The 115,241-nt window shown below is 38.9% G+C and overlaps 1 protein-coding gene across 7 annotated transcripts; it reads left to right on the plus strand.

Moving 5' to 3' along the window:
- The first annotated feature begins 874 nt into the window (after positions 1-874).
- Positions 875-105,944, plus strand: LOC122676925 (guanylate-binding protein 2-like). 7 transcript variants are annotated; one of them, XM_043876520.1, is made up of 11 exons: positions 875-1,114; positions 6,988-7,191; positions 7,708-7,835; positions 8,965-9,074; positions 9,332-9,528; positions 10,095-10,337; positions 11,600-11,880; positions 13,826-14,038; positions 14,811-14,913; positions 15,220-15,395; positions 16,836-17,066. In XM_043876520.1, exons 2-11 carry the CDS (start codon positions 6,996-6,998, stop codon positions 16,947-16,949), a joined length of 1,761 nt encoding a protein of 586 aa, XP_043732455.1. In that variant the 5' UTR covers positions 875-1,114; positions 6,988-6,995; the 3' UTR covers positions 16,950-17,066. The 7 variants fall into 7 exon arrangements, with proteins under 7 accessions (XP_043732455.1, XP_043732457.1, XP_043732452.1 ...); XM_043876517.1 differs by lacking the exons at positions 7,708-7,835; positions 8,965-9,074; positions 9,332-9,528; ... (4 more) ...; positions 15,220-15,395; positions 16,836-17,066 and adding exons at positions 90,644-90,771; positions 91,696-91,805; positions 95,773-95,969; ... (4 more) ...; positions 104,426-104,619; positions 105,612-105,944 and having other exon boundaries at positions 879-1,114; XM_043876519.1 differs by lacking the exons at positions 875-1,114; positions 6,988-7,191; positions 7,708-7,835; ... (6 more) ...; positions 15,220-15,395; positions 16,836-17,066 and adding exons at positions 50,798-50,889; positions 89,950-90,158; positions 90,644-90,771; ... (6 more) ...; positions 104,426-104,619; positions 105,612-105,944.
- Positions 105,945-115,241: the final 9,297 nt, after the last annotated feature.

Genomic DNA, 115,241 nt, shown 5'->3' on the forward strand with positions numbered 1-115,241 from the left:
CAGTTCAATGAACTCAGGAATAAAATAAGTGAACAGAAGGAATACTTTGCCAAAGAGACTGAAACACTAAAAATGGGTCAAATAGAAATTCTGCCGCTGAAGGACTCAATAAATAGGATAAAGAGTGCATTAGAAAGTATTAGAAATAGAGCAGACCACATGGCAGAGAGAATCAGTTTGAAGAGAGAAATCTAGAAATAATAGAGGCAAAAGTGGAAAGAGAATTAAAAAATGAGGAAATTCTGTAAGAACTATCTGACTCCTTTAGGAAAGGCATTAGGGTAATGGGTTTCCCGGAAGGAAAGGAGCACAAGGGAGCAGAGAATTTATTTAAAGACATGATAGCTGAGAACTTCTTAAGCCTGAAGAAGGAATTTGACATTTAAGTTCATGAAGCAAACTGTTTGCTTTGAATATTTGCCTGACTGACAAAAGGCATAGTTGCAAAAATCCATTTGTTGACCATTTAATGATATTATTTTTAAAATTCTTTAAAACTGTTTAGCATCTGGTTTATCTATTTAGGAAGTTTTTTTCTTTTTTTTTTTTCACTGAAATTATACAACAGTTTATTCTGTGTCAAACTCAGGTTTTCTCAGAAAAAAATTCTATCAAAATTTCTAAATATTTAGCAAGAGAGGACCTGAATTGCATAGGATGGCTGCTTCCTTACTTTGGGGTTATAATCACTGTTACTGTAGACTTACTGTGGTTTTTTCTCAGCTTTGAAGACAGTTTGGAGGAGGAAAGAATGCAAATGATTTCAAAGTTCTCTTCCATGGACAGTATACAGTTTCCTGGAAATCAGTCCAAATATATCCAAACCAAGACACTCCGTCTGGAATCATTTAGTCACTGAGTTTGGCTTTTGGTTTCAGTTTCCTTCAGCGACATTTCAAAAACCCCTTTCACTATGAGTTTCTGTTTCATATTCTAATCCTTTGTCCTCTGGCAGAGTGGGGTGAAGAGAAAAGAAATCCCTAGGATTGGTAAGGAAAAAAGATATCAGAAACCAACACAAATAAACTAAGAGAAGGAGCGAGAACTCAAGTTTTCAATGAAGCAGCTTTCTGAACAGCTCTAAAAGATTTCTGCTACTGAATTTACAGTTAAGGTAATACCGGGGGAAGGGTGGGAAAATGTTTGCAAGGGGCAGGATGTTTTAAAAAAGCCATTTATGGACCTGTGGAACAGTAGGAGAAAGAGAGGGTGGGACGAATTGAGAAAGTAGCATGACATATATACAATATTGTGTGTAAAATAGATAGCTAGTGGGAAATTGCTACATAACACAGGGAGCCCAGCCTGGTGCTCTGTGACACCCTAGAGGAGTGGGATGAGGGGAGGGGAGGGAGGCTCCACTGGGAGGGGCTTTGTATAAATATATATAAAATGACTGATTAGCATTTTGGTATAGCAGAAACCAGCGCAACATTGTAAAGCAATTTTCCTCCAGTTAAAAATAGTCTGTTCATGGTATGATGCAGCTGAGCTCGATGTGGACTGTCAGAGCCCTGTTAAAGGTAAATTGTGGTGATGTCAGCCAGGCAGCAGAATTCATTGTCAGTTCCTTTTGCTTATGGTTGAATTAGACAGGAGCATGTGCAGGGTCAGAGAGTGTGAAATGTCTTCACCCTGTTTTTCTTTCTTTGCCACCTTATGATCCATGGGGATTGTAACTGCCACTTAAACTGTCTTTGATAAAAAACCTGATTAAGATCCTTCAAGTTGCAGCCTGAATTTTTCAAGAACTATGAATTATTTTCATGAGAAACAGCATTGAATGAGATGTAATGTAAATGGCTTGCTTACATTAAAAACAAAAGAGAAAAAAGGAAAACAGTTGAATCCCAGAAAGTACAATGAAATAAGGCTTCACGAAAATGGCTATACATTTTGTTCCTAGTCTTGTACTTTGTTTGAAGATGGATTTCTTTGTTCAGAAAGAATCCTAAATTAATTAGCTTTGATTTCTTGACACCCTTTCATTCCTTAAGGCCTTTTGTATTTTGTATTGTTTCTGCTACTCTACTGATGTTACTATTAAGAATCACTTGATATAACAGTTGCCTCCTTGAGCACTTTAAACTGTCTGGCAATTTTCTTCACTCCTTGGAACTCTCTCCTCCTTTGAATGTATTGTTGTTGTAGCCACGCATTCCGGGAAACAAACTCACTCAGAAGGACAATGCAGACAAGGCAGAGTCTCCTCTTAGTCGAGGACCCCGTCCAGTTTTTGTGAAAACCTTATATACACTAAGTGCACAAACCCGCCTCCCCAAATTCCCTGAAACTAGTCTGAACTAAGGAAAAAGGAAGATACAATCAAAGTTAACCCGTGATTCATATGCCTTAAGCTAGGTAGTTAACAGTGGACAATTATCAATAGGCCTGTGGTCATACCCCAACAAGCATAATAGAATGTATGATTCTACTCGGTTACACAGATAATCAGGGTATTCTTCTAGGCAGCATGGAGAGTCTAGGTACAAGCCCTGGGGGGCCTGGTTTTCCAGTTAGTATGTCGTTTCCATACATACTGGGCATATAGCTCAAAGTCCACAGTCCGGCCCAAGAGGAGTCCTGCTTTCAAGATAGAGTCTATTCTGTCTGTTTCCTCCTTCATTATCATGGCACATACTTTGCACATCTCCTTCTTGTTTGATTTCCATTTTCTCCTTTATAAGAGTTTTTCCTCTACAAATTCAAGCCAAAAACAACACAAAGCAAAGTGAAGGCAAACAACAATAACAAAACCACACATCATAAACTGAGTTATGATAGCAGAGCAACAGTTACGCCTGGCACAGTGAATCGGCAAAGATGTTTTGGAAGCTGGTTTATTTGATTAACATTAAAGATGCTACCCAGATAACATCTGGTGACAATATATAAAATACTTCCACTAGTATAAATACACAGCCCTAATGTTATTTATTAAGTGGCCTGAAAATTCAGTCAAATTCATTTCCTTTCTCGTTAGTGACATCATCTCAAAGCAAAAGATCTGGTAAGCTCTCAATATCTACAAATAAATTTTGATTGCTTATCTTCTGTTTTTCTAGCTAATTGTTTTAAGTCATAACTGCCAGGTCTCCATATCTTTCTAATCTAAAAATGATTGTGATTCCTGCTATAAACAAATCAGACAATAGGACTCAACAAACATTAAGATGCCAATATTGCTTTGGAAATGAGTTAAAGTAAAAAGAGATTTGGCCTTTGGGAATGTAAAATTACAGGGAATCCTCTCTTTTTGGATCTGGCTTGGACTGGGCATTTCTAGCTCCCATGTCCTGGGGCTATGTTATTTGCAATGGATCTCTTATCTGCTCCCAAGCAGTTTCTATTTATCTGTCACCTGGATAATCTCTGGGGCATTGGCAATTAAGGAAAGGGGGAAATGGGTCTTCACACTTTTTTAAAAGGGAATTTTCACTTTAGATAACAAGGGAATCCAGATCTTTTTATTGTAGGATATCCCTTTAAAAAAAGGCAAGCAGATGGTGAGATTTTAGCTTCTGTTGTAAATAATCACTTCTAAAATGGAAGATAATCATTCTCTATGATATGGCAAGGCAGAAAAGCAAGCATTTGTATACATTTCAGATAGCATTAAAACTGTTTTATCAGGGATTCTTTAGGTTACAAGAATTAACATTAAGAAATTAGAAAGTAGCTGTTACAGTGAAGGCAGTTTGGGGAACCAGTTGGGGTGTCAGGGATACCAATTGATGATTTTCAATGGACCATTCTGAAGAGCTATTAAGTCCAGACATACTAAACAAAAAAGAAAACGCTGTCACAAGAGTTCTCAATTGCTAAAAATGAATCAAACACATATATATATATATTTTTTTTTTCAAATATAACTTTTCAAATTATAAAAAGTGTCCTGAGTGAATAGGAAAAAAGGCTTTATTTTAGCAAGCAAAATCAAAATTATGAATAATAGAATTCAAGGAATCTCACACATATTTAGGTTTTTATATGCTTTATTCCATCATCTGAATCTTATAATGGTTAAGTGTTAAGAAAATATTTTCACTCACTTTCTCATTCATAAAATGACCACTCATTGAAGCTTTGATTGAATAACACATATTAATAGTTATATAAAAATTCTTTAAAAGTAAAGTTTTAAGAAGTAAACAATTACTATTTGCTAGACAATGGTACATAAGGACCTGGCAGGATTTAGTTTAATGCACTTTGGCTGGACATAGTCCTAAATGAGAGAAAAGCAGGTTGATATTGGGTAAAGGAAAAAAGTGTAATAGAACAAATAGTGGTCATAAATATTCAATCTGGGGATTCAGGGAGATACAAACTAAGAAACACAACCAAGACAAAAGCCAATGGAGAAAAGCGAGACTCAAACTAGCAGTAGTTTAGATTCAGAAAATGCTTTTCTATACATTCCCCAAATACTTAAGAACCAGTGGGGCAGTCTCTAGTAGGACTCTGAAGGGCCTCAGTTCAGTTCAGTAGCTCAATCATGTAGGACTCTTTGCAACCCCATAGACTGCAAAACAACAGGCTTCCCTGTCCATCCCCAACTCCAGGAGCTTGCTCAAACTCACGTCCATTGAGTTGGTGATGCTATCCAACCATCTCATCCTCTGTCATCCCCTTCACCTCCTGCCTTCAATCATTCCCAGCATCAGGGTCTTTTCCAATGAGTCTTCCCATCAGGTGTCTAAAGTATTGGAGTTACAGCTTTCCATCAGGTGTCAAAAGTATTGGAGTATTACAGCTTCAGCATCAGTCCTTCCAATGAATATTCAGGACTCATTTCCTTTAGCATTGACTGGTTTGATCTCCTTGCAGTCCAAGGGACTCTCAAGAGTCTTCTCCAACACCACACTTCAAAAGCATTAATTCTTCAGTGCTCAGCTTTCTTTATAGCCCAACTCTCATATCCACACCTGAATACTGGAAAAACCATAGCTTTGACTAAACAGATATTTTTCAGCAAAATAATGTCTCTTCTATTTAATATGCTCTCTAGGTTTGTCATAGCTTTTCTTTCTTCCAAAGAGCAAGCGTCTTTTAATTTCATAGCTGCAGTCACCATCTGCAGTGGTTTTGGAGCCCCTCCAAAAAATAAAGTCTCTCACTGTTTCCATTGTCTCCCCATCTATTTGCCAGAAAGTGATGGGACCAGATGCCATGATCTTAGTTTTCTGTATGTTGAGTTTTAAGCCAACTTTTTCACTGTCCTCTTTCACTTTCATCAAGAGACTCTTTAGTTCTTCTTTGTTTTCTGCCATAAGGGTGGTGTCATCTGCATATCTGAGGTTATTGATATGTCTCCTAGCAATCTTGATTCCAGCTTGTGCTTCAGCCAGCCAGGCATTTCACATGATGTACTCTGTGTATAAGTTAAATAAGCAGGGTAACAATATATAGCCTTGACATACTCCTTTCCCCATTTGGAACTAGTCTGTTATTCCATGTCCAGTTCTAACTGCTGCTCCTTGAACTGCATACAGATTTCTCAGGAGGCAGGTCAAGTGGTCTGGTATTCCCAACTCTTTAAGAATTTTTCACAGTTTGTTGTGAGCCACACAGTCAATGGCGTTGGCATAGTCAATAAAGCAGAAATAGATGTTTTTCTGGAACTCTTTCTTTTTCGATGATTCAGCGGATGTTGGCAAGTTGATCTCTGGTTTCTCTGCCTTTTCTAAAATGAGCTTGAACATCTGGAAGTTCATGGTTCATGTACTGTTGAAGCCTGCCTTGGAGAATTTTGAGCATTACTTTGCTAGCATGTGAGATGAGTGCAATTGTGTGGTAGTTTGATGTTCTTTGGCGTTGCCTTTTTTGGGGACTGGAATGAAAACTGACCTTTTCCAGTCCTGTGGCCACGGCTCAGTTTTCCAAATTTGCTGGCATATTGAGTGCAGCACCTTAACAGCATCATCTTTTAGGATTTGAAATAGCTCAGCTGGAATTTCATCACCTCTACTCACTTATTCATGTTGATGCTTCCTAAGGCCCACTTGACTTTGCGTTCCAGGATGTCTGACTCTAGGTGAGTGATCACACCATCGTGATTATCTGGGTCATGAAGATCTTTTTTGTATTGTTCTGTGTATTCTTGCCACCTCTTCTTAGTATCTTCTGCTTCTGTTAGGTCCATACCATTTCAGTCCTTTATTGTGCCCATCTTTGCATGAAGTGTTCCCTTGGTACCTGTAATTTTCTTGAAGAAATCTCTTGTCTTTTCCATTCTATTGTTTTCCTCTATTTCTTTGCACTGATCACTGAGGAAGGCTTTCTTGTCTCTTCGTGCTATTCTTTGGAACTCTGCATTCAAATGGGTATATCTTTTCTTTTCTCCTTTGCCTTTTGCTTCTCTTCTTTTCACAGGTATTTGTAAGGCCTCCTCAGACAACCATTTTGCCTTTTTGTATTTCTTTTACTTGGGGACAGTCTTGAACACTGCCTCCTGTACAATGTCACGAAACTCCATCCATAGTTCTTCCAGCACTCGATCAGTTCTAATCCCTTGAATCTGTTTGTCACTTCCACCGTATAATCGTAAGGGATTTGATTTAGGTCATACCTGAATCATCTAGTGGTTTCCCTACTTTCTTTAAGTCTGAATTTTGCAGTAAGGAATTCATGATCTGAGCGACAGTCAGCTCCTAGTCTTTTTTTTTTTTTGCTGACTTTATAGAGTTTCTTCATCTTTGGCTTCGAAGAATATAATGAATCTGATTTTGGTATTGACCATCTGATGATGTCCATGTCTAGAGTCTTCTCTTGTGTTGTTGGGTCTAGGACTTCTCTTGTGTTGAAGGGCTTGGACTTATGTTACTATGACCCTTTTTACTATCTTTTTATATATTATTATTCACTTCTTCAGAAGCTTAGACCATCTGGGGAGAAGTATGTCCACAGGTTGAAGAAGCAAAATGACTTTTCTCTGCTTTAAGAATAGAAACTTCAGTCTATCCCATGTCTGTCCTTGAACATCAGGTGACACTATGGACATGGCCCCATTGAATCACATGCCTGAACCCTTGTGCCTCATTGAGAACACTAATGGGCCACTGCTGGTTAATCCAGAAGCTCTGAAGATCCTGTCTGCCATCAGGCAGCCCGTTGTGGTGGTGGCTATCATGGGCCCCTACCGCACAGGCAAGTCCTACCTGATGAACAAGCTGGCTGGGAAGAAAAAGGGTGAGTGACACGGGCAGAGCCCAGCCAAGTCCCTTCTGTCCACCCACACTCCCAGCACGCAGCACAGTGATGTGAGGAGAAGAAGTGAGAGACCTGGGAGGAATATTGAAAGCTAATGCTTGGCTCAAATCTAGCTAATGATCTTCTGGGAGATGAAAGGTAGAGTTCTGCTTCTGATATATCACCTCATTTTTTCCCCTCAGTATCTACTTAGAAAAATTACAGTACTTTCCAATTATAAGAAGACATCAATGAAATAACTTCTACATATGCAATTATAAGTGACTAAATTTTGATTGTATAATATTCTTGCAAAAAAAGAAATGTCAAATTTCCAGCCCTATGGTACATGGCATTCTTATTTATCGCATTCCTCTATTGTAATTCAGATCAATACAGAGTTATATTTTCTGCCATAGCCTCGCCTTGCTTTCCTTAAATGGTAGCTCACTTATTAAGGCAGTCTCCAGTTTCCAGATCCACTCCTCTATTACAGCGTTTCAACTCTCCCTGTAGGATTCTCAGTTGGATCTACAGTGCAGTGTAGCACGAAGGGCATCTGGATGTGGTGTGTGCCTCACCCCAAGAAACCAAACCACACCCTGGTTCTTCTTGACACTGAGGGACTCGGCGACATAGAGAAGGTAATTAACAAGAATTTCTTTTTAATCAACCTCCTCATCCCTGAACACTCTTTACACGGGGAGTTTTTTTTTTACTTCTACTTAACCAGGGTATACTTTTTTCCGCTTTCTGTTTTTAATAGTCAAATTTTAGAAACCTGAAGTGAGAAAAATAGGTGTGAAAGCCAGAATCACAATTGGGAGACTGTACTAATGTGGAGCTAGACAGTTAACCAAACTGAAGAGAGAGACAGTGCAAATAAAGTCACCGTCATAAGTCAGTCCCTGCAGAGGACAGAGGTTAGCAGTGGGCTTCAGGGCAGCAGAACTTGAGTTCAAATCAGGATCCTGGTACTTGCAGCTCTTAAAACTTTGACAAACAAAAATAAGTCTCCTCAAATCTCCTATTTCCCCTTTGGTCTGATCCATTTTATCATTTGCACAGGAGATGCACATTATTTTTCCACTTCTATCTGGCAAGAAAAAAAACCTTGATTTGTAGTACTTTCAAGTTTTCTAAGTGCTCCCATCACAGCTGACTCCAAGCTACCAAAGTGAAGTCACTAAACTCAAGGCTCAGAAAAGATGTACACAACCGGCTGTTGTAAGCTGGTATGAGAGGGCTTGAGCACAAAACGGGATCTTTCCCTTGTACTTCTCTTGTTTTTTATGTCTTTATTTTGCTTTTGATATCCCACAAAATGATAAACCCATTTTTGCTTTAGTTTGCTTACCTGTAACATAGAGACAGTAGTTAAAACCTTATTCTCACAGCACTGAGTATTAGATAAGATCAGTAATGTGAACTTCCCTGTGTATAATAGTTATTCAATAAAATAGATGCATGTATTATACATACAGACCAACTTTGTTCCAAGTTGAAAATCTTGATTTTAAATCCTCTGATTACCTTCAGTAAATCTGACTATCGATTTTGCAAATACCTAACCAGTTACAAGAGGGACTAATAAATTAACAAAATATGGTTTTATATAAAATTATCAATGCTAATGACAGAACTAAAGTTCCCATGTTTCTCACAACCATTTTAGTTTGTCCTGTTTAACATTTGTAGATCAAGGGCCTGTTTTTAGTAACTGCTCATATGGGAGCGCCATGAGACATGACTGAAATTTATTCTGACTTCTAGGGCGACAAGACAAATGACACCCATATATTTGTACTGGCACTACTATTGAGTAGTACTTTTGTATACAATACCATGAACAAAATTGACCATGGGGCTATCAACCTCTTGCAGTATCCTTTTGTGGTCCAGGATGGCACCAAAGCCAGAAAGAATTCCTCCATTCACCAGCTCATGAGTCCTTGTGTATCAAACACAAAAATGAAAACACTGTGAACATTGAAAGAACAAGATGAAGTCCTTTTGTTTACTGAATGCAATGAGGACTTGGTTACAACCCAAAGAGAATATAAAAGCATATAAAGGCATGGAATTAAATATGGCTCAGATGCAGTCCTGTTTCCAAAAGTTTTCCTTAATTGCGTCTCAGCTATGTGACAGAACTGTCACAACTGCTCAGAATAGATACCTCACCTGCTCTTAATGGGGTAAATGATGCAGCTGACTTTGTGAGAGTCTGTCCAGACTTAGTGTGGACTTTGAGAGATTTCTACCTTGACCTGGAAGCAAATGGGCAACTCATCACAGCAGATGAATACCTGGAGAATTCACTGAGGCCAAAGCAAGGTAACAGACTCCAATTTTGGAAAGAGGGTGAAAAGTAGCACAAGAAGTTATCTCTTGTATGTTGCTGGTTAAACTTAGAGTTTCCTATATTTACTCAGCTGACTAAGTGACCATATAAATAATTAATACTATTAATTTAAATGAACTAATAGAGTCGATATTAAATTATATTATTCCATGTTCTTGGAGCAAATAACTTTTCCATTTTCCTTTCCCTGGTTGATCACCTTTTAAGCTTTTGCTTAGGGTTTGTGAAAATGTAGTGACACAAACAACATCAGGGAGTGAAAGTGAAAGTCGTTCGGTCGTGTCTGACTCTTTGTGACCCCATGGACTATACAGTCAATAGGATTCTCCAGCAAGAATACTGGAGTGGGTAGCCTTTCCCTTCTTCAGGGGATCTTTGTAACCTGGGATTGAACCCAGGTCTCCCACATTGCAGGCAGATTCTTTACCAGCTGAAGAAGGGAAGCCCAACATCAGGTAGAGGACACATTTATTTGTGGGAAATAGATTAAAATGAATGTAATTCGATACTAAATAAATCCTATTTTTTCCCTCCTCAGGCACCAACCAACATTTTCAGAATTTTAATCTGCCCCGTCTGTGTATACAGAAATTCTTTCCAGTAAAGAAATGCTTCATTTTTGACTTACCCACTCACCAGAAGAAGCTTGCCCAGCTTGAGACACTGCATAATGATGATCTGGATCCCAAGTTTGTACAACAAGTGGCAGAATTCTGTTCCTACATCTTTAGCTATTCCAAGACTAAAACTCTTTCAGGAGGTATCCAGGCCAGTGGATCTCGTGAGTACCTTTTCAAGGGTTTTCCCTCAATTCAAAATAGAGAATGAGAGCACTGTTGTAATTTCTCCTTCCATCTGTCAATGCTAAAAATGCGTAGTCAGATATTACCAAGAAAATCATAGATATCATATTTATTAAATATTTCAAAAAATATTTCTAGATGCTTTTAGTAATGCTTGCAAAATAAGATAAAATAGGAAGAATAACCTGAAGAAAAGGTCAAGTTAAAAAAGTTCTGCCTATAAACGATCCACTGTTGACCTAGACTAACCCGCATGGGTTGGCAGCATTTGTCCCACCAATACAGTGGGTACTTGTTCAGTGCCACAGCCTTAGATAGGCAGAAAATGGGAAGACATTCATTGTAGAAATGGAACATACTCAACATAAACATTAAACAAACAGATGCCCAGATTGTCTAAAACCCTTCAAGAAATCTAAGCAGACTTCTCAATCCAATTGTTCCTAAATATTCTATGTCTTGGAACTTTGTAAATTATTGTGTGTTGGTCACTCAGTCATATCCACTCTTTGCGACCCCAAGGACTATAGCCCGCCAGGCTCCCCTATCCATGGAATTTACCAGGCAAGGATGCTGGAGTGGGTTGCCATTTCCTTTTCCAAGGCATCTTCCCAACCCAGGGATCAAACCCGGGTCTCCTGCATTGTAGGCAGATGCTTTACAGTCTGAGCTAATAGGGAAGTCCATATTGTAAATTATTGCTACAATCTAAAGGGAAGATGAGGGCAAATGCAAGTAGGCAAAGGCATAGGAAGACAAACAGGAAAGTTCCAACAAAGAGTAAGGTGACCTGGCTTAATTTGCCTACTCTGTGCTTTTTTGGGTGAGGATGACACTCACACCAGCTTTACATATTGAAGTGGAGGAGAAAAGGGAATTCTAAAGGGAATAGAAACCTGAGGAAGAGAGAAAGAAAGGGAAGAGTAAACAGGCAAACGGTCTATAGTATTCTAAATAAATGAATACACACAAATTTGTATAACCATCTTCTCATTGCTCAATTAGAAAGGGATGAAACATGGATCATCACACAAATCTTAAATTTTCTCCTTTGAACACTTTCCTTTCTCAGAGAATGAAATATCTGTCTTCTTGATCACATAATTTCCCAAAGGAACTTACTTGGGCCATTTAAACACTGTGCATAAGGCTGAATATGCTAAATTAACATTCTCAGAATTAGTTCAGAGCATGTCCTTTTTCTCTGCAAATAATTCAAGCATCTTTTCCCCCTGTGAAGATCTAAAGAACCTAGTGCAGACTTATGTCAATGCCATCAACAGTGGGGATCTGCCCTGCATGGAAAATGAAGTCCTGACCTTGGCCCAGATTAAGAACTCAGCTGCAGTGCAAAAGGCCATTGCCCACTATGACCAGCAGATGGGCCAGAAGTTGCAGCTGCCCACAGAAACCAGCCAGGAACTGCTGGACCTGCACAGGGCCAGTGAGAAAGAGGCCATTGAAGTCTTCATGAAGAACTCTTTCAAGGATGAGGACCAAGGGTACCGGAAAAAATTAGAGGTAATTAAGTTTTTTGCTATAGTCATGGGACTTAGGCACAATAAAAGGCAAAATGTTGCTATGAAATACAAAATGTGGACTTAAGAAAAACAATTTTTACTAGACTGAGAGATAATGACTATCACTTATGTGACCAAGATTTCACTATTATTCTGAAGACAAGTAATAACAAAAAGCTTATAACTACCCTGGACACTACTGTTATTGTCATTATTTAGTCTTAAGTCATGTCCGACTCTTTGCAACCCCATGGACTGTAGCCCTCCTGGCTCCTCTGTCCATGGGATTTCCCAGACAATAGTATTGGAGTGGGTTGCCATTTCCTTCTCCAGGCGATCTCTTCCCAACACAGGGATCAAATCTGCATCTCCTGCGTTGCAGGTAGATTCTTTACTACTGAGCCACCAGGGAAGCCCCTAGACCCTATAGATTCTGAAAGTTTCACACACAGATAACTCATCTTATTATGTTATGCCCATAGACTAGTTTTTAAAAAAGCAATCTCATCCCTTAAAAATTTGTATTCATAAAGTATTAACTTTCCTTTTTTATTAATCAAGCATACAGAATTGCCAAAGGCTCTACTAAAAGATTATCTCCTCAGGTTTAATAGCATATGCTCATTATTCAGGCTAATTATCCATTCTACCTCCTGGAAATCCCAGGATCTGGAAATCCCAGACCCAATATAATATTGAAACAGTAGTAACATCAGTTCAGCTCAGTTCAGTCGCTCAGTCGTGTCCGACTCTTTGTGACCCCATGAATTGCAGCGTGCCAGGCCTCCCTGTCCATCACCAACTCCTGGAGTTTACTCAAACTCATGTCCATCAAGTCGGTGATGCCATCCAGCCATCTCATCCTCTGTCGTCCCCTTCTCCTGCCCCCAATCCTTCCCAGCATCAGGGTCTTTTCCAATGAGCCAACTCTTCGCATGAGGTGGCCAAAGTATTGGCGTTTCAGCTTTAGCGTCTCCTTCCAATGAACACCCAGGACTGATCTCCTTTAGGATGGACTGGTTGGATCTCCTTGCAGTCCAAGGGACTCTTAAGAGTCTTCTCCAACACCATAGTTTAAAGCATCAATTTTTAGGTGCTCAGCTTTTCTTCACAGTCCAACTCTCACATCCATACATGACCACTGGAAAAACCATAGCCTTGACTAGACAGACCTTTGTTGGCAAAGTAATGTCTCTGCTTTTTAATATGCTCTTTAGGTTGGTCATAACTTTTCTTCCACGCAGTGTCTTTTAATTTCATGGCTACAATCACCATCTACAGTGATTTTGGAGCCCCCCCAAAATAAAGTCTGACACTCTTTCCCCATCTATTTCCCATGAAGTGATGGGACCAGATGCCATGATCTTAGTTTTCTGAATGTTGGGCTTTAAGCCAACTTTTTCACTGTCCTCTTTCACTTCCATCAAGAGGCTTTTTAGTTCCTCTTCACTTTCTGCCATAAGGGTGGTGCCATCTGCATATCTGAGGTTATTGATATTTCTCCCGGCAATCTTGAATCCAGCCTGTACTTCTTCCAGCCCAGCACTTCTCATGATGTACTCTGCATATAAGTTAAATAAGCAGGGTGACAATATACAGCCTTGATGTACTCCTTTCGCTATTTGGAACCAGTCTGTTGTAACATAGTAGGTTGCATTTAAAATTAGGGCTTGAGGCTAGAGATCTGTAGTCTGAAGATTCTATCTAAAGTAGAAGAGGCAAAAGAAAGGGGGTGTCCAGAGACTTCAAGTATAAAAGTAAAGTCACTTTTCTACAGTGTATTATCTATGGAACTTTTTTACTATAGGTTTGGTAGGAAGAATATAGTATTGCTTGTAGTCTTTGAATTCCCCCCAACCCAAATACAGAGATTCTCTTTGTGAATCATTTCTAAAAATACTGAAGTGTTGGTAATACCTTTTCCATGGGCCTTTGTCCCCTTAAAGATGCAGCTAGTAGCCAAACTGAATGACTTTCATAAACGAAACTCGGAGGTGTCACGGAATCATTGCTCAGCTTTACTTCAGGATATTTTTCATCCTCTAGAAGAAAATGTGAAGCAAGGGGTTTATGCAAAACCCGGGGGGCATTGTCTCTTCATTCAGAAGAGAGAAGAGCTGAAGGAAAAGTACAATCAGGAGCCCGGGAAAGGAATACAGGTATCCTTGATTTTATGTATTAATTACGGGGGAACTGTGGGGGGGTCTTCTTTGAAAAATCAATGACAACAGACAGGAAGAATAATAGTTGTGAAATTAAACTAGACTATTGCCATAATCACCAGACTTTTATTACAACCATCAACATTAATTGCAACAAAATGACTTTTTTGGATATACAGGACAGAATCCCAGTAAATGAACTAACCTAAGAAAACAATTCATTGATGCACATAAACTAAAAGCAAAATGTTTAAATTTAGTTGTAAGTATTAATATAGATATGTCCAATAGTTTAATCAGCTGATTACATGTAACAATGTAATCAATGTACCCCTTTCCTTCTTTCGTTCCTATCCAAAATCCAGCTTTTTCTGTTTTCCTCACCATTGACTTCATTCTCAGGCAGCCTCACCCCACATGGCAGCAAAGATGACACCGACAGCTCCCAGCTTAACTAGTCCTTCATGACCTCAGTCTCATGGGAGAGAAGATATCTTTTCCAGCATCCATATCAGTCTTTAAAACACTCAAGTTGCAGTATTTTCCCACCTATACCCAAATCTTCTGCATCAAGTGGCTTTGGGTACTCCAATAGGCCAGCCTGGAGCTTGTGTCCACTCCTTGACAGAAGAGGCTTGATTGACAGTTCCACTAAGTACAGGCTGAGCACTTCTAGGGAGGAAAAGATGCTGGGAAGAAAAGGAAATAAGGAGGTTTACAACAGTTCTAATCATTTTTTACTTCTGATTATATTTTTTTGGGTTCTTAGGCTGAGGAAGCTCTTCAGAAATATTTAGAGTCCAAGGAGTCTGTGAGTGTTACCATTTTGCAGACAGACCTTGCTCTCACAGCAAGTGAAAAGGAGATCGAAGGTGAGAAAAACAATGGAAAAAAAAATGCAACACAGAAATTCTACACATTTTAAGTTAATTTGACCTGGTTAAACCTGGGATCATTAAACTAGAGCTAGAATGGCAAAGATGTACCATTCTTAGCTCCTCAGTCTATACCTGAATAGGGCATATACCCTCAGCTACCATATGATTACTTGCAGGGAGAAAAAATGACCAAGGAAATTTTATCTATGAAGTAGCGGCAATAACAAATAAGGGAGGGGGGCAGAAGGAAGGGTACTTTAATCCTAGAGTGGTTTGTCATTTTCTTCCTCTCTGAGGTAGGTTTAAGAGAAGAGTTTATGAAGGCTGAAGCACAAAGGTTGATGGAAAGTCTAATGCAGCATCAGCAAATGATGGAGCCGAGGAAGATAGTCCATCAGGAACAAGTGAGACTAATGGAGACAAACAGAGTATACCAGGAGGCCCTGCAACAGAGGGCCATGGAACGTCAGCTCCAGGTACTCACCAATTATTTCTTCTCAGGATTTTAGTCACACTCCCTTCTCTGTATCAATGAGAACATGAAGCACCAACAACATGGAAGAGGCAGCATAATATTGTGGCCTAGGGCAAAGACTCTGGAATCAAATAGTGTGGGTGAGAAACCCAGCTCTACCTCTTACTAAATACATTGTTTGGAGATAGTTATATTAATATTGTTTATTTTATAGGGCTATTTTGAAGCTTAAATGAGTCAATATTTGAGTTTAGAATGGTGCTTGGCACAGCATAAGCACTATAATTTGTTAAGCAAAATCCAAGGACGTTTCTAACCCACAGTAATTAGTCTTTTTGTTATTTTGTTCATTTTTTCTAGCTAGTCTTTTCCTTTGGTCATAGATTACCTTGTTGAATTAATCTCATATTACTATGTCCACGCCCCTGTCTTTACCTTAATTGTTGCTGGTTCTGAAGACCTTTCACTTGTAGAGTTTGTTTCATCCAGTCCTCTGCTATTATTATCACTCAGTTGGCAGTGGTTTCTATCTACCAAGCACTGTACAAAGCACCATACACACATTCTTTAGCCTAGTCTATTCAGTGAATCAGGGCCATTATGCACCCATTTTTCTGATTAGGAAAATTAAGTTCCAAAGAGATAATTAATGCCACTATCACACAGCCTAGCAAGTTATCAAAACAGTCTTCTCAGTGCGTGGGATCTGCAATGCTTTCATATCTGCAAACCTAGTCTTACATTCTTCTGTGAGACAAAGGGCATCCTCCCCATCATGGCTGATCTACCTGTAGGTCCTTGTTTCCCAGGGACTGTTTTAAGACAATTTTGAGATTATAGACCTGCACCGAAGGGCAATATTTTCAATCTAGGGTTTCTGATCTCACCCTTTCCTTCTATTTTAACCCCGTTACTGTGGAGACCTAGAACAAATTCCCTTATCTAAGGCTCAGACCCGTCACCTGATTGAGGATATCACCTAGACCACCCAGTTGAACTTTTGTAATGAGTTATAAAGTTGTGATATTGATATTCATAATGGATAAAATGTGCATTTTACTAATTTCAACCTCTCCTTGTAATACTAGATCTGAGGTTCCTTTGTGTGTACATGAGAGCTGAAGTCAAGATGTGATTCAGATTGCATAAGGACAAAGGGAGAAGGAGCCTTAGGATATAATTCTTTTGATACCAGTATTTCAGGGATTGAGAGATGATGTTTCTGCAGCTATAGGAACAGACTGGGACTAAGAATTACACAAGTAGGAAACCAAACGTAAGAGGTAAAATGAATATGAATGGAAAGGAGGAATTAGGGACCGTCTTTTATTACTGATTGTTTAAAATAACTAAGGGAAAGTCAGTGACTGGGACTTTCCCTAAACAATGATCTGGACACCACTTTTTGCTCAGCTCTTTTGTTTTATGTATCGCTCTTTAGGAAGAGGTGAAAAGGCTCAAGGAGAGATTCCAAGCTGAGAACAGACAACTTCACAATGAGCTCCAGAATCTTCTGAGGAATGACTCACCAGATGATACATGCATCTTACTCTAAAGAGCTGAACACTAGAATTTCATTTACTTGTTCATTTTCACTGAAGATGCAAAGGAACAAGAAACTATAGAACTTGATACAATCATCATTTAAATAAACTTCGATAATTATATTGAACTTTTGTACTGAATTATTAAGTTATGATACTCAGTGGGTAAAACGTGCATTTTACTAATTTCTTAGTAAATGCACAAATAGTTTAAGTATTGACTGCTTCCTTAAAAAGATTATGACTTTTATTTTAAGGGCCATTTTATCATTGCCTCTTGGCAGTGATATTGGGCAGGTTGTATCAGGGAAACTTTCTCTTGTACCTCTAATTTTCCATATTTTTCTCAGTGGGGATTGGAAGTGACCTGGAGTGGGGAATATTTCTATAACAATCCAAGTCACAAGGATCTTGATTGAACTCGGGTGGACATCACTCTTGCCAAATGGTTTTGTGCTGGAGGCCATCAGGGAGAGGCATCAATGATAAAAACAAACAAAAACTAACTTAGCTTCTTAGTGCAGACAGTATACAATGTATGGTTCCCAACTGGATGGAGGACACGCAGTTTATGGGCAATTATATGATTCCTGGTCATGGTTAATGGACAATCAGCTTAGATTATTCTAAGCTGTAAGCACATAACATCATAATGAAACAGAAGTACTCTAGAAGATGGAAAGAACTACCAGCATGGAAATTATGTCAAAAGTTGAAAAGCTAAAGAAGTCTAACCCTCCTTTTATCCTCACCAAGGGCATAACTTAAATAGGATATTTTATATTATGAACCAGTTTCTATTGGATTTTGTTTATAATCCTTTAAGTCTGTAAATAAATAGTAAAAGGAATGCAACATAATGTGACAAACAATATGATGGGGCTCATTTAATTTTAAGCCCCAAATATTGGCATTTAATTTTGAGCCTTGCTTACAGTACTAAAATTAAATGAGTGTAACTGCTTGCAATCATATATGAAAGCCTACTGATTTTTATTAAAAACTATAGGTTATAAAAATATATGCATATATATATTTTAAATGTAAATAACCATAAAATTTTTAAAAATAATTCTACCACTTTGGCTTTTTTCCTCCCAATAGTTACATCTATTGGGATTTCTGTATTTCCCTAAAATGACTGACAATTCTTTCACTTTACAGTACTAAAATGAACTGAGTGTAACTGCAATCATATATGAATGCCTACTGATTTTTATTTAAAAACTATAGGTTTTATAAATATATGTATATACATATTTTAGCTGTGAATAACCATAAATTTTTAAAAAATAATTCTACCACTTTGGCTTTTTTCTCCCAATAGTTACATCTTCAGGGATTTCTGTATTTCCCTAAAATGACTGAAAATTATTTTAATAGTAAAAATTAAATATTTTCTTACACATTTTATTTCCTTTTAGTTTTTTTTATTTTATCTCCAGTATAATCAGTTCAGTACAGTCACTCAGTCATGTCCAACTCTTTGTGATCCCATGGTCTGCAGCATGCCAGGCTTTGCTGTCCATCACCAACTCTGGAGCTTATTCAAACTCATGTCCATCAACCCAGGGATGCCATCCAACCATCTCATTCTCATTCTCTGTCATCCCCTTCTCCTCCAGCCTTCAATCTTTCTCAGCATCACGGTCTTTTCCAATGAGTTGGTTCTCCACATCAGGTGGCCAAAGTACTGGAGTTTCAGCTTCAGCATCATTCCTTCCAATGAATATTCAGGACTCATTTCTTTTAGGATTGACAGGTTGGATCTCCTTGCAGTCCAAGGGACTCTCAAGAGTCTTCTCCACCACCACATTTCAAAAGCATCAATTCTTTGGTGATCAGCTTTCTTTATAGCTTAACTCTCACATCCATACACGACTACTGTGTATTCTTGCCACCTCTTCTTAGTATCTTCTGCTTCTGTTAGGTCCATACCATTTCTGTCCTCTATTGTGCCCATCTTTGCATGAAAAGATCCCTTGGTATCTCTAATTTTCTTGAAGAGATCTCTAATCATTCCCATTGTATTGTTTTCCTCTTTTTCTTTGCATTGATCACTGAGGAAGGCTTTCTTATTTCTCCATGCTATTCTTTGGAACTCTGCATTCGAATGGGCATATCTTTCCTTTTCTCCTATTCCTTTTGCCTCTCTTCTTTTCTCAACTCTGTAAGCCCTCCTCAGACAACCATTTTGCCATTTGCATTTCTTTTTCTTGGGGATGGTCTTGATCACTGCCTCCTGTGTAATGTCACAAACCTCCATCCATAGTTCTTCAGGCACTCTGTCTATCAGATCTAATCCCTTGAATCTATTTCTCACTTCCACTATATAATCGTAAGGTATTTCATTTAGGTCATACCTGAATCATCTAGTGGTTTTCCCTACTTTCTTCTATTTAAGTCTGAATTTTGCAATAAGAAGTTCATGAAAAAAGGAGTTCCAGCAAAATAGGTCTTAAAAGTTATAGAAATATTATGGTGCATGTGTGCTAAGTCACTTCAGTCATATCTGACTCTGCAACCCTTTGGACTGTAGTCCACCAGACGTCTCAGTCTACAGATTTCCCAGGCAAGAATACTAGAGTGGGGTTGCTATGCCCTCTTCCAGGGGACCTTCCCAACGCAGGGATGGAACCCACATTTCTTATGTCTACTGTATTGGCAGGCAGGTTCTTTACCACTAGCACCACCTGGGAAGCCTATAGAAAAATTACACAAAAAGTGAAACATAGCAGGTCAGTGTGTCTGGACTCTTTGCGACCCCATGGACTGTAGCCCACCAGACTCCTCTGTCCATGGGATTCTCCAGGCAAGAATACTGAACTGGGTTGCCATTCCCTTCTCCAGGTGATCTTTCTGACCCAGGGACTGAACCAGGGTCTCCTGCATTGCAATTTGCAGATTCTTACCACTGAGCCACCAGGGAAGCCCTGGTGGGGTTTTATATGAATTACCCAATTGGGTTACATTATAGGAGTCTGAAATTTTTTAGTTGCTCAAAATATAATTTATTATTAAAGGAAGAAAAGCAAATATTTTAACATCTGTCTTTTTTCCTGTTCTTTGCTGAGTTTTATTATGCTGACTTTCCCATAATCAGATAGGGTCTTGTTCTTACTGTTCAGCTGTACTTCCAGACTTGAACTGAACTTTCAAAGGTACCAAAGACCACAGCCTATTTTGCTGGAGCACTTACTGATAATACTTTATAACTGCCTTTGCAAGCTGTACAATTCATAAAGGAAAATGATAATGTACAATTTAATATCCAAGGAACTGTCTTGGTTGAAAAGAATAGTACCTTCAAAATCAATACTGATTTCATTATTACTTCTCTTATAGAGATTTCTAAAAGCTGAGATTGAGTAAAATTAAGTCACTTATCAAAAGTTCCAAGTTTGGTACTGTTAACATAGAGCATATTACAAACACTCAGATCTCCAGTATACTTACTGCTCTTAAGTAAGACACAGCAATAGACTATGCTGTGTCTATTAACTCTGTTTATCAATACAAATGCTGGTTTTGATGGCACTGGAGCTATAATAATGACATATAAATGAAAGTGAAAGTGAAATTGCTCAGTCTTATCTGACTCTTTGCGACCCCATGGACTGTAGCCTACCAGGCTCCTCAGTCCATGGAATTTCCCAGGCAAGAGTATACGGAGAGGGTTGCCATTTCTTTCTCCAGGGGATCTTTCCGACCCAGAGATTGAACCTGGGTCTCCACCATTGCAGGCAGACGCTTTACCGTCTGAGCCACCAGGGAAGCAATAGGCAAGATGCAAATCAATTGCTTTTGACAGAGAAGTTTGAGTGACATGAGGCCCAAGTCACAAATTTGAAAATTTCTTAACCTAAAATGAAGTAGCCTTGAAATGATTTAGAAATGTATAATGGACACTTTCAAATTTATGATAGTCTTCTCATATACATCTTCACCTTTGGAAATAGATGTCACAGGTAACAAAGGAAGCCAAATTATATAACTGTTGTTTTAATTTCACAGATTGGATCTTAAGACCAAGAGGTGAAGATACTACTTCCAATTGGCCTCAATTGAGAGGCACCAAATCTGTTCTTGTGGAATGCTGTTAGGGCAAATGAGGAACACTCAAGACTCCAGGGCTGTATCTGCAGTAGTGCTTATGGTCACCATCAATGATGTGGCTTAACAGGAATATACTCAGCCTTAGAAAAGAACAGCTGAACCTGTGTTGAAGGAAAAGGGACAGAAGGAACATCAGTGCCTCTCAAGGAGTGACAGAAGAGAGCCTTTTGTCTTCTTCACATTCACAAATATGTGATACCACATTTAGAGGGATACTTTCTTGTATCTATCCTACAAATAAGAAATCTTCATATAAATTTTAAAGTCACCTTTCTTCCACCAAAAATAGCATAAATTTTCATTGGATTTACATTGAGTCCATTAAAATATATTTCTATCAGCTGCGCTATGAAAACCTCTGGATTTTTATATCCATTTGGAGACTTTTTTTACTGAGTAAAGAAATCTGAGTTAATATTGTTTTTATTTAGTACTTTAGAAATGTTTTTCCACTTTCCCTAACTTGCAGAGTTTCCAGAAAGAAGTTGTTCATATTCTTACCCTTGTTTCCCTGTATGTAGCGTCTGTTTTTGGAGAAGGCAATGGCACCCCACTCCAGTACTCTTGCCTGGAGAATCCCAGGGATGGGGGAGCCTGGTGGGCTGACATTTATGGGGTTGCACAGAGTCGAACACGACTGAAGTGACTCCGCAGCAGCAGCATCTGTTTTTCTCATAGCCTTCAAGATCTTTTTGTTTAGATCTCATTGCTCTGCCTATATTGTGTTTTTCTTTGTATTTATCCTGCTTGGGTTTCTCTGAACTTCTGAACTTGTAGTGTGCTGTCTTTCAGTAATTTTGGAAGGTTCTCTTTCCTTTTGATTTTTTAATACTACATGTATAGCAAATCTTTTGATATTGTTTTATGATAACTGAGCTACTGGATGCTCAACTATTTCTTTCACTCCTTGAATAACTTCACGGTTCAGTTTAAATTCTATTGACCTATCTAAAGTTCTCTGATTCTTTCCTCCACTGTGTACTCATTCGGTCATCTGTTAAACCCATTAAAGTGTGTGTTAGTCGCTCAGTCGTGTCCGACTCTTTCGGACCCCATGGACTATAGCCCACAAGGCTATAAAGGACACCTTAATTGTCATTTACAGTATTTCCATCTGACTCTACTAATAGTTTCCAGTTCTCCACTGAAAATTCACATCTGTCTACTGTGTTTATCTTCCCACTGGATACTTTAACATAATAATTATAGTGATTTTAAAAGGGCTGTCTGATGGTTCCAGCACTTGGTCTATCTCTATTTCTGCTGCTTGCTTTATGTCTTCACAATGGATAGCTTTTACTTCATTTTTTTTCTGTGTCTCACAATTTTTTACTGAATGCTGGTGACTGTGTAAAAAATAGTTGGGTTTATTTTTGTGTATGGTGTTAGAAAGTGTTCTAGTTTCATTCTTTTACAAGTGGTTGACCAGTTTTCCCAGCACCACTTGTTAAAGAGGTTGTCTTTTTTCCATTGTATATCCTTGCCTCCTTTGTCAAAGATAAGATGTCCATAGGTTCGTGGATTTATCTCTGGGCTTTCTATTCTGTTCCATTGATCTATATTTCTGTCTTTGTGCCAGTACCATACTGTCTTGATGACTGTGGCTTTGTAGTAGAGTCTGAAGTCAGGCAGGTTGATTCCTCCAGTTCCATTCTTCTTTCTCAAGATTATTTTGGCTATTCGAGGTTTTTTGTATTTCCATACAAATTGTGAAATTCTTTGTTCTAGTTCTGTGAAAAATACCGTTGGTAGCTTGATAGGGATTGCATTGGATTGGGAAGAGAAGGGGAAAGGAGGAAATAGAGGTGTTCTGAGGTAGAAAACAGAGAGTCAAGATTGGGAGAGAATAATCTTCGGTTTAAAAATAGGGCTTCTCTTCTTTTTTTTTTTTTTGTAAGGTTATAGTGTAGTGAAAATGAAAATGAAGAGTAGTAGAGGAGTACTAGAGGACTTTAAAAGAAATAAGAGAAAAAGAAAAATAGAAAAGAGAAGAGAAAAAGGAAAGAAAAAAAAAGAAAAAAAAAAGAAAGAGAGAAAGAAAAAGAAAAAAAAAAAAAAAAAAAAGAAAGAAAAAAAAAATTTTTTTTTTTTTTTCCCCCCTAATTAAAAAATCGTAAAAGTCTCCTTTCGAAGACAATGGGCTGCTTCTCTGGGCGCCTGATGACCTCAGCTAGCGATCCGAAGTTGTTTTGCGAAGTTTGCTCTGCGTTCAGTTATTCTTTTGATGAATTTGTAGGAGAGAAAGTGGTCTCCCCGTCCTACTCCTCCGCCATCTTGGCTCCTCCCCGATAGGGATTGCATTGAATCTATAGACTGCTTTGGGTAGAATAGCCATTTTGACAATACCACTTGTAAAAGAATGAAACTAGAACACTTTCTAACACCATACACAAAAATAAACTCAAAATGGATTAAAGATCTAAATGTAAGACCAGAAACTATAAAACTCCTAGAGGAGAACATAGGCAAAACACTCTCCGACATAAATCACAGCAAGATCCTCTATGACCCACCTCCCAGAATATTGGAAATAAAAGCAAAACTAAACAAATGGGACCTAATGAAACTTAAAAGCTTTTGCACTACAAAGGAAACTATAAGCAAGGTGAAAAGACAGCCCTCAGATTGGGAGAAAATAATAGCAAATGAAGAAACAGACAAAGGATTAATCTCAAAAATATACAAGCAACTCCTGCAGCTCAATTCCAGAAAAATAAATGACCCAATCAAAAAATGGGCCAAAGAACTAAACAGACATTTCTCCAAAGAAGACATACAGATGGCTAACAAACACATGAAAAGATGCTCAACATCACTCATTATTAGAGAAATGCAAATCAAAACCACAATGAGGTACCATTACATGCCAGTCAGAATGGCTGCTATCCAAAAGTCTACAAGCAATAAATGCTGGAGAGGGTGTGGAGAAAAGGGAACCCTCTTACACTGTTGGTGGGAATGCAAACTAGTACAGCCGCTATGGAAAACAGTGTGGAGATTTCTTAAAAAACTGGAAATAGAACTGCCATATGACCCAGCAATCCCACTTCTGGGCATATACACTGAGGAAACCAGATCTGAAAGAGACACGTGCACCCCAATGTTCATCGCAGCACTGTTTATAATAGCCAGGACATGGAAGCAACCTAGATGCCCATCAGCAGATGAATGGATAAGGAAGCTGTGGTACATATACACCATGGAATATTACTCAGCCATTAAAAAGAATTCATTTGAACCAGTCCTAATGAGATGGATGAAACTGGAGCCCCTTATACAGAGTGAAGTAAGCCAGAAAGATAAAGAACATTACAGCATACTAACACATATATATGGAATTTAGAAAGGTGATAACGATAACCCTATATGCAAAACAGAAAAAGAGACACAGAAATACAGAACAGACTTTTGAACTTTGTGGGAGAATGTGAGGGTGGGATATTTCAAAAGAACAGCATGTATACTATCTATGGTGAAACAGATCACCAGCCCAGGTGGGATGCATGAGACAAGTGCTCGGGCCTGGTGCACTGGGAAGACCCAGAGGAATCGGGTGAAGAGGGAGGTGGGAGGGGGGATCGGGATGGGGAATAAGTGTAAATCCATGGCTGATTCATATCAATGTATGACAAAACCCACTGGAAAAAAAAAATAAAAAGAAAAAAAAAAAAAGAAAAAAAAAATAGTTGGGACTGACATAGTACTTATGCTTAGAAATGGGTACATCTCTTTTCTGTTAAGATGATTCAGTATAGTTGCAGTTCAGGTGGACATGGGTTTTGTTTATTCTATAGCTAATTTAAGTGAATAAAGCCTCAAATTTCTCCAATGGAGTTCTGCAATTACATTGTTCGTTATGTAAAACCTGGAGTGTCAAAAGGTTTTTCTCAGTATTGCTGTTCTACTCCCAATTTTAGCAGACTCTGAACACCTGCATCATATGGGTCTTTTATTTCTTTATGATCTTATTCCTATCCCAATGGTGGGCTGCAATTACCTGTAATTCAGCTCAAGTCTCCTGGTGACAACACCAGTCATCTCTCTTCTCTAGGTACAGAGGCATAACCTCAAACCAAGAAATGTCCAGCCTGCCTGCCCCACCAAGGCAGCTCCCTCATGCCTCCCATCCTACACTTAATATTTTCTGTGAGCACCTGATGGAGGTCAGCTTTTCCAACTTTCCCAAACTTTGTGTAGCAGGATGTTGAATAATGAGATTGCTCCTGTCTGAATATTTTCATTACGCCCAATAGCTGAGTACCCTAGGTTTCAAAGAACCCCACCATTTCTAAAACAAGATGCTAGACCATTTTTTTCTGGAATTCACTAATAGAATATGAAAAATTTCATATCACTTAAATACAACCCCATTCAATTCTACCAGTTTAATAAGCCATTTTAATAAAATTTCCTTTACCAATATTATACTCTTATAACTGAACTTTTGAGTGTAATTAAAAAAATATTCTTTGGAACATTTACAAATCATGGAATCTGAAAGAAATAATCTGAATTTATTTTTGCCTCCATTATTAAATATTAAAAATATCTTGTTTACATTCAAAAAGAACTAACTCTCCTTAGACTATTCTTTTTTAGAAACCCATCTTTATAGCCTCAATAAAGCATATTAAAAATAAAGCTAAAAACATAAGAGAGAAAGGAGGACTTCTTGGATCCAGTGAGGAGATAAAGGACTATTATTATTCAGGTCTGGGTCATGTGCCCACCCTCCTTCTACATCAATCTCTGTGTCTCAGAAGTACAGGGCCACTATACTTAGCCCAGCTTGGGTTCAACTTTCAAAATGACCAAACTGTTTCAGGATTCATTAAAAAAATTTGTCTGTGATATTTTGTTGCATATATTTTTGGTGTTATAACAAAATTATCCCATGGTTTCCTGAGCACACCAAGCTTGTTTTCACTTCAGCAACCTGCCGATCTCCTGCCTGAAACACTATTCCACTACCACTTCAAATGGTTTACCCCCTCCCTTTATTTACAACTTTTATATATGTTACCTCCTCAGAGAATCCTTTTTTGACTAACAGAGCTAGAATAGCTACCCCCTATGCCCATTACCCATATACTTGTTACCATTCTTCATTTTCACCTGAAATTTTATATGCATATACTCATTCATGTGTATACATTCATGTTAACACATACATATTCATATACTAATTATTATTTGAATTAGTATCAGATGTGACTTAGCAACTAAACCACCACCAGATTTCCTTTGTATGTTTTTCTTATAAAACTTTCACCTTTCAAGATTGTAAACAATTCAATATCTGGGACCATGTCACAGTCTATATCTATTACAGGGATAAGCATATAATAATTATGCAATTAAATGTCTGTCAAATTGAACTGAATCAATATAGAATCAATCACATTTATTACTCATTTACTTGTACTGATTTTTTTAAACTGACTAAAAGATTAAAGAGTCCATCTTGGTGGGTACATACCAAATATTGAAATAGTTTTTAAAAAAATAAATACAGCTTACAGTTTAATGCCAATTATTGCTTGGAAGATTCATTCTAAAAGCTTACATATTTAGCAAACCTTTGAGGTACATATTGAGTAAATAATATTTTTATTGCCAACTTAGAGTTAAGTGAATTGAAAATCTGCATTGATTTTAATATCATAAATTGGAAAAGTACAAACAAATACTAGAGATTAGCTAAATCCACTTAGAGATAAATAAACTGCAGCTAAGAAAAACTAACAGAATTCCCAAAGTCCTTTCAGACTCTGAGTGGACTAATGTCAAAAGATGAAATACTGGCAATGTTGAAATAGAAAATTATGTTTACTTCATACATTTTGTAAAGTTTTTTTTAAAAAGAAAGCACTTATCATCTAATTTCACCATGATACTATATTGGACAAGTACATTTTAGCTTTAACATTAGGAAAGATGGTATATAATCACAACTTAAAGGTAAACTTTCCTAAGAAAATGTGATGACTAGCATTACATCAAATATAAAAGAAAAAGGGATTTTTATACCTCAATATTAAATTCAGGAGACCACACAAGATGATAGAGTAGAAAGACACTCATCTGAGCTCACCTCCTCTGATAGGTATACCAAAGTCATAATCATTTGCAGAACAACCATGGATGAAAAAAACTGGAACCTTCTGGAAAAGATCTACCACTAAAGATCTAAAGAACCATAAGACAGATGAAGGGGTGGAGTCATGTGTCCAGACTTGTGGACACAGCAGCAGGAGGAGAGGGTGGGAGAAACTAAGAAAGTAGCATTGCCATATATACATTATCATGAGTAAAATAGCTAGTTGGAAGCTGCTTTATAACACAGTGAGTTCAGCCTCTGTGCTCTGTGACCCTAGAGGGACAGGATGGGGGGAGGCTCAAGAGGGAGTATATATATATATTTAAAATGACTGATTCACATTGTTTATGGCAGAAGCCAACACAACATTGTAAAGCAATTATCCTCCAATTAAAAAATAAATTAAAAAAGAAAGCTAGCTAATGAACCAAAGACCACGCTGTTCTAGCAAAACAGCTCCTACCTATAACTATTCAGAAGACAACAAAAATAGTAAAAGGTCAATTTAATTATAACTGTCATTCAGTTGCTCAGTATAATGAAATGAAATTTTAAAATGCACTAAAAATGTTTCTTCTGTAGGGCTCAACATTATTAAGAATGCCAGAAATTAGTGTGCACAATGAAATTCAAATATGATAAGAAGAAATAAGAAGGAAGTACTCTAAGAAGTGCAAAAAAAAAAAAAAAAAAAAAGAAGGTGATATAAAGTTCTGTAGAAAATGTTACTTAGACTTTATTTGCTAATTTTAATTTTTTTTTAATTTTAATTTTTTATTTTCTTTAAAGCAGAACTCTAAATTATATAAGCTTCAGGATATCAAAATACAGATATACCTTAATATAAGAAAGAAAAAAAATCAGGAAGAATGTACATCAAAATCGTAGTGATTATCTTTAGGTAATCTATAATATCAAGGTTTCATATATGCAAGAACATACTGCACGTATTTTTATTGTTATGAATAGAGTAGGTATGTTAACTAACAGAAAACAGACAGGAAATGCGTAAGCAAAAATTACCAAAATTAACCATTCAGGCAAACAAAACCCCAAACCTCTTTCCTGGCAAAGCACCCCTGAGAAACGGTCTGTTGAACTATTTCACCCCACAGTTACTTTGTCACATTCACGGCTGCTGCTCTGTATTGCGAGGCCAAAGAAACCCAAGCCAACCGTAAAAAACGGGCCAGGTCTGTTTTGGGGATACCTGGGTTTCCAGTGCCAGGTGTAGAGGAGCCAAGCCGACTTGTCACCAGCCTCATCCCTTAATCCCTTCCCCAATTTTTAAAAAAATGAAAAAACAAAACCACCAACGTTAAAAACTCCGACAGTTAAACCACAAAATGAGCTCTTCTTTCGGTTCGCCTCTTCTCCAAGCAGGAGGGCTATAACATCCCTTCTTGATTTTCAGCTACTGAACAGTCGATTTCCGAAGCCAGACGCGGGGAGAGCGCGAGGGGCGAGCAAAGGCAGCTGAGAACTGAGAACCTGTCCCCCAGCTACAGCTCCCCCGCGCAATACACAAATTCGCTTCTCGGTGTGGTCATCCAGGCACGTTTCCGTTAGCGAACAACAAAAATTTCCCAGCACAGACCGCACTGGCGTACCCTCCCTTCCCCTGCAAGCTGAAAGGTAGCTGGCGGCCGCGCGGCGTTGCTGTGCGTGGTGGTTGCGGTTGCGAGACCAAAGCAAGATGCGCTGCTCCTCCTCCAGCATCCCCCTGGGGGCTGCACAAAAAGCCCTACAAAGGAAGAGGAATGAATCCTACCTCAACTGCGGAAAGGAGGCTGATATCCTTTCTCTGACTGAAGACCAAAATTCAGCCCCTTTGCTGAGGTGCGGGGTGGCGTCGCTTCCTCCCATCTCCTCCTCCCTCCTTCGAGCATTTTATAACTGCCCCCTACCAGGCGTTGGAGAAACCCGAGAAAAAAAGACGAGAGGACCCCTACCTTCAGACTGTTTACATCCCAGTAGGTTATTTCTTGCTTATTTTTGTAATAACTATATTTAATTTCATAAATTCTACAAAGCTCTAATATATGAAATAATTCAATCACATTTACGCTCACCAACTGTTAAAAATAGCTATAAAGTTTACTCATTTAGCGTGCACTTTTTAAAAACATGGCTCATGCACAAGTTACATCAGAATCAGCTGTGGTAACTTGCTGTAAATAGGGATTTGGGATATTTTTAATCATCACGGAGACTTTACAGATAATAACTTTTGGAAACTGTTAATCATCTACACAATCTAATCTTCTAATTTACCTGTTTAATTGAAGTTTAAAGCTTATTTGCTTGGATATCTCCTTTACAGTAAAAGCGAAAAACAAAAGCAAGCAAACAAAACACCTGAAATACCTAGCTGTGTAAACTCATCTACTCTTCCCCAGAGCTTTTTGAAATATTAACTCTAAGAACTCTTTAAATTCTCCTGCTTGTAAGACACCAAAAACCAAAAACAAAAAACCCTGCTTTACTCCATACTGCTCCCCAACAGATAAAATGAAATAAGATATTTCATACAGAGGAGAAGTGTTAAGCCAATCTATAATTTTTTTCTGACAAAATAATCTATCAATCATATTTCTAGGCATTTTACAGTTTACAGGACTTATGGACATATGAACTCATGGCTTCACTTGCTCACTGAAGAAGTAGTATACTAATCCTGGCTAAATAAAAATTATTTATTAAGCTATTTGTTATCAACCTGTACAGTAACAAATCCAGGAGGAATGATTGTTTTACCTACCTATTGTTAAGAACATGGAGGCTCACAGAGGTAAGATCTTTTTTCATGCTTTCATAGGCAATAATTATTGAGCAGAGTTCCCTGTGCCATGCAAGGCTTTCCAACTCTTACACAAGAGAGAAATAAAACTTTTGGCTTCCCAAGTCTGGCTAACAATGTTTGTATCGTGCATGGGTGGGCCAAGCAGATCAGGGTAGCTAGGGACCTGGCACAGAGCAAGTGTCAGGAGAAACCTGTTCATAGGAGCAGACTCTTGGGGGTTCAAGGCATCTACGTAATTCCAAGACCTAATGTACACAAATTCCCATATTCCCCCGAAGGCAGAACTGAGAAAATCTGGACTGCCTTACCTGGGAGAATTGGGCGGCTAGCTCAGGTATCCTCCAAAAAGAGACACTCAGCAGCCTTGCTTTCCGGAGAATCCCAAGACCCCTCAGGCAGCCCTTCCAAATGGAGATCGACTATCACCAATTTAAAGCTGCTCAGAATGATTTTTATTGGTTGTATTCCCTCCACTCCTGAGGCCATGCAAGTTGTTGGGGACAGGCCTGAGCCCCACAGTTCTGGAGAGCACCAGGAAATATTCTCATGTGATTAGGTAATGCCACCCTGGTCAGCCTACAGTTTCTTAAAAGTTAAGTTGTGTTCTATAAAGTAGCCTAAGCATAGGATGAAAACAGTCTATTTCCAGGGACAGTGCAGTGTATATATATTAGAGGAGAGATATCTTCAGGAACTTTTTAATTCTGCTTACCAGAGACACAATCACCGAAAACTTTTTTTGGTCTTTTTTTTTTTTTTTGCCTATAGAACTTCTTTTTCTTTAATTTATTTAGTTTTAATTGGAGGATAATTGATTTACAGTGTTGTGTTGGTTTCTGCTGTATATCAACATGAATCAGACTAAATAACGTCTGACCAAAAAAGTCTTAGTTCATATTGATAAAGTGCCAGAAAACAATCTGAATTGTAATTGTCAAGAGCAAGGGAACTTGTCCATTTCCATATCTTCACACCTTCAAGTCATCATTCAAAGTACTTGTGAAAGGTTCCACCCTATGTTCAGAGTGCTTGGAGCCATTACTGGGCAAGTTATTTTTCTACATGTAAATTTTCATTCATAGCAATACAAGTTATTTGAGGAAGCTCTGCTTTCAGCCACAATCCACCTTTTTATTGCTCACTATTGGTTGTTGGGTCACTATTAATCATACTACAGTTGTACTAGGGTATCTCGAGTTCATGGTTGCCAAACTCATCATTTTATGGATAATGAGATTGGCCCCAGGGAATTAAGAGAATTTCCATAGGTAACCTTGAAAATTAGTCAGAAGTGGCTGGCTCTAAAACAAGTTTCTAGATACCTTGCCCATTCCAAATTCCAGCCACTCTAAAGCCATCAGGCTATTTTGTCCAAGAGAATCACAGCTGGAGCATCCCTTCTGTTAATAACAACTTCTTTATATTGTATTTTTCTACATTTCCCTGGCAAGATACTATAGAAAAAAGGATGATTTATTGTTGCAGAATGAAAAGGTATCTGTCAGTTATTGCCAGGTTGAGCTGAAACTGCTTTTAGAGCCCACAGTGGAGACTATTTCAACAAATTTCTCTGTTCCTGGAGGACACAATCTTTACTCAGAGGCAAAGAAAAGGTTGAACTTGACTATAAATTAGTGCCTAAGGAAGGAGTTAAGATAAGGAATCTTTGAAACTCTGTGGACTTTAGCCTGCCAGGCTCCTCAATTCATGGGATTTCCCAGGCGAGAGTGGAGTGGGTTGCCATTCCCTTCTCCAGAGGATCTTCCCGACCCAGGGATCAAACCCAGGTCCCCTGCATTGTAGGCAAATTCTTTACCATCTGAGCCCCCTGGGAAGCCCAAGGAGAGATCAGAGATGGGTAAATGAAAGAAGTCAAATGGTCTTTTTTCCTCTTTCTGAAGGCCTAAGACCAAACAGTACCAGCTGTAGGGGGGAAGTGGAACATGGTGATAGCTTGACTTTTTATCTTTTTATAACCACAATTAGGTATTCTTGAAGAGACCACAAATATTTCTAAAAATAGTTTAGCATAATGAATCCAAGTAAATGAGATTTCTTTCTTGTACTGACTTTTTCTAAAAATGGGATACAATATTTAAGACACACTTTTGATTGCACAGTGGTTATTATCTGAAATGCAAACAAATATAATAGTTGATTGAGTCTAGTTTAATAAGAGTTATCATACTAGAATACACAGATGATGATGATGGACAAGGAATAGTATAAGAAGAAAGGTTCCTAACAGCTGATACATATTGAGTATGCATTTTTTGTACCAGGCATATTCTAAAGTGCTTTTGCTGGATTACCAGGTAAAGACTCAAGAATAATATGAATTAGATTCTACTGCTACCCACAATATACAATTGAGAAATGTGATGCACAAAGAAGTTAAGTTATTCAAAGTCACACATCCAGCATGGGGTGTAGCTAAGGACCAACTCAAAGTACTCAAAGCCATTCCAAATCGGGAAGGGAGCTTAAGAAAAATTGGGGTAAGAAGAGATACAAGATACTAGAAGTAGTATCACTCAGTGTGCTGAATGGTTGAGAAAGGGTGGATGAGCATCAAGGCACAAGAAAAAATATGGACAAATATGTGAAAAAAACAGAGATTGTGTTCTTGTATCTTATAACTCTATGGGAGGTGGGAGGCATCACTTAAGGGATAAGGATGGAAAGCTAGAGAAAAAACTGTGATGGAGGGTTTGTTCAGTTCAGTTCACTTGCTCAGTCATGTCTTACTCTGTGACCCCATGAACCACAGCACACCAGACCTCTGTCTATCACCAACACCCGGAGTTTACCCAAACTCATGTTCATTGAGTTGGTGATGCCATCTAACCATCTCATCCTCTATCGTCCCCTTCTCCTCCTGCCCTCAATCATTCCCAGCATCAGGGTCTTTCCCAATGAGTCAGCTCTTTGCATCAGGTGGCCAAAGTATTGGAGTTTCAGCTTCAGCACCAGTCCTTCCAATGAACACCCAGGACTGATCTCCTTTAGGATGGATTGGTTGGATCTCCTTGCAGTCCAAGGGACTCTCAAGAGTCTTCTCCCACACCACAGTTCCAAAGCATCAATTCTTCTGTGCTCAGCTTTCTTTATAGTCCAACTCTCACATCCATACATGACTACTGGAAAAACTATATCCTTGACTAGATGGACCTTTGTTGGCAAAGTAATGTCTCTTCTTTTTAATATACTGTCTAGGTTGGTCATAATTTCCCTTCCAAGGAGTAAGCGTCTTTTAATTTCATGGCTGCAATCACCGTCTGCAGTGATTTTGGAGCCCAGAAAAATAAAGTCAGCTACTGTTTCCACTGTTTCCCCATCTATTTGCCATGAAGTGATGGGACCAGATGCCACGATCTTAGTTTTCTGAATGTTGAGCTTTAAGCCAACTTTTCCACTCTCCTCTTTCACTTTCACCACGAGGCTCTTTAGTTCTTCACTTTCTGCCATAACGTAGTGTCATTTGCATATATGAGGTTATTGATATTTCTCCCGGCTATCTTGATTCCAGCTTGTGCTTCAGGCAGCCCAGAGTTTCTCATGATGTACACGTCATATAAGTTAAAAAAGCAGGGTGACAATATACAGCCTTGGCGTACTCCTTTTCCTATTTGGAACCAGTCTGTTGTTGCATGTCCAGTTCTAACTGTTGCTTCCTGACCTGCATACAGGTTTCTCAAGAGGCAGGTCAGGTGTTCTGGTATTCCCATCTCTTTCAGAATTTTCCACAGTTTGTGGTGATCCACACAGCCAAAGGCTTTGGAATAGTCAATAAAGCAGAAATAGATGTTTTTCTGGAACTCTCTTGCTTTTTTGATGATCCAGCGGATGTTGGCAATTTGATCTCTGGTTCTTCTGCCTTTTCTAAAACCAGCTTGAACATCTAGAAGTTCATGGTTCGTGTATTATTGAAGCCTGGCTTGGAGAATTTTGAGCATTACTTCACTAGCGTGTGAGATGAGTGCAATTGTGCGGTAGTTTGAACATTCGTTGACATTTCCTTTCGTTGGGATTGGAATGAAAACTGACCTTTTCTAGTCCTGTGGCCACTGCTCAGTTTTCCAAATTTGCTGACATATTGAGTGCAGCACTTTCACAGCATCATCTTTTAGGATTTGAAATAGCTCAGCTGGAATTCCATCACCTCGACTAGCTTTATTTGCAGTAATGCTTCCTAAGGCCCACTTGACTTTGCATTCCAGGATGTCTGGCGCTAGATGAGTGATCACACCATCATGATTATCTGGGTTGTGAAGATCTTTTTGGTACAGTTCTTCTATGTATTCTTGCCACCTCTTCTTAATATCTTCTGCTTCTGTCAGGTCCATACCATTTTGGTCCTTTATCGAACCCTTCTTTGCATGAAATCTTCCCTTGGTATCTCTAATTTTCTTGAAGAGATCTCTAGTCTTTCCCATTCTCTTGTTTCCTCTGTTTCTTTGCTGAGGAAGGCTTTCTTATCTCTCCTTGCTATTCTTTGGAACCCTGCATTCAAATGGATATATCTTTTCTTTTCTCCTTTGTTTTTTGCTTCTCTTCTTTTCACAGGTATCTGTAAGGCCTCCTCAGACAGCCATTTTGCTTTTTTGCATTTCTTTTTCTGAATATTAGGTACTTGAATCAAGGCAAATTGGAAGTGGTCAAACAGGAGATGGCAAGAGTGAACATTGACATTTTAGGAATCAGTGAACTAAAATGGACTGGAATGGGTGAATTTAACTCAGATGACCATTATATCTACTACTGTGGGCAGGAATCCCTTAAAAGAGATGGAGTAGCCATCATAGTCAACAAAAGAATCCAAAATGCAGTACTTGGATGCAATCTCAAAAATGACAGAATGATCTCTGTTCATCTCCAAGACAAACCATTCAATATCACTGTAATCCAAGTCAATGCCCTGACCAGTAATGCTGAAGAAGCTGAAGTTGAATGGTTCTGTGAAGACCTATAAGACCTTCTAGAACTAACACCCAAAAAAGCTGTCCTTTTCATTTTAGGGGGCTGGAATGCAGAAGTAGGAAGTCAAGAAACACCTGGAGTAACAGGCAGATTTGTCCTTGGAGTACAGAATGAATCAGGGAAATGGCTAATAAAGTTCTGCTAAGAGAACACACTGGTCATAGCAAACACCCTCTTCCAACAACACAAGAAAGACTCTATACATGGACATCACCAGATGGTCAACACCGAAATCAGATTGATTACATTCTTTGCAGTCAAAGATGGAGAAGCTCTACACAGTCAGAAAAAACAAGACCAGGAGCTGACTGTGGCTCAGATCATGAACTCCTTATTGCCAAATTCAGATTTAAATTGAAGAGAGTGGGGGAAACCTCTAAACCATTCAGGTATGACCTAAATCAAATCCCTTATGATTATAAAGTGGAAATGAGAAATAGATTTTGAGGACTAGATCTGATAGACAAAGTGCCTGATTAACTATGGACAGAGGTTCGTGACATTGTACAGGAGTCAGGGATCAAGAGCATCCCCAAGAAAAAAAAATGCAAAAAAGCAAAATGGCTGTCTGAGGAAGCCTTAGAAATAGCTGTGAAAAGAAGAGAAGTAAAAAGCAAAGGAGGGTTTGTATGTCCCACCAAAGAGCTTGGAATGTATATTATGGTCAGGGACATAGAGACACAAATGTGGACCAAGTCCTTGCTGGGCCACCTGCAGAACCACAGGGACCCACCAGCCAAGTGCTTAAATACAGGCCCCATGATGTTCTGCCAGGGCTGTTCCAGAAGGGATTCTGTTTTCAGGACAAAGCTTTCCTCCAGTGCTTCTCCAGACCTACAACACTTGGGCTGGTGTATCATTATCTGCACCTTCATCTACACACATCTTGTCTTCACAGATGAGCACTAGCACCTCAAACCATCCAAAGAAGCCCAGAGAGACAGCATAGCCTGGAAATTCAGTCAAAACCAACTGTATTTCACTCTAGTTCCATGATCTGATTTCTCAGGATACAAGGCTTTCTTATCAATATAAGCAGTTGCAGTTTCTCTGAAGATTCTTGTACTGGAGACCAATTCTGCTTCTATTATGAAAATCCAGACACCAATCATTTATTTTACACATCTTTGAGTGCCCTTCTGTGCCAGGACCCAAAATGTATTTAGTTGTCATGTCTCCTTAGTTAGTGTCAATCTGTTAACAGTTCCTTGGTGCTACAGACAGAATATTTTTCCCCCTCCAAAATTCATATGTTAAAATCTAATCCCTAAAGTATTTGGAGGTGAGACTTTTGGGAGCTGACTAAGTCATGAGGGCATATGCTTAATGAGTGGGATTAGTGCTCTTATAAAAGAGGACCCAGAGAGCTCCCCCACAACTTCCTCAGGTCAGGACATGATGAGAAGTCACCGTTTATGAACCAGGAAGCAACTCACTATACACCCATTTTCTGGCAACTTGATCTTGGATTTCCCAGACTCCAGAATTGCATGGAGCAAATGTTTGTTGTTTGTGAGTGATGAGGAAGAAGAAGAAACAAAGCAAGATCTTTGGGTGCTGTTTTGCAGAAAATTTTCATTTTCATCTGACATTCAAAGGATTTGTTAAAATAAGCCACTTGTTATGTACTAATAAATAATACCAATATTTATTAGAGAATTATCTGGCTTACTTTCAAAATGTGTGTGTGCTAAGTCCCTTCAGTCGTGTCCGACTCTGGGACCCCATGGACTGTAGCTGCCAGGCTCTTCTGTCCATGGGATTCTTCAGGCAGGAATACTGGAGTTGGTTGCCATGCCCTCCTCCAGGGGATCTTCCCAACCCAGGCATTGAACCTGCGTCTCCTGCAGCTCCTGCATTGCTGGTAGATTCCTTACTGCTTGAGCCACTAGAGAACCTTTCAATATACTAACATTAAAAGAAAAGAGAAATAGAAACAGTAGAGGATATGTCACCAAATTGGGTTTCGACTAACACTTAGACTTAAATAGTGCTGGCAAGTCCATGACACAGCACATTTGGAGTCCCGATTGGGAAAATGTCCCAGGCAATGTGTCTTCTTCATGGGTGAGATGTCAAAAATTGCAATTTGGGATTCCTGCTTATAATCACAGGAGGCAAACTGATATCATCAATCTGTCAGCAAATTGCAGTTCTGATTTCTTGTTAATGCTGTTTGTTTTGTGTAAAAACTTGTAATGTTGTTAAGTCTTGGGCTTCATTGGCCAGACCCCTCCAGAGGTTCAACAATCTCAAGATTTGTCCTCTATCTTATATGGGGCCTCAAGGCTTGTACTCTCAGCAGGCAGTCAGGGTACTCACAATCAGGGCAGTGTCTAGGCAGGTTAGAAGCAGGGTCAAGGCCTGTTCTGTTTTCTCTCTGAAGCCTGAACAAGGCTATCTATTTAATTTTCCTAACAGATACAAAGTTTACAAGGTCAGATTTGGCATTTTAATTTCCCTAGCAAGAGTTTAGATCTTTCATGTGCATGCATTCTCAGTCACTTCAGCCCTGTCCAACTCTTCATTACCCTATAGACTGTAGCCCACCAGGCTCCTCTGTCCATGGGATTCTCCAGACAAGGATACTGGAGTGGGTAGCCATTCCCTTCTTCAAGGGATCTTCCCGACCCAGTCAAATCTACATCTTCTACATCTCCTGCATTGCAGGTGGATTTTTTTTTTTAACTGCTGCACCACTAGGAAGCCCTCTAGATCTTTCTTACCTGAAATATTTTTGTTCCTTGTTTCTTCAGGTGACAGAGGTCTCCCAGTGTTCCCTGCAGTCACAGAAAACAATAGAGGAATCCATCCTGCAGATAGACAAAGCTCTCACCAATGGAGAGAAGGCCCTAGCAGGTATAGGGGCAGGGCTCAGGTCACAGCAAATGAGTAGGTTTTGGCAGTGACTTCTGACATATTTGAGTGGGGTATCTTCCTATAATGAGGAACATCATCTCTTTCTGTGGAACACATTCTGCCTTATCTGAAAAAAAACAAGTGAGGTTATAGTTGGATGTCCAGCCAGACAGGCCTTGCCTTGCCCATCACATTCTGATACATGCTTTTGATGGTGTGTACACTGAGTGGATTCAGAAATTTTGCAACTATTCTTAACTTTATTTCTCTGGTCTCAGGACAGCAAAGCATAGGTCTAACTGTAGCTTTCTTCATAAAAACTTCATGGGTAGTAGACTGGGCTAAGGAAACAGTTAAGAAGGAATGGGAGCTACTAGGTCAGAAACTATGAAAGAAGCAGCAACAGATGATGGCTCAAGAGTGAACCTTTGGTAGATGAACCTAGATCCTCTTGTACAGACTGAAGTAAGTCAGAAAGTAAAACAAAAGTTCTATATTAATGCATGTATCTGGAATCTAGAAAAATGGTACTGATGAACCCATTTGCAGGGTAGCAATAGAGACACCAACATGGAGAATAGACTTGTGGACACGGTAAGGGAAGGAGTGCGTACTAAGTTGCTTCAGTCGTGTCCGACTCTGTGCAGCCCTAAGAACTGCAGCCTGCCAGGCTTCTCTGTCCATGGGATTCTCCAGGCAAGAATACTCCAGTCGAGAGTCTTCTCAAGAATACTCCAGATCTCCTCCAGGGGATCTTCCTGTCCCAGGGATCAAACCCGTGTATCCTTCGTCTACCTGCATTGGCAGGTGGGTTCTTTACTACCAGTGCCACCTGGGAAGGCAGGGTGGGACAAATTAAGACAATATCACTGAAACATACACAATACCATATGTATACACAATACCCATAAAATAAATAGGCAGTGGGAATTTGCTGTATGACATAGGGAGCTCAAACCCAGTGCTCTGTGACGACCTAAAGGGGCGGGATAAAGTGAGAGGAAGGTTCAGGAGGGAGGGGATGTATGTATACCTATGGCTGATTCATGTTGCTGTATGGCAGAAACCAACACAACATTGTAAAACAATTATCTTCCATTTAAGAAGAAATACATTCTAAAAAATAAAAATTGAAACTTTAAGGAAAATAGACCCTGACTCAAGGCTGAGAGAATGGGAAGGAATGCCGAAGCACCAACTGAAGCTAAGTCTAGATCAGACCTGGGCAATGCCTGATGAATAATGCCAAGGCATTTCATGAAGTACTGACCCCAAATTATAAGTGAAGTCATGGTCTCAGAGAAAAACACAAGAGGCTTATGATTCACCAACTGCCTCAAATCCATCTGGGTTCTGCTGAAGCCCTTAAATCTATAAGAGTCCACCATTTTCTGTTATGTTAGGCTTTAGAGTGTACATGTAACATCTCCCAGGGAGCTGGGCTTCTATGTATGTTGATTATAGGATGGCCTCATTGTGTCCTAAATGAATAGAGCCTTAGCCTACACTTCCTAATTTTCTTGGTACAACTATCAGAGAGACCCGAAATAGATACATCTAGACTTACAAGTATCAGGCTTGGTCAATATGGAATACAGGATGTGGACATTTCTAAAACCTGTTGCATTTACAAACACTGAGGAAAATACTTTCTTTAATTTAACCTGGGCTTCCCTGGTGACTCAGATGGTAAAGAATCTGCCTGCAAAGCAGGAGACCCACACGGGTTTGATCCTGAGGTCAAGAAGAGTCCCTGGAGAAGGGAATGTCTACCCACTCCTGTATTCTTGCCTAGAGAATTCCATGAACAGAGGAGCCTGGCAGGCTACAGCAGTCCATCATGTCACGAAGAGTGACTAACACACTTCACTTTCTTAGCCAGTGTTCTATACAGGGTTAACAGTTCCCATTATTTGTTAGATGCTACCTCAGCGGAACTGAGAATTAGGACCACTTTCCCTCCACACCAAAACCAATGCATCACCCATGGAGAGGGCACATCAGTTGACTCTTAATACGATCTTTTCCAGATTGGATCTTGGGAAGATGGATAAGGTGTTTTTTTTTTTTTTTTTTTTTTTAACCTCAACCCATTTACAAATCACTGAATTTTTCTCTAGGGAGGTCAGTGAGTCTGTGAAGGGCCCCCTGACAGGAAGCATGACCAGGAGTCTCAAGCGTTACCCAGCAGTAACATCAGTGATGTGAGACAAGGCTATTCTTACCTCTTGTTAGGGTAGATGTGTGTAAGGGATCACTATGGGCAGAACCAGCTTGGAGAAGGGGACCAGGGAACTGGCTGGAGCCTCTCAGAAAGTGGCGTGCAAACCAACCCTGACTTTGTAAACTTATAAATATGTAACTCTAACATGTCAATACCTGGTCTTACTTAAGGCTTCTTTTCTCCCTAAGTAGCTATCCTATAAGTTAAAAGCCTTTGTTACCAAGTTTTCCCTTTAAATCTCATGTTCCAGGGACACTGAAACTAAATAAAGGGTGTATGTTTTGGTAATACAACTTCCATCCCAACTTGCAAGCAACATGGCATTTATTATGCTGACTCAACGTGAAAGTTTTATTGCCTTACATTTGTGTAAATCTGAATTCTGACTTTCTTATCCTGGGGGCTTCCATGCCCAGAAATATCCAATGTGTTTTTATTTTAGGTGTTTGTTTCCTGAATTTTTTCCATGTAAAATCTTTCTTGATTCATCTGTGATTTTAAGAATCTTTTTTTGACAGTATTACCAAAAGTGAATCTAACATCTTAGTAGTTTTTTTTTTAACAGTATTGTCTGAGTCAACTTTACACAAAGATATTGCTGAAAATGGAATTACCATATTTAATGTCTTGTCATCCACTCAGAATATTCTGGGCAAAGTGGCTGATGAACCAACGTGCACAAAGATTCCATGACACAGTTCCTATCTGTATCCATCCAGAGGCCAGCAGATGTCAGGTAATGGATCATGTAGTTTTAGTTCACTAATTCAGTACAGGGGAGTGCCTTACATTTGTATGTTTTTAGCTTCTCCAGAATTATTACACTAACATTCAATGATTATTAGAAGCACCCTAGAGAAGAAAAACTGGAAGCTGAGAGAAACTGCTTGATGATTTGACAGATATGAAAAATCTATTTGTTATGGTTGCTTTGCACACTTAAATAAATATGCACTTTTGAATTTTTTTCTTATTTTTAAAAATTTAAAAATTAAAGCATAGTTGAGTTACAATGTGTTAATTTCTGCTGTACAGCAAATGATTGAGTTTCAATTTTTATTTATGCATCATTCAAAGTGAATTCCCCAAAGATATAAACTCTGGTTCCCCCAAATCTGCATTCATTCCAGTGAAAAAAATGAGCCTCCAAATGATAGTGATTATTTTGAAAGATAAAATCATATGTTTTACAAGTATACACATTGAGACCTTTTAGTGGGGCACCTTTGGACAAGAGAGCTCCTCTGGCATGGGCTCCAGGACGGCCTGAATGACTGTCTAAAGTTACCCCACCTTAGGCAGAGGGCTGGAAGCAGTGTGAGAACATGTGAATGCTGCATAGCACTGTCTTTGAATAAAGGGGTAACTATGCTTTTTGCTCTCTGTATCTTGAGGTCATGAAATGTCCCACTCAGTGAGATGAAAAAATACAAAGGAGAGCCTCCCTCAGACTTGGGACTCTTGTCAGACCTGGGAGATCCTCAGACACCCTTGCTATTTTTTTCTCTCTTCCTGTCAACCTATAAACAAGAAATGTCTTCTTCTACCAGTTAATTAAGTTAAACCTTGGTATATATCTTTCTCTAGACATGATGCAGGTCTTTCCCTTCTTTGTGGGGCATCAGGTAAAAATATGTAGATTTATAGAGGTTGCATTAATTCTGTAGTGTTACAGAGTTTAGCTTATAAAGATGTGTGGTGAATAGGGAACAGAGCATGTTTCCTGAGAAGGTATTTAATATGTATAAAGTTTTGATTGCCTGTCTTTGCTGAAATGGAAGCAACTTCTTTCCCTGTTGGGCCCTTAATTTCTTACTGGTTTAATTCCTTTAGCCCTGGGGTCACCTGGATAACCATCTGTGACTTAATGTCATGTACTTCTCTTCCCTTACAGGTTTCTATCTGGGATCCACAGTGTGATCTGAATCCAAGGTCATCTAAATGTTATGTACTCCATTCCTACAAATAGTGTTTCTTATGGACACAGAGGATTTGGACAGTGAGGATCATGGAAAAAAATCTTATTTTCCCTGGCCTTTTAATTTGCCCTCCTAATTCAACCTTTGTGACGTCTTCCTGCAAATTGTAACCCCAAATGCTGGACGTGCATGTGCTCAGTCACTCAGTTGTGTCCGACTCTTTACGACCCCATGGGGGATAGCCCACCAGGTTCCTCTGTCTATGGGACTTCCCAGGCAAGAATACTGGAGTGGAATGCAATTCCCTTCTCCAGGGGAACTTCCCAACCCAGGGTTGAACCCCCATCTCTTGCATCTCCTGCACTGGTGGGGAGGATTCTTTACCACTAGCACCAACTGGGAAGCCTACATTATCCATCCAATGTTAATGTTGGATGATAAAGTTAAATTCTCTTACCTTAAACATGTTTTCTTGATCAGTAGAAACATCTGTACTTTAAGGCAAGATTTTCATCTGATTTTTAACACTGGGAAGAATAACACAATTTAATAAATGCTTTACTGAATGGTGGAATGCAGGGCTCTGTATTAAGTCTTACAGACACTGCAGTGAAGAAAGGACCAGAGGCTAGTTTGGGAGATGACAGTACAGAGCGTGATCAGTATAGGATGCCATTGGTGCAGCCTGTTGTACACGTAGAGAAAGTTTCAGTATGAGACAACCTCTAAACTGTAACATGTGAAGTCAGTAGGAGCCACCAGTTAAAATGTGTGGAGTTATGAGGTTGAATACAGGAGCCTTGAAAATAAGCTTTCAATATATTTAAACTGTAAAGGAATATATTCAAACTGTATCTAGTAAGGCTTTAGCTGCTCCAGAAACATTCATAAAGATTTTGGTGCAAATTTTGGGCTTTGAAGATTGATTCTTTACAGTCTCTTCAAAAGCACGAGTTTAAACAATGAAAAACATAGTAAATGTGATAATTTTCGGTACACTGACTTTATACAGTAGGTGAAATCAGTCATTTTTATGTTAGACTGAGTCTGAATCTACATATCTACATTGAGTATAGTACCATGCCAATAGCCTTCCTTTATTGAAAAAAAAAAGAAGTAATTTAAAAGTTCTGAATTAAAATTATCTTTAATTTTAAAAGTTTTAAAGTATTCAAACTCATGATATTTAAAGTTTTCAATATAAAGTATAAAACTAAGATGGACTCCTAGTGTTGAAATAGACTGTACTTTTCCTACCTGGATTCCTTTTACTTCTTTTTCTGCTCTGATTGCTGTGGCCAAAACCTCCAAAACTATGTTGAATAGTAGTGGTGAGAGTGGGCACCCTTGTCTTGTTCCTGATTTCAGGGGAAAAGCTTTCAATTTTTCACCATTGAGGGTAATGCTTGCTGTGGGTTTGTCATATATAGCTTTTATTATGTTGAGGTATGTTCCTTCTATTCCTGCTTTCTGGAGAGTTTTAATCATAAATGGGTGTTGAATTTTGTCAAAGGCTTTCTCTGCATCTATTGAGATAATCATATAGTTTTTATCTTCAATTTGTTAATGTGGTGTATTACATTGATTGATTTGTAGATATTAAAGAATCCTTGCATTCCTGGGATAAAGCCCACTTGGTCATGGTGTATAATTTTTTTAATATGTTGTTGGATTCTGTTTGCTAGAATTTTGTTAAGGATTTTTGCATCTATGTTCATCAGTGATATTGGCCTGTAGTTTTCTTTTTTTGTGGCATCTTTGTCTGATTTTGGAATTAGGGTGATGGTGGCCTCATAGAATGAGTTTGGAAGTTTACCTTCTTCTGCAATTTTCTGGAAGAGTTTGAGTAAGATAGGTGTTAGCTCTTCTCTAAATTTTTGGTAGAATTCAGCTGTGAAGCCATCAGGTCCTGGGCTTTTGTTTGCTGGAAGATTTCTGATTACAGTTTCGATTTCCTTGCTTGTGATGGCTCTGTTAAGATCTTCTATTTCTTCCTGGTTCAGTTTTGGAAAGTTATACTTTCCTAAGAATTTGTCCATTTCATCCAAGTTGTCCATTTTATTGGCATAGAACTGCTGGTAGTAGTCTCTTATGATCCTTTGTATTTCAGTGTTGTCTGTTGTGATCTCTCCATTTTCATTTCTAATTTTGTTATTTTGTTCTTCTCTCTTTGTTTATTAGTAAGTCTTGCTAATGGTTTGTCAATTTTGTTTATTTTTTCAAAAAAACAGCTTTTAGCTTTGTTGATTTTTGCTATGGTCTCTTTAGTTTCTTTTGCATTTATTTATGCCCTAATTTTTAAGATTTGTTTCCTTCTACTAACCCTGGGGTTCTGCATTTCTTCCTTCTCTAATTGCTTTAGGTGTAGAGTTAGGTTATTTATTTGACTTTTTTCTTGTTTCTTGAGGTAAGCCTGTAATGCTATGAACCTTCCCCTTAGAACTGCTTTTACAGTGTCCCATAGGTCTCGCTGTTTGCAGATGACATGATCCTCTACATAGAAAACCCTAAAGACTCTACCAGAAAATTACTAGAGCTAGTCAACGAATATAGTAAAGTTGCAGGATATAAAATTAACACACAGAAATCCCTTGCATTCCTATACACTAACAATGAGAAGACAGAAAGAGAAATTAAGGAAACAATATCATTCACCACTGAAACAAAAAGAACAAAATACTTAGGAGTATATCTACCTAAAGAAACAAAAGGCCTATACATAGAAAACTATAAAACACTGATGAAAGAAATCAAAGAGGACACAAACAGATGGAGAAACATACCATGTTCATGGATTGGAAGAATCAATATTGTCAAAATGGCTATACTACCCAAAGTAATCTATAGATTCAATGCAATCCCTATCAAGCTACCAACGGTATTTTTCACAGGACTAGGACAAATAATTTCACAATTTGTATGGAAATACAAAAAACCTCGAATAGCCAAAGTAATCTTGAGAAAGAAGAATGGAACTGGAGGAATCAACCTGCCTGACTTCAGACTCTACTACAAAGCCACAGTCATCAAGACAGTATGGTACTGGCACAAAGACAGAAATATAGATCAATGGAACAGAATAGAAAGCCCAGAGATAAATCCACGAACCTATGGACACCTTATCTTTGAGAAAGGAGGCAAGGATATACAATGGAAAAAAGACAACCTCTTTAACAAGTGGTGCTGGGAAAACTGGTCAACCACTTGTAAAAGAATGAAACTAAAACACTTTCTAACACCATACACAAAAATAAACTCAAAATGGATTAAAGATCTAAATGTAAGACCAGAAACTATAAAACTCCTAGAGGAGAACATAGGCAAAACACTCTCCGACATAAATCACAGCAGGATCCTCTATGACCCACCTCCCAGAATATTGGAAATAAAAGCAAAAATAAACAAACGGGACCTAGTGAAACTTAAAAGCTTTTGTGCAACAAAGGAAACTATAAGCAAGGTGAAAAGACAGCCCTCAGATTGGGAGAAAATAATAGCAAATGAAGAAACAGACAAAGGATTAATCTCAAAAATATACAAGCAAAAAAAAAAAAAATATATACAAGCAACTCCTGCAGCTCAATTCCAGAAAAATAAATGACCCAATCAAAAAATGGGCCAAAGAACTAAACAGACATTTCTCCAAAGAAGACATACAGATGGCTAACAAACACATGAAAAGATGTTCAACATCACTCATTATCAGAGAAATGCAAATCAAAACCACAATGAGGTACCATTACATGCCAGTCAGGATGTCTGCTATCGAATAGTCTACAAGCAATAAATGCTGGAGAGGGTGTGGAGAAAAGGGAACCCTCTTACACTGTTGGTGGGAATGCAAACTAGTACAGCCGCTATGGAAAACAGTGTGGAGATTTCTTAAAAAACTGGAAATAGAACTGCCATATGACCCAGCAATCCCACTTCTGGGCATATACACTGAGGAAACCAGATCTGAAAGAGACACGTGCACCCCAATGTTCATCGCAGCACTGTTTATAATAGCCAGGACATGGAAGCAACCTAGATGCCCATCAGCAGATGAATGGATAAGGAAGCTGTGGTACATATACACCATGGAATATTACTCAGCCATTAAAAAGAATTCATTTGAACCAGTCCTAATGAGATGGATGAAACTGGAGCCCCTTATACAGAGTGAAGTAAGCCAGAAAGATAAAGAACATTACAGCATACTAACACATATATATGGAATTTAGAAAGGTGATAACGATAACCCTATATGCAAAACAGAAAAAGAGACACAGAAATACAGAACAGACTTTTGAACTTTGTGGGAGAATGTGAGGGTGGGATATTTCAAAAGAACAGCATGTATACTATCTATGGTGAAACAGATCACCAGCCCAGGTGGGATGCATGAGACAAGTGCTCGGGCCTGGTGCACTGGGAAGACCCAGAGGAATCGGGTGAAGAGGGAGGTGGGAGGGGGGATCGGGATGGGGAATAAGTGTAAATCCATGGCTGATTCATATCAATGTATGACAAAACCCACTGGAAAAAAAAAATAAAAAGAAAAAAAAAGAAAAAAAAAATAGTTGGCACTGACATAGTACTTATGCTTAGAAATGGGTACATCTCTTTTCTGTTAAGATGATTCAGTATAGTTGCAGTTCAGGTGGACATGGGTTTTGTTTATTCTATAGCTAATTTAAGTGAATAAAGCCTCAAATTTCTCCAATGGAGTTCTGCAATTACATTGTTCGTTATGTAAAACCTGGAGTGTCAAAAGGTTTTTCTCAGTATTGCTGTTCTACTCCCAATTTTAGCAGACTCTGAACACCTGCATCATATGGGTCTTTTATTTCTTTATGATCTTATTCCTATCCCAATGGTGGGCTGCAATTACCTGTAATTCAGCTCAAGTCTCCTGGTGACAACACCAGTCATCTCTCTTCTCTAGGTACAGAGGCATAACCTCAAACCAAGAAATGTCCAGCCTGCCTGCCCCACCAAGGCAGCTCCCTCATGCCTCCCATCCTACACTTAATATTTTCTGTGAGCACCTGATGGAGGTCAGCTTTTCCAACTTTCCCAAACTTTGTGTAGCAGGATGTTGAATAATGAGATTGCTCCTGTCTGAATATTTTCATTACGCCCAATAGCTGAGTACCCTAGGTTTCAAAGAACCCCACCATTTCTAAAACAAGATGCTAGACCATTTTTTTCTGGAATTCACTAATAGAATATGAAAAATTTCATATCACTTAAATACAACCCCATTCAATTCTACCAGTTTAATAAGCCATTTTAATAAAATTTCCTTTACCAATATTATACTCTTATAACTGAACTTTTGAGTGTAATTAAAAAAATATTCTTTGGAACATTTACAAATCATGGAATCTGAAAGAAATAATCTGAATTTATTTTTGCCTCCATTATTAAATATTAAAAATATCTTGTTTACATTCAAAAAGAACTAACTCTCCTTAGACTATTCTTTTTTAGAAACCCATCTTTATAGCCTCAATAAAGCATATTAAAAATAAAGCTAAAAACATAAGAGAGAAAGGAGGACTTCTTGGATCCAGTGAGGAGATAAAGGACTATTATTATTCAGGTCTGGGTCATGTGCCCACCCTCCTTCTACATCAATCTCTGTGTCTCAGAAGTACAGGGCCACTATACTTAGCCCAGCTTGGGTTCAACTTTCAAAATGACCAAACTGTTTCAGGATTCATTAAAAAAATTTGTCTGTGATATTTTGTTGCATATATTTTTGGTGTTATAACAAAATTATCCCATGGTTTCCTGAGCACACCAAGCTTGTTTTCACTTCAGCAACCTGCCGATCTCCTGCCTGAAACACTATTCCACTACCACTTCAAATGGTTTACCCCCTCCCTTTATTTACAACTTTTATATATGTTACCTCCTCAGAGAATCCTTTTTTGACTAACAGAGCTAGAATAGCTACCCCCTATGCCCATTACCCATATACTTGTTACCATTCTTCATTTTCACCTGAAATTTTATATGCATATACTCATTCATGTGTATACATTCATGTTAACACATACATATTCATATACTAATTATTATTTGAATTAGTATCAGATGTGACTTAGCAACTAAACCACCACCAGATTTCCTTTGTATGTTTTTCTTATAAAACTTTCACCTTTCAAGATTGTAAACAATTCAATATCTGGGACCATGTCACAGTCTATATCTATTACAGGGATAAGCATATAATAATTATGCAATTAAATGTCTGTCAAATTGAACTGAATCAATATAGAATCAATCACATTTATTACTCATTTACTTGTACTGATTTTTTTAAACTGACTAAAAGATTAAAGAGTCCATCTTGGTGGGTACATACCAAATATTGAAATAGTTTTTAAAAAAATAAATACAGCTTACAGTTTAATGCCAATTATTGCTTGGAAGATTCATTCTAAAAGCTTACATATTTAGCAAACCTTTGAGGTACATATTGAGTAAATAATATTTTTATTGCCAACTTAGAGTTAAGTGAATTGAAAATCTGCATTGATTTTAATATCATAAATTGGAAAAGTACAAACAAATACTAGAGATTAGCTAAATCCACTTAGAGATAAATAAACTGCAGCTAAGAAAAACTAACAGAATTCCCAAAGTCCTTTCAGACTCTGAGTGGACTAATGTCAAAAGATGAAATACTGGCAATGTTGAAATAGAAAATTATGTTTACTTCATACATTTTGTAAAGTTTTTTTTAAAAAGAAAGCACTTATCATCTAATTTCACCATGATACTATATTGGACAAGTACATTTTAGCTTTAACATTAGGAAAGATGGTATATAATCACAACTTAAAGGTAAACTTTCCTAAGAAAATGTGATGACTAGCATTACATCAAATATAAAAGAAAAAGGGATTTTTATACCTCAATATTAAATTCAGGAGACCACACAAGATGATAGAGTAGAAAGACACTCATCTGAGCTCACCTCCTCTGATAGGTATACCAAAGTCATAATCATTTGCAGAACAACCATGGATGAAAAAAACTGGAACCTTCTGGAAAAGATCTACCACTAAAGATCTAAAGAACCATAAGACAGATGAAGGGGTGGAGTCATGTGTCCAGACTTGTGGACACAGCAGCAGGAGGAGAGGGTGGGAGAAACTAAGAAAGTAGCATTGCCATATATACATTATCATGAGTAAAATAGCTAGTTGGAAGCTGCTTTATAACACAGTGAGTTCAGCCTCTGTGCTCTGTGACCCTAGAGGGACAGGATGGGGGGAGGCTCAAGAGGGAGTATATATATATATTTAAAATGACTGATTCACATTGTTTATGGCAGAAGCCAACACAACATTGTAAAGCAATTATCCTCCAATTAAAAAATAAATTAAAAAAGAAAGCTAGCTAATGAACCAAAGACCACGCTGTTCTAGCAAAACAGCTCCTACCTATAACTATTCAGAAGACAACAAAAATAGTAAAAGGTCAATTTAATTATAACTGTCATTCAGTTGCTCAGTATAATGAAATGAAATTTTAAAATGCACTAAAAATGTTTCTTCTGTAGGGCTCAACATTATTAAGAATGCCAGAAATTAGTGTGCACAATGAAATTCAAATATGATAAGAAGAAATAAGAAGGAAGTACTCTAAGAAGTGCAAAAAAAAAAAAAAAAAAAAAAGAAGGTGATATAAAGTTCTGTAGAAAATGTTACTTAGACTTTATTTGCTAATTTTAATTTTTTTTTAATTTTAATTTTTTATTTTCTTTAAAGCAGAACTCTAAATTATATAAGCTTCAGGATATCAAAATACAGATATACCTTAATATAAGAAAGAAAAAAAATCAGGAAGAATGTACATCAAAATCGTAGTGATTATCTTTAGGTAATCTATAATATCAAGGTTTCATATATGCAAGAACATACTGCACGTATTTTTATTGTTATGAATAGAGTAGGTATGTTAACTAACAGAAAACAGACAGGAAATGCGTAAGCAAAAATTACCAAAATTAACCATTCAGGCAAACAAAACCCCAAACCTCTTTCCTGGCAAAGCACCCCTGAGAAACGGTCTGTTGAACTATTTCACCCCACAGTTACTTTGTCACATTCACGGCTGCTGCTCTGTATTGCGAGGCCAAAGAAACCCAAGCCAACCGTAAAAAACGGGCCAGGTCTGTTTTGGGGATACCTGGGTTTCCAGTGCCAGGTGTAGAGGAGCCAAGCCGACTTGTCACCAGCCTCATCCCTTAATCCCTTCCCCAATTTTTAAAAAAATGAAAAAACAAAACCACCAACGTTAAAAACTCCGACAGTTAAACCACAAAATGAGCTCTTCTTTCGGTTCGCCTCTTCTCCAAGCAGGAGGGCTATAACATCCCTTCTTGATTTTCAGCTACTGAACAGTCGATTTCCGAAGCCAGACGCGGGGAGAGCGCGAGGGGCGAACAAAGGCAGCTGAGAACTGAGAACCTGTCCCCCAGCTACAGCTCCCCCGCGCAATACACAAATTCGCTTCTCGGTGTGGTCATCCAGGCACGTTTCCGTTAGCGAACAACAAAAATTTCCCAGCACAGACCGCACTGGCGTACCCTCCCTTCCCCTGCAAGCTGAAAGGTAGCTGGCGGCCGCGCGGCGTTGCTGTGCGTGGTGGTTGCGGTTGCGAGACCAAAGCAAGATGCGCTGCTCCTCCTCCAGCATCCCCCTGGGGGCTGCACAAAAAGCCCTACAAAGGAAGAGGAATGAATCCTACCTCAACTGCGGAAAGGAGGCTGATATCCTTTCTCTGACTGAAGACCAAAATTCAGCCCCTTTGCTGAGGTGCGGGGTGGCGTCGCTTCCTCCCATCTCCTCCTCCCTCCTTCGAGCATTTTATAACTGCCCCCTACCAGGCGTTGGAGAAACCCGAGAAAAAAAGACGAGAGGACCCCTACCTTCAGACTGTTTACATCCCAGTAGGTTATTTCTTGCTTATTTTTGTAATAACTATATTTAATTTCATAAATTCTACAAAGCTCTAATATATGAAATAATTCAATCACATTTACGCTCACCAACTGTTAAAAATAGCTATAAAGTTTACTCATTTAGCGTGCACTTTTTAAAAACATGGCTCATGCACAAGTTACATCAGAATCAGCTGTGGTAACTTGCTGTAAATAGGGATTTGGGATATTTTTAATCATCACGGAGACTTTACAGATAATAACTTTTGGAAACTGTTAATCATCTACACAATCTAATCTTCTAATTTACCTGTTTAATTGAAGTTTAAAGCTTATTTGCTTGGATATCTCCTTTACAGTAAAAGCGAAAAACAAAAGCAAGCAAACAAAACACCTGAAATACCTAGCTGTGTAAACTCATCTACTCTTCCCCAGAGCTTTTTGAAATATTAACTCTAAGAACTCTTTAAATTCTCCTGCTTGTAAGACACCAAAAACCAAAAACAAAAAACCCTGCTTTACTCCATACTGCTCCCCAACAGATAAAATGAAATAAGATATTTCATACAGAGGAGAAGTGTTAAGCCAATCTATAATTTTTTTCTGACAAAATAATCTATCAATCATATTTCTAGGCATTTTACAGTTTACAGGACTTATGGACATATGAACTCATGGCTTCACTTGCTCACTGAAGAAGTAGTATACTAATCCTGGCTAAATAAAAATTATTTATTAAGCTATTTGTTATCAACCTGTACAGTAACAAATCCAGGAGGAATGATTGTTTTACCTACCTATTGTTAAGAACATGGAGGCTCACAGAGGTAAGATCTTTTTTCATGCTTTCATAGGCAATAATTATTGAGCAGAGTTCCCTGTGCCATGCAAGGCTTTCCAACTCTTACACAAGAGAGAAATAAAACTTTTGGCTTCCCAAGTCTGGCTAACAATGTTTGTATCGTGCATGGGTGGGCCAAGCAGATCAGGGTAGCTAGGGACCTGGCACAGAGCAAGTGTCAGGAGAAACCTGTTCATAGGAGCAGACTCTTGGGGGTTCAAGGCATCTACGTAATTCCAAGACCTAATGTACACAAATTCCCATATTCCCCCGAAGGCAGAACTGAGAAAATCTGGACTGCCTTACCTGGGAGAATTGGGCGGCTAGCTCAGGTATCCTCCAAAAAGAGACACTCAGCAGCCTTGCTTTCCGGAGAATCCCAAGACCCCTCAGGCAGCCCTTCCAAATGGAGATCGACTATCACCAATTTAAAGCTGCTCAGAATGATTTTTATTGGTTGTATTCCCTCCACTCCTGAGGCCATGCAAGTTGTTGGGGACAGGCCTGAGCCCCACAGTTCTGGAGAGCACCAGGAAATATTCTCATGTGATTAGGTAATGCCACCCTGGTCAGCCTACAGTTTCTTAAAAGTTAAGTTGTGTTCTATAAAGTAGCCTAAGCATAGGATGAAAACAGTCTATTTCCAGGGACAGTGCAGTGTATATATATTAGAGGAGAGATATCTTCAGGAACTTTTTAATTCTGCTTACCAGAGACACAATCACCGAAAACTTTTTTTGGTCTTTTTTTTTTTTTTTGCCTATAGAACTTCTTTTTCTTTAATTTATTTAGTTTTAATTGGAGGATAATTGATTTACAGTGTTGTGTTGGTTTCTGCTGTATATCAACATGAATCAGACTAAATAACGTCTGACCAAAAAAGTCTTAGTTCATATTGATAAAGTGCCAGAAAACAATCTGAATTGTAATTGTCAAGAGCAAGGGAACTTGTCCATTTCCATATCTTCACACCTTCAAGTCATCATTCAAAGTACTTGTGAAAGGTTCCACCCTATGTTCAGAGTGCTTGGAGCCATTACTGGGCAAGTTATTTTTCTACATGTAAATTTTCATTCATAGCAATACAAGTTATTTGAGGAAGCTCTGCTTTCAGCCACAATCCACCTTTTTATTGCTCACTATTGGTTGTTGGGTCACTATTAATCATACTACAGTTGTACTAGGGTATCTCGAGTTCATGGTTGCCAAACTCATCATTTTATGGATAATGAGATTGGCCCCAGGGAATTAAGAGAATTTCCATAGGTAACCTTGAAAATTAGTCAGAAGTGGCTGGCTCTAAAACAAGTTTCTAGATACCTTGCCCATTCCAAATTCCAGCCACTCTAAAGCCATCAGGCTATTTTGTCCAAGAGAATCACAGCTGGAGCATCCCTTCTGTTAATAACAACTTCTTTATATTGTATTTTTCTACATTTCCCTGGCAAGATACTATAGAAAAAAGGATGATTTATTGTTGCAGAATGAAAAGGTATCTGTCAGTTATTGCCAGGTTGAGCTGAAACTGCTTTTAGAGCCCACAGTGGAGACTATTTCAACAAATTTCTCTGTTCCTGGAGGACACAATCTTTACTCAGAGGCAAAGAAAAGGTTGAACTTGACTATAAATTAGTGCCTAAGGAAGGAGTTAAGATAAGGAATCTTTGAAACTCTGTGGACTTTAGCCTGCCAGGCTCCTCAATTCATGGGATTTCCCAGGCGAGAGTGGAGTGGGTTGCCATTCCCTTCTCCAGAGGATCTTCCCGACCCAGGGATCAAACCCAGGTCCCCTGCATTGTAGGCAAATTCTTTACCATCTGAGCCCCCTGGGAAGCCCAAGGAGAGATCAGAGATGGGTAAATGAAAGAAGTCAAATGGTCTTTTTTCCTCTTTCTGAAGGCCTAAGACCAAACAGTACCAGCTGTAGGGGGGAAGTGGAACATGGTGATAGCTTGACTTTTTATCTTTTTATAACCACAATTAGGTATTCTTGAAGAGACCACAAATATTTCTAAAAATAGTTTAGCATAATGAATCCAAGTAAATGAGATTTCTTTCTTGTACTGACTTTTTCTAAAAATGGGATACAATATTTAAGACACACTTTTGATTGCACAGTGGTTATTATCTGAAATGCAAACAAATATAATAGTTGATTGAGTCTAGTTTAATAAGAGTTATCATACTAGAATACACAGATGATGATGATGGACAAGGAATAGTATAAGAAGAAAGGTTCCTAACAGCTGATACATATTGAGTATGCATTTTTTGTACCAGGCATATTCTAAAGTGCTTTTGCTGGATTACCAGGTAAAGACTCAAGAATAATATGAATTAGATTCTACTGCTACCCACAATATACAATTGAGAAATGTGATGCACAAAGAAGTTAAGTTATTCAAAGTCACACATCCAGCATGGGGTGTAGCTAAGGACCAACTCAAAGTACTCAAAGCCATTCCAAATCGGGAAGGGAGCTTAAGAAAAATTGGGGTAAGAAGAGATACAAGATACTAGAAGTAGTATCACTCAGTGTGCTGAATGGTTGAGAAAGGGTGGATGAGCATCAAGGCACAAGAAAAAATATGGACAAATATGTGAAAAAAACAGAGATTGTGTTCTTGTATCTTATAACTCTATGGGAGGTGGGAGGCATCACTTAAGGGATAAGGATGGAAAGCTAGAGAAAAAACTGTGATGGAGGGTTTGTTCAGTTCAGTTCACTTGCTCAGTCATGTCTTACTCTGTGACCCCATGAACCACAGCACACCAGACCTCTGTCTATCACCAACACCCGGAGTTTACCCAAACTCATGTTCATTGAGTTGGTGATGCCATCTAACCATCTCATCCTCTATCGTCCCCTTCTCCTCCTGCCCTCAATCATTCCCAGCATCAGGGTCTTTCCCAATGAGTCAGCTCTTTGCATCAGGTGGCCAAAGTATTGGAGTTTCAGCTTCAGCACCAGTCCTTCCAATGAACACCCAGGACTGATCTCCTTTAGGATGGATTGGTTGGATCTCCTTGCAGTCCAAGGGACTCTCAAGAGTCTTCTCCCACACCACAGTTCCAAAGCATCAATTCTTCTGTGCTCAGCTTTCTTTATAGTCCAACTCTCACATCCATACATGACTACTGGAAAAACTATATCCTTGACTAGATGGACCTTTGTTGGCAAAGTAATGTCTCTTCTTTTTAATATACTGTCTAGGTTGGTCATAATTTCCCTTCCAAGGAGTAAGCGTCTTTTAATTTCATGGCTGCAATCACCGTCTGCAGTGATTTTGGAGCCCAGAAAAATAAAGTCAGCTACTGTTTCCACTGTTTCCCCATCTATTTGCCATGAAGTGATGGGACCAGATGCCACGATCTTAGTTTTCTGAATGTTGAGCTTTAAGCCAACTTTTCCACTCTCCTCTTTCACTTTCACCACGAGGCTCTTTAGTTCTTCACTTTCTGCCATAACGTAGTGTCATTTGCATATATGAGGTTATTGATATTTCTCCCGGCTATCTTGATTCCAGCTTGTGCTTCAGGCAGCCCAGAGTTTCTCATGATGTACACGTCATATAAGTTAAAAAAGCAGGGTGACAATATACAGCCTTGGCGTACTCCTTTTCCTATTTGGAACCAGTCTGTTGTTGCATGTCCAGTTCTAACTGTTGCTTCCTGACCTGCATACAGGTTTCTCAAGAGGCAGGTCAGGTGTTCTGGTATTCCCATCTCTTTCAGAATTTTCCACAGTTTGTGGTGATCCACACAGCCAAAGGCTTTGGAATAGTCAATAAAGCAGAAATAGATGTTTTTCTGGAACTCTCTTGCTTTTTTGATGATCCAGCGGATGTTGGCAATTTGATCTCTGGTTCTTCTGCCTTTTCTAAAACCAGCTTGAACATCTAGAAGTTCATGGTTCGTGTATTATTGAAGCCTGGCTTGGAGAATTTTGAGCATTACTTCACTAGCGTGTGAGATGAGTGCAATTGTGCGGTAGTTTGAACATTCGTTGACATTTCCTTTCGTTGGGATTGGAATGAAAACTGACCTTTTCTAGTCCTGTGGCCACTGCTCAGTTTTCCAAATTTGCTGACATATTGAGTGCAGCACTTTCACAGCATCATCTTTTAGGATTTGAAATAGCTCAGCTGGAATTCCATCACCTCGACTAGCTTTATTTGCAGTAATGCTTCCTAAGGCCCACTTGACTTTGCATTCCAGGATGTCTGGCGCTAGATGAGTGATCACACCATCATGATTATCTGGGTTGTGAAGATCTTTTTGGTACAGTTCTTCTATGTATTCTTGCCACCTCTTCTTAATATCTTCTGCTTCTGTCAGGTCCATACCATTTTGGTCCTTTATCGAACCCTTCTTTGCATGAAATCTTCCCTTGGTATCTCTAATTTTCTTGAAGAGATCTCTAGTCTTTCCCATTCTCTTGTTTCCTCTGTTTCTTTGCTGAGGAAGGCTTTCTTATCTCTCCTTGCTATTCTTTGGAACCCTGCATTCAAATGGATATATCTTTTCTTTTCTCCTTTGTTTTTTGCTTCTCTTCTTTTCACAGGTATCTGTAAGGCCTCCTCAGACAGCCATTTTGCTTTTTTGCATTTCTTTTTCTGAATATTAGGTACTTGAATCAAGGCAAATTGGAAGTGGTCAAACAGGAGATGGCAAGAGTGAACATTGACATTTTAGGAATCAGTGAACTAAAATGGACTGGAATGGGTGAATTTAACTCAGATGACCATTATATCTACTACTGTGGGCAGGAATCCCTTAAAAGAGATGGAGTAGCCATCATAGTCAACAAAAGAATCCAAAATGCAGTACTTGGATGCAATCTCAAAAATGACAGAATGATCTCTGTTCATCTCCAAGACAAACCATTCAATATCACTGTAATCCAAGTCAATGCCCTGACCAGTAATGCTGAAGAAGCTGAAGTTGAATGGTTCTGTGAAGACCTATAAGACCTTCTAGAACTAACACCCAAAAAAGCTGTCCTTTTCATTTTAGGGGGCTGGAATGCAGAAGTAGGAAGTCAAGAAACACCTGGAGTAACAGGCAGATTTGTCCTTGGAGTACAGAATGAATCAGGGAAATGGCTAATAAAGTTCTGCTAAGAGAACACACTGGTCATAGCAAACACCCTCTTCCAACAACACAAGAAAGACTCTATACATGGACATCACCAGATGGTCAACACCGAAATCAGATTGATTACATTCTTTGCAGTCAAAGATGGAGAAGCTCTACACAGTCAGAAAAAACAAGACCAGGAGCTGACTGTGGCTCAGATCATGAACTCCTTATTGCCAAATTCAGATTTAAATTGAAGAGAGTGGGGGAAACCTCTAAACCATTCAGGTATGACCTAAATCAAATCCCTTATGATTATAAAGTGGAAATGAGAAATAGATTTTGAGGACTAGATCTGATAGACAAAGTGCCTGATTAACTATGGACAGAGGTTCGTGACATTGTACAGGAGTCAGGGATCAAGAGCATCCCCAAGAAAAAAAAATGCAAAAAAGCAAAATGGCTGTCTGAGGAAGCCTTAGAAATAGCTGTGAAAAGAAGAGAAGTAAAAAGCAAAGGAGGGTTTGTATGTCCCACCAAAGAGCTTGGAATGTATATTATGGTCAGGGACATAGAGACACAAATGTGGACCAAGTCCTTGCTGGGCCACCTGCAGAACCACAGGGACCCACCAGCCAAGTGCTTAAATACAAGCCCCATGATGTTCTGCCAGGGCTGTTCCAGAAGGGATTCTGTTTTCAGGACAAAGCTTTCCTCCAGTGCTTCTCCAGACCTACAACACTTGGGCTGGTGTATCATTATCTGCACCTTCATCTACACACATCTTGTCTTCACAGATGAGCACTAGCACCTCAAACCATCCAAAGAAGCCCAGAGAGACAGCATAGCCTGGAAATTCAGTCAAAACCAACTGTATTTCACTCTAGTTCCATGATCTGATTTCTCAGGATACAAGGCTTTCTTATCAATATAAGCAGTTGCAGTTTCTCTGAAGATTCTTGTACTGGAGACCAATTCTGCTTCTATTATGAAAATCCAGACACCAATCATTTATTTTACACATCTTTGAGTGCCCTTCTGTGCCAGGACCCAAAATGTATTTAGTTGTCATGTCTCCTTAGTTAGTGTCAATCTGTTAACAGTTCCTTGGTGCTACAGACAGAATATTTTTCCCCCTCCAAAATTCATATGTTAAAATCTAATCCCTAAAGTATTTGGAGGTGAGACTTTTGGGAGCTGACTAAGTCATGAGGGCATATGCTTAATGAGTGGGATTAGTGCTCTTATAAAAGAGGACCCAGAGAGCTCCCCCACAACTTCCTCAGGTCAGGACATGATGAGAAGTCACCGTTTATGAACCAGGAAGCAACTCACTATACACCCATTTTCTGGCAACTTGATCTTGGATTTCCCAGACTCCAGAATTGCATGGAGCAAATGTTTGTTGTTTGTGAGTGATGAGGAAGAAGAAGAAACAAAGCAAGATCTTTGGGTGCTGTTTTGCAGAAAATTTTCATTTTCATCTGACATTCAAAGGATTTGTTAAAATAAGCCACTTGTTATGTACTAATAAATAATACCAATATTTATTAGAGAATTATCTGGCTTACTTTCAAAATGTGTGTGTGCTAAGTCCCTTCAGTCGTGTCCGACTCTGGGACCCCATGGACTGTAGCTGCCAGGCTCTTCTGTCCATGGGATTCTTCAGGCAGGAATACTGGAGTTGGTTGCCATGCCCTCCTCCAGGGGATCTTCCCAACCCAGGCATTGAACCTGCGTCTCCTGCAGCTCCTGCATTGCTGGTAGATTCCTTACTGCTTGAGCCACTAGAGAACCTTTCAATATACTAACATTAAAAGAAAAGAGAAATAGAAACAGTAGAGGATATGTCACCAAATTGGGTTTCGACTAACACTTAGACTTAAATAGTGCTGGCAAGTCCATGACACAGCACATTTGGAGTCCCGATTGGGAAAATGTCCCAGGCAATGTGTCTTCTTCATGGGTGAGATGTCAAAAATTGCAATTTGGGATTCCTGCTTATAATCACAGGAGGCAAACTGATATCATCAATCTGTCAGCAAATTGCAGTTCTGATTTCTTGTTAATGCTGTTTGTTTTGTGTAAAAACTTGTAATGTTGTTAAGTCTTGGGCTTCATTGGCCAGACCCCTCCAGAGGCTCAACAATCTCAAGATTTGTCCTCTATCTTATATGGGGCCTCAAGGCTTGTACTCTCAGCAGGCAGTCAGGGTACTCACAATCAGGGCAGTGTCTAGGCAGGTTAGAAGCAGGGTCAAGGCCTGTTCTGTTTTCTCTCTGAAGCCTGAACAAGGCTATCTATTTAATTTTCCTAACAGATACAAAGTTTACAAGGTCAGATTTGGCATTTTAATTTCCCTAGCAAGAGTTTAGATCTTTCATGTGCATGCATTCTCAGTCACTTCAGCCCTGTCCAACTCTTCATTACCCTATAGACTGTAGCCCACCAGGCTCCTCTGTCCATGGGATTCTCCAGACAAGGATACTGGAGTGGGTAGCCATTCCCTTCTTCAAGGGATCTTCCCGACCCAGTCAAATCTACATCTTCTACATCTCCTGCATTGCAGGTGGATTTTTTTTTTAACTGCTGCACCACTAGGAAGCCCTCTAGATCTTTCTTACCTGAAATATTTTTGTTCCTTGTTTCTTCAGGTGACAGAGGTCTCCCAGTGTTCCCTGCAGTCACAGAAAACAATAGAGGAATCCATCCTGCAGATAGACAAAGCTCTCACCAATGGAGAGAAGGCCCTAGCAGGTATAGGGGCAGGGCTCAGGTCACAGCAAATGAGTAGGTTTTGGCAGTGACTTCTGACATATTTGAGTGGGGTATCTTCCTATAATGAGGAACATCATCTCTTTCTGTGGAACACATTCTGCCTTATCTGAAAAAAAACAAGTGAGGTTATAGTTGGATGTCCAGCCAGACAGGCCTTGCCTTGCCCATCACATTCTGATACATGCTTTTGATGGTGTGTACACTGAGTGGATTCAGAAATTTTGCAACTATTCTTAACTTTATTTCTCTGGTCTCAGGACAGCAAAGCATAGGTCTAACTGTAGCTTTCTTCATAAAAACTTCATGGGTAGTAGACTGGGCTAAGGAAACAGTTAAGAAGGAATGGGAGCTACTAGGTCAGAAACTATGAAAGAAGCAGCAACAGATGATGGCTCAAGAGTGAACCTTTGGTAGATGAACCTAGATCCTCTTGTACAGACTGAAGTAAGTCAGAAAGTAAAACAAAAGTTCTATATTAATGCATGTATCTGGAATCTAGAAAAATGGTACTGATGAACCCATTTGCAGGGTAGCAATAGAGACACCAACATGGAGAATAGACTTGTGGACACGGTAAGGGAAGGAGTGCGTACTAAGTTGCTTCAGTCGTGTCCGACTCTGTGCAGCCCTAAGAACTGCAGCCTGCCAGGCTTCTCTGTCCATGGGATTCTCCAGGCAAGAATACTCCAGTCGAGAGTCTTCTCAAGAATACTCCAGATCTCCTCCAGGGGATCTTCCTGTCCCAGGGATCAAACCCGTGTATCCTTCGTCTACCTGCATTGGCAGGTGGGTTCTTTACTACCAGTGCCACCTGGGAAGGCAGGGTGGGACAAATTAAGACAATATCACTGAAACATACACAATACCATATGTATACACAATACCCATAAAATAAATAGGCAGTGGGAATTTGCTGTATGACATAGGGAGCTCAAACCCAGTGCTCTGTGACGACCTAAAGGGGCGGGATAAAGTGAGAGGAAGGTTCAGGAGGGAGGGGATGTATGTATACCTATGGCTGATTCATGTTGCTGTATGGCAGAAACCAACACAACATTGTAAAACAATTATCTTCCATTTAAGAAGAAATACATTCTAAAAAATAAAAATTGAAACTTTAAGGAAAATAGACCCTGACTCAAGGCTGAGAGAATGGGAAGGAATGCCGAAGCACCAACTGAAGCTAAGTCTAGATCAGACCTGGGCAATGCCTGATGAATAATGCCAAGGCATTTCATGAAGTACTGACCCCAAATTATAAGTGAAGTCATGGTCTCAGAGAAAAACACAAGAGGCTTATGATTCACCAACTGCCTCAAATCCATCTGGGTTCTGCTGAAGCCCTTAAATCTATAAGAGTCCACCATTTTCTGTTATGTTAGGCTTTAGAGTGTACATGTAACATCTCCCAGGGAGCTGGGCTTCTATGTATGTTGATTATAGGATGGCCTCATTGTGTCCTAAATGAATAGAGCCTTAGCCTACACTTCCTAATTTTCTTGGTACAACTATCAGAGAGACCCGAAATAGATACATCTAGACTTACAAGTATCAGGCTTGGTCAATATGGAATACAGGATGTGGACATTTCTAAAACCTGTTGCATTTACAAACACTGAGGAAAATACTTTCTTTAATTTAACCTGGGCTTCCCTGGTGACTCAGATGGTAAAGAATCTGCCTGCAAAGCAGGAGACCCACACGGGTTTGATCCTGAGGTCAAGAAGAGTCCCTGGAGAAGGGAATGTCTACCCACTCCTGTATTCTTGCCTAGAGAATTCCATGAACAGAGGAGCCTGGCAGGCTACAGCAGTCCATCATGTCACGAAGAGTGACTAACACACTTCACTTTCTTAGCCAGTGTTCTATACAGGGTTAACAGTTCCCATTATTTGTTAGATGCTACCTCAGCGGAACTGAGAATTAGGACCACTTTCCCTCCACACCAAAACCAATGCATCACCCATGGAGAGGGCACATCAGTTGACTCTTAATACGATCTTTTCCAGATTGGATCTTGGGAAGATGGATAAGGTGTTTTTTTTTTTTTTTTTTTTTTTAACCTCAACCCATTTACAAATCACTGAATTTTTCTCTAGGGAGGTCAGTGAGTCTGTGAAGGGCCCCCTGACAGGAAGCATGACCAGGAGTCTCAAGCGTTACCCAGCAGTAACATCAGTGATGTGAGACAAGGCTATTCTTACCTCTTGTTAGGGTAGATGTGTGTAAGGGATCACTATGGGCAGAACCAGCTTGGAGAAGGGGACCAGGGAACTGGCTGGAGCCTCTCAGAAAGTGGCGTGCAAACCAACCCTGACTTTGTAAACTTATAAATATGTAACTCTAACATGTCAATACCTGGTCTTACTTAAGGCTTCTTTTCTCCCTAAGTAGCTATCCTATAAGTTAAAAGCCTTTGTTACCAAGTTTTCCCTTTAAATCTCATGTTCCAGGGACACTGAAACTAAATAAAGGGTGTATGTTTTGGTAATACAACTTCCATCCCAACTTGCAAGCAACATGGCATTTATTATGCTGACTCAACGTGAAAGTTTTATTGCCTTACATTTGTGTAAATCTGAATTCTGACTTTCTTATCCTGGGGGCTTCCATGCCCAGAAATATCCAATGTGTTTTTATTTTAGGTGTTTGTTTCCTGAATTTTTTCCATGTAAAATCTTTCTTGATTCATCTGTGATTTTAAGAATCTTTTTTTGACAGTATTACCAAAAGTGAATCTAACATCTTAGTAGTTTTTTTTTTAACAGTATTGTCTGAGTCAACTTTACACAAAGATATTGCTGAAAATGGAATTACCATATTTAATGTCTTGTCATCCACTCAGAATATTCTGGGCAAAGTGGCTGATGAACCAACGTGCACAAAGATTCCATGACACAGTTCCTATCTGTATCCATCCAGAGGCCAGCAGATGTCAGGTAATGGATCATGTAGTTTTAGTTCACTAATTCAGTACAGGGGAGTGCCTTACATTTGTATGTTTTTAGCTTCTCCAGAATTATTACACTAACATTCAATGATTATTAGAAGCACCCTAGAGAAGAAAAACTGGAAGCTGAGAGAAACTGCTTGATGATTTGACAGATATGAAAAATCTATTTGTTATGGTTGCTTTGCACACTTAAATAAATATGCACTTTTGAATTTTTTTCTTATTTTTAAAAATTTAAAAATTAAAGCATAGTTGAGTTACAATGTGTTAATTTCTGCTGTACAGCAAATGATTGAGTTTCAATTTTTATTTATGCATCATTCAAAGTGAATTCCCCAAAGATATAAACTCTGGTTCCCCCAAATCTGCATTCATTCCAGTGAAAAAAATGAGCCTCCAAATGATAGTGATTATTTTGAAAGATAAAATCATATGTTTTACAAGTATACACATTGAGACCTTTTAGTGGGGCACCTTTGGACAAGAGAGCTCCTCTGGCATGGGCTCCAGGACGGCCTGAATGACTGTCTAAAGTTACCCCACCTTAGGCAGAGGGCTGGAAGCAGTGTGAGAACATGTGAATGCTGCATAGCACTGTCTTTGAATAAAGGGGTAACTATGCTTTTTGCTCTCTGTATCTTGAGGTCATGAAATGTCCCACTCAGTGAGATGAAAAAATACAAAGGAGAGCCTCCCTCAGACTTGGGACTCTTGTCAGACCTGGGAGATCCTCAGACACCCTTGCTATTTTTTTCTCTCTTCCTGTCAACCTATAAACAAGAAATGTCTTCTTCTACCAGTTAATTAAGTTAAACCTTGGTATATATCTTTCTCTAGACATGATGCAGGTCTTTCCCTTCTTTGTGGGGCATCAGGTAAAAATATGTAGATTTATAGAGGTTGCATTAATTCTGTAGTGTTACAGAGTTTAGCTTATAAAGATGTGTGGTGAATAGGGAACAGAGCATGTTTCCTGAGAAGGTATTTAATATGTATAAAGTTTTGATTGCCTGTCTTTGCTGAAATGGAAGCAACTTCTTTCCCTGTTGGGCCCTTAATTTCTTACTGGTTTAATTCCTTTAGCCCTGGGGTCACCTGGATAACCATCTGTGACTTAATGTCATGTACTTCTCTTCCCTTACAGGTTTCTATCTGGGATCCACAGTGTGATCTGAATCCAAGGTCATCTAAATGTTATGTACTCCATTCCTACAAATAGTGTTTCTTATGGACACAGAGGATTTGGACAGTGAGGATCATGGAAAAAAATCTTATTTTCCCTGGCCTTTTAATTTGCCCTCCTAATTCAACCTTTGTGACGTCTTCCTGCAAATTGTAACCCCAAATGCTGGACGTGCATGTGCTCAGTCACTCAGTTGTGTCCGACTCTTTACGACCCCATGGGGGATAGCCCACCAGGTTCCTCTGTCTATGGGACTTCCCAGGCAAGAATACTGGAGTGGAATGCAATTCCCTTCTCCAGGGGAACTTCCCAACCCAGGGTTGAACCCCCATCTCTTGCATCTCCTGCACTGGTGGGGAGGATTCTTTACCACTAGCACCAACTGGGAAGCCTACATTATCCATCCAATGTTAATGTTGGATGATAAAGTTAAATTCTCTTACCTTAAACATGTTTTCTTGATCAGTAGAAACATCTGTACTTTAAGGCAAGATTTTCATCTGATTTTTAACACTGGGAAGAATAACACAATTTAATAAATGCTTTACTGAATGGTGGAATGCAGGGCTCTGTATTAAGTCTTACAGACACTGCAGTGAAGAAAGGACCAGAGGCTAGTTTGGGAGATGACAGTACAGAGCGTGATCAGTATAGGATGCCATTGGTGCAGCCTGTTGTACACGTAGAGAAAGTTTCAGTATGAGACAACCTCTAAACTGTAACATGTGAAGTCAGTAGGAGCCACCAGTTAAAATGTGTGGAGTTATGAGGTTGAATACAGGAGCCTTGAAAATAAGCTTTCAATATATTTAAACTGTAAAGGAATATATTCAAACTGTATCTAGTAAGGCTTTAGCTGCTCCAGAAACATTCATAAAGATTTTGGTGCAAATTTTGGGCTTTGAAGATTGATTCTTTACAGTCTCTTCAAAAGCACGAGTTTAAACAATGAAAAACATAGTAAATGTGATAATTTTCGGTACACTGACTTTATACAGTAGGTGAAATCAGTCATTTTTATGTTAGACTGAGTCTGAATCTACATATCTACATTGAGTATAGTACCATGCCAATAGCCTTCCTTTATTGAAAAAAAAAAGAAGTAATTTAAAAGTTCTGAATTAAAATTATCTTTAATTTTAAAAGTTTTAAAGTATTCAAACTCATGATATTTAAAGTTTTCAATATAAAGTATAAAACTAAGATGGACTCCTAGTGTTGAAATAGACTGTACTTTTCCTACCTGGATTCCTTTTACTTCTTTTTCTGCTCTGATTGCTGTGGCCAAAACCTCCAAAACTATGTTGAATAGTAGTGGTGAGAGTGGGCACCCTTGTCTTGTTCCTGATTTCAGGGGAAAAGCTTTCAATTTTTCACCATTGAGGGTAATGCTTGCTGTGGGTTTGTCATATATAGCTTTTATTATGTTGAGGTATGTTCCTTCTATTCCTGCTTTCTGGAGAGTTTTAATCATAAATGGGTGTTGAATTTTGTCAAAGGCTTTCTCTGCATCTATTGAGATAATCATATAGTTTTTATCTTCAATTTGTTAATGTGGTGTATTACATTGATTGATTTGTAGATATTAAAGAATCCTTGCATTCCTGGGATAAAGCCCACTTGGTCATGGTGTATAATTTTTTTAATATGTTGTTGGATTCTGTTTGCTAGAATTTTGTTAAGGATTTTTGCATCTATGTTCATCAGTGATATTGGCCTGTAGTTTTCTTTTTTTGTGGCATCTTTGTCTGATTTTGGAATTAGGGTGATGGTGGCCTCATAGAATGAGTTTGGAAGTTTACCTTCTTCTGCAATTTTCTGGAAGAGTTTGAGTAAGATAGGTGTTAGCTCTTCTCTAAATTTTTGGTAGAATTCAGCTGTGAAGCCATCAGGTCCTGGGCTTTTGTTTGCTGGAAGATTTCTGATTACAGTTTCGATTTCCTTGCTTGTGATGGCTCTGTTAAGATCTTCTATTTCTTCCTGGTTCAGTTTTGGAAAGTTATACTTTCCTAAGAATTTGTCCATTTCATCCAAGTTGTCCATTTTATTGGCATAGAACTGCTGGTAGTAGTCTCTTATGATCCTTTGTATTTCAGTGTTGTCTGTTGTGATCTCTCCATTTTCATTTCTAATTTTGTTATTTTGTTCTTCTCTCTTTGTTTATTAATAAGTCTTGCTAATGGTTTGTCAATTTTGTTTATTTTTTCAAAAAAACAGCTTTTAGCTTTGTTGATTTTTGCTATGGTCTCTTTAGTTTCTTTTGCATTTATTTATGCCCTAATTTTTAAGATTTGTTTCCTTCTACTAACCCTGGGGTTCTGCATTTCTTCCTTCTCTAATTGCTTTAGGTGTAGAGTTAGGTTATTTATTTGACTTTTTTCTTGTTTCTTGAGGTAAGCCTGTAATGCTATGAACCTTCCCCTTAGAACTGCTTTTACAGTGTCCCATAGGTCTCGCTGTTTGCAGATGACATGATCCTCTACATAGAAAACCCTAAAGACTCTACCAGAAAATTACTAGAGCTAGTCAACGAATATAGTAAAGTTGCAGGATATAAAATTAACACACAGAAATCCCTTGCATTCCTATACACTAACAATGAGAAGACAGAAAGAGAAATTAAGGAAACAATATCATTCACCACTGAAACAAAAAGAACAAAATACTTAGGAGTATATCTACCTAAAGAAACAAAAGGCCTATACATAGAAAACTATAAAACACTGATGAAAGAAATCAAAGAGGACACAAACAGATGGAGAAACATACCATGTTCATGGATTGGAAGAATCAATATTGTCAAAATGGCTATACTACCCAAAGTAATCTATAGATTCAATGCAATCCCTATCAAGCTACCAACGGTATTTTTCACAGGACTAGGACAAATAATTTCACAATTTGTATGGAAATACAAAAAACCTCGAATAGCCAAAGTAATCTTGAGAAAGAAGAATGGAACTGGAGGAATCAACCTGCCTGACTTCAGACTCTACTACAAAGCCACAGTCATCAAGACAGTATGGTACTGGCACAAAGACAGAAATATAGATCAATGGAACAGAATAGAAAGCCCAGAGATAAATCCACGAACCTATGGACACCTTATCTTTGAGAAAGGAGGCAAGGATATACAATGGAAAAAAGACAACCTCTTTAACAAGTGGTGCTGGGAAAACTGGTCAACCACTTGTAAAAGAATGAAACTAAAACACTTTCTAACACCATACACAAAAATAAACTCAAAATGGATTAAAGATCTAAATGTAAGACCAGAAACTATAAAACTCCTAGAGGAGAACATAGGCAAAACACTCTCCGACATAAATCACAGCAGGATCCTCTATGACCCACCTCCCAGAATATTGGAAATAAAAGCAAAAATAAACAAACGGGACCTAGTGAAACTTAAAAGCTTTTGTGCAACAAAGGAAACTATAAGCAAGGTGAAAAGACAGCCCTCAGATTGGGAGAAAATAATAGCAAATGAAGAAACAGACAAAGGATTAATCTCAAAAATATACAAGCAAAAAAAAAAAAAAATATATACAAGCAACTCCTGCAGCTCAATTCCAGAAAAATAAATGACCCAATCAAAAAATGGGCCAAAGAACTAAACAGACATTTCTCCAAAGAAGACATACAGATGGCTAACAAACACATGAAAAGATGTTCAACATCACTCATTATCAGAGAAATGCAAATCAAAACCACAATGAGGTACCATTACATGCCAGTCAGGATGTCTGCTATCGAATAGTCTACAAGCAATAAATGCTGGAGAGGGTGTGGAGAAAAGGGAACCCTCTTACACTGTTGGTGGGAATGCAAACTAGTACAGCCGCTATGGAAAACAGTGTGGAGATTTCTTAAAAAACTGGAATTAGAACTGCCATATGACCCAGCAATCCCACTTCTGGGCATATACACTGAGGAAACCAGATCTGAAAGAGACACGTGCACCCCAATGTTCATCGCAGCACTGTTTATAATAGCCAGGACATGGAAGCAACCTAAATGCCCATCAGCAGATGAATGGATAAGGAAGCTGTGGTACATATATACCATGGAATATTACTCAGCCATTAAAAAGAATTCATTTGAATCAGTTCTAATGAGATGGATGAAACTGGAGCCCATTACACAGAGTGAAGTAAGCCAGAAAGATAAAGAACATTACAGCATACTAACACATATATATGGAATTTAGAAAGATGGTAATGATAACCCTATCTGCAAAACAGAAAAAGAGACACAGATGTACAGAACAGACTTTTGGACTCTGTGGGAGAAGGCGAGGGTGGGATGTTTCGAGAGAACAGCATGTATATTATCTATAGTGAAACAGATCACCAGCCCAGGTGGGATGCATGAGACAAGTGCTCGGGCCTGGTGCACTGGGAAGACCCAGAGGAATCGGGTGGAGAGGGAGGTAGGAGGGGGGATCGGGATGGGGAATACATGTAACTCCATGGCTGATTCATGTCAATGTATGACAAAACCCACTGCAATATTGTAAAGTGATTAGCCTCCAACTAATAAAAATAAATGAAAAAAAAAAAAGAAAGAAAGAAAGAAAGAAATAGACTGTACTTTAACTTTAGTTCAGTTCAGTTTAGTCGCTTAGTCGTCTGTCTGACTCTTTACAACCCCATGAACCGCAGCATGCCAGGCCCCCCTGTCCATTACCAACTCCTGGAGTTTACTCAAACTCATGCCCATCTCATCCTCTGTCGTCCCCTTCTCCTCCTGCCCCCAATCCCTCCCAGCATCAGGGTCTTTTCCAATGAGTCAGCTCTTTGCATGAGGTGGCCAAAGTATTGGAGTTTCAGCCTCAGCATCAGTCCTTCCAATGAACACCCAGGACTGATCTCCTTTAGGATGGACTGGTTGGATCTCCTTGCAGTCCAGGGGACTCTCAAGAGTCTTCTCCAACACCACAGTTCAAAAGCATCAATTTTTCGGTGCTCAGCTTTCTTCACAGTCCAAATCTCACATCCATACATGACCACTGGAAAAACCATAGCCTTGACCTGACGGACCTTTCTTGGCAAAGTAATGTCTCTGCTTTTTAATATGCTATCTAGGTTGGTCATAACTTTCCTTCCAAAGAGTAAGCGTCTTTTAATTTCATGGCTGCAATCACCATCTACAGTGGTTTTGGAGCCCCCCCCCGCCCAAAAAATAAAGTCAGCTACTGTTTCCACTGTCTCCCCATCTATTTCCCATGAAGTGATGGGACCAGATGCCATGATCGTAGTTTTCTGAATGTTAAGCTTTAAGCCAACTTTTTCACTCTCCTCTTTCACTTTCATCAAGAGGCTTTTTAGGTCCTCTTCTCTCCTGCCATAAGGGTGGTGTCATCTGCATATCTGAGGTTATTGATATTTCTCCCAGCAATCTTGATTCCAGCTTGTGCTTCTTCCAGCCCAGGGTTTCTCATGATGTACTCTGCATATAAGTTAAATAAGCAGGGTGACAATATGCAGCCTTGACATACTCCTTTTCCTATTTGGAACCAGTCTGTTGTTCCATGTCCAGTTCTAACTGTTGCTTCCTGACCTGCATACAGCTTTCTCAAGAGGCAGGTAAGGTGGTCTGGTATGCCCATGTCTTTAAGAATTTTCCACAGTTTGTTGTGAGCCACACAGTCGAAGGCTTTGGTATAGTCAATAAAGCAGAAATAGATGTTTTTCTGGAACTCTCTTGCTTTTTCGATGATCCAGTGGATGTTGGCAATTTGATCTCTGGTTCCTCTGCCTTTTCTAAAACCAGCTTGAACACCTGGAAGTTCACAGTTCATGGATTGCTGAAGCCTGGCTTGGATAATTTTGAGCATTACTTTACTAGTATGTGAGATGAGTGCAATTGTGCAGTAGTTTGAACATTCTTTGGCATTGCCTCTCATAGGGATTGGAATGAAAACTGACCTTTTCCAGTCCTGTGGCCACTGCTCAGTTTTCCAAATTTATTGGCATATTGAGTGCAGCACTTTCACAGCATCATCTTTCAGGATTTGAAATAGCTCAACTGGAATTCCATCACGTCCACTAGCTTTGTTCGTAGTGATGCTTTCTAAGGCCCACTTGACTTCACATTCCAGGATGTCTGGCTCTAGGTGAGTGATCACACCATTGTGATTATCTGGGTCGTGAAGATCTTTTTTTGTACAATTCTTCTGTGTATTCTTGCCACCTCTTCTTAATATCTTCTGCTTCTGTTAGGTCCATACCATTTCAGTCCTTTATCGAACCCATCTTTGCCTGAAATGTTCCCTTGGTATCTCTAATTTTCTTGAAGAGATCTCTAGTCTTTCCCATTCTGTTGTTTTCTTCTATTTCTAGCATTGATTGCCGAAGAAGGCTTTCTTATCTCTGCTGGCTATTCTTTGGAACTCTGCATTCAAATGGGAATATCTTTCCTTTTCTCCTTTGCTTTTTGCTTCTCTTCTTTTCATAGCTATTTAAAATGCCTCCTCAGACAACCATTTTGCCTTTTTGCATTTCTTTAACTTAAACTTATTTAACTTAACTTAAACTTAGTTATTTGAATCTAGCTGCATTGTTTAAGGCACTAAATCACATCAAATTATTCATGACAATGGAAATAAAATTGCTTGTTAACTTTAGGACCCATAGTGTGATTTGAGTAGTGTCCAATTCTATTTGTTCAACCTTCAGGGTCTTTCATGTCTTGCCTAAATTTCCTTGACTTCCATTCCCAGAGAGGTATCCAATGTTCCAGTCAAATGTAATGACTTTATAATACCTTCATATGATGGTGCTTTTAAGAATTCTGACTTGGCTTGTGTTGGTCCTCCCACTTGCATGATCCTTTTGTCTCCACAATTCCATATTCTACCACTTCTTTCATGTGCAACTTTTTTCTTTTTTTGCCTACTACTGTCATTTCATAATAAAATATATTCTTGTTACATCTTTTTATATTAACTGGATTTACTCCTTTTCCTTTTTCATTATAGCTTTGGTTTCCCTCCTGGCAGAGATATTAAACTTGTTTGCAGTTGCACATTTACTTACTGGTCTGCCCATCTACAAAGTCATCTTTTTGGGTGCAGGGACTGTCATAAGGAACTTTTCTTAAACACAACTAAATATGCTGCCTGGCATTTAGTAGATGCCCAATGAATAGTTCTTGAGTTTAGTTGAATAGCTCTGTGTTTCTAATATTGCCATGATGGATTAAGTTTGCTAAAGATATAATTCTTTGCTTATTAGTTCACACCTACTATATTCTAGTCTTTATATTAGTGAATTAAACAGTGAGTGAATGAATGAAAGAATGACTTCTTAGTCCTTTAATATAGTTTCTAGAGTGACTGTAAGAATGACTCTTAGATCCTTGCATGGGCTGTGCTTCTGAGTAATGACTTTGTCTATAGTAGTATGGGCACCATCAATAACCAAGTGAATGAATTAACCCTGTGTTGTTCAGTTAAGATATGGCAACTGAGACTATTCTTTCTGTGCCTCAGTTGTCATGGTTGAAAAGGGGCCTGGGACAAAAGTTAATGTTTATAATTTTTTTCTGCGATCTGGACAGTGGGATGTAGAATACTTTGGCTTCCTTATCTAAGTTCCCAGCTATGTGACTCAACTAGCAGAGCTAATTAGAACAAAATGTTCCTTGAAACCTGGTGAAATAAAAGATTCCACTGAGTTTTTAAATGTCTTTCCAAATTTTGTTTGGCCTGTCTTGTTTTTGCCTTGGAGATAAAGGTAGGAGTACTTGGAAGATGCCTTGAAGTTGATTCAAGGTGCCAGAGCATGGCCTGGATGGTGGAGGTTTCAGCAGTGGATAGGATCAACTAAGTACCATCATTCTGAACTTGACTTCAACTTCTGAGCCTGAAATGAGATTCATACTAATAGTAGTGATTGTTAAGTGGCAATTGGTGATTGATATTCAATTCTTATGCTGGATTAGCTCACTGAAGAAATAGTCAAGATTCTCCAGAAAAACTATGTATAATTATAGAAATTACAGGAATTGTTTCTTCCAATTATGAAGGCCAAGTAGTACCATGCTCTGTAAGCTAGAGAAAAAGAAAGTCAGTGGTATAATTCAGTTTGAGTCTGAAAGCCTGAGACAAGGGAGACTGATGGTATATAACACTCAGTCCAAGGCTGAGGGTCTAAGAACCAGAGGGAAGCTGATTTAGTGCCAGTTCCTACATCCTCCTGATGTTGAAGGATGTAGGAGGATGAAGGAACTTTGTTTTCCCTTTGTCTTTTTGTTTTACTTGAGTTGTTAAGGGATTGGACGAGGCCCACTGATATTGCTGAGAGTGGACCTTCTTCACTTAGTCCACTGAATCAAACGTTAATCTCCTCCAGAAACCCCCTCACAGACCTACTCAGAAAAAGTGTATTGCAAGCTCTCTAGGCATCCTTTAGCTTTTAGACTCATAAAATGAACAATTCCAAAATTTGAGAACCAATGTTGGCACAAATAATTTTATACCAATTGATACCATGAAAATAATTTTCCAGCTTATAGTAAGTGCTATAACTTCCCAAGGCTCACATATATATGTTCCTTATTCTGTGCTTTTCCTGTTCTTTACTTCCAAAAAGAGTTCATCAGAGCAGTGGTTAATAAAAATAGAGTCTCAAGAAACAAAATTATGTCATTTAAAAACTATATTTCATAAAGCATATTTTACTAGTTCCTAGACAGTTGCATCTTTCAGAGAAAGGACATGTATACCTAAGCGTTTCCCCCTAAATGATGTATCCTTCCAGAAGACTATCACATCTTTTGTTTTACTTTCCTCAGGACTTAACTACTCATTCTACAACCTCACACACTACAGTACCAATTTTGCTATTATAATTTTAATACATTTGTTTTATTTGACACAATGGATAACTTATGGCACCAAGAAAGAATATCCATTTTTGTTTACTCATTCGTTATTCATTCCATTCACAAATGTTTGTTAAATACCTAGTAAGGACCACAGAATGATTCTGTAAGGCATTGTCAAGTGCAATATAATCTGATATAGATAAGGGGTGAGTTCTAAATTATATTTAGGTTAACCTCTCTCTTTAGTGTTTTCTGTTAAGAGACTTTCCAATGTATTTATGGCATATGTATGTATGTGTACACACACACACACACACACCCATGCTTAACTCTGAGTTCTAAGTTTTCTCTTTACAGATCTAGCTATTACTCTCTTCAACATGATATTCTCACAATCAACATGTATTCTTTCTGGCATTACTTTATTACTTTATTCCAGGGCCCACTTTTCAATTTTGCCATGGAGACAATAGGATCACAAGGAGTTATGACCATACTTTCATTAATCAGTCCCTCAATAAGTATTTAGTTAACATTTAATTCACCTAACTCCATACCATTGCTACAAAAACCAACCACAAGCTTCTTCACTTGGGCTACATGCCTCTCCTTTCTCTCCTGAAGTACATCCTTGACTCTTGGCCTGTGCAAAAATTAATTATCCTTGTCTTTGCTGGATTAACCTAAATTTGACTTGCCATAAGGTAACACTGGATTGGATTAAAGGAAATTTAAAGGCATAGGAGCTGCAATGATGCAAAGCTCCCTGGAAATGAAAGTGCTCAACCTCTTCAACTGAAGTATGTCCCTTCAGTGACCACGGATTTTCCATGTCTACAGGTAAAAGTCCCCAAATCCAACATGCCCACCATGTATTGGACAGTTCTTTCTAAAACAGAAGTGCCTTGTCCTTGACCAACTAACAAGTGACAAAAATCTTATTCCATTTTGATAACATGCCAGAAAAACAGCTGAATAGTAATTTTCAGGTGCATTGAAAAATTTTTATTCATATTCTTTACTTATGCAATGACTAAGACCCCCAAAGGGGATGATTGTCACTGGGAACCATGTGTCACCTTTGTCCCAAGCTATCTCTGCTCAGAATGTGAGGTGGAACTTTGATTATATTGTGGGATCATCAGTATATGGATTCTCAGTAAGGCTTTAAAACTTGACCCCCAATCTCTTTAGATATAAAGTCATATGGAGGTTGCCTAGAATGGCATCTAAATTCAAGTCCTACATTTATAAAGTTGGTGAATTGGGAAGAATTTTTTTTTCTTTAGGGCCCACCCACTTTGGGGGAGCGCTTATGCTGTCTACTGCCTTAGACTCTGCAGTAGCTGGAATGAACTCTTTGTAATTCTACAAGCTGGACATATTCTCTTAACTCTAGGCTTTTGCAACACAATGAACAGATTTCCTAAAAAGGCATTCTGGCTTCCCCACCGGATACTCCTTACTTGTTACTTCTGTTCCTCCTCGTGGTCCCCTACTGCCTAACCCCCTGAGCCTGGGTGAGGGGACCACCTCCGCGCTGCCATTGTGCCTTACATGTTGTCACTCCTACAGCAGCACCTTTTATATCATTGTGAAATGGAAATTGTGAACTTTTGTCTCCCCTGTCTCTTGATCTCAGGTATTTGGTCTCCATCATATTTCTTTATTTCCTGGTATAGAATCCACCACATAAAAAAACTGGTGTAAGTTGAATAAATAAAGAACTGCCATTCAATTTACCATGCCTCCACTCTATTCCCTGCTCTTCAGGGTTCTCAAAATACAGGCCACAGTTTAGGAACTAGTGCGGATGGGACTCCCTGAGGCAGAAAGGACACGCTCTCCCATCTGAACGGGTTGTGCTGTTCTCTCCGAGGGGCGGAAACTCCATGTTCCCTGTGTTCTTAAACTTCCTCCAGGTTAATTGCCAGAACTTAACCCAATGCCTTTGGCTCACAGAGTGATTGTGGTGTTTAAAATAGTAAATAAATTACCAGAATCATGAAAATCCCTCATATCTCCACTGTAGTTTTTTTTTTTAAATCAGTTCAGGGTGTTCTGAAATAAAATCATACTTTTTCTATGAGAACCAATATCTCAGTGCATTTGATAACCACAGGCTGATAACATGATGGAATCTGAACACTGGCTATTGAGCCATGAAACAGAAGCTCAGTAATCAGTCTTCATCTTTTCTTTCCTTCTAAAGGTGGAAGGAAGAGCACAGCTGTGCTTTTCTGAGGAAAGTGAGGTAACTCTCAGTCACCTTTCGGTTCCTCTCACCAACACGGAAATGAGAAGTCAGAGCTGAGCCAGTCCTGAAGCCCATAGGTCTCACCAAAGAAATGTGCTCCATGTGGCATGTCTGGATGGTCTGGAAATGGGATGAGAAGGCAGGCAAAAGGGTTGTGTCCTCATCAATCTCCCCAGTATAGGAACCAGCAAAGGGAATATGAAACAGCACAATAATGTTGACATGGAATAGAGCTGTCTATAGATCAGGAAGGGATCAAGAGAGAGTCAGGGGACAATGAAGCTGAGTAAAAGGAATATGTACCCACTTTACAAGTTCAAGTATAACTTGTCATCTGTTGTCAAAGTTTATATACACCCCAAGAAAAGGCTTCAGGCAAAAGGCCTCTCACAAACTTGAAAGCTAATCAATAATTATTGACTGAATGAAGGAATAAGAGATCTATTTCAAGTACTTTTCCACAATTTTTTGGAAGCTAGGTTCACAACTCTCCTTGCATGTGGTATTTTATACACCAAATTAGCAGCTCGACCACTCCTAGAATTCTCTCTATACTTTCTCCACTTAGTCTATAGCTTGCCTCACTGATGCTGTCTTCTCACCTGTCAATCTGGTCTCAAATTGCACACAGAGTATTTCTTAAGGAAACACTTCACTGATGAAGTAGGGATTAGGGACAGGAAATTGTGGAAAATACAAAGAAAAATAGAGGAGACCAGAACTTAAGAGAGCTTAAGGAAGCTCAAGAGAGCTGGTAAGAGTGTCGAGTGGACTACTGCAGCCTTCTCAGTATCAGATAAAATTCTGCAACGTATGTGTACTTTGAAGATAACAAGAAGGTTAGAGCATTTAAGTAATCTCTCTGCAGCTTGGGGAGGTCCCTCTGTGTCAGGCAGAGTTTCATCCCCAGGTTGGGGCAGTGAGACTCTGCAGCAGGGCCTGGAGCCTCCCTCTAGGGGAGAAACAGGACCACAGGTTCCAGTCCAGGGACATTCACAACTGGCAGGGTACCTGTGTCTGTTCATTCTCACAAGCTGTCACATACTGTGAACACTAGTGACATCCTTATTTCTGCCAGCTTGCATGCCAAGTAACACATTCATTTTTGTTAGTTCAGAAAAGAATACTTCCTGCGCTAAATCATCAACTCTTAAAGTGATGTTTTCAGATTAGGGCAAGTCACGTGTTCATTAACAACTCCATGGGTTTAGATTAGAGATAGCTTGAAAACATACACAGCACACTGTTTATTCTGAAATCAAATTAGAATAATGAATAATATAACAATAATATAATAATTTTTCTTCCTGATTTCCAGGAAGAGAAAGCCCTGGATGCTGCAAGTATAGCAAACAAAACTGGTTTCTGTCCAAACCAAGGGAATCAATACAATCCTCATTCCAAGCTGCCTTTCCTATATGACCTACCTTAATATTAATGTAATAACTCCCCTTATATTATGGTTATAATTTATTATATGGTTATTATATTATTAATATATTGCTAATTATTAATATAATATACATACATTAGTTGAACACTAATGTATGACAGGCTTTGTATATCATCATTGTTTATTAGATATTTGTATAATAAAAGAGCGACCAATGGATTGTGATACTAAAGAAATATTTCTTGAATAAATGATTTTATTTCTCAAAAGGGAAATTACTTTTTGTTGTATATGTTTTTCTACTATTATGAAATAATTTTATATAGTCAATTAAAGAATCCACAAAGTTCAGAAACACAAAATAATCTCTGCTGCTGCTGCTGCTGCTGCTGCTAAGTCACCTCAGTCGTGTCCAACTCTGTGCGACCCCATAGACGGCAGCCCACCAGGCTCCCCCGTCTCTGGGATTCTCTAGGCAAGAATACTGGAATGGGTTGCCATTTCCTTCTCCAATGCATGAAAGTGAAAAGTGAAAGTGAAGTTGCTCAGTCATGTCCAACTCTTAGCGACCCCATGAACTGTAGCCTACCAGGCTCCTCTGTCCATGGGATTCTCCAGGCAAGAGTACTGGAGTGGGAAAATAATCTCTAGTGCCATCAATTAGTGAAAAATAAGATTAATCTTGGAGTATACAATACATGCTTCCAACCTTTTCTATACTGATTACTGATTTATAAATTTTTCATAAGTAATTTTATACCTACCATAAATTAAATTATTCTTAACCAAAATTCCAAATTTATCATAATAAATATCTTTAGCTCATCTGGAAAGGGATTTGGAGTATAATGCAAATTCAATTGTTTCATATTTTTGGTGCATTAAAATTTTTATCAATAGAGAAAGTCCTCATCATGACAATTTAGAAAAGAAAGAAGATTATCTCATTTTAGGGTAAAAAGAATTAAGTACATGCATATAGGTAGACTGAAAGTGACTAGTAAGTAGGATAAAATGTTACACTTTTTCTATAGTCGAACATGTAAGATTCTTTTGCACTGTTTCAGCTGGTATGTGACACTTTTCCCTGGGTCAACAGTACCCTGTTTTCCAGTGAGTACGGGGCAGCACTATTTGCTATGACATCCAGAACTTCCTATGCCTTCCTTTACAGAGTTCACCCTAATCTCACTGGACAATTGAGGTAGCTACCAGTTAATTTCTTTCATCTGAAAGAATAATATAAAACTTTTCTTATCTCCCTAAGTAGATATAGCTTTAGCCAAGACTGAACTTAGGTTAAACTCCCAAAGTGTTAGGGAGCCTGAAGCTTTAGCTTTCTGGGTGGTCATTTTTCAATAGGGGTGAAGCCTAGATACTTGGAGACTTCTCTAAGTGTTAAAGCTGCCAGTAATTTTAATTTGACCCTAGACTTTTATTGACATTTAGATGTTTAGAAAAAAGAACTATTAGTTTCTGAAGAAAAGAGAACCTCTGAAAAGGGGATAGGGAAATGAACTTTTTCCAGTTTATAAGCACACTCTCATTACATATAATTCACAGGAAGACTAAACTGTTTCCGGAATTACTTCTTGGTGCCTGATATAAGCAACAGATTTCATTGGTCTGGAGAAGCAACAGGTGATTTCTCAGCATTAATCCTATTTCAGATCAGCCCTGTCCTACTTTCACACTCACTTTCACTTATGTTAATAGGAAATGAAAGTTGCAGGAATACTTCTCAACCCTGGGTCATGTTTGCTGACATATCATTGTCAAGTCACATGGCTAAACATGAACTTAATGTGGAGGGGACTACACAGGGTATAAGTACTAGGAGACGTCTTCTGGTGCCACCAATATCACTACCAAACCTATCTGAGTGGTTGTACTAAATTTACTCAGGAACTATGTCTAAGAATTCTAGAAGCTCCAAGTCTTAGTCTACATTTCCATTTATCAGTATTGTTAATTTAGGCCACTGTAATAGATGTGTGCTACAATAGCCTAGTGATGTTAACTTGATTTATCTTATGATTTATGCTGTTAGATCTTTTTCAAATGTTATGATCTTTTGGATACCTTCATTTTGAAGAGCTGAATTATCATTTTCAATTTTCTATTGAGTACCTATCTTTCTAGAAGTTATTTATATGTTTGTATATAGTCATTTATCATTTATATATGTCTTCTCATATACCTTTTTCTTTTATTAATGCATCTTTTGATAAACAATATATCTTAATTTTCATAAAGTCAAATTTGTTAATCTTTACAACTGCTTCACACATTTTTGCCCTAAAACTACCTTTCCTATCCTCAAATTTTCTGTCACCAGATGGTCAACACTGAACTCAGATTGATTATATTCTTTGCAGCCAAAGATGGAGAAGCTCTAAACAATCAGCAAAAACAAGATCGGGAGCTGACTGTGGCTCAGATCATGAACCCCTTATTGCCAAATTCAGACTTAAATTAAAGAAAGTAGGGAAAACAACTAGACCATTCAGGTATGAACTAAATCAAATCCCTTATGATTATACAGTGGAAGTGAGAAATAGATTTAAGGGACTAGATCTGATAGACAGAATGCCTGATGAACTATGGATGGAGGTTCATGACATTGTACAGGAGACAGGGATCAAGAACATCCCCATGGAAAAGAAATGCAAAAAAGCAAAACAGCTGTTTGAGGAGGCCTTATAAATAGCTGTGAAAAGAAGAGGAGCAAAAAGCAAAGGAAAAAAGGAAAGATATTCCCATTTGAATGCAGAGTTCCAAAGAATAACAAGGAGAGATAAGAAAGCCTTCCTCAGCAATCAATGCAAGAAATAGAGGAAAACAACAGAATGGGAAAGACTAGAGGTCTCTTTAAGAAAATTAGAGATACCAAGGGAAAATTTCAGGCAAAGATGGGCACAATAAAGGACAGAAATGGTATGGACCTAACAGAAGCAGAGATATTAAGAAGAGGTGGCAAGAATACACAGAAGAATTGTACAAAAAAGATCTTCACGACCCAGATAATCACAATGGTGTGATCACTCACCTAGAGCCAGACATCCTGGAATGTGAAGTCAAGTGGGCCTTAGAAAGCATCACTACGAACAAAGCTAGTGGATGTGATGGAATTCCAGTTGAGCTATTTCAAATCCTGAAAGATGATGCTGTGAAAGTGCTGCACTCAATACGCCAGCAAATTTGGAAAACTGAGCAGTGGCCACAGGACTGGAAAAGGTCAGTTTTCATTCCAGTCCCTATGAGAGGCAATGCCAAAGAATGTTCAAACTACCACACAATTGCACTCATCTTACATGTTAGTAAAGTAATGCTCAAAATTCTCCAAGCCAGGCTTCAGCAATTCGTGAACCGTGAACTTCCAGATGTTCAAGCTGGTTTTAGAAAAGGCAGAGGAACCAGAGATCAAATTGCCAATATCCGCTGGATCATCAAAAAAGCAAGAGAGTTCCAGAAAAACATCTATTTCTGCCTTATTGACTATACCAAAGCCTTTGTGTGGATCACAACAAACTGTGGAAAATTCTTAAAGACATGGGCATACCAGACCACCTGACCTGCCTCTTGAGAAACCTGTATGCAGGTCAGAAAGCAACAGTTAGAACTGGACATGGAACAACAGACTGGTTCCAAATAGGAAAAGGAGTATGTCAAGGCTGCATATTGTCACCCTGCTTATTTAACTTATATGCAGAGTACATCATGAGAAACCCTGGGCTGGAAGAAGCACAAGCTGGAATCAAGATTGCTGGGAGAAATATCAATAACTTCAGATATGCAGATGACACCACCCTTATGGCAGAAAGTGAAGAGGACCTAAAAAGCCTCTTAATGAAAGTCAAAGAGGAGAGTGAAAAAGTTGACTTAAAGCCCACATTCAGAAAACTAAGATCATGGCATCTGGTCCCAACACCTCATGGGAAATAGATGGGGAAACAGTGCTAGACTTTATTTTTGGAGGCTCCAAAACCACTGTAGATGGTGATTGCAGCCAAGAAATTAAAAGACACTTACTCCTTGGAAGGAAAGTTATGACCAACCTAGATAGCATATTAAAAAGCAGCGATATTACTTTGCCAACAAAAGTCCATCTAGTCAAGGCTATGGTTTTTCCAGTGGTCAAGTATGGATGTGAGAGTTGGACTGTGAAGAAAGCTGAGTGCTGAAAAATTGATGCTTTTGAACTGTGGTGCTGGAGAAGACTCTTGGGAGTCCCTTGGACTGCAAGGAGATCCAACCAGTCCATCCTAAAGGAGGTCAGTCCTGGGTATTAATTGGAAGGGCTGATGCTGAGGCTGAAACTCAAATACTTTGGCCACCTCATGCGAAGAGTTGACTCATTGGAAAAGTCCCTGATGCTGGTAGGGATTGGGGGCAGGAGGTGAAGGGGATGACAGAGGATGAGATGGCTGGATGGCATCACTGACTCGATGGACATGAATTTGTGTGAACTCCAGGAGTTGGTGATGGACAGGGAGGCCTGGCGTGCTGTGATTCATGGGGTCACAAAGAGTCGGACACAACTGAGAGACTGAACTGAACTGATCCTCAAATACTTGAAACTATTCTTCAATATTATTTTCTAGAGGCTATTTTTTTCCCTTTTAAATTGAATTTTACAATCTTTCTGGAAAAACTTTTTGTGAATGGTATGACATGGAAGTCATTTTCTCATTTTTCCTTGTGGATATTCATTGGCCTAGGACCATTCATTTAAAAATCATCATTTCTGCCAGTTTTAAATGATTACTGGCGGTCCTCAAGCTGTCAGTTGAGGCATAAGCCTGAGATAATATTTTAAATGAGCATCCACCATAGCATTAGCATTACAGTATGTTCTGTCCACACTTGCTCTTCTTATTCCCGCTGATTCTAATCTTTGCCATTTAGTAGATTATTATTTAACTCTCTCTTCAACTAAATAGGAGGTAATTTTTCAGGTGAAGATTAGTTTTATTCATATTTATATTATATTACTATTTATTTGTATATATTGCTAGATGGAAATTTGGAGACATAGAATGGGATGAAGAGCAAAGAAAGGAATTCCACTGAATTCTATTAAGTTCTATTGAATATCTATTGACTATCCATAGAACACTGTAGCCAACATACGAAGGGTATATTTTAAAGTACACAAGAATATTTAGACTGACTTATTTCTTACCTTCTGACTCTTTTTACTCATTAACTATGGGGATAATAAGTACCCCATATCTGAAGTATTGTTACGAGCCTTAAACTATACATTAATAGAAAGAGCATTGGCTTCAAAGTCAGACAGATCTAGATGGCTTCAAATTCAGGTCCAAATTCACATTTACTAGTCTTGGACTTCTGACAATTCACAGTCTCTGAGAGCCTCAGGTTTTATCATCTGTAAAATGGGGACAAATCTAGTACTTTGCTTTTATTTCAACATTTACTCTTTCTAATAGTAATACCAAGTGCATGAAACAAAGGTTCATGTATTGCCGGGGTCCAGCCTCAGCAGGATCCAGGGGTACCCTCAGGATGAACAGCGTCGGCGAGAGAGAGAGGGAGAGAGACACCAGACTGGGGTGTGCAGCAGGGTCTGGCCTTGCTTTATTTTTCACTGTAGCCTTTATACCCTAAGTTAGTACATTTTTTAAGGGGAGGTGAAAGATAAGCATACAGATTTAGTTTAACATTACGTCAGTTTGCCCTTTACGAGATCAGGATGTTTTCTGCATATTTCTTTGTTTATGAGAGTCTTTTTCCATAGTAGATTTTAGTACATTATCTCTGGCCTTGGGGCCCATTGGCATTTTATGACCTGCTAACTGCTACTGCTAAGTCACTTCAGTCATGTCCGACTCTGTGTGACCCCATCCCTGGGATTCTCCAGGCAAGAACACTGGAGTGGGTTGCCATTTCCTTCTCCAATGCATAAAAGTGAAACATGAAAGTGAAGTCACTCAGCCATGTCCACTCTTCGCGACCCCATGGACTGCAGCCTACCAGGCTCCTCCATCCATGGGATTTTCCAGGCAAGAGTACTGGAGTGGGGTGCCATTGCCTTCTCCATTTTATGACCTGGGTGAATACAAAACTGTTTTCCGTAGTTTATTTTTTATTGTTCTATTTTGCCTTGAGCTTAGCAGAAAACAGAAAAGTTGCAGTCTCGTGGTACAGCAGGTTTCAACATAGTAGGAATACAATCCTATTAACACAAAGGTCAGTCTTTTTGCAGAAATTCTCAGCTAAATTTATCTAAAAAGTTTACCACACAAAGACTCTGTGGCTCCGGTGAGGTAGCCTCTGCTTAGCACTCTTGGTTAAAATTAACAATTATCTTATTGTTTCCACACTAGGGCTAAACTCTTATTTTTCTAAATCTCTAACTATATTAACAATAGTTTCCACTGCACAACCTCAGCACATTAAGAGCAAAAACACAGCAAGCAAATGTTGATCCAATAACCATGTTTAGAATAATAATTTTTGTGTTCTCTAATAGGGCTTCCTCACCCTCAAAGGGCTTTGTGCCTATTAGGGCCTTTTGTGTGATCAGGTTCTTTATGCCGTTCATGATTAAGGTGTTGTTAGCAGTCATGTGCGTTAGTACACATTTGCCAAGCAGGCTGGAATGCCAGTAAAGGGGTCTAGATTGAAACACTCCTTTCATCCTGGATAATCTAATAGGGTACCACCATCCGGGGGACATACTGATTAAAGTTCTAAGTTGATTCTGTTTGGAAAGAGATCGGGGAAGGCCTTCTACCTGTGTCACAGATATTAGGAAGTAGTCTAATATAGTAAGCATCAGAAAGACAGATATCATCTTTAAGGTGAGTGCCAGGGCAGCTTTTTGAAATCCCTGAAGTCCTGATCTGCCTTGCTTGTCAGGTCTTCTCATGACCTTGTCATGGGTGGGATCTCGTGTGCTGGCTCCCGGCAGTGTATAGTATGGATTTGATTACATTTAGGTGCCACTGTTTTTCAATCATCGGTTGTTATATCAAAAGTGTTTGTGCATCATCTATGTGCTGAGAAGTTTGCTAGGTACTTCCAAAGACAGAGAAGAAAAATTGCTCTTCCCAGGTGCCTACAATCAGATTAATAAGTGGGACCTTGGTAGCATGAAAAGGGTAACGAAACCACTCAAAGAATTTAACTCAAACTCTGAAAATGGGTAGAACATTGAGAGAAGATTATATGAATCAACACAGAGCAGTATACAGAAGCATCAGTTACTTGAAGGAGAAAAAGGATTATGTGAGAAGTAAGTTATAGAACCCTTCCTCCCTCCCTCCCTTCTTCCCTCCGCTCTTTTCTATTCCTGGCAAAGCCCTAACAGGGGAACAAGAGATTTCTCAAACTTACTTGGCCATGAAATATTTTATCAAGGAGCATTCCAGAGGCTCACTGTTGAGTAGAATGACCTTTGGGGAATCCTGGCTTAGACCTCCTGATGTAGAGCACAGAGGCCTTGAAACAGCTGGAAGGCCACGAAAAGAATAAGTCAAAGTCCCAAGGAAGTCCTCAATCAAAAGAGCCCGAGGGAAAGAGAGTGAAAGTGAAAGTCACTCAGTTGTGTCTGACTCTTCATGACCCCAAGGACTATAGAGTCCATGGAATTCTCCAGGCCAGAATACTGGAGTGGGTAACTTTTTCCTTCTCCAGGGGATCTTCCTAACCCTGGGATCGGGTCTCCTGCATTGTAGGCAGATTCTTTACCAGCTGAGCCACAAGGGAAGCCCCAAAGGGCCCAAGGACTACTGCAAACTCAAGCTGCCTAAATATTATATGTAATAGGTAATAATATGTAAAGAGTTTGGCCTAGGAAGAAATTGATAAATAAGAAATATTATTATTGTTGTTGTTCACTTTGCAACAACAGAAGTATTAAATAAGTTGGTTGATAGCATGGGTTCTGGAGAAAGACTTTGGGGGTTCAATCATACTTACTACCTTGTGATTTTAACACATTATAAATCTCTCTAATATTGTGGTAAAAGTAAATAATATTGTGGTAAAAATGTTGTGGTATAAGACTAAGAAGGGAAAATATATGTAAAGAAGTTGTCACTAGGTATGAATCAAGTGTGCAAAAAATGGAATCTAACCTCATTTTTTATTACTTATTAAGCACTAAGCACCAGTACTAGGGTCAGGTATGGAGAATTAAAAATGTTCCTCCGGAGAACTTACAGTCCTCTCTCACTAAACATGAGTAACCAGCTACAGTGTGACTGAATCTAATTGGACCTAGAAAATTGTTATATTAGGTTTTTTCATATTAATACTTTTCAAACTGTCTCCAAACAAGAAATAAACAGCATTATTTTAATTGACCCAATGGATCTTTCTCTCATTTTTCTTTTCAGCAGTCTCTAAGATGTTTTCTAATTATAAAATGTGAAGATTCCAGTTGAGAAATCATGTCACGCTCTCTCACTAGCACAGCTCTTGCAGTCCCTTTGTAGCCTTAGATTCTACTTTCAGTTTCAGGGCTGTCTATTTCTTTGCAGACTTTGCCGAACAGTTTTGCTTTCTTATCATTGGGTGTCTGAGGAAAATCTGGGAAGTGCCAGGAGATTGGAGGGATAAAATAAAGCCCAAATTGCCAGTGAGAGAGAAAAGTGAAACCAGCACAGCTAAACTCAGACAAAAAACGAAGAGGACAAGCTCTTCTAACCTTCCAGCTGAGGCAGCTTTCTGCTCACCTCTACAGAATCTCTCCACCGGGTAAGACTGAGGCTGGGTGGGAAGAGATTTACAGGAGGCAGCTACTTTCTCTAAAGAAATTATACCGAGACAGGCTGCGCAGAGCCGGATCTGTCATGACTTCATACGAAAGTCTGATGTTGGGCAGCAGGGTGTCCTCTAAGTGCCCACTGCTGAGCTCTGTGGTGAATTAGGTTCCAGCAGAGGCAGAGTCTAAACTGAGAGCCGGCGATGCTTCAAGATTCTTTCTTGATACTTTATTAAAGTGTCTTTCTCTTTGATAAAACCCACTAACTAAAGCTCAGAGTTCACTTCTGTCTTTATTGGAAACTTTCCACATGCTAGAACTTGGGGTCTACAAAAAAAGCCTACAGGTTATTGTAATTGGGAGCTTACAAAATCTTTGTGCAGCCACTTTTTCTGGTCAGTAACTGATTGATTCTCATTTTATAAAAGTGCTATGTCTCATGTTAAAAACCAGACAATCTTCTTGCCAGCAGTCCTGGTGGGCCACTGTTGTAAGAGGAAATGAGTACAGTACTATCACAGAAGAAAAAAAAAAAAGCTTTTTTTTTAGCCATCCCTAGAGAATTGGGAATCCAGATAGGTGGCAAGACTGGCATCATATAAGATTCCAGTCTTCAGCCAGAAGTCAGAGGTAATCAACTATAATAGAAGCAATCATGCTTTCTTATAGGATAAAAATAAAAACCAGCATCCCTTAGTCTGTCTTTGTTGGTATCTCAAAAAGTTAATAAAATTTTATCATGATCACTTTCAGTTACAGGGATTGAGACATTGAGGTTAACAAGGTAAGTAGGGCATTACTAAAAGAAAACTTCAACTTCTCTCAATGCTATAAAATTATCAAAGCATCAAGTCCTGGTTAAAGAGGTCAAAATCGTGCAAATAAATACTTTATATAGAACAGAGTTCAAAGAGGAAACATGATCATTTATAAGATCATGTTTCATAAGAGTAGCTTCATTACCTGAGGTAATTAAAAGCAATATGCCAGTTGATATATGCAGAGATAATAAAGAATCAATCTTCAAACACAAGGAGGTCAAAATCTGGTAACATAATTGAGTGAAATATAGAGTGTTAACAAAAATTTCGGAAACGATGACCTGATTAGAATGAAGAGGTGTTTTATTGAAGGTTTATTAGGACTGCAGCCTGGGAGATGAGTTCAAGAAACACTTAAAAACTTGTGTTCCTCTTGACAACAAAACAGAAAAAGTTTCTAAAGGTCAAAACTAAGATCAGTTATTTACAATTCTGCGTTAAGGATTATAATTAAGGCAAAAAGTCAGGACCTGAATTGGTTGCAGAATTGATTTTAAATTGCTTTAAATTCCTGAAATGGTTTTAAAGTTCCACAGGGTGGGGGGAGGAGGGAGCCCTGAACCATAAAGTTGCAGGTAGCAGATGTTGTCCCAAATACAGCTGACGGTGTGCTTAGGTGTGATACAGGTCAGAGCAAATTCAAGCTTTCCATGGCGCCGGGATGTGTCTTAGACTAAATTCTTAATGGCACTCAACTCTAGTTTTGTATGTCTGAACTATGATCACTCCACTGTAATTTCAATTTGTCATAAAGAGTGAGATTCAGATTAGAGGGATCAGTCTTGGGTGAAAACACATGAATTCAGATGCAGATTAACAGTTAAGAACCAGTGAGTCGCTAAACAGGGTGGGCTGTGGCAGCTCAGGAGTGCCTCTCCATGAGAGGAGGAAGCCACTGGGGACCCTGAGTCTCAGTCTGAGCCAGAGCTTGCTCAGGAACAGACTTGGGAGAAACCAGGTCCAAGACTGGGTTAGGATGGCATGTGTTTCACATTATATAAATGTTTGACATAATATTCCCCAGATGCAGGCTGCCTTTTACATATGCCTGAGGTGAGACAGCTCAGGGTGTCCTGTCCAAAGCTCAAAATTTGAAGGTGAAAATCTTTGAAAGGAAATTTTGTAATGAAGTCAGAAGATGTGAGACACAAGGAAAAAAATCTCCATGTTATGGAAATGTGATACAAGCTGAGCCAGTGGAAATGCAGTCTGGTATACCCTTCTTCTGGAAAAGAATTTGGCAATAAGCAACAAAAAAGTATATACTCTTACCTTTTGACAGAGCAACCTCATTCCCAGAAATCTGTTCTGAAGAAACAGCTGCAACAATATGAAAGCAGGGTTATTCATTGCAGCACTATAATTGAAAAACACTAAAAGCATTCTAAGTGCCCACACATAGGAGTGGTTAAGTAAACTATGGTATATACATTTAATGGAGTAGGCTTCTCTAGTGGCTCAGAAGGTAAAGCATCTGCCTGCAATGCGGGAGACCTGGGTTCAATTCCTGGGTCAGGAAGATCCCCTGGAGAAAGAAATGGCAACCCACTCCAGTACCCTTGCCTGGAAAATCCCATGGACAGAGAAGCTGGCAGGCTACAGTCCATGGGGTCGCAAAGAGTCGGACACGACTGAGAGACTTCACTTTCTTTCACCTTCACCTTTTTGGAAAGCTTTGACTCTGAGAACTACATAATATTTCACATACTCAAAAAATAGTCATATACTACAATTAACCAAGATGTGAAATAAGTGAAAATGTTAGTCACTCAGTCATGTGCGACTATTTGCAACCTTATGAACTGTAGCTTGCCAGACTCCTCTGTCCATGGAATACTCCAAACAAGAATAGTGGAGTGGGTAACCATTTCTTTCTCTGGGCGATCTTCTCAACCCAGGGACTGAACCCAGGTCTCTCCCGTGGCAGGCGAATTCTGAGCTACCCCAGAAGCCCAACCAAGATGTGGGGGAGTCCTAAATGAAGCACAAATAGGAACAAATGAAACTGACTGTGTTACAAATGAATAAACTACCAGCTCAAGAGGATGAGGAAGGAAAGAACTAATCTAAGAACTTCAGAATACAGTACTTTAGCTATATATATTAGGTCAGAGACAAAAATAACTATATTAATAATGCACTTTAATTAGTAAATCTATTTATCACCAAGATATAGATTACCAATTTTGAAATGATTTTATACGTATACTAGGACTGAGCACATAAGCAAATTTATGATAATAATAGTTGTGGCTTACATAGTCAGAGTATGGAGTTGAAAGGTAAAGACTGAGTAATTCCTGTTGTGTTAACTGCAATAAGAAACATGAGCAGTATATAACACAGGGAGTCCAGCCTGGCACACAGTGAGAACCTAGAGAGGTGGGATGGTGGGGTGAGAGAGAGGCTCAAGAGGGAGGGGAGATATATATATATATACTTATGAATGATTCATGCTGTTATATGGCAGAAAACAACACAACATTGTAAAGCAATTATCCTCCAAATAAAAACATCAGCAGGAAATTAAGGTTGTATACAGAAATAAATAAATATAGATGTATCTACATGTGCTAGTATTCATATATGCATTTCTTTATTTGGTCCACTGAGGGGACCTAGAAGTAAGGTACACACCTAATGTTATATCCTGGCACCAAAGTTCTGTTATCCAAAGAAAAGAATCAGGTTCCTGGAAGAAATGGCCAAATCTAGAGCTGATTCAGGCAAAGAACAAGATGGACCAGGAATACCTTGTGGTGCTACAAAGTAAAAAAGTGTTTAGAATATGATGTAAGTGTAGCCAAACCACCCAGGAGCCAGGCTGAAGAAGCTCTCAAAGAACAAATCTGGGGCAAATTAAACAATAAGTAAATAACAATTTGTTTGTTGTTGTTCAGTCACTAAGTTGTGTCTGACTTTTTGTGATCCCGTGGACTATAGCCCACCAAGTTCCTCTGTCCATGGGATTATCCAGGCAAGAATACTGGAGTAGGTTACCATTTCCTTCTCCCAGATCTTCCCAACCCAGGATTCGAACCTGCCTTTCCTGCTTGGCAGGTGGATTCTTTACCACTGAGAGACAAGGGAATGATAGTAAAGTACTAAACCCTACAGAATAAAATAAATAAATATCTATGAGTCTACACTGATACAAATAAATAATTAAATGAGGGGAAAAAAATAGAGGACTGCTCTTGTTTGAAGTAGAACCTCAGCTAATGTTGAAGGAATGAAGTACAAAAGACCTACAGTCAAGCACCACAGTAATAACTGTTGCAAACAGGAATCATCATTAGTGGATGTTAAAGTCAGCACTGAAAAAACAATATGAAACTTTGAGGAGAATATATCTGCAGTTTCAAAAATATCTGCCCCAGTGTTAACTTTTGTACTTACAAGGAAGTAATTGTGACTTTACAGTGGAGAAATCTGGCAGACAACACCTAAAGTAAGTGAGCAAAGTTAACATCACAGCACCAGAGTATGTTCTATAGACATCACACAACCTTTGATACGATACACTGAGACTGGCAGAACATCACAACCACGGCATACTTGCCAAAAAAAGGAAAAATATAAACTCAATCTAATTATTAGGAACCATAAGAAAAACCCAAACAGAGAGATATTTTGCAAAATGACAGGCCAATACTCTTCTAAAATGATAATGTCATGAAAGACAAAATAAAGATGAAGAACGGCCAGTGATGAGAGAAGACTAAAGGTAATGCGTGAATGGACAAAGGATCCTGAATTGCATCCTGGGTCAGAAAAGGACACTAGGAACAAAGGGAAAGCTAGGAGAAAAACAACTGGGACAAAAGGAAAACTGATGACGTGGGGGAAATTGTGTAGCTTAGTTAACAGTGTTGTTTTAATATGAAAGTCCTGTTTCAATTATTGTCTATGGTTACATAAGATATTAATAATAGGGTAGCTGGGGAAATGGCATATGGAAGTTTTCTGTTTCCAATGTATGATTTTGTGTAAGGGTAAGCTCCTTCAAAATAAAGTTATTTTTAAAGAGAACCAGTGGGCTAGTCTATGGGACAAGCTTAAAGAGGCCATGGGGCTTTTTAAAACACACAAGGAACAAAGTTCAAAAAGAAAACCAAATTTTGGTCCTAACTGTAAAGTTCTCACTCAGCTCACTGACTAAATGTTGGTTTCCATGCCATCTCTTCCCTTGAAGATCAGGAGACACCCTGGACATGGCCTCAGAGATCCACATGCCAGCCCCAGAGTGCCTCATTGAGAATGTCAATGGGCGACTGGTGGTTAATCCAGTAACTGCGAAGATCCTGTCTGCCATCAGGGAGCCTGTTGTGGTGGTGGCTATCGTGGGCCTCTACCGCACGGGCAAGTCCTACCTGATGAACAAGCTGGCTGGGAAGAACAAGGGTGAGTGACACGGGCAGAGCCCAGCCAAGTCCCTTCTGTTCAACCACACTCCCAGCACGCAGCACAGTGATGTGAGGAGAGGAAGTGAGAGACCTGGGAGGAGTGGGTTTCTAACATTCATTCTGTGCTGGAGGACAAGAGTCGACTCTTTCTTCCCACTTTGCCTTAACTTCCTCTTTAATGTATAAACTTGCCTTCCTGAAAGGAGTACAGTAGTTATAGATGAAATTAGCATAGTTAATAATAAGAAATTTACTAAAATGTATGTGGATTAACATCAAGCTTATAATGATCTCTAAGGTAATACAAATATTTCAGTTTCTACTGAATGTTCTAAATTCTTTTTCTCACAATTAAGATCAATATTGATTATGCTTTCATTTATTTTTTTAAACCTTGATTTTATTAACTAAACTCTCAATTTCCAGATCTAATCCATCTGCTATTAAAAATCCACCCTCTCTTTTCCCCACACCCTCTTGCAGGCTTCTCTCTGGGCTCCACGGTGCAGTCACATACAAAGGGCATCTGGATGTGGTATATGCCTCATCCCGAGAAGCCAGACCATGCTCTGGTTCTGCTTGATACTGAGGGCCTGGGGGATGTGGAGAAGGTAAAGAAACAAATCTTCTAATCCTGTTTATGTCAAATCAGTAGCCCTTCTTGCACTGTGACTTCCCACCCTTTGAATTGTGCTTCAAATATATACTATTAATGTATTATATTTTTATCTTATTTTATTAACTTGTTTGTGCTCAAGATTTGACCTCAAATACAATTTGAAGCAATCCAAAGTGAGCTTTATGTGAGAGCACTAAGCACTAAGTATGAGAATAATGGGCTAATTTAAGAATTGTTGCATATCTTGGCCACACATATAAGCATTGAGAGTGGTCAGTAAGACCCACTGATATTTTTTGTAACCCATAAAATAATGACTAATGACTTTTAAAGTCATTTTCCTTTCATATTGTAGGAAAACATTCTGATAAAGCTACTGAAGGTGTCTCTAAACCTAACTAGAAAATTTAAAAATATGTCTGACTAATCAGAGTGGGAATCCAGAAAGATGGTGGAAATAGTGTTATCCACAGCTGTACAGTTAGTGAGAGAAGCAGAGTATAAGACCTGATAACAGCAGCTTTGTTCATAAAGGATCATACATTACTACTCTTAGAAATCTTAGAAAACTCTTGTTAAAGGGGTACATTTTAACTACTGTTTTAAAAGTGCTTCATCATGTCATATCATGGGAACAGAAGATCATAATCTCAGTTCAGGAGATAGGTTTGAATTCTATTACCTGATCAAGTGCTTATTTGATTTACACGTTCATATGCAGTTATATAAAGTCTTATTTAAATTTCACTATACCATTGATTTTATGTTTTTAAAATCATGTACATATGGATAAAACTTTGCATAGGGAAATGATTAATGTGTCTCCAAATAGAGACAGCTGGGTTCAGAGTCTCTCCATCTGAACTGGAATCATGTGCTCTTAGTTACTTGGTGTGGCTTCTCCAATGACTTCTAGGGAGACAACCAGAATGACTCCTGGATCTTTGCCCTGGCGGTTCTCCTGAGCAGCACCTTTGTATACAACAGCATGGGAACCATCAATCAGCAGGCCATGGACCAACTACAGTATCCTTTTTGTGGACTAGACAACATGAAATCCGGAAAAGAACAGCTTCACTTTGTCACCAGTTACAGTGGTGGTCCACTGCAGAAGAATTTGGGAGTCCCCTTCTTAATGAACCCCATTATGCTTATGCTCACCATCCCTGTTTACCTCAGTCACCACCAGAAGCCCAAGCCTTTCTGATCACACATCATCCTCAGACACTTAGCTGCACAAGGTTCTGTATGCCTCCCATCTGAGTTCATATTTTGGGGTCACAATCTCCTCAGGGGTTTCCTGTGTGTAACCTGAAGCTGACCCCAGTCCCTAGACAGCATGTGTGTGTGTGTGCACTAAGTTGATTCAGTCATGTCTGATTGTTTGTGACCCTATGGACTGTAAGCCCACGAGGTTCGTCTGTCGAAGGAATTCTCCAGGCAATAATTCTGGAGTGGATTGCCATGCCCTCCTCCAGAGGATCTTACTAACCCAGGGATCAAACCCATGTCTCTTAAGTCTTCTGCATTAGCAGGAGGATTCTTTACCACTGGTACCACCTGGGAAGCTCACCCAGCCAGTAAGGAGAGACAAAAGGAGATGGCAGATCGCTTGAGATTGGCAGGTGGCAGGTTTAATAAGCAAGGGAATTTACTTAGGTATCCTTTCTTACGTGACTGGAAGACTAACATGTTTCCACATCCACCCGCCAAATTTTAAAAGTCTTTTTAGATGCCTAAACTGTCCCGGTGAGTACACAGTCCAGATGGTCTTAGCACCACATTACTATCTCAAGGAAGCTGTGTCCTTGTGCAGCTTCCAGCATGGGGAAGGCAAGTGCAGTGCACATTCCAAAGATGGAAAAGAGGGTGAGCGTACTTCCATTGCCTGGGTCCACCTCAGGGGACAAAACTTCAGTCATATTTGATGACTTTCCCCTACAATATCCATTGCCAAACCCTTGGTATCTTCTAAAACTCATGTTTTCATTCAGCTTCTTCTTGGCCTTTAAGTATGGTAGCTCTTTGATTCTTGGGCTTCTGTTCTTCTTTTCTTAGTCGCTAGTCCATCTCATCCAGCCTTGGACTTTTACTAGCACCATGTCAGTTACCGTAACATTTGCATGAGCAATCATGACCACACTCTCAGGTACAAAATTGTGTATCTAGTTGATTACAAGTCTCCATTTAGATGTGTAAGAAACATCTCAAACTTAACATGCAAAAACAACACAAAAGTCTTAAATATTTAAGTGACTATAATGAATTAAATAATATCATGCTTCTGACACTATTAAAGTAGAAATATATGGGGGATTCTTTTTTTAAAAAATTAATGTATTTTAATTGGAGGATAATTACTTTACAATGTTGTGATGGTTTTTGCCATACATTGACATTAATCAGCCACAGTTACACATGTGTTCCCCTATTCTGAACCTCCCCTCCCTCCTCTCACCCCACTCCACCCCTCTGGGTTATCCCAGAGCACCAGCTTTGGTTGTCCTGTCTCATGCATTGAATTGCACTGGCCATCTATTTTACCTATGGTAACATACACGTTTCAATGCTATTCTCTCAAATCATCCCACCCTGGCCTTCTCCCACAGACTCCAAAAGTCTGTTCTTTACATCTGTTTCTCTTTTGCTGCCCTCCATATAGGATCATCATTACTGTCTTTCTAAATTCCATATATATGCATTAATATACAGTATTTGTGTTTCTCTTTCTGACTACTTCATTCTGTATAATAGGCTCCAGTTTTATTCACCTCATTAGAACTGACTTGAATGTGTTCCTTTTTATAGCTGAGTAATATTCCATTGAGTATATGTACCACAACTTCCTTATCCATTCATCTGCCAATGAACATCTAGGTTGCTTCCATGTCCTAATTATTGTAAATAGTGCTGCAATGAACATTGGGGTATATGTGTCTCTTTCAATTTGGGTTCCTTTGGGGTGTATGCTCAGCAGTGAGATCTCTGGGTCATATGGCACTTCTATTCCCAGTTTTTTAAGGAAACTCCACACTGTTCTCCATAGTGGCTGTACCAGCTTGCATTCCCACCAACAGTGTAAAAGGGTTCCCTTTTCTCCACACCCTCTCTAGCATTTGTTATTTGTAGACATTTTGATGATGGCCATTCTGACTGGCATGAGATGATACGTCATTTTGGTTTTGATTTGCATTTATCTAATAATGAGTGATGTAAAACATCTTTTCATGTGTTTATTAACCATCTGTATCTCTTCTTTGGAGAAATCTCTGCTTAATTCTTTGGCCCACTTTTTGATTGGGTTGTTTGCTTTTTTGGTATTGAGCTGCATGAGCTTCTTGAATACTTTGGAGATTAATTTTTTGTCAGTTTCATTTGCTATTATTTTCTCCCATTCTGAAGGCTGTCTTTTCAGCTTGCCTATAGTTTCCTTCATTGTACAAAAGCTTTTAAGTTTAATGAAGTCCCATTTGTTTATTTTGGGTTTTATTTCCATTACTCTGGGAGGTGGGTAACAGAGGATCTTGCTGTGATTTATGTCATCGAGTGTTCTGCCTATGTTTTCCTCTAGAGTTTTATAGTTTCTGGTCTTACACTTATATCTTTAATCCATTTCAAGTTTATTTTTGTGTATGGTGTTAGAAAGTGTTCTAGTTTCAGTCTTTTACATGTGGTTGACCAGTTTTCCCAGCACTTAAAGAGACTGTCTTTTCTTCATTGAATATTTTCACCTCCTTTGTCAAAGATAAGCTGTCCATATGTGTGTGGGATTATCTCTGGAAAAGTCTTAAATTTTTGACCAGAAGCACTCTTTCAACATCACAGTAAATTTCCATGGCACTCATAGAGATTTTTGGATCAAAAGCTTAGTATTCATCCTAGGCAATTACTTTCTTTATTTCCTACAAACTATTACTCACAGTCTGATCAGCTCTCCTGCCATAGGTATTTGCCGAGGCTGGCTAATTCCCACCACTTCTTCAATGGTAATTTCAGTTTAAGCTTCCATCTTCTTGCCTCTGGGTTATCTTCTAAACTGCCTAACCTTCTCTTTCTCTTCTCTCTTGCCTCTCATAGGCAAAACACCTGCCAGTTTTTGTTTTAAAAACAAACATCAGGTCATATTCCCCTCTCAATTTAAAGCTTCTCAGTGCCTTCCCATTAAATTTAGATTAAAATTCAAACACTTTCTATGGCCTACAGTGCCTACCTAGTCTGAACCCTAGCTATTCCAGAACTTCTACCCAAGCCACGCTGGCCTCCCTGCTATATGTTAGACACACTCAATGGTTTCCCATCTGAGGTTTTGCAGGAGCTATTTCCTCTGCCAGAAAGGTTTCTCCGGTGGATTAGTACATGGCAGCTTCTCTCAGTTCATTTAGATTTCTGCACAATGATCACCTCAGAATGAACTTACCTGAACCGCCACATAAACCAGCACTATGCACAGTTATTCTCTAAAGTTTAGCTGAGGTTCATTTTTCTTCAAGGCAACTATTTCAAAATCTCAGGTTTATTATATTTTTGTTTACTTGTTTATCATCTGTCCCCCTCACCAGAATGTGTGTGTGTGTGTGTGTGTGTGTGTGTGTTAGTCACTCAGTTGTGTCCGACTCTTTCCAACCCCATAGACTGTAGCCAGGCAGGCTCCTCTGGCCATGGAATTCTCCAGGCAAGAATACTGGAGTGGGTTGCCATTCCATTCTCCAGGGAATCTTCCTAACGCGGGGATTGTACCTGGGTCTCCTGCAATGCAGGCACCTTCTGAGCCACCAGGGAAGTCCTACTAGAATGTAGATGGTAGCATTTTCTGACTCATCACAATGTTATTTGTCCCTAGGACAATTCCTGGTTTAGAGTAATTGCTCAATAAATGTTTGTGGAATGAATGAATGAGCTAATTAAGAAAAATTATTTTAGATAAGCTTTGGGGAATAGTATAGCATAAAAGGTGCTACTCCTTTTCTGCAGTTTTCCTATGTTAGCATCCCAGCTATGTGACAGAGCTGACACATCGAATCAGGGCAAAATCCTCACCTGATAAACATGAGGTCCAAGACTCAGCCAACTTTGTAGGCTTTTTTCCAGACTTTGTGTGGACTCTGAGAGATTTCTCCCTGGAACTGGAAGCAGATGGACAGCCCATCACTGCTGATGAGTACCTGGAAAAGTCACTGAAGCTAAAACAAGGTTACTAGGACTCATGGTTGGGAAACAAAAAAAGAGAAAACAGTATCAGAATGACCATTTCAATGTAGATGCTGAAAATTATAATTTTATAACTTTGCTATCTTGGCTGTTCTATTAGAGGAAATGAAACGTTTCTTAGACAAATCAGTGCGATCTAATTTTAAGTTACTTCCTTCTTGGAGCAGGAAAGAAATTTCATTCCTCTACCCCTTTAATTATTGGGTCTGATCCATGATTAGTTAATTTTTACCTCTTTATATAGGATTTGTGCAAATTACAAAGTTGAAGGGTATATATCTGAAGTAGCCTGAAGTTGTAAAACCTCTGGTTTTCTTTCCTCTAGGAGATGATAAAAAAACTAAAACTTTTAATGAACCTCGGTTATGTATCCGAAAGTTCTTCCCAGAGAAGAAGTGCTTCATCTTTGATCGCCCTGCTCATAGGAAGTACCTTATCCACCTGGAGCAGCTACAAGAGGAAGATCTGAACCCTGAATTCAGAGAACAAGCTGCAGACTTCTGCTTCTACATCCTCAGCCATTCCAAGGCCAAGACTCTCTCAGGCGGTATCACAGTCAATGGGCCTCGTGAGTCCCTCTTACTCTCTTTCCTTACCCAGACTCTCCTACTGCCCATTGTAGACAACAGAAGTGGGAGGCACGAGGATTACTTCTGACAAATACAGAGTCTAATGATGCCAAGGAAAACACACAACAAGGGTCACATTGTGAATTTTACATATGGACTAAAACTATTTCTGGTATTATCTAATATTCACATGAGTCAGATGAACAAAGAGAAAGAACTAGAATCTAATCCTGATGTAGTAACTTTCTCCACCAACTTCTCAACTCCCTTTTTATGAAATTTCCTTCCAGGAGAGGTATATTATTGACAAAGTCAGGAAAAGGCAAATATTCCATGTATGTGAGGCTTTGCCTCTCACCTTAACACAATTTTGTTAATCAATGCAAAAATGTGTGGTTAGGCACTGATTAGGAGTGCCTGCCATGTACCAAGCACTGGGCGTAATCCTCATTCCAACATGATGGGAACAAAAGGTACTTAAACAATTTATGTAACCCTAATGATTAAACACTGGTAAGTACAGGGAACTATAACTGAAAGGACCTTTGGGTGACTTCAAAGAGGTTAAAGTCTGAGCCCATGAAAAGATCTTGAGGAATGACAGGCAAAGAGGTAAAGATATGTAATTTATGTTTCATACAGTCCTTCAGAATGTTTTATAGATACTGTGCTGGAGAGATGTACATGAAGCAACAAGAAGATGAATGGTACTTGCAATATTTTTTAATAAATGGCGCCTATGTAGGCTAAGGTAGTGGCAATAGTGACTGTCAAAATTAACAGAATCCTCACATATTTTGAATGTCAAATCCATATGTTTTGATGATAGAAGGTATGTGGGTGTGTGGAAGAAATGATATGGCAATGTTAAGCTGACTCCAGGATTCTGAGCGTAACAACTACTTGAACAGATGTTATTTACTAAAAGAAATATATGGAGGAGGAATAGTTTTCCAGAATGGATGAAGTTGTTTAGATCTGGATTATTTAGTATTGATTTTCCTTCCTGCAAATGCAGGAGACATAAGAGACTTGAGTTCAACCCCTGGGTTGGGAAGATCCCCTGGTGGAGGAAATGGCAACCCACACCAGTATTCTTGCCTAGAGAATCCCATGGACAGAGGACCCTGGCAGGCTACAGTCCATAGGGTCACAAAGAGTCGGACATGACTGAAGTGACTTAGCACACAAGCCTATAAGTGCTATCATGTGATATTTGTCTTTCACTGTCTGATTATTTCATTTAGTATGATGATCTCTAGGTCCATTTATGTTGCTGCAAATCACATTGTTTCATTTTTATGGCTGAGTAACATTCCATTGTATATATGTACCATATTGTCTTTATCCATTCATTGTTGATGGACATTTGGTTGCTTCTGTGTCCTGACGGGCTTCCCTGGTGGCTCAGTGGTAAAGAATCCACCTGTTATGAGGGAGACCTAGGTTTGATCCCTGGGTCAGGAAGATTCCCCTGGAGGAGGGTACGGCAACCCACTCCAGTATTCATGTCTGGAGAATCCCATGGACAGAGGGGTCTTGTGGGCTACAATTCATAGGGTCGCAGAGTCAGACATGACTAAAGTGACTGAGCAAGTCCTTACTATTTTAGTGCTACTATTAATATTGGTGTGCATGCATCTTTTCATATAATAGTTTTTTCTGTATATATGCCCAAGATTAGGATTGCAGGGTTATAAGAGGACTCTATTTTTCATTTTTTAGGGAACCTCCATAATGTTCTCTATAGTGACTGCATCAATTTACATTCCCTTCAACAGTGTACAAGGGTCCCCTTTTCTTCACACCCTCTCCAGCATTTGGTATCTGTAGACCTTTGAACAATGGCATTCTGACCAGTATGAGGTGATAGCTTATTGGAGTAAAGAACTAGTACTTGTAGGGCCACAATCCACTCCAGTTTCCCAAGGCTGGGATTTACTGGTATGTAAGACTTTCAGTGTTAAAACCAGAATTCCCTGGCAAACTTGGATGAATTGATCACACTGCATGGAGCTCTGATGAAAGAATATCTAGGAAGACCCTCTTATTTAGGCCAGACCCAGAATTAGTGAGATGCATCTCATGTACACTTACATTTACATACACACGTGCTTGTGTACATTAAAATGTCTCCTTGACCTTTATATTACTTCGAATTGAGAAAGGAGGGGAAACTCATTTAAAAAAGAAAGGGAGATTCAGGAAGGCTAAGAAAAGATTAAGACTTACCATCTTGTCTGCAAAATACCCTTTCTCAAACCCATTCATTCCAATAGCTTCCATTTGGGCGAAGGAAGGAGGAGGAAAGGGAAGCTTCAAACTCTTCTGAACCTAGAGGGTAACAAAATATTCCATCACAGTTCTTCTTTAAAATTCTTAAAATTCCTGTTTGTAACACTTGAAAAGCATAAAAAGTGCACTATCAGTTGACTCAGAATGATTAAATTTGCATGCTCAGGACTAAACTAACACAGCTTGTTCCTCTGTCTCACCAACTCTTAGTCACTGTTTTTTAAATTCCCTTCATAGGTCTAGAGAGCCTGGTGCAGACCTATGTCAATGCCATCAGCAGTGGGGATCTGCCCTGCTTGGAGAATGCAGTCCTGGCCTTGGCCGAGACCGAGAACTTGGCTGCAGTGCAAAAGGCCATTGCCCACTATGACCAGCGGATGGGCCAAAAGCTGAAGTTGCCCACGGAAACCCTCCAGGAGCTGTTGGACCTGCACAGGGCCAGTGAGAAAGAGGCCATTGAAGTCTTCATGAAGAACTCTTTCAAGGATGTGGACCAAGTGTTTCAAAAAAAATTAGGGGTATGTTTGCTATTCTGGTTAGTGAGAGGATGAAAAATCTGGGCCTTTCTCTTTTTTGTTTTCAATTGGGAGATAATTGCTTTACAATATTGTATTGGTGTCTTCCACACAACAATGTGAATAAGCCTTTCTTGCTACAAGTAGTCCTCCCAGACCCAGGGATAGCAGCCCTCAGTTTTATGTACTCATTTGCACTCTTTACTAAAAGAATAGACTGTTCTTAGCCTTAGTCCTGGAGACTATGGTACCATGACTGACTATGGTTATTAAAAATATCCTCATCTATTAATCTCTACCCTATAGATGCCATATTTTAATCAAACAAGTAAGCTGTAAGACTGCATTTACATAAGATTATTTTAATTTATTTTTTTATTTAAAGTTAGTCAAAGACACAGTGCTTTCATATTCCATGCTAATAATATAGGAGGATTCGCTTCTTTGTGAAAACCTTAAAAACATATTGTGCTTAATGTAAAGCAACAATAAATATTCAGAAAGACAAGAAAGAGAAATCAATCATTAGAATGCTATTTGAGGACTTGAGTCTGAGTTCTTTAAAATTAAGGAAGGATTGTTGTATGACAAATTATCATTTGACAGATGACAATCCCTTCCCTGACTTGTAGGGTAGAATTTTACAAGTCATACCTTCCTGCTTTCAAAGGTTCTGATGAAACTAAATAGTGAAGGTCAGCAGACTATGGATGTCTTTCTAGACCAAAGAAACATGCAAGTTCTCTTCTATAATTGAATGCAGGTAAAAATGCTGTTCTGTAGGCTTTCTCCATACAGACATTAACTGCAGTACAATCTCCATTACCTTCATTAGCCTTATATTGAGAAAATATGCCAAAATACTATTATTTTAAACAATGTACCACTAATCATTGACCCTTTTGAGCACTTACAGAGAAGTCACTGGGCTTAACACTTTATACCACTGCATATAATCCTGACAGGGAATCTATAAGATAGATACAGTTTCCTGTGTTTTAACAAAGAAATCTCATTTCATGAAGGTTGAGTGTCACTAAGTCACAAATTGGTGGAACCAGAAACTTTCTGCAGGCCTGCCATACTGGACAATTGTGTGGTAAACTATTAGGGACTTAAAAAGAGAAGTTTCAAATGGAGCAGTGTTTATGATTTGAGAATCATTCTCTGAAGCTAAAAGAAAAAAAAAATGGGAAAAAAAGCTTCAGATAAGCACAAAGAGAAGTAGATGTATTTTTTAAACCAACACTCTATCTAACAATTTTCTAGACTCTCCCATCATGGTGAGGGGGAGTGTTATATTTATGTGCCACATTCTCTGCAGGAGAAGCATTTCCCAGTAATCCACCTTGGTTCACATCCTCATCATGGCTCAATGTACCATTTGTGCTATTTTTCGCCTCACAGGACGAGTTAGAAGCAAAGCGACATGACTTTTGTAGACAGAACATGAAAGCATCCTCAGATTACTGCATGGCTTTAATTCACGACATTTTTCATCCTCTATATGAAGATGTGAAGCAGGGAACATTTTCTAAACCAGGAGGTTATTATCTATTTATTAAGAAGATGAATGAGCTGAAGGATAAGTACCACCAGGTCCCCAGAAAGGGGGTACAGGTAAATTACCTACTGATCACCATTTCTGGGGCCTTGTTGATGTGACTCTTTCAAACTACAGTGGGAACAACAAAAATGCAATGGGTAAATGGTGCCTGTGGCTTTCATTGACTATTCACTGATTTACTCAATAGGAGAGATTACCATGAGATGAATAGCAGATTCATCCCATGGTAGTGTTTCTTGGAAGCACAGATGGGAGCCTCAAAAAGTTTTGCAGAATTTATTCAATAATTTAGTCATTCAATCATACAAAAATTCTCTACTCAGGCCTAACTATATGTATATAACTGGGATTAGTGCAGTTTAACAACAAGCAAGTTCTTTCAAAGTATTCATCAGCAATCAACAAAGTATAGCTTACAGCAAATCTAATAATAATAGCAGTTCACCTATAGAGCTATTTTGTGTTAGAAAACAAATGGGCTTAACTCATTCAATCCTCACAAGAGCACTATGAAGTACATGATATCAATGTCCTCATTTTATAAATAAGAAAACTGAGGGAAGTAAAATAACTCACCTAAGATATACAGGCAATAAGTGGTACAGCTGAAATGGAAACTCTAATAGGAAACTCTGGGCTCGTAACTACGCTTCTGTGCCAGTATACTCAGGTTATATCAGTTAGAATTAGGTTTGGGCACATATTTTTTTTTCCCCCAATTATTTTTATTAGTTGGAGGCTAATTACTTTACAATATTGTAGTGGTTTTTGTCATACATTGACATGAATCAGCCATGGATTTACATGTGTTCCCCATCCTGATCCCCCCTCCCACCTCCCTCCCCATCCCATCCCTCTGGGTCTTCCCAGTGCACCAGCCCTGAGCACTTGTCTCATGCATCCAACCTGGGCTGGTGATCTGTTTCTCACTTGATAATATACATGTTTTAATGCTGTTCTCTCAGAACATCCCACCCTCGCCTTCTCCCATAGAGTCCAAAAGTCTGTTCTATACATCTGTGTCTCTTTTTCTGTTTTGCATATAGGGTTATCATTACCATCTTTCTAAATTCCATATATATGCATTAGTATACTGTATTGGTGTTTATCTTTCTGACTTACTTCACTCTGTATAATGGAGCCCATTTTATCCATCTCATTAGAACTGATTCAAATGTATTCTTTTTAATGGCTGAGCAATATTCCATTGTGTATATGTACCACAGCTTCCTTATCCATTCATCTGCTGATGGGCATCTAGGTTGCTTCTATGTCCTGGCTATTATAAACAGTGCTGCATTGAACATTGGGGTACACATGTCTCTTTCAGATCTAGTTTCCTTGGTGTATATGCCCAGGAGTGGGATTGCTGGGTCATATGGCAGTTCTATTTCCAGTTTTTTAAGGAATCTCCACACTGTTCTCCATAGTGGCTGTACTAGTTTGCATTCCCACCAACAGTGTAAGAGGGTTCCCTTTTCTCCACACCCTCTCCAGCATTTATAGCTTGTAGACTTTTGGATAGCAGCCATCCTGACTGACGTGTAATGGTACCTCATTGAGGTTTTGATTTGCATTTCTCTGATAATGAGTGATGTTGAGCATCTTTTCATGTGTTTGTTAGCCATCTGTATGTCTTCTTTGGAGAAATGTCTGTTTAGATCTTTGTGGGCACATATTACTTAAAAACAAAACAAGAGTGCCTTAAGAACACAGAAGTTTCTTTCTCTCTTATATACAAGAAGTAAGGCAGAGGGGTCCAGGCTGCTATGACAATTCCACAGTCATGCTGTTCCCAGACTCTCCTATTCTGCTCCAGCACCTTAGCACCCAGCCTCCATCTTCAAGGTCAATTCATGGTGTAAGATGGCTGTTGGAGTTTCACCCCTTCCTTCCATATTACAGATGGGAAGAAAAGGGGAAAACAGAAGAGTAAAAGGTCTCTGGATCAACTCTCTTTAAGGTGATCTGCAAAAAGCCCAATATAATACCATTGCATAAGTGGTATTAGCCAAATTTTAATCTTATGGCCACCTCCAGCTACCAGGGAGGTTGTCTAAAAAAAATGCAGTATTTTATCATGGCCTATGATGTGCCCTGATTGGGAAAAAATAGGTTCTATTACTAAGAACGAAGGGGAGAAAAATATTAGGGTGACTCTAGAAGCTGCTATCACAGAGATAAAAATTGCCCTGAAGAAAAATAAAGTAGGGTACAGGTCCAGGAGAGGAAGGGAACATGGTCCTATTTTATATGTAGAATTTTAGAGAGGACCTCTCTGGTGAGGTGCTGCTTCAACAGTTTTCAAGGAAGTCAGGAAGTAAGCCAAGTGAGCATCTAAAAGAAGATAATTTCAAACAACGAAAATCCCAGAAGGACGAATTGGTTTATGTCCAACAAATGTGGCAAGAGGGCAATGAGCAAAGAAAGAGGTGGCAGGAGGTAAGGTCGAGAGATGCTCAAGGCCAGAAGATAATCAGATAGTATCCTGGAGGGCCCTGAGAGTAGTTTCAGTTTTACTTGAAAAGAGCTGGAAAATCAGCAGAGGATTTGGTGCATCAGAGTGAAGTGATCTTTCTTAAAGTGATACAACGTTAGCTGCTCTCAGGAAATCAGACTGTAGGGGAGCAAGAGGAGAAGGAAGTAGGGAGACCAATTATGAATCTAATACCATGGTCCAGGCAAGAAGAGATACTATCCTGGACCAGTGTATTTGGGAGAAATAGGTTACAACTGATGGGCTCTTGTTGGTTTTATTTTGAAGCCAAAGCAAATACCATTAGCTGATGTAAAGAACAGCCATAAGGTTTGTAATCCATACTATTAGAAGATCAGCTTTACTGATTACATTTCTAACATTGGGGTGACTGAGAATGAGGCAAATTTGAGGGTGTATCTAGAGTTGGGGTTTAAGCCAGTTTGAGATAGTATTCATTAATAAATTCTAAAATGGGTAAAAAGAAATTGAATTGAAACATGTACTGCTAAATTTTACTTTAACCCACAATCTCTATTTCCTAATTCTAACTTGGTCTGCATCAATAGACAGAAGAGACACTGAGGAAATACTTGGATTCCAAAGAGGGTGTGGCTGATGCACTTCTACAGACTGATCAGTCGCTGACAGAAAAGGAAAAAGAGATTGAAGGTGAGAACAGCTGAAAACACTCTGCTGCTGCTAAGTCGCTTCAGTTGTGTCTGACTCTTATGTGTGACCCCATAGACGGAAGCCCACCAGGCTCCCCCGTCCCTGGGATTCTCCAGGCAAGAACACTGGAGTGGGTTGCCATGCCCTCCTCCAGGGAATCTCCACCAAGGGATCCAACTCACATCTCCTGCATTGGCAGTCAGATTCTGATTGCTCAGTGCAAAAATAAACACAAGAGTCTTTCTTCATGAGACAAGCAAACAAGTAAAAAGGGTGAAAGCAGAAATAAAGCTATAAAAATAAATTAATATTCTCATATTTCTATGCTTATTTTTCTTCTTAAGTGGAACGTATGAAGTCTGAAGCTGCAGAAGCTGCAAACAAAATGTTAGAGGAAATGCAAAAGAAGAATCAACAGATGATGCAAGAAAAAGAAGCGAGTTATCAGGAACATATGAAGCAACTGACTGAGAAGATGGAAAAGGAGAGGGCCCAGTTAATAGCAGACCAAGAGAGGGTTCTAGCCCTTAAACTTCAGGTATTCAACTGTAGCATCTCCATTCTACCTTCCGCTGTGCTGAATCAAAAGCTCTTAAAAGTTAGGGCATTATATCAGTTTAAGGACTGTTCTAGCCCAAAAACTAGTAGACATTTCATTCCCTTACTGCTTCTACCCCTAACCATCTCTGGTTATTGAAGTCTATCTTGTTGTTTAGTTGCTAAGTTGTCCCCGACCCCTTTGCAACCCCATGGACTGTAGCCTACCAGACTCCTCTGTCCATGAGATTTTCCAGACAAAAATACTGGAGTGAGTTGCTGTTTCTTTCTCCAGGGGATTTTCCCGACCCAGGGATCAAACACAGGTCTCCTGCATTTCAGGCAGATTCTCTACCATCTGAGACACCAGGAAATTCCATATCGTACAATTAACTGCATACCCAGGCTGCTAGTTTCTTCCTGTTCTCCAGGCTGTTCTCCAGGCTGCTCTCCAGGCTACTCTCCAAATCTGTGCCGAGTCGGGATGTCTACCCTGTAATATAGAATGGACCAGTGTAGGCTTTACCTCCTCAACTTATTTCTGTTATCTCTGCTACCAAAATTTGGATACTTGTACTAAATTCCCTGATCAAACATCTGCTGTGATTCTGAATTTTGTAGTAACCTTCCTATGGTGTTCCTTCATCTTCCTTGCCTTCTTAGATATACATTTGGGAGTTCATGTGATATAGAGCTGAGATAGAAAAGGACAGTTTTTCTTTAGAGACTGTTGTTTCAGGTTGAAGGAGGTAAAAAATTAATTCTAGGGTTCACTAATATTTTAGAAACCATAAGAGAAGAATATTTCTGAAGCTAAATAAATCCCAGAAAAATTTTGATAGTAGACTTAAGAAAGAGGGATATAATGAAAATTAAAGGAGGAAAAGACTTCAAAAAGAAGTTTCACAACCCATGAGGGATTAATATAGGTATAATTTAGCAAGTGTGGGAAATGTTTTAAGTTGTGTGTTCAGTCTCCACTTTCCCTTTTAGGAACAGGGACAACTTCTCCAGGAGGGATTCCAAAAGGAGAGCATGAAACTTCATAAAGAGATTATAGCCCTCCAGAAGAAACAGGAAGACACAGGACCATGTAATATTCTCTAAAAACCTAAGGACCATAATTTCCTAACCAGCTTCTATCTGTTAAGAACAAGTTGAATGAGCACCTTCAAGATGTCAAACAATTGCCACTAAACTTGAAGTCATAAGATGCATTTTCATTGAGGCTTAAAGTTTGCAAAGATGAAATAAAATGTGCATTCAGTTTTTAACCTATAGAAGAATTCAATTCATGATTAAATATAGTATAAATGACTAGTATGATACCTCAGTAGAACCTATATTTGAAATCATGCATATTGATTCTAGAGAGACTTTTAATTGTGTAATTGGGATACATTTACATCCAATTTGGGGATATCAGAGGTGTTCTATTCAGTGCAGACTGTTTCCCCCACATAAACCACCCCTCTAGGTATCCTCAGCTCCATGGTCTTACTCAAGGATTTACTTTGGTACTGGGATGGAGTTGGAGTGTTGTGTACACAGGAAAAGTCTGATGGGAGTGTACAAAGTCATGGAGCACAGTTAAGCATCACTCCTGCCAAGCAGTCACTAGGTCACATGACAGCTTCCAATAAGGGAGACCTGGAACAATTAACTTCAGGGTGCAGACAGTATACAGTTCTCCATTGGGTGGAGGCTGCATTGCTGTGGTCACTGATGGGATTCCTGAACACTGGTAGGGGAATTACTTGCACTTGTGTGAAATGGATATATGAGTGGATGTTCAAACTTCTTTGTCTAGAGTATCCCTCTAGATAATTACTGCCCCATTTCTAGGCCACACAATGTCTCTCTATTTTACTCTTCTTTTCTTGGTTCCCCTCACCCACAGTTCCAAGAATAACTTCTACAATCACAAAAAGGAAACTTTAGCTCATAATTCCTTTCTATTCCTCTGAGAATCATAGCTATAATTCTTCAAAACCTTACCTAACTCCATTTTTCAGTGATCAAGACCATACCCATGCAAAAGAAATGCAAAAAGGCAAAATGGTTGTCGGAGGAGGCCTTACATGTAGCTGAGAAAAGAAGGGAAGTGAAAGACAAAGGAGAAAAGGAAAGATATACCCATTTGAATGCAGAGTTCCAAAGAATAGCAAGGAGAAATAAGAAAGACTTCCTTGGTGATCAATGCAAAGAAATAGAGGAAAACAAAAGAATGGGAAAGACTAGTAATCTCTTCAAGGAAATTAGAGCTACCAAGGGAATATTTCATGCAAAGATAGGCAGAATAAAGGACAGAAATGGTATGGACCTAACAGAAGCTGAAGATATTAAGAAAAGGTGATAAGAATACACAGAAGAACAATACAAAACAAGATCTTCATGATGCAGATAACCATGATACTGTGATCACTCACCTAGAGCCAGACATCCTGAAGTCTGCAGTCAAGTGGTCCTTAGGAGACATCACCATGAACAAAGCTAGTGGAGGTGATGGAATTCCAGTTGAGCTATTTCAAATCTTAAAAGATGATGCTGTGAAAGTGCTGCACTCAATATGCCAACAAATTTGGATAACTCAGCAAGGCCAAATTTGGACAAAATGGGACTGGAAAAGGTCAGTTTTCATTTCAATCCCAAAGAAAGGCAATGCCAAAGAATGTTCTAGCTACCACACAGTTGCACTCATCTTACTCTCTAGCAAAGTAATGCTCAAAATTCTCCAAGCCAGGCTTCAACAATAGGTGAACCGTGAACTTCCAGATGTTCAAGCTGGTTTTAGAAAAAGCAGAGGAACCAGAGATCAAAATGCCAACATCCACTGGATCATCAAAAAAGCAACAGAGTTCCAGAAATATATCTATTTCTGCTTTATTGACTATGTTAAAGCCTTTGACTGTATGGATCACCACAAACTGTGGAATTTTCTTCAAGAGATGGGAATACCAGGCCACCTGACCTGCCTGAGAAATCTGTATGCAGGTCAGGAAGCAACAGTTAGAACTGGACATGGAACAACAGACTGGTTCCAAATCGAGAAATGATTTTGTCAAGGCTGTATATTGTCACCCTGCTTATTTAACTTATATGCAGAGTATACCATACGAAATGCAGACTGGATGAAGCACAAGCTGGAATCAAGATTGCTGGGAGAAATATAAATAACCTCACATATGCACATGACACCACCCTTATGACAGAAAGTGAAGAGGAATTAAAGAGCCTCTTGATGAAAGTGAAAGAAGACAGTGAAAAAGTTGGCTTAAAACTCAACATTCAGAAAACTAAGATCATAGCATCCAGTCCAATCACTTCTGGCAAATAGATGGGGAAACAATGGAAACAGTGACAGACTTTATTTTTGGAGGGGCTCAAAATCACTGCAGATGGTGATTGCAGCCATGATATTAAGAGATGCTTGCTCTTTGGAAGAAAAACTGTGATCAACCTAGACAGCACATTAAAAAGCAGAGATACTGCTTTGCCAACAAAAGTCTGTCTAGTCAAAGCTATGGCTTTCTGTTAGTCATGTATGGATGTGAGAGTTGGACTGTAAAGAAAGCTGAGTGCCAAAGAATTGATGTTTTAGAACTGTGGTGTTAGAGAAGACTCTTGAGAGCCCCCTGGACTGCAAAGAGATCAAACCAGTCAATCCTAAAGGAAATTTGTCCTGAATATTCATTGGAAGGACTAATGCTGAACCTGAAACTCCAATACTTTGGCCACCTAATGTGAAGAACTGACTCATTGGGAAAAACCCTGATGCTGGGAAAGACTGAAGGCAGGAGGAGAAGGATAAGATGGTTGGATGGCATCATCCACTTGATGGACATGAGTTTGAGCAAGCTCCAGCAGTTGGTGATGGACAGGGAAGCCTGGCGTGCTGCAGTCCATGGTGTCGCAAAGAGTCGGACATGACTGAGAGACTGAACTGAACTGAACTGATGTTATCCACAGTCATCTGTATATATCATATAAGATATATACTATAACCTATATATACCCTATATGATATATCACAATCTCCATCCCTTTAGTCTACCTTTGTCTTCATATTTAAAGTGGGTTTCTTGTACACAACAGATAATTGAGTCCTGCATTTTTAATACACTCTGGCAGTCTCTGTCTTTTAATTGGTGTATTTAGACCATTGATATTGAAATTGATTACTGATATAGTAGGATTAATATCCATCTTACTTGATACTTTTTGCTATTCATTGCCCATATCTTTGTCACTACTTTATCTTTCAGTCCTTTCTAACTTTTGGTTTTAATTATGCATTTTATATAATTCCATTTTCTATCCTTTCTTAGCATAGCAATCATCCCTCTTAATAAAAATTTTAAAACTCTTTACCCTAGAGATTGCAATATACATTTCTGAACAGTCCATGTTCAGTGTCAGTTAACACTATACCACATCACCAATAGCACAAACACCTTAAAATAACAAAATATTCCTAATTCTTCTGTCCAGTCTTTTGTATCATTGCTATAATTCATTTCACTCATACATACACTACAATCTTCAAATACACTGGTGCTATTATTGTTTTAATAAATTGTGGTATGTTAGATCAACTTAGAATAAGAAAAATATATTTTTATTTTCTTGCCATTTATTCCTCCTTCAGTGCTCTTCTATTCTTTATGTAGATCTAAATTTCTAATATATCATTTTCCTCCTTTGAAGAACTTTAAACATTTCTTACAAATCAGGGTTCCTGGTGACAGATTCCCTCAATTTTTGCTTGTCTGAGGAAGTATTTATTTCTTCTTCACTCAGAAGAATAATTTCAGTAGATACAGAATTCTAACTTGGTGTTACTATTTCTTTTGAGATTTTAATTATTTCACTCCATTCTTTTCTTGCTTGTATGCTTTCAAAGGAGAAGTCTGATATAATTATTAACCGAGTGCCTCTGTGAGTAAAATAAAATCTCTTTGGCTTATTTCAAGATTTTCTCTTTGCCTTTAGTTTTCTGTAGTTGAATATGATGTGCTCTTCAATCTGAAAAGTTTCTATTGACACACCTCCAAGTTCACTGAGTCCGTCCTAATCATGTTCAGTCTACTGATGAATCCACCAAAGACATTCTTCATTCTGTCACCATGTTTTTAGTTTCTTGTATTTCCTTAAAACTGTGGGAGTTTCCATTTCTCTCTCTTTATTACTCACATTCATTCACATTTTCCTCTTTCTCCATTAGATTTCTTAGCATATTAATCACAGTAATTTTAAATTTAGCTGTCTGATAATTTGTAAATTTCTGCCCTGTCTGAGTCTGGTTCTGATACTTGATTTGACTCTTCAGACTGCTTTTATGTCTTTTAGCATGTCTAGTAATTTTTTGTTGAAAGCTGGCATAGTTTAATATTTTGAAGGACCTGAGGTAAATACATCTATAGTGTGAGGTTTTATGTTAACTGTCTACAGGTTAGATTGTGTTTACCACAAGTTTTGGCTGCTGTGTCAGGAAATAAAAATTCCTTACTGTTAATGTTTTTGTCTCTGCTATCTTTTGGTTTCCCTAGAAGAGTGGTCCCCAAACATTTTGGAACCAAGGACTGGTTTTATGGAAGAAAAGGGAAGTGGAGGTAGAGGATAGTTCAAGTGGCAATACAAGTGATGGGGAGTGACACATGAAGCTTCCCTTTCTTGCCCTGCAGCTCACCTCCTGATGTGCAGCCAAGTTCCTAACAGGCCATGGACTAGTACCAGTCTGCAGCAGGGGGTGGGGGTGTTGGGGACCCCTGCCCGCCCTAGAGAACTTTTCTACTACCATCGAAATCATTTCAGTTCAGTTCAGTCGCTCAGTCATGTCTGACTCTTTGTGACCCCATGAAGATGAAAGTGAAAGAGGAGAGTGAAAAAGTTGACTTAAAGCTCAACATTCAGAAAACTAAAATCATGGCATCTGGTCACATCACTTCATGTCAAATAGATGGGGAAACACTGGAAACAGTGCCAAACTTTATTTTTTGGGGTTCCAAAATCACTGCAGATGGTGACCGCAGCCATAAAATGAAAAGACGCTAACTCCTTGGAAGTAAAGTTATGACCAACCTAGAGAGCATATTAAAAAGCAGAGACATTACTTTGCCAACAAAGGTCTGTCTAGTCAAGGCTATGGTTTTTCCAGTGGTCATGTGTGGATGTGAGAGTTGGACTGTGAAGAAAGCTGAGTGCCAAAAAGTTTATGCTTTTGAACTGTGGTGTTGGAGAAGACTCTTGAGAGTCCCCTGGACTGCAAGGAGATCCAACCAGTGCATCCTAAAGGAGATCAGTCCTGGGTGTTCATTGGAAGGACTGATGCTGAGGCTGAAACTCCAATACTTTGGCCACCTCATGCAAAGAGTTGACTCATTGGAAAAGACCCTGATGCTGGGAGGGATTGTGGGCAGGAGGAGAAGGGGTCGACAGAGGATGAGATGGCTGGATGGCATTACCAACTCGATGGACATGAGTTCGAGTGAACTCCGGGAGTTGGGATGGACAGGGAGGCCTGGCATGCGTATGTCTCCCCAAATATCATATGTTGAAAAACGTATGCCCAATGTCCTGTTTTTTGGTGGTGGGACCTTTAGGAAGTGATTAGTTCATGAGTGCAGAACAATCATGAATGAGTTAATGCTTACATAAACTCATACCATGTACTATGTTCATACCATACCCTTGCTATGGTAGTTATATTTTTAGTCTGTTGAGGAACTTTCATACTGTTTTCCATGGTGGCTCCATCAATTTACATAGGGTACATACAAACTCTACATTTTAAAAGTCTTTTGCATTCACTTTAAAGGCATTGTTACTCTGTAAATAATTCTGGTTGACATTTTTCATTCAACACTTTAATAGAGATGTTATTCCACTTTCTCCTAGCTTATATAATTTCTAGTAATGTTTCTTTCCAAGCCTAGTTTTTGTTCTTCTGTATATAATGTTTCTTTTTTACTGCTTGTCTTTAAGATTTTCTCTTCATAACTGGCTTTTATTACTAGTCTGTGGGGTGCAAGGCCATATTTATTTTATATTTGTTTTGTTTGGGGTTCTGTGAACCTTTGATTGTCCATTTGTCTCTTTTATTAATTTTGGGAAATTTTCTCTTTAAGTATTTTTCCTGCCTCTTTCTTTATTTCTTCTACTTTTATTTTTCCAGTTATGTGCACAAGAAACCTTTTGTCATTGTACTGGGGGAATATCCTAAACTATTGAAGGCTCAGAATATTTTTTTCTCTTTATTTCTATGTTTCCATGTGGTTAATGACTATTGATCTATCTCAGATTGTATGGTTCTTTCCACCAATTTGTTCACATATTTTCTGTTAATTCCTTTAAAAGAATTCTTAGTCACTGATACTGTGCTTTACTTTTATAGGATTTCCACCTAACTATTAATATCATGCAGTCTTTAAAAATTTTTAATGTGTTCATGTGTATTATTCACCTTTCCATTAGATCTTTCAACATAGTAATAGTGATTTCAAAGGCCCTGATTGTTCCACATTAGGTTTATTTCTGATATTGCTTCTGTTCTTTGTCTTATCTCATTATGATGCATAGTTTTAACTTGGGTTTTTTTTTTGTTTTTGTTTGTTTCTCATTTTTGCTTGACTCCATTTATATTGTATGCTTAGCATTGTAAAAAAAAAAAAAGTGGATATTGAAGTAATAAGATTTATATTTGTCAAATAGCACAACCTCTATTTTGGTTAGGATGATTGTGGGGGGGGGGCATTTATTCAGTGTAGCGATTCATCTGTGCTGAGTTGTGTTGTTGCTACACTACATCAAGTCCACCACAAGCTTCACATTCCTCCAGTGGAATTCTACTATTTTTAGTGGAAGACCTGAAGCACCAGAAGATTCTTTTAGTTTCTCTGTTCCATCCTCAACCTTTAGCAAGCCCTGCATACTTGTCATGTGGGCAGTCTTTGTGCTCTTGACCTATTCCAGTGGTAGACTGCTGTTTTTGTTTTTTGTTTTTGTTTATTTACTCATTGCAAGACTTTGTTGAATGCCTGCATACTCTTAGGTTTTCCAGGCAAATCTGTTGCACCTCAAACCTTGAAAAGCTCAGCCAGTCTGCCCAACAAAGGTTATTGCATATCTCCTGCCCTGCAACTACTATTTCTTATGATACCTGATGGAGGCCAATGGAAGATTTTATATGAGTACGTGTGAATTTCTCTTATGTCAGAGTTTATTGGGGATTCTGGCCATTGTGCAATATGCAGGAAGTTTATTAAAAGTTTTGTTATTCTAATATCTGTAATCAAATAAAAGATAACTTGTTTATGTGACTCATTTTCTCAAAAGGGATTGCAACTCTTTGAAGTTTTGTCTTCTTGCTTTGTGACCTCACTTGGGATGGTTTCTTAAAAGCATGATTTTATAGATTATTTGGACCTTTTTTCTTTTCAGGTTGGAGCAATGTTCTCTTGAGACATTTTGGATTCTTAGTAGTTTGGAACATGGATCTCATTTCTCTCGATTAGTCACTCTAGCTTTACCAATTTCATAAACTACCAATTTTACAAACAGTTTGGTTGCTTTGACTCTCTTATTACACATTGGTTTTCTACTTCATTGTTTTGTTTTTATTTTGGTTTCTTCTACTTTTTCTGCATTTGGTTCACTTGAAGAGATTGATATTTAGCTTGCTTTCTACTTTAATTCTTTACTTGTTTATAGCTTTGAGGATATGAATTTCACTGAAATTAGTGATTTAACTGCATCTTGAAGTCTGATATATGGTATTATCAGTATTACTCATTTAAAAATATTTTATATTTTTCAAAATAAAATTTTCTGTGACCTATATATTATCTAGAATTATAATATAAAAATACAAGAATCTTCAGTTATCTTTTCGTCACTGTTTTATAACGTTGAAAAGTGAAAGTGTTAGTTGCTCAGTCATGTCCAGCTCTTTGCAACCCCATGGACTGTAGCCTGCCAGGCTCCTCTGTCCATAGGATTCTCCAGGCAAGAATAGTGGAATAGGTAGCCATTCCCTTCTCCAGGGGATCTTCCCATCCCAGGGATTGAACCTGGGTCTCCTGCATTTCAGGCAGATTCTTTACCATCTGAGCCACCAGGTAATATTTCTTTAACATAGCATTATGGTAAATTGGTATACTCTGCTTGACTTTAATTTGTTAACCTGAAAAAATATGGTTTCTACAGTGTTTGATCACAATTATCAACATATTAAATATCTATGTGTTCAACTTGCTACTTATCCTCTTCAAATCTTTGGGCTTCCCTGGTGGCTCAGATGTTAAAGAATTTGCCTACAATGCAGGAGATATGGGTTTGAGCCCTGTGTCAGGAAGATTCCCCTGGAGAAGAAAGTGGCAACCCACACCGGTATTCTTGCCTGAAGAATTCCATGGACAGAGGAGCCTGATGGGTTACAGTCCAGGGAATTGCAGAGTCAGACACGACTGAGCAACTAACACTTCACTTTACTTCAAGTCTTCAACACCATTACCGATTTTGTGTGTTTGTTCTATTAATTAATTACTGAAGTGGGATAAGTGGGTCCTTAAAATTGTGACTTTCCCTATTCTTTCAGTTCTGCCATTTCTCAATTTATTGGAAGCCACATTATAAAGTGAAAGTGAAAGCTGCTCAGTCGTGTCCGACTTTGTGACCCCATGGACTGTATAGTCCATGGAATTCTCCAGGCCAGAACACTGGAGTGGGTAGCCTTTCCCCTCTCCAGAGGATCTTCCCAACCCAGGGATCAAACCCAGGTCTCCCTCATTGCAGGCAGATTCTTTACCAGCTGAGCCACAAGGTACATACAAATACAACAATATTATGTCTTCTATAAAGCTGAAATTTTCTTCAATTTTCTGCATGCCCATAGACAGGCGTTTTTGCTCTTAAAATCTATTTTTATATTCTGCTATATATATTACTCACACACATTATAATCTGTTTTCATGTAACACTTGTAGATACTTTGGTAATAGTATATATCATGTTCCAGAGCCAAACACATCTAAGTGGCCTTACAGTCTTCATCTAGAAACACACATCTTTATACGCTCACTGACACCAACAAAAAGCTGATGAAAACACAAGAGAGGAGATCCAGAGAGACAGAACAAGACCAAGAGAAAGAGAGAAAAAAAAGAAATTTTTTGGATCCAGGTAACTGAGAAATGATTAGCTTTATCGGTTTTAGGTCATATGCTAATCTCCCCCTAAATCAATCTTGGTGGCTCAGGAATTACAGGGCCACAGTAATTTTCCCAGCTTGGATTCAAGTCTTGAATCTACTCAGTGTAGTCTCAGAGTTCTAGAAAAATCTGTCCCTGATATTGTCACGTACACCTTTAGAGTTACAACTTGCTCTGCAGCTCCAAATATGATATCATTCTATTTCACAAAATAAGCATATGACAATCTGACTAAGGATTTTTATACTTTTCTAGCTGATTTTGCAGCTAGAGAAGTCTGCATAGGGAATATGTGCCAAAGCGCTTGCTCCTGGGGAGTCTTGGCCATAGAACTTTGAGACTACATTCTGCCTGTCCTTCCTTTCTCCTCATTGCCATCTGAAATACAGATGGGATAGCCAAACCCTGATTCACA

Source organism: Cervus elaphus, chromosome 20 (genome assembly GCF_910594005.1).
Source record: "Cervus elaphus chromosome 20, mCerEla1.1, whole genome shotgun sequence".
NCBI lineage: Eukaryota > Metazoa > Chordata > Mammalia > Artiodactyla > Cervidae > Cervus > Cervus elaphus.

Coding starts and splice junctions, on each gene's coding strand:
- LOC122676925 (XM_043876517.1), top strand. CDS start 6,996: ATGGACATGGCCCCATTGAATCACATGCCTGAACCCTTGTGCCTCATT. Junction 90,772..91,695: donor GCCTGGGGGATGTGGAGAAG/GTAAAGAAACAA, acceptor AATGACTTCTAG/GGAGACAACCAGAATGACTC. Junction 96,556..99,088: donor TATCACAGTCAATGGGCCTC/GTGAGTCCCTCT, acceptor TTCCCTTCATAG/GTCTAGAGAGCCTGGTGCAG.